A 144,179-nucleotide genomic window follows, 5' to 3' on the forward strand; every position below is an offset into this window, starting at 1 on the left:
CTATTTGATCACAATTTGTTTGACTGAATATTGTTTTACTGGCGACTGTTACACATAGGCACTTTCACTGTTATCCCAAATATTGCAGGTCAAACCCTTTTCTTCATAGTCCAATCAACTACCTTTCTACATCATCCCATATAAGACTAGATATAGCTGAAAGACATGTAACTCAAACACATAAAATTAGAAGTGTTCAGAATTCTGCTAAAAATATGAACAGCTAGCTTCCAAGATAATGAACAATAGTAATTCTTGATTCTTTACCATAGGGAGTATTTCTTTCACCACTACACATGTTTGTATGGTGTATAGTAACTGCAAAGATGTTAGACTAAACGCGTAGAGTATAGCATTGTAGATATTGACAGTTCATTTTCTCTCATCAACGAAAGTTAGTCCTCATGCCTTTTCTAACTAATCTGATAAAAGACCTCAACCCATCAAGAGTATCTATTATTTTCACAAAATCATCTACTACACAATAGGTTTTTCTTTATCATGTTGGAGCCCATAATCCTCACTAGAGTCGAATGATGTCAATTGTCATCTCCTTATATGGTTGACAGTATCAACCCCCATATTTCTTGTTTTATACCTAGAGAGACACTCGAATGTAAACAAACGCATGCACGCACATGCATGTGTGCACAGTGATATAATGTTTAGACCTTAACAACACATTCTACATTAGACTATATCGACACACGATCTAAATTGCAAGCTTAGATTGATTATCCCTCAGATGAGTCTTGGTTTTCTCTAGAAGCACGATGGGGTGTCCTTGATTGGAACCAAAGGTCAATGATTTGCAACAATCTGCAATGAAAATTACCGAACAGAAACAGGCCCAATAATGTCCCATAAGCAATGATGATTCACATTCAAGAAGTCAAGGGAACGAGACAGGGCAATAATCTTCCAGCCTCGGCCCACATCACACTGCCCTGCTCTCGTATTTTTTGAAGAAGACATGACACAGGGATAGAGAGTGAATAAAAAAATGCTTTCCAGGATGTCCACCCTCCACGGAGACCCAAAAGTGGCAGATTTGTCTATTCTCTTTTGATTCTAACAATGCCTCATCCAGTTGAAGGGTCCATCAGGATAGGGGGGACTGTTTGGCTAAACAAAAAAAAGGCATCACGCAAAGTCTAAGGGTATGTTTGGTGTATCCCATGTGATTTGGAATTACATGAGATGAAATCACATGATTTGGAGTCATATGATTCCAAATCACAAGGTAGAATATGTGATTTGTGTAATGAAATAAAGTGTGCACAAACACAATGTTACTGAAGGGCTACAAAAGTGCACAAACACAAAAGCCACTCATGAGTTAAATCCAATAAGCTACAAAGGGCTAAGCAAACAAAACTCACAAAGAGCAAGAACACACACATAAAAAAATATAATTCTTTTATAAAATGCTTAAGGAAAGCATTAACAAGAGAGGGTCACAAACCCTCTTTAAATAGGCTACAAGGCAGCTCAATAGAGCTGTTGGAGAGCCCTAACAACTCTATTGGCTGTTTACAAAAATGACCTTTCACACTAGTGAAAGGGACACCAAACAAAATAATAACAAAAAAAAGATTACAATGCTGCCCCCTAATGGGAAGTTCCTATTACATTGGGAGAAAATGATGAAAATGCCCCCGGTGGGCATTAATAATTTACGATCATAGGAACATAATATATATAAATATAAATGTGTATATATATATATATACATAAACAAGAAATATATATCCAAACAAATATATACATATATGAATATATGTATATATTTTAACACTCCCCTCAAACTGACGTTGAGATCACCGGGAGTTTGCCAAGAAGAAAAGAGAAGCGAGGCGACGATAGAGCTTTGATGAAGAAGTCTACAAGCTGACATTCTGATGTAACATAAGAAAGCTCAATAGTGCCTTTCAGAAATTCTTCTCTAACATAATGGCAGTCCATTTTAATATGTTTTGTGTGTTTGTGAAAGGTGTGGCTGCTAGCAATATAGATTGCACTTTTATTGTCGCAACACATCTTCGAAGAAGTAGAGATGATGACTCCCATATCCTTCATCAGACTCAGCCAAACAAGTTCATTAGTAGTTGTCATTGTCCTGTACTCAGCTTCAATGAAAGACAAGGACACCTTTTGTTATTTCTTACATCTCCATGATATAAGTGAATCACCAAGAAATACACAGTAACTTGTAGTGAAAATACGATCATTGGGATTATTACCCCAATCAAAGTCAGTATAAGCAATTAAACTAGGAGATGAAGAAGAAGATAAAACAAGTCCTTTGGTCATTATGCATGATTGCTGCCATACGAAAGGAAGTAGGAGAATTGCTGAAATTGACTTGCATTGTGAATCGCATGTCTATATCCAACTTAGTGATGGATAAGTATGTAAGAGACCCGATCAACTGACGATAGAGAGTAGGATCCTCTAATAAAATTCCATCATTGGCCCTCATCTTGGCATTGATCACCTCTGGAGTATCCATCTTCTAATAATAATATCTGATGTAAGTTTCATTTAAGAAAGCAGATACCCTTTAGGAGAGTAGGCAACTTCAATACCTAAAAAATACCTTAGAAAACCAAGGTCAGACATATCAAAATTTCTTTTAAGAATATTCTTAATTTCTTTAATGCCCCTTCTATCATTTTCAATGATGATCATATCATCAACATATAATAACAAAATAATTATACTATTCCCTACATTTCTAACAAATCCAAATGTATCTAAAATTCAATATTTTCCAAGATTGCAAAAATTTTGTAATATTAATGACTTTACTTGTGAAGATTGTGTTCTTAAAAAAATGATGAGATTACCATTTAATTGTAGAACATTTATTTCATCTAGACCACTTGAGTTAGTTCATTCGGATGTTTGGGATCCAACATCAATTATGCCAAAAGGTGAATATGCATATTATGTAATATTTGTGGATGACTTCACTAGATATACTTGGTTTACTTAAACATAAATTTGAAGTTTTTTCTCATTTACAAAACTTTCATAAGTTGGTTAAAAATAGATTTAATACTGATATTTTCATATTTCGTACTAATTCAAGGGAAGAGTTGTTGTCCAACGAATTTAAAAATTATCTCACCTTATGTGGCATCACATATCAAAGATCTTGCCCAAAAATGACTTAGCTGAAAGGAAACATAAGCACATTGTGAAAACTTCAAGAACTTTAATTATTGCTAGTCATGTTCCTAGGGTTTTCTGAGGAGAAGTCATTTTCATTGTTGTTTATCTTATAAACATAATGTCATCCTCATCTTTACAAAATATCTCTCTAATTGAAAAGTTTTTTGAATTCACTCTTGATTATTCTAAATTAAGAGTTTTTTTTTGCAAATGTTTTGTTTTAACTAATAAAAATGACAAATTTTGACCTAAAGCTATTTCTTGTGCTTTCTTTGGTTATGTTGAGTCATCAACAACCAAAAGTAATATAGGTGTTATGATTCTAAGAATGAAAAATTATATATTTCAAGAAATGTGACTTTTTTGAAAAAAGAAAACTTCTTTGATAATGAACAATCTAAGAAAGCAAACGAGTATTCTTTTTTGCTTGAACTTGTCTCAAAATAAGATACTAATGATTGTAATTGTAAGTACAATCTTGAGAATGTTAATTAATCAAGAGACATAGTATCTCTTGAAGAACAATTTCATGATGATCAAACTTGTGTGTAATACTCTATACGTGGGAATCAAAAAACTCCATGTGCACTCGAAAATTTTTCTAAATTTGAAAGTAAAGATGAACTGCAAAATAGATCTTTTAGAAAATCAAAACCGCCATCAAAATTTGTATTCTATAACTTCTTTTCTTCAAAATACCAAACATGCAGAGTCTTTATTCATTCATATATAGAACCTTCATCTTATGATGAAGCCAAAGAAAATTTTGAATTGGTTAAAGCCATGAAAATAGAATTAGAAGCATTAGAAAAGGCTCAAACTTGGACTCCTTAAAACCTTTCACAAGTAAAGAAACTCATAGGTTGTAGGTGGGAATATAAGGTAAAAACTAAGAGTGAAACCCTTGAGAAATATAAAGCTAGATTAGTTGTTAAGGAGTATTGACAAGAATATGACATAAATTATGAAGAAAGTTTTGTCTTTGTTGCCCGCATGACCATTGTTAGAACCCTTATAGCAGTTGTTTCACTTAAAAATTGGTTCATATATCAAATGGATATTAAAAATGCTTTCCTCAATGAAAATCCTATGGAAGAAGCAGTGTTGTACGTATCATACTGTATCGTATAATACAACACGATACTTTTGGGTTTTGTGATATGATACACACTCGTATCATGAAAGTGTATATCATACCTGTATCGGGTGTATCATATGATACACTCTTGTATTGTGTTGTATCATACGATACAGGGTGTATCGTACGATACAACTTAGGCACACTTTAAAAAGTCCAAAAGTTATTTTTTTCATTTTGGGTTTTAAATACCTTTTAAGGGTCGACTTCTCTGTTTGTCTAAAAGCCATTAGAAGTGCATTTTCACCATTTTTGCACCCAAAGAAGTGGGTTAAGGTAAAGAAAAAAAAAAGCATTTCCACCATTTTTCACTCAAGAAAATAGGTTAAGATAGAAAATCTTTATTATGAGTAAAATTACAAAGCTACTCTCCAAAATATTTTGTCTCGAGAGGCATTGCCCCCTTAGAACCCCCCGACAATCTTAAAAATGCTTTCCTCAATGAAAATCTTATGGAAAAAGCAGTGTTGTATGTATCGTGCAGTATGATACGATACTTTTGGGTTTTGCGATACGATATACACTCGTATCGTATCAGTGTATATCATACTTGTATCAGGTGTATCGTACGATACACTCTTGTATTGTACCATATCATACAATTAAGGGTGTATCGTACAATACACCTTAGGCACACTTTAAAAAGGCTGAAAGTTATTTTTTTCATTTTGGATTGTAAATACCTTTTGAGGGCAGACTTCTTCATTTGTCTAGAGGCCATTAGAAGTGCATTTCCACTATTTTTTTACCTAAAGTGGATTAAGATAAAAAATATATATTTCCACCATTTTTCACTCAAGAAAATGGGTTAAGGCAAAAAATCTTTATTATGAATAAAATTATAAAGCTACTCTCAAAAAATATTTTGCCTCGGGGGGTGTTGCCCCTATAACCCTCTTCCAACTTACCTCAAAGTTGGATCCGCGAAAATTAAGAATTTATATCAAGGTAGCAATTAGGCTTCACACTCCAAAAAAGATGGCATAAGATGATTCGGTATGATAATGGGGAACTCAAGTAATGAGTGGAAACCGATTGAAAATCGAGTGCAATTATTACCATAATATTTTTATTTATGTAATATTAAAGTATGAGCCTTGTGTCATGTTCTTAATTGCAAGATATTTAATATTTTACATTGTTCTTGTAAGATAGTTGATGCTTGGTGATGTCTTATGCAGCTCATAGAGACATAAATGCTTCATATGTGCTTTTATAGTTGTATTTTGTACAATTTATCATTGTTTCATGTGATATAATCTTTTTAGAATTTTTGCAAATTTTTTTATTTTTCTTGATTTTTTTGGATTTTTTTTAAAAAAAATTATTAACAATTTATGCTACATTTATGATCCGATATGGTGTTACTTTGGGCCCGACCGATCCGGGTAATGATATGATACAACCTTAGGAAGAAGTATACATAGAGGCACCCCCAGGTATAAGTAGGGTTGTTAACGGGTTAGTTTTATTCAGACCCAAACTGGACCAAACCCTATAGGGTCCAGATATGGTGACAAATAAGAAGACCCAATTAAGACTCGAGCCCGGAACCAAAGGTCCGTTTAATACATGGACCCAGGTATAGTTTGTACAATTTTATACCAGACCTAGGCTTGACCCAAATTCCGATTAAGGCCTGTAATTTTTCAATGTAAAAATGATAAAAAAAAATATTAATTTACAGGATATGGTCCAACTCTGGTTCATGTAGCTCTTATCGGATTCGGGTATGGTTTCTCTTATAGTAGATCCGATTAGACTCGGGTCCGGACCCTATACCATACCCAAAAATATAATCCAAGTTTGGTTCCACCTGGGTCCGAACCAAACCCGACCCATTGACACCCCTAGGTATAAGCATCCCCAAAAGGAAGGCTCTTCGCCTACTAAAGGCATTGTCTGGTTTAAAACAAACGACAAAAGCTTGGTATGATAAATTTAGCAAAGTTACGCTTGATATTGGACTTAAATCTTGTTTGACTGATATTGCTCTGTTTGTTAAGGAATCTGATGCAGGTATAATCATTTTGCTCCTCTAAGTTGATGACATGATTATCACTAGAAGAGGGATAAACAGGTAGTTGAAAATATTAAAAAAAAAATTAATTTTGAAATGATTGATTTGGGGTTTTTTAAGATACCTCCCCCTAGAGAATATCTATTATCTTAGTCAAAATTTTGTTCTGATATTATTCTCAGGTCTGAAATCACAGATGATAAAAGAGTTGATACTCCTGAAGTCACAAATGTCAAAATGAAAATTGATGATGGGGAGCCTCTTGACGATCCCACACCCTATCGACAACTTATCAAAGCTCTCTCTTGTCAATTACTAAACTAGACATAGCACATGTTGTTTACTCAACAAGTCAATTTTAGCATACTCCCACATCTGTTCATATGGGGGTTATTTTGCGTATCATTAGATACCTTAAAAAATTTATTTCTAGAGGCTTTTTTGTGTCTTCTTCATTTGCATTAGACTTACTTGCTTATACTAATGAAGATTTAGGAGGTGATCCCAACAATAGGCACTCGACCACGGGTTTCTATGTTTTTTTAGGTGAATCTCTAATATCGTGACAGTGCAAAAAACAACAAAAGGTTTTTCTTCCTTCAATGGAAGTTGAATACCAGGCCATGGCCACTACTACAATAGAAATGGTATGGTTGAGAAGACTGTTGACTAATATGAGAATCCAAATTCAAGGAGCTTCAAAGATGTGTTGTGACAATAAGAGTGTTATCTACATCGCTAGCAACTACACATTTCATGAGAGAACCAAGCACATTGAGATGGATTGTCATTACGTACGAGAGAAAGATCTTCAAGGTGTCATTGATCTGCTTTATGTCACATAAAAGTACCAATTGGTAGATTTTTTCACCAAACCTCTCTCAGCTCCTAGATTTTCACTTCCTTCTTAGCAAACTTTTAGTTATCTTACCGTAAGTTTGAAGGAGAGTGTTAAATTGTATATATATACATATATATATATATTATATATACATATATATATATATATATTTATATATGTATATATATTTTTGTAAACTTTTTTTATTTTGTATTTGTTTTTTTACTAGTCAACATAGAGTTGATTAGTTGCCAGCGACTACAAATAAAGTTGTTGGATTCAATGTCGTATGTATCGTACCATATTGTACGATGTAGTACGGTGTGATACATATCATTACTATAAGGAATAACGATATGATACGCACTCGTATCGCAATACGAGTGTGTATTGTAATTGTATTGTATGTATCATACAATAAAGGGTGGGCACATCTAAAATGATTGAATCGTAATTTTTCAATTTTGGGTTTTAAAGACCTCTTGAGGGTCGACTCTCTCATTTGTGTAAAAGCCATTAAAGATGTATTCACACACCCTAGAACTCGTGAGAGCGATTTGGGGGTCGATCTATGTGCAAGGGACAAGGCTTTTAGGGTTTGCTAAAGTAAAAGTGCAATTCTACCATTTTTCCACTCAGGGAAGTGGGTTAAGGTAAAAAAGTCATTATTATGAATAAAAATTACAAAGCTACCCTCCAAAAAAATTATGACTCGGAAGGTGCTTCCCTCCGCCAACTTACCACAAAGTTAGATCCATAAAAATTAGAGATTTATATCAAGGTAGAAATCAAGTTCCATACTCCTTTAACAAAGATCGCATCAGATGATCCAGCATGGCAATAGGGCACTCAAGTAATGATTGAAAATCGAGTGCAACTATTGCCATAACATTTTTGCTTATGTAATATGAAAATTTGAGTCTTGTAGCATGTTCTTAATTGCAAGATATTTAATATTTTTCATTGTTGGTGATGTCTTATGCAGCTCATAGACATAAATGCTTCATATATGATTTTATAGATGTATTTTGTATAATTCATCATTGTTTCATGTGTTATGATTTTTTTAAACATTTTGCTAGTTTTTCTGTTTTTTATGATTTTTTTAAATTTTTTTATTAAAATTTATGATTTTTTTGAAATTTTTTATTAAAAATTATGATTTTTTATGATACAATACATATCTTATTTTGGGCCCGATTGATACAGGTAACGATACGATACTTATAACCTTGGTTGGACTAGCTCCAACAACTCTTTTGGGCTCTCTATTGTATATATAAAAGGGGGTGAACCCCCTCATTCTTTGTAATGCTTCTTGAATTTTATGTGATCAATAAAAATATTATTTTTTAATATTTGAGACTTTGTGTGTATCCCCCTAGGGGGATTTGTGAGTGTGTCCATAGAGACCACTTTTGTGCTTGTCAACTTTTGCTTTTGGGTGGAATTTGCTTATGATCGAAGGCTCCTTGGTTCTTCACATATCACAATTTATATTCCTTCTAAGAGTCAAAAAATCAGAGAGAGAGAGAGAATGCTAAGACTAAAGTGACTCTACTCGTAGAAATTGTCCTACCAATAGATACTAGGGCTGTCAACAAGTCAGGTTTATATCGGGTACCCAACTCGACCCGAACTTGAATTTTCAGGTATGGGCATGAAAAGCGCTAACTCAAATAATATATGGAGTCATGGACCGACCTGAACCTGACTCAAGCAATATGAAAGCCAAATTTGGGTCATGATTTTTGCTGAGTACTTGACCCGACCCGGTTTTTTTGTCGGGTACCCGACCCAATATACTGGTTGAATGAATGTATGAGAAGAATGTGGTGTATGAAGATGTATAAGTATGAGAAGGATGTCAATTATGAGCAGGTATTTAGTATCCAATGAATGAATGAGCAGGTTATTGTCAAATTGTTAGCAACATGTATCTAGGTGTCTTTTAACGACTGTCGCTTAGCTCATATTTTCTAAATAAAATTTTAAATAGAAAGTTACAAGACCAGAAAAATATGCAATAATCATACAATAAACCAACTACATACTGATGTTCACAAATACCCTATTCTTTCAATGGAAGGTTCATGGACAAAGGAAAATTGAAATCTCATCCTTCATAGAGGATGTGCCTCATTATGTTTAAAGGACAATATATATCTTGATTCCTGGAAAATGCACTCCTAAAAGGTAAAATCCCATGTACTTATAAAGGGAAGCTGATAGCACATCTTTTCTTTCATCACAAGGAAATAAAATAGCATGAATTTAGTTAGAACATGCTGTTAACCCCATTTCCAGATGAATATAGTCTAGCATGCAGCCAAATAAATATGATAACCAAAAGAACCATGTCAAGGCAAACAATCAACTGCTGTCATAAAGTAGCTCACAGATATCAGCATTTATAGCATGACTAAAACACATAGCAGCCCTCAAGCATAGAAAATAAGGTTATCTATGAAATATTCTATAATTTTTAGAGCATGGCATCAACAACCTCATGTTTGCCAAAGAGGCAAAAGCAATAACAGGTAACAGCTTGACAATCTCTCTTTTTTGGATGGGTTACTTTTGTAAAGTAAAATTGACAGATGCATCCATTTGAACATTATCAGATTTCATATATGATGTTCTCTAAATATATTCAACAAATGTATACACTTGTTTGAAGTTTGAACTAGCACAGTCAAGTCCGATCTTGATCTGTAAATAGATCTACCAAATACACAGACTTTTCAGTTCAGCCATGTCCACACATGGACAAACCTGCACAGAAAACACATGGAACATGTGCAGATACAACAGATACATGCAATGTATGCATGTGAACATACCACAACAAAAGCATATCAAAAGAATAAGTTAAGATCACGAAACTACTGAAAAGTGAAGCCCACAATCCAAAGGTACCAAGGAAAGTAGGCCCTCACTGGTTTTACTTTTGTTTCTATCTCGAGAGAACAATGTGTGCCAAAAAGTTACTACATATTGCTTAAAATGCAAGCCTTGGGTTATATATACAACCACAGGAAATGAGAAAAGCATAGGGTAGCATACCAGATCTGCAATATTTCCCACACACTCCCCTTTAGCAGTGACATCACCAATATTTTCTCCTTTGGCAAAAGCTTTGTATATTGGAGCCCTGGTTGATGTTGATGTCACAGCAGCAACATTCTGCAAAAAAATACATTAGGCAATGCATGATCTCTAATAAACTTCATCCAAGAACATAGAAAATAAATTGTATCATGTAATAACATGCAAAACAAGTTCCTACTTTAGCGACATTAGCTACACAGGCAAATGGTAGAAAGAGATGAGGCACTGCAGTAGTTGCCAACTCTATCCCAGCACCCAACTCCATCAATAGGTCCCCAGAAAAACGAAGCTGCCACACATTCACACCTCAAAGTGAATAATTCAGAAATATGGAAAAATCAACTTAGAAAGAGAATTTAAATCTTATTTACTTGTTTTAGATCATAATCAAACTTCTTTCCTTGACGTGAAAAAAGCATCTTTCCGAAACGGCCTGCACCATCCTGTAGAAGATCAAAAACATTCTTATAAAAGGGGTCACACAACATGGAATATAGAGATCCCATGGAACTATTTCCAAGAAAATATATATTTCATATGTAAAAAGTAATATAACATGGAATGCACATAAAGAACCTTGCTTTTGAGCTGATACCAGCCATGGTAATTTTTGGAAGCGAATCATTCCCTGATGTTTCATCATACATGTCGTTTGAATTAAGATTTTTGTTTTACAGCCTAAGCTACTTTGCATCTCTCAGTTTATGAATTTGGACCATCTGGGACTTTCAAAGATACCTACAACAGCTTTTGTTTCTGGATTGTGTTTCAATGGATGCTGTAGTTAATCATTTCATGTTGAGTGTTTTATTTGTTTGCTTTGGAACCATCTTGGCTTGTTTTCAATTTCACATGGATATTATGTTTTAACTCCCATTCCCTGTCCCTCTTCCTTAAAACTCCACAAAAAAGTAATCTTATGCCATAATCATATCCCTGTGATAAAGCCTGCTTTAGTTCTATTGAAGTACATTCCACACTCTGATTAGATTCTTCAGCCGATGGTGTGATCTTTTTTTATTTTTCACAGCCTTGTGTTTGCTTTTCCTCTGATTGAGCTCATTGTCGTGCTTGTGCTTTACTGGATGAAATCTAGTGAGTATCCATGTTGTTCTTAGCTGACACTATCAGTGAAGAACTTTAACTCTTGTTTGAATGTTCAGCATCTTGACTGGTGATTGCAATGGTGTTCCCCTAACTGGTTTTTGTGTCTGGTACTGTGTTTGGAGCTGCTTGACAGGGAAGATGCAAAGTGGCATATATATCTCCTTAATGGTAATTGGAGGAGTTACATCGTTCTCTTCTCTAACTTCAGTAGGAAGTATCAGATCCCTTGGTGGTTCTAGAGAATCTGGTAGGTCCGGTATGCCTTGTATAATTCTGGAAGACAGAAAAGAAGGAATTCGACAACAGACTGCTGGACTATGACGCAGGTATATTAAAACCTGATCCCAAGCAGTCTGTTGTCGAATTCCTTCTTTTCTGTCTTCTCTTTTCCAGTTATGTCATTGAATGATGGACTGTTTGTTTGTTTGTTTTGTAAGTGCCTATTAAGTACCCTTCATTTTGTATCATCTCAGGGACATTCATACTAGGACCAAAAAGTTACTACTGTAGCTACTTTCGTGATGATTTTTTATGTTTGGAATCAATATATAAAGCTGTTAGGAATAATTAACGTACAAAAGGCTGTGTTTACCCAACAGAAATTGATCAAGTCTACCTTGAGAATCCAGTTAACAGCAACAGCTGCAGAAGTAGCTCCATTTCCAGATATGCCAACCGAATGCAACAATGAACGTGTTGTAAAAACACCCATAGCTCCACCAAAGAAATGCTGCATAAAATGTAGTATGTTAGCACCAAGCTGATAACCAGAAGAGGAGATTAACAAAATTTTAGAAAAGTACCATCTATGTTTTGCGTGGAAGTTTTACCTACTGTCACCCTCACAGGACTTGAGCAAAAAATGATTACTAAAACAAAAATTATAAAAAGAAAAAGAAAAATAACAGTGCAATGCAAAATGCAGCTTGACACAAAAGCACATGATGCCAATACCTAAGCTCAGTAAATGTCCAAGAAAAGATCAATATCAAAGACGCAAGTTCCACATTGGGTAATAATATACCTTCAAAGCTCTCCATTTCATGTAAGGTACATAGGAGGGGGTGACACTATCTGGAAATCCTTCTGGTACTACATAAGCCCTGACAAAAGAAACTAGCTCCTGCAACAAGAGAAACTACAAACTTTCAACTTCAAACAGTATATAGAAGAAAGAAATGAGTGATCCTACAGAGAAAAATAACAAGCACAATAAATTTTGTGTTGCATGAGCAAACATACAAGCTTCATGGATCAAAGTTAATTGGAAAGCGATTTTTCCAAGAAATGATTTTTCCAAGAAATGAAAAGGCTTGAGCCTCAAGGCAAGGTGGAGACTTTTCACTTCATTTACACCAGTTGTGCAAATATTATGATATTTCAAATTAGAATTTTGTGATTTTTCTATTATGAAAATCTTGCTCAAGTTTCATTTCCTAAACTTATCATCATAAAAATTACTTACCTTGCACCATGTGGGATGCCTTCATATTCCCCATGTTAAAATATGTTTATGTATATATATATAGGCAATGTTCATCAGGGGTATTTTGGTCATTTTACCTATGTAATAGGTTCTGTCCATTAGGGACAGATTTGTCTTTTCCTTTTATTTTCTTTATTTTCTGTTTTTAGTATTTCCCTTTTTTATGTAAGGGCTCTATGGTCAAAAGACCATATATTCGTTGGGAGCTCCCAAAGGCCCATGAATCCATGATGTGTATAAATAGGGGCTGTTTGCTCCCTCTTCTTTTATGTTTTTCTTAAGCATAATATAGTGAATAGACTTATTTTTATGTGTTGTGTTCTCTTGTGAGTGCCCTTAGTGGCTATTATATGCACTTTTGTGCTTTTGTATTTGTCATTGATTGGCTTTTATATTGTCCCTTGGTAGACTTGGGTTTGTACCAAGGTTGCCAAACTAGGAAGCAGAAGTAGGAAACGATACGGGAAGTGGAAGCGAGAAGTGAGGCATTTTGAAATTTATACGAAGCGGGAAGCGAAGTATCAATTTGAAAATGAAATATAAATAAAAAATGAAGCAATATGGTAACTTAATAGGAATCGAACAAGAAGCAAATAAAACCTAAAATAAAATTGATTATTCTTATATTTCATGATTTTTCAGTAAAAGAGTTAATGTTTTGTTAAAATCTAACAATGATGGTTACCAATTTAGAGAAAGTACATGGAAAGTGAGTCAAAGAGTGCCAGAAAATACATGAAAAACATGAAAAGAAACGTGATAAAAGCATATAGGAAACATATACCATGTGTTTGGGAAGCATAGAAGAAGCGTGGGGGAATCGAGATTCCCATGAAGTTTCAGAAGCGAGGAGTATCGCGCTTCCGAAGCGAGTTTTCGGGAAGCGTGCTTCCCACCTACCTAAGAAGCTTTCGGTAACTCTGGTTTGTACACATTGTATTTTGCACTTCCACTTGTTTCATTACACCCTACTCTATGCATCTAGGCATGTACTTTTCTGTGTGTGTGTGTACACATACGTGCATTTATGTATGCATGCATGCATGAATGTGTGTTTGTATTTATGTTTGTCTTGGAGTCTTTTTTTCGAGAGGGAGAGAATGGAGTCTCTTATTAGTCTATACTAGTAATGCAACCAGTGGTTAGAGTGGCCCAGAGATACTTACCCAGACGAGAAAGATAAAAACAATCCTTGACAAATACAATAATGTTAAGATTAGCTCCTAATGACTTTTTCAGGCTGATAGTGGTCCACGAGAGTCACTCAAGCCATAAGAAGTAACAGACGTATGAATCTCAAAGCATTCAACATCTAATTGGACTTATTACTTGTTTCGAATTGGTTTTTATAAACCCAAAAAAGACAACCAGAGGATAAGAACTCACGCAGTGTCTGGTAAGAAAACAAGCAAAGCAAAACACTCGAGCAGTACCACTTACTTTATTTAAAGCTCATGTCTATCATAATATCATAAAATTCCTCTAAACCTATACCGATTTGGACCCGCGGGTTTGTCAAACCACACACACACACACAGAGAGAAGGAGAGAGAGAGAGAGAAAAGCACCATTTCCTACTCGCTATTTAATCATTTCGATCATTTAGGAAGATGCCACAAAATGCCATAGAGGATGCCTCAAACTATGGTTCCAAATGCAAAATTGAGCTAAATTCAGAAGCTCAGATGAATGAAAAAGAAGAAAGAAAAGTAAAGAAAAGATGATATCCATTCTCACCAAAAGGTTAAAAGGGAAAACACATATAAAGTAAAACAGCCACTAAATTGAACATCAATACCAATACTAACTTCCAAATTCTGGAGAAGAAACGAACTTAGAACAATCGAAGAACAATCAACGCCTACAAGTTCCAAAAATCCGCAAGCTATGACAAACTTTAGAATCAAAATAAAGAAATAAACACAATTTCCGGTCGGTGACCTCGCATTTCGACAAGGAAGCAACGCACTTCAACAAGATCGACAATAAAAAATCTCCATCAAACCAAAACCTAAAAGCGCAAAATACAGAACGAAAAAAAGGAAAAGGCGACGGAGATCACATCTAATGGGTTCTTCGGCGTCTGGAGAGCGATGGCATGCATCGAACGGCTGAAGCTCCCCGACGGATCCGCCTCGACGACGTAGTTCCACCTACGACCATCCAACACCTCCGAGCAGATCACTCTGGTCTCCGGCCTCGCCTCGCAGACGAGGGCCAACCGCATCTCGGGGCGGACGAGGGCCGCCTCCGGTGCGGCGAGGCTCGTGTTGGCTGAAGCGAGATTCGCGCTGAGCCGCATCGTCTCCTTCACGAGCATCCTCGCGTCCTGGCCGCTCGCGAGCGTCTGAGGCGTCGCTTGCTTGTACCGGATAGGGGCCATGGCAGCTGGCTTCCTTCCTCGTTTGGCTCAATTACAGTGTTGTAAGAAGAAGGAGAAGGAGAATGAAGATGGATCATTGGTTTCGTAGCAGCAGCAGCTCCAGTTGTCCACCCATGGCGGAGCTAACGAGAGGACGGGCACGCCTAAACAGACTTTTCTTCGACCGAAATATATTCGCTTTACAACCGTCATGGGAGGAAAAAGAAAGAACGCGTAGCCACCCAATTCGTACTCACTAGGGTGGGTGTCAACAGGCCTGGTTTACCCGGGCCCGACCAGACCCTATGGGTCCGGGTATGGTAATAAATAATAACACCAGATTATGACCCGAATCCGGACCAGAAGGTCCGATTAATACATGGACCCGGGTATAGTTCGTGAAATTTTATACCAGATCCAGACCTGGACTGAGTTTCGATTAAGAGCCGCAATTTTTCAATGTAAAAATGATAAGAAAATATGGTTTTACTGGGTCTGGTTCATGTAGTTTTTATCTGAATATGATTTTTCTTATAGTGGATCTGATTAAACTCGGTACCAGCACCGATACCATACTCAAAAATTGGGTCCAAGTCTGGTACTACCTGGGTCCGAACCAAACCTGACCCGTTGACGCCCCTAGGGTACATGAGCAGTTGTGCACACACCCAGCACGCATGATTAGGGATGGCAATGGACCGGGGCGGAGGCAGGGGACAGGGTCCCCGCCCCGTCTCAAGATTAGAACCTCCATCCCCACACGGGGATGGATTTTAACCTCCACCCCTGTTTCATGTCCTCCATCCCCGGTTCAAATGGGGATGTGGCGGGGCGGGGCCCCATTTCCCCATAGTCTATTGCCTTCCTTTAAAAGGACCGGGGATGGGGTGGGGCGGGGCAGGGCTAGGCGGAGATCGGGGCAGGGCGGGGAAAAGTGTATGTCCATCCCTGCCTCTATCCCCGAACAGAGATGGATTTTAACCTTCGTCCCCGCCTCCATCCCTGTGTCATACCCTTCATCCCCGATCCAAACAAGGCGAGGCGGGGCAGGGCCCCGCTTTCCCCCGGTCCACTGCCATCCCTACGCATGATGTGGCTGAGACAGCTCTCTGACTTATATTTCTTTTTCTTAAGAAAAACTCCCTCATCGCCACGCTTCTCGCTCACCTGGTAGGAGCGACTCAACTCATGAATGCCACCAAGTTGACCGGACATCATAAGTCCCTTACCGCAAGGTCAAAACTGAGCATACTCGCCGGTGAGCAGGGGAGACCAACCCGAGGCCAGCCACTGTGCTGTGGGTGATGAAAGGAGTTTTTTCATTGATTATCACAAAAGAAAATGCACATGAAGCCATTGATTGAAAAAAATGGACCTTTTCACCAATGGGGGCAACGCTTGTCTGGTAGGAGCAGCTAGTGCACGTCACCTTGTGTTGTGACGTTGCAAGTTCTAATCCCTATGGTATAGTTGTATAACTGGTAGGGGTCTGCCTAACCCCAGCTTGTCTTCCTAAAAAAAAAAAAAAAAGTGGACCTTCTCAAGCTCAAGTTTTAACTATAGAAAAGCCATGAATTCATGGGCCAAACATGACTGCCTGGTTAGAGGGCCTACTATGGAACAGCTGGTTTTAGACATTCTAGTTTTTTTTTTTTTTTGAAAAGCAAGCTGGGTTAGCCTGACCCCTACCAGATATCTTTTAAGTCCCATGTAACCGAGGGATTCGAACCTGGGCCTTCAGCTTGGCACAGGACCCCGCTTACCACATGGGATACCACCTGGGTGGTTAGGCATTCTAGAGTTGGCCAAGTGGTGTCTATGTAATTCTTAAAATATCAGACCAATTCTTTCTTTGTAGTTGGAAATATAAATTCCACGCTTTTCTTATGGCAGTAACTCAATTTGAACTCTCATTCTCGTTCATAGTCCTATGTGAAGACAAAGTTTGGCCTCCAACTCATTTGTTTCTAGTTATCGACTTCTTGGGTTATCCAAATTCCTGACCTTTAAAGTAGGTGGACCAGCATCACACCTAGCACTTATTTGGTTAGAATATTTTTTTGTCCACTAAATAACAATTGACAGCGGTGGCACCTTTTTCTTCCAACTTTCTATGGCATACACTCTTCCTTGTAAGTAGGGCTGGTAAATGAGCCGAACTAACCGAGCTTAAAGTATTCAAGCTTAAGCCAATCTAAGTTCAAGCTCATAATGAGCTCAAGTTAAAAGAGACAAGTTTGTGTTGAATTGTTTCTAGGAAAAATACATTGGTCTAGTCTAGAGCTGAAAGAAATAGGATTAAAAATATTTTTTTTTAATACCTAACGAGTTTATATGAGCCGAGTATCTATTGTTCACATTCAGCTTGTCGAGCTTATTTTAAGAGTTCAAGCAAGCTCTTTACTGGCTAAACATGAACCTAGACTCGAGCAGCTTGGCTTATTTTCCCGTGAGCACATTGATTTATAGCTACACCAGTCAGCTTGTGAGTGATAGACAAACGTGGTACCAAAGTAGAAATAACTGAGAACATTTTGGTTCACCAGCCAGATAATTTGTTCTCACACTTATAATGTTTCAGACCACCATGTTTTTTACTTTTTATGTATGATATATATACCTTTTTTATACTCTCCAGTGCTTGTAAATTGTCTTTGGCCTAAGAACCCTGTATACTATGGCAACGGACCCGTCTCTCTCTCTCTCTCTCTCTCTCTCTCTCTCTCTCTCTCTCTCTCTATATATATATATATATATATATATATATATATATATGTATCCCTCTTTCTCTTTTTATGTACTTTATTTTCGCTTGCTACACAGAATTGCCTCCTTATTCTTTTTGTTTTTGTGCATGCACATACTTTTTCTTTCGCTGTGTTGAGAGCTTGTTTGTGCGCTTAAAAAGACTGCTTTAGGTGTTTGCGATTGACCGAGGTGCCATTAGGGGGCTTCACTTCTAAGCCCATGACGAGTTAGTATCAAAGCCTTGTCGATGTTAAGATTGATGATGCCACCGAAGAAATACAACATGACTCCTTCATGTTGTGAGGTTCCGTCTAAAAAAGAGTTCATGTCTCCATAGTTCATTTGAAGTTACAACAGGATAACAACCACAGACTCTGCTCTCTGTTGCCATGTGAAAACATGTCAAAGCACTTTGTGCATACCAGTTTGTTAGAAACTGCCAGGATTAAACAAAATTGGCAGAGGTGTATATAAATAAGACGGACAAGCACATGAAAAAATGGGTGGATAAGAAGCGTCGACCAACAAAGTTTCATATGAGAAATATGGTGTTGGTAAAGCTCTTCTCTGACTACACAATTATCTTTCGAGGTCACCACCAAGGCCTTATTCTCAAATATGACGGCTCTTTCACCATCACTGAGAGCGTTGGCAACTTGACATATACGTTGAACTGACCATCAAACTTTTAAGTGCATCCAGTCTTCTATGTATACAACTTGAAGCTATTTCATAAAGATAAAAAAATTTATCAACGGTGCATGTTTCAATGTGCTTTCATCCCGCAACACATGCCATCAACAATCAACATCTCAAACAGAGAACCAGAAGTCATTCTCAATCACTTCAATAACTACATCAGTGAAGTCAAGAAGTATCTGATGCAGTGAAAAGGTCTACCAAAGAGTGAAGCCACCTAAAAAAAAGCTACCTGCATGTTGCACTATCGTCGACTTGTGAAGGATTACCATAAACGATTGGCGTTGAAGATGATGCCAACTTAGGTGGGAGAGCATGTTCTAGACCATCATGTTTTTCACTTTTTGCATATGATGTATATATCTCTTTGGCACTCTCCAATGCTTGTAAATGACCTTTGACCTAAGAACCTCGTGTATTACGGTAATGGGCTCCTCTCCCCCTATCCTTCTCTATCTATCCCTCTCTCTTTATGTACTTTGCTTTCACTTGCTATAAAGAAAGCTTATGCATCCTTGCTCTCTTTGTATTTGTGCATGAGTGTACTTTTGCTTTTGCTCCTATGTGCGTGTTGAGAGTTTGCTTGTGCACTTAAAAGGTCTGCTTTTGGTGTTTGCGATTGATAGATGTGCCATCGTGGGGACCTTTGCTTCAAAGCCCGTGACACGTGTAGACCACGTATTTAAACAATGTGTGCTCCACACAACACATGCTTTGTTGTCCTCATCCACAATGGGGTTCGTCTCTAGAGATGGAGATCGAGTACCTGACGGACTATCCCCGACCGCATTCTATGGGTTCAACAGTTAGTTTATGAGTCGTCCATCGTATGATGGACATACATGGTACCAAAAAAGAAATAATTGAGAATGTTGTTCTATACCAAACATAGTTTGTTCTTACACCCATGTAGACCACATATCAAAAGAATGTGTCCTCCATTGCATATGCATTATTGTGCTCAACTGCAAACTTTATTGGATTTCTCTCTAGCAGTGGACATTGAGTTGTGTAGCCAACATATTGTCTGGGTGCCTGACTCATTAGGGTATGTTTGATGCACTGTCCCCACATGATTTCGGACAAAAATCATGTTGGGGATAGTGTTTTCAATAAACATTAGATGCGGCAAACATGCGAAACACGTTCTTATTTCTATGTAATTTTCGTTCCACCCTTGTTACGATGAGAAAAGGGATGAGCAGAAGAAGAAAAAAAATTGAGGAGAGAGCCCCCCATTCTCTTTCTCTCTCTTACAGCCTTGCAAAGGCCAGCGAGGGTGAGCCAACACCAATTGTCACTGATGCCAGGTGAGGCGGCGCCGGTTGTCACCAGTGCCCATGGTGAGGTCGACGATGATGGTCCCCAGTGGCCAAGTTCTCCTTCTTCTTCGTCTCTCACCATTCTTTGCTTTCTATTTTTTTTCTTCCTTTTTCATTTTTCTTCTTCTTTTTCGTTTTTCATTTTCCTTCTTCTTCTTCTCTCTTCTTTCTCGTTCTTCGTAGATTAGATTTTTTTTTCCTTTTATTTTTTGTTCCCCTTCTTTGTTCTTCATTCTTCTTTGTCTCTCCCCCCTTCTGGTTTGTTCTTCGTTCTTTTTCTTCTTCTTTTTTTTTCATTCTTAGATTTTCATGGTTTTTTTCTTGATTTTCATATATTAGGGATTTGAATCAAATTTCTTAAATTATGGTTTTTGTAATTAATTTGATTATGATTTTTTTTCTTTGATTAGGGCTTTGAATCAAAAAATTTAAATAAGGAATTTTTATAATTAATTTGATTGTGGTTTTCTTTGATTTGATTAGAGTTTTTTTTATTAATTAGGGCTTTGAATCAAATTTCTTAAATTAGGGCTTTTTATAGTTAATTTGATTAGTTTTTTATTTTCTTTAATTAGGGCTTTGAATTAATTTTTTTAAATGAGAGCTTTTGTATAGTTAATTTGATTTGAGTTTTCTTTGATTTGATTAGAGTTTTTTTTTTGTTTCTTTTCATTGATTAGGGATTTGAATTGAAATTCTTAAATTATGATTTATTTTCTTGCATTTTAAGGTTTTATTATTGAATAGGGTTCGATAATTTGATTTTAGGGTTTGCTATTTTTGTGATAAACTTTCATAATTAGATGTAATATAACATTGATTGAATTATTTATATATTAAAAATATCAATTCTTATTTTTCTCAAATTACTCAAATTTTAAGCATTTTTTAGTTTTTAAATCAAATTCAAGATTTTAAACGTTTATTTGGATCCAATTCGAGATCCATATTTGGACAAAAATCCATGATTTTAAACATATGTTTGTAATTGGATCTATATCCAATACCAATTATAACATTGTGATATTGAAAAAATTGTTACTTATTTGTTCTATGTTATGGTATTTGGATCCAATTCAAGATTTGTATTCGGGACAAAAACATATGATTTTAGACATATGCTCATAATTGAATCCATATCCGAAACAAAAATCCATAACGAACATGTTAAAACATGTAAAATGGTGTGTGGATCGGGTCATACGATCCAAAATAAAGTAATCAAACCCATTATTCATGTCTATCCAAGTTGTGCACACATCGTCATCAAACAATAGACAATTGGAACACAACACAAGAGTACGGTCCAAACAAATTTAGACTTGGTGCAATTATTACAGAACAAATAGAACCAGTCTCCTGTCCATTTTTTGTTCATTTTATCTAATCCTGGACAAGCCATCAAACAAGCCCTTATTGAATCGGGTCCGAGCTGTAAAATGCAACCAAGGTCTGATTAAACTCGGGTTGAGCCCAACCTATCAAGTAAATGGGTTAGTCCTGTGTGTAAAATATATGGGGCCCAACATACCTGGACCATTAACCGGGTAGGATCTAAAGGGCTTAGTCTTGAGCCCACTTATAACTTAGTCAGGCTGGGCTCAAGCATGGATATAGGTCGGGCTTGTCAGACTATTTGTCTCTCATGGGGCCTATGTGCTTCAATGGTTCAAAGTAGTCCCAAGCATAATTGGTTCTTAATGGTAACCATGTGGAGAGGAAAATGAATGTATGGCAATAATTTTCTCATTTTGTGGATTGCCAAGCTCGGGTTAGGCAGACCCCGACTGGAGTACAAAATCTAGAAACACATTACAACAACATGGAAACCAATCAGGTGGTTTATCCTTCTCTTTTATCTTTTTTTTGATGTATCTTAATCTTTCTCTAGAGTTAGTCTTTGAGATCTGGATAGAAATTCAGATTTCTTGGTTCAACTTTGCCAGTGTTCCTTTGAAGGGTAGGTATGGCAAGCTGAGCCAGCACGACCAGGTCTTCATGCCAGGTGCGGTTTCTTCGAGTTATATATATATATATATATATATATATATATATATATATATATATATATATATATATATAACAGTCAAAACCAATGCCTTAAAGTTTCACAAAATGCACCAGAGCGTAGATGCTTTTCCTTGAAGTCTAAACACAACCAAATCCATCAAAACAACTAAAAAATCTAATGGTGTAGATATCAACCTGGCCTCTAATTACCCCACCCCCTGCCACTTCTTTTTTTCATCACTTAAAGCAGCAAAAAAATGTTACATACAAAATACATTATTTGAAGGGTTTTTCATTTAAAAAAACTGCTGAAAAAATGACAAAAAATGAGTTGCAAAAAAGTTGGCTAACAATACATTCGGGTTAATTTAGTTTTAATTATACAAAAGTGGGTAAAACAAGAACACGTATGTAAGAGGCAGTGTGACAAATATCGTGAGATTTATGAAAAGCTCGCGATAATATCGCAAGAAATTGTCTGAAAGTTTAAAACGGCAATTTCTTGCGAGATTTTCAAAATATCGCAAGATTTATGAAAAAACATAAATACCGCGATTTAAACGCGATATTTACGTTTTAAACAGCTCTTTATCACAAAAAAATCCTATATTTTTATTAATATTTTCTTATAAAAACTATTTTTTAAATAATTTTTTATTGCAGAGATTTTGCCAAAAAAATGCGAGATTTATGGAACTTTTTCAGTTTCTTGCGAGTTTTTGAAAAAAGAGAAACTGCCTATAAAAACTTTTGTCAGTATGGTAAGAGGTCATTCTACTCACTTTTCATGTGATTCAAAATCACATTGTCCATGTGATTTCAAATAGCATGCGATTAATTATTTCACGTGATTTCAAATAAGATTAGATACAGCCAAATTTGTCGTAACTCATGATAAGCAAATTCCCGTTAATGGTGTTCATTCATACAGTGTGGATAGTGTTGATTTTCGTTGCACTGTCATATTCTGCAAATCAGACCTCACAAATGTGTTTAGCATGTTTTATTTGTTAATAATTGACTGTTGAATCATATTTTTTATAAAAAATTATGACTTTATGTTCTTGTAAATTTATGAAAAACTTGTCCACACTTCATGTTCCGATAATGCAAAAGTTGATTCCTACTAAACAAACCATATAAATCACATCCCTAAGGTCATATTACAAAAAAAAAACTGCGAAGTCAAATCATCTATTGCCTCTACGTGAACCAATAGCTCGACCAGCTAGCGTCCAAAGGAAGGTGATTAAACAGTACCAAATCCAATGCAATCATATCTAATAATTCAATTCCACTAAGGGGCCAACCTTTTACTTAGAATTTGAAAAAAGTGTGCTTTGCATTACTGATTTTCTTAGAGCATTTGGAAGAGAGAAAGATGAGGAAAAGTGATGCAAACTAGAAAAATCCTTACGGATTTTCCATTCCTTCCAAAAGAGAGACTTTTTCGCTAAAAGTTTTCTAAAAGGTACACTTTTTGGTAGAAAACATTTCTCCATTAGGATGGTGGAGGAATGTTTCCTACCAAGAGAAAATTTATTTTTACACTCCACCACTCATCTTACCACATCTCACCACCACTACCACCACCACCCACCATCTCACCACCCTCATCCTCTCTCTCATTTTTTCATGTTTTCCTACTTTATTTTTCATATTCTTCACGAACAAGCGAAAAACTTTTTTTAAAAAAACTTCTCATATAAAAAACTCTCATAGGTAAAAACTTTCTTTTTCTATATGAGTTTTTCTCTTCCAAACGTGCCCTTAATATAGGCATTTGTTTTCTTTCTAAAATCTATCAGAGATATTCTCTTGTCACTTAGTGGCCATTAATTCAAGTTAAATGTCAGTTAAATTTTGACTTAAATGACAATAATAATCTCAAATGATTAAAGTACCATCCTTCTGGATTTTAAGGTTAATCTTTTTAACACCAAACGTAAGGAGGGTGGTGTGTGTTCTCCCCGAAACACAAATTCACGTGTTCTGGTATGTACGAAGGAATATTTTGGGACCCACGATAATTCATACGCTAATGTTGCCCATGATGACTTTATAATAAAATAACATATAAAAAAGGTAGATATACTTTTAACGAAAATGTCCTTCGATAAAATAGATATGCGTTGGATAAAAATGTCCTCTCGCTCCCCGTAAATAGATTTGCACATTTCGCCTTTGTTTTTAGCTTGTGTTACTACACATGGCCGCCTTCTCGTTCCTGCTTGATGAGTTGTGGAGCATGATTCAAAGTTTTTGCCCTTGTAGGAAGGGGGGTCCAGGGGCTTCCCCCAGTGCGGGTCCCGCTGCGCAGGGGGGGGGGGCAACGCCCCCAAAAGAATTTTTTTTGGGCTTATGTTTAAGACTCAGTTTCTTATGGATCAGACCCAACTTGTTTAGGTTTAGGGTTGTCACCCTTGCCTTATATAAATTCTTTCTTTTCTTTCTCTCTTGTAATTATTGAAAAAAACAATAAGATTTCTCTCTGAGTGATCGTAGTTTTTTTTATTCTTTCTCTATTGAAAAAAGAGATTCACAGTAGAAATTAAATAAGAGAGTAGCGATTTACAGTAAAAATCAAATCAAAGAGTAGCGATTTACAGTAAAAATCAGATATAAGAGTAGCGATTTACAATAAAAATCAGATAAGATAGTAACAATTTACAGTAGAAATCAAATCAAAGAATAGCGATTTACAGTAGAAATCAAATCAAAGAGTAACAATTTACAATAGAAATCAGATCAAAGAGTAGCGATTTACAATAAAAATCAAATCAAAGAATAATGATTTACAGTAAAAAATTGGTTTGTATTGTAAATCACTATTCTCTGATTTGATTTCTACTGTAAATCGATACTCTTTGATCTGATTTCTACTGTAAATGGCTACTCTTTGATTTGATTTCTATTGTAAATCGCTACTCTCTGATCTGATTTTTACTGTAAATTGCTACTCTCTTATCTGATTTTTATTGTAAATCGTTACTCTCTGATTTGATTTCTACTGTAAATTGCTACTCTCTTATCTGATTTTTACTGTAAATCGCTACTCTCTGATTTAATTTATACTGTAAATCGCTACCCTCTTATCTAATTTCTATTATAAATCGCTACTCTCTCATTTGATTTCTATTGTAAATCGTTACTCTTTGATCTGATTTTTACTTTAAATCGCTACTCTCTGATTTGATTTTTACTGTAAATCGCTACTCTCTGATCTGATTTTTATTGTAAATCACTACTCTTTTATCTGATTTCTATTGTAAATCGCTACTCTCTGATTTGATTTTTACTTTAAATTGCTACTCTCTTATCTGATTTCTACTGTAAATCGTTACTCTCTTATCTGATTTCTACTATAAATTACTACTCTACTCAGTTTGACGTTGCCATTATTATCTTTGTTGTAAATCGCTATTCTATGCCTACTTAGTTTGACGTTTGCACCCTCGTATCATGATGAACAATAGACATAATGCTGATTTTTCTGGTAGTTCAACTATTTCTCACAAACATACGACGATAAAGGGTGCTCCAATGATAAAAGATGATGGCGATGACAAAGGGTGCTCTGGCGACAACAAATGATGACAAGAGGTGCTTCGACGACAGCAGACGATAACAAAGGGTGCTCCAGCTGCAGCAAACGACGGCAAAGGGTGTGTCATCAATTGAAGCTCTTGTTACAACAGATGGTGCATCGCCAAAAGGTGATCCAGAACGTTTAGGGTGATATATTGCGAGGAACTCTTGTTAAAGCAAAGGAGTTTACTCCTTACGGCGAAAATGATGATGATTTTAACCTTTTCTGGTGAGAGGATAATTTTGTCCTTTACTCAAAATATTGTTTTATGGTGCTAATGCGAGAAAGGGTACTTAAGTCTTTGCAAACGCACCAGACTCCGGTGCTAAGTGATGCTGACACACATGGAGAAATGCGCCCCACGTGCTTACATATGTGGCGCTCATTCAGACTCGAGAACACGCACCTGCGTGTTTCGGGGAGAAACATATAACCTGCTTCGCCAAACGTAACATGGATAATTCAAGAATCACATTTCTCGAGATAATGGTTAACCTAATGTCTTTATTTGGCAGCTTAAAAAAAAAGGCCAGTGATTTGGCAAAATACAAGTTTTTCGTGTTTTGAAATAGCCACCCTCAATAACTTCAATCGCCACCATCCATTGTGCAAGCAGTGGGGCCCAACAAAAGTGCTTACGTAACCAGTTCAATTGATGGTGCTAAGCATACTCTTCCGTGAGCAGAGGAGACCACATAGGTTTTATCAATCATAGGCCAGCCAGTTCAAGCTTAAATTTTAGCTAGAAAAAAGACATGAATTCATGGGCCAAACATGACTGCCTGGTTAGCTTGCCTATCATGGAACAACTGGTTTTAGACATTCTAGAGTTGGCCAAGTGGTGCCTATGTAATTCTAAAAGTATCATACCAATCATTTTTTATTAGTTGGAAATATAACTTCCATGCTTTTCTTATGGCAATAACATACCTAGGGGTGGCAAAATCTGATACGACCAGCCAACCCGACCCGCCAACCCGCCTCTTAGTCGGGTTCGGGTTTGGCTTAAACGGGTTCGTGTCATAAACCGGTAGACCCGCCTAACCCGTTCATTAAACGGGTCGGGTTCATGTTAGGGGTATGCCAACCCGACTGACCCATTTAATAAATGGGTTAGGCGGGCGGGTCAACCCATTTACACGAACCCGTCAACCCGTAACCCATTTATATTATATTATATTATATATATATATATATATGTTTATAACCCTGATAGGGATATGATTAGAATTTTTGAAAAAGATGAGGGAGCACTATCATATTTTCACATGTAAAAGGCTAAAACCATACAAAAGGAACACGTTTTTCTGAAAAAAAAATCAAAAGCTTCTCGATGAATCTTCTTTTGTGCTTTTTTTTTTAGTCGGTGAGAAACCGCCCGTCGGTGACAGTTCGTTCATCGAAAAAGGAAAGTCGACGATGGTGCTCTGTTACCAAAGGGGTGTCAGAGTTGCTAGAGGTCGCCGGAGTGGCCTCACTCGTTGTTGCAATGGTGGAAGATCGGAAGAAGAAAAGGACCTCAGATCTTCGAGCGATGAGTTTTTTGAGCAACCAGCCCATGCGGCTTGCCGATTGGGTCACTGAAAATGCAAAAATAATGGCGACAAAAAAAATATAGGTAATCACCCCCCCCCCCCACACACACACACACACATTTTTTGTTTTGTTATTTTCAGAGTTGCCGAATGTCGATGATCTTTCGCAAAAAAAAATCCCAGAAGGGAGGTGGTCGGTTATTGGCCACCCTCTACGAAAAATTTATTTGTTAATCCGAGAAAGAAAACAACTTTTTTTTTCTGTTTTTTTATTTGTTGCCTTATGGTGTCTGATGCAGGCCCCCATTCGGGGTCTATGTTCTTCTTCTTCTGCCTCTTCCTTTTTTTTTTCTTATTTCTTTTTAAGAATAGGGGTTGCCTGGTTTTAGTGACCCATTGTATTTTTTTTTTTTTAATATTTATTGAGGTCGCCCAATGCCGACAACCTTCTTTTAAAAGGAACAAATAAGAGAGATGACGTCAGTTACTGGTGACTCAACCCGCAACCCGTTTAATAAATGGGTCAACCTGCAACCTCCAACCCGTGTAATCGGGTTGTGTCGACCCGACCCGTTTATTAAACTGGTTAACCGTGTCGGGTCGGGTTACCTGTTTAATAAATGGGTTATGTTTGTGTTTGCCACATCCGACCCATTTAATAAACGGGTCGTGTTCGTGTTGAGGTATGCTGACCCGCCAACCCGACCCGATTGCCACCCTAAACTTACTACATGTTACCAATGGGGCCCCGTGTGGTTGGTAGGAGCTGTCAGGTGCACATCGCCTTGTGATGGGACATTGCATGTTCAAAACCCAGTGGTAAGTTGAATAATAACAGGTGGGGTCTGCCTAAACCCAGCTTGCCTTAAAAAAAAATAACAGACCACATGTTGCTTAGTTTAATTCAATTTGAACTCATTCTCGTTCACACGTTCCCTCCTATTTTAAGACAAATTTTGGCCTCAACTCCTTTGTGTAAGTTATAAACTTCTTGGGTTATTCAAATTCCTTTCCTTTCAAACAAGTCCACCTGCATCACACCTAACACTAACACTTATTTGATTAAAATATCTTTTTGTCTACGAGATGATAATTGACAGTGGCACCTTTCTCTCTACTTTGGCTGAGACGTGGTGGTTGTAGGAGAAATTTACTCTATAAGAAAGGGTCACCTTGGACACACATCATAAAGAAACTTTTTTCGACAAAGAAAGCTGGGGTTAGGCAGACCCCTATCAGTTATACAATCATACCATTTGGGGTTCGAACTTGCAACATTCCAACACAAGGTGACGTGTACTAACTAATCCTGCCAGACAAGTGGAGCCCCCCACATGATAAAGAAACTACGATCACGTTAAAGAATTCTTTCTCTTTTTTTTTTCATTCACATCAACATTATATGGTTCATAAATTTCAACGTAGGTAATGGAGTTCATCAGCTTTGTCATGTTTCATAGACCGTCATAGTAGAGAAATCCTGATCGGGTGCAATCACACGGCACAAAGTTTGTGCATTAAGCACATGATTGCCCTGCATCAGGCCTTCAGCTCCACAACTGAGGCCCTGTCCGAGGGTGATCAGGTCCGGAACTGAGGCCCTGTCCGAATCAGGTGCTTAATGCACAATCATATTGCACCTGATCTTTTCAGGTAGTAGAGTGACAAAACATTGTTGATATTTTTTAAAATATTGCAAAAAAATGGATAGTTTAGCCATTTTCTAAACAACCAAAATAATGTGATCTTTTCAAATATCATGATATTATTGTTTAAACTAAAGGCGTAATTTTGTGATTAAATTTAGATAGACTATAGTTTTAGGACTTAAGGTTTATTTAATTTTCAAATTATTTAGTTTCATTTGCTTTTACATATTTTTTAAATTTTAATATGTTCATTTTCACCAATATTCACTGATAAAAATATGTGAAAACTGGAAAAAATCTCACGAGAAATATGTTGCAATTGTTTGCTGTTTTAATCCTTTCTCACTATGCATCATAGGTGTTGTACAGAAAGTATGTTGCCAAAAAAGGGGTTGGCTCCTTTTTCGGCCCAACAGAGAGAGTGTTCCCCGGAAAGGGGCTGCACTTTTCCGGCCATTAAGAGAAGGTTGCCCGAAAAAGGGGTTGATCCCAATTTCACCTACACATAGGAAAGCGAGAATGCCAACAAAGGGGCTGAACCCTATTTCTACCACATATATATATATATATATATATATATATATATATATATAGAGAGAGAGAGAGAGAGAGAGAGAGAGAGAGAGAGAGAGGGAGAGAGAGAGAGAGAGAGAGAGAGTTTGGGCAGTCCTACAAGTGCGATGAGACTGAAAAACCCCAATCACGAGCCTCTGGTTGATGCTTCAGTAGGCTTCTGGTGCCACATTCTTAATATAAAAAAATAAAAATAGTGTCCAAACATTTTGAACCGGCGATGAAAGGCTCCGTCTTCCTCCGTTATCGCCTTTGCCATGTGTCACCTCTGTAAGGGGGGCACGACACAAAATTTGTACAATCATACACTCGATTCGGACCCACCCACACCACACGAGATTGGGTGCAATCACATGGCACAAAATTTGTGCATTAATTACCTGATCACCCTTAGGCCCACAATTGAGGGCCCTGATCAGGTGCTTAATGCACAAATATTTCTGCAATCGTATTGCACCTGATCTTTTCACGGAAGGATCCCGCGATGTTCTTTTGGTGGCGCGCGCCGCGATTTGGCGAAACACGATGACATGACACGTGCGAGCCGCCCGGCCCAGTTCGCTGGAGGTCAACCGACTCAACCGTCAGACTGGTAAGCCCCACCCGAGCTCTGGGTTTCCCTCTCTGATGATAATCCCACGATCGGCGCTCAGCGTTGTTCCCTCCCTTTGTCTCTATCCCGTCTTCTCCTTCTCCGGATCTCCATTTTTTACTTTTATCCATCGGATTCCGTCGGCTCTCCTCACTCCTCTTCTCTCTTTTTCCACACAGAAGAAGAAGAAGAAGAGGACAAAAGTAAAATTCAGAATCCATATCACTCCCTCTCCGTACCATGCCGGGTTTCCTCCTGTGGAGAAGGCTGAGAGATACCGCCAAGTCGAGTTCGACCCAGTTCTTCGCCGTGTCCCTGACGAGGCCCAGATCGTGCCCGCCCTCCTCCTGTTCTTCGTCTTCGTCTTATCAGCGTGAACTGCCTCCCAGCCTGCTCTTCTCCTACTCGCAGAGGTGCCACATCTGGACCAGGTTGAATTACCTGAACGTCGGTTCCTTCCTCCGGAAGGAAACGTCCCTGGGATTCCAGGAGCGGAACAAGTGGGACGGCAGCAGGATCACGGCCGAGACGAGCTGCCCGCGATGTTCGAAGCAGATGGACGTCCTCTTCCACGGCCGGGATCGTGGGTTCCAGGCTGTCAATCTCTGTCCTAACTGCAAGACCGCCTCCTACTTCCGCCCCTTCAAGCTCGTCCCTCTCCAGGGGAGCTTCCTCGAGATAGGCGGCGCCGGAGGGCGAAAAGCCGAACCCGATTCCGAATCTGCTGGAGCCAGGGAGGACGATGGAGAGGAGAAAACGACGACGAAGCTGAGGATCTCGCTCAGATCATCCGGCGGAGATCCGCCGGAGAATTGGAAGCCCCCGAGCAACGGACTTGCGTTCCAGGTGTCGCCCAGCCCGCCTTTGCCTCTCGGCGTCAATGTGGTGCCGGCGGCCGGGAACGTCTGCGGAGACGGGGCTTCCGGCGTATCGAATTTGGGGAAGGATTTGCCCACGCCGAAGGAGATATGTGAGGGCCTCGACAAGTTCGTGGTCGGTCAGGAGCGTGCCAAAAAGGTACGTCTTTTTTTTAAGCCCACGAAGTCAGAATTTTAGCTTTCGTACGTGGTGTATGATTGTATGAATTGCAAACAAGAATAAGGAAATCTTACTGTTGTCTAATACTTAATGAGTGCTTTTTCCTCATCTGCGTGGAACATGGATTTTGTATTTCATGTTTTCACAAAGCAATATTCTCCACTCATGGATGGAACCGGGTTTCAACTCCATAATGCCAAGTGTATTATTAATTGGACTCTTTCATTGTGGAAAACGAAGGTTGATTATTGGCATTTAATAACATCATGTCAAGTGTGTATGTTCCAAGGCATCATGAATGCTTTTGCTAACTTGATTTTCCTTTTGTTAGTTTAAGTCTATGTTGTAGATGTCAGCAATAAAAATATTTTACTACAATTTCTTGGTCAAAAAATTAGATAATAAACACAATACATTCGACTTATCACTTTTTGCTTTTAAATATATCATAGTTTTAATGCAGATTTATCAAGATTCTTTTATTTTTTGTTTTCCTTCAAATTTCCATATTTTTATTTTTTTCAATCCACTCAAGATTTATCCAAGAAAAAAACTTTTTTTTTACAACAACAACTACGCCTTCGTCCCAAAACAATTGGGGTCGGCGATATGAACCAAAAAAGAAAATCATTCTGGGTCTTCCACATGAATCCTTCTACTCCAATCATTTCTATCCAATGCCATGTCCTCGGTGAGGTTCATAGCATTCATATCCTTTCCTATCATCTCCATCCAAGTCTTCCTAGGCCTACCCCGACCTCTTTTAACTAATATATTTTCCCATTTCTCCATCCTTCTAACTGGAGCATTAACTTTTTTTTTGAATAACCAATATATTCACTTGCTGAGAATATCCTGAGAACATTATTTGTGACACTGGTTTAAAACAGTAAGTCCTATACCATTGGCTATTACGGCTTCTCATGTTTAGCCTGTCTCAGCCGTTTGTGTAAATGCTTGGTGAAAGCTTCTTAATGCTAATAGAAAATAGTACATGTAATGCTTCTCTTCTTTGTGTACAGATCCTTTCGGTGGCCGTCTATAATCACTATAAGAGGATATACCATTCACCATTGCAGAAAGGGTTGGTGAAACTATCCCTCCTGCAGCTCACAAACTTCACATTTGCAGAAATGGTTGATCAATGTATTTTGTAAATTGGTTGACTAAAGCTCTTATTGTTTTGTCATGCTTTTGTTCCTTGAGATGTGAAATATATATCACTGTCTGTTGTATGCATGTGCTTGAAGGTAGGGCATATCATCTATTGGTTCCTGGCATACTCTGATTTGCGCATTTGTTGATTTGTAATTCCAGTGCCGGAGTAGATTCTGCAAACACTGATGCCGAAGCTGATGATGATGATTTGGTGGAGCTTGAGAAGAGCAATGTACTTTTGATGGGTCCCACAGGATCAGGTAACATGTGTTCTTATATTATGTAAAAGCTGTAAGTTTATTTATTTACTTATTTTTGGGCATTAAGTGAGGAGATGTTTGTGCATACCAAATGGAACAGTCCATGTTATTTGCTCCCAATGTTATTTGGCATGAACCTATATATTTGTTTATTTTTTCTGATGTTACTTCTTGTTGGCCTGTCTTACATGCTGCTATATTTCAGGGAAGACATTGCTAGCAAAAACGTTGGCCCGATTTGTAAATGTGCCCTTTGTAATTGCAGATGCAACAACATTGACACAGGCAAGTCAATGTTTTTATTTTGTTTACTTAAGTATCTTCTTACTGATGATTGAGATATTTGTGGGCATAAAATATTCAATGTTTCAACTACCTTTAATCTTATGTGCTTATTCTTCCGCATAATGTCATCCTCTGAAGCTGAACCTTGTTTGAATGATGATTTATGTATAAAGAGATGCAATCAACTCCTCTTGCTCACCTAGCTCAAATGGTTTCAGACATGTTTCTGTGGCGACTTTCTTCCAGATAAACTTTTTTTTATGCCTTTCCTTCCATGTCCTTTTTCCCCTTCTTGTACTTGTCAGCTTTGTGATAGCGCTCTATTCTTTTTCCCAGAAACTGATGCTTTTTGCAGATGCTTGATCCTCTCTCCTTAGAATCTCTTTAATTGACAGTGTTTCACTGGTTGACTTTGTATACCTAGCAGCAGCATGCTCTACTATCCTCCTGAAAATCAGGCCATCTCTTGGATAGTAACTAAAGGAAGTATTTCATTTATATGTTTCTGCTCCTGGTGATTGAACTGTGGGTGATATCTATTTCAGAACCTATATGTTACATGTATCTTGATTTTTTTCTGCTTATCACTTTTGCCCTATCTTTTTCCATGTTTTATAATTCCTTTTTTTTTTCATTGTCTTCCTTTCTTATCCCTTTATTAGTGTGTTTCTGGTGATTTCTTCTCGTCACAGGTGATCCCTGAAGATTAGTGAAATTCTCGTTTATAAATTAAGAAAATATATAACCGATGAGTATCATTCGTTTTCCCAGATTATTGGCCAATTTCTTGATGCTCCCTGTGGAAGTTCATACCTTTAGTAATTTTTTGTGTGAATACTTGATGGAGGAGGATACTCGACATATGAAAAATTTCTTCAGATTCTAGATCTGCAGTCTTGATTAAATCTGGGTAATGCTGCTATAGTAGCTCAAGCCTGTCAGAATTCATGCATCTCATCTTTCTGAGCTTGTAATGATCACTCCTGCAGCTTCAGTGCATTTATTGCTTTACCATCATCTTGTTTTCCTAATGAAAATGTTTCAATAACTTTCAATTGTACTTTTTCATTGTTTTCTCCTTGCCTTCCTCCTTTTTCTGGAAAGAAGCTCAGTTAGAGTTTTTAATTGTCCTTTCTTTTCCTAGGCTTGGTTACATGGTAGACAAATTCGATTCACATCTGCAGCTTGGTTTCTGTTTATGCCACACCCATCATACATTGATTGACGTGGGCATAAATTTAACTGATGTGTGGGTCAGACCCTGGTCCCACAGAAAATAATTCTGCTCTTAGACACAGTAAACATGCTACTTCTTTTTGCTGTGCTTTCTTGCTTTTAATGTGTTACCAATTGCAGTTCTTGACAGTACATGCATCTCTTTCCTTGTTTGCATGATGAAGCTCTAGGTGCTGCTTACATATTAGCCGTAAACCATGAAGGTCTTGGATTATTCTGAACTATGTCATCTGGAACTTAACATGGAAGTTTGTAATTGTATTGGACATAGGTACAAAGTGTAAGGAAATGAGAGCCTCCAACGATGTTCACCAAATCACCAAAGTGGACACACAAAAGAACCATAACAAAGTCCACCAAAATACCAAAGCCAACACACAATAAGTCACAAATGGGCTCACTCACAAAACCCACTTAAGGGGTCAACACAAGAGGCTAAAAATAATATTTTTATTGATATAAATCCATGCAACAAGCATACATGAGAGAGGGGGTTTCACCCCTATATATACATAAGCAACAACCTCGATAGAGACGTTGGGAGAGGCCCCAATGACTCTAATTAGAGCTGTTGGGCCTTTCACAATGTCTCTTGGTTTTGAATTTTGACTAGTCAACATAGTTGACTAGTTTGCTTCTAACAAAAAACAAGGAGACTAACTTAGTTATTAAACCTAGTTACATATATATATATGTATATATATATATATATATATGTATTATGTATATACTTACATATATATATATTTTTAACACTCCCCCTCAAACTTACAGTTGGATAACCGAAAGTTTATCCAAAAAAAGGTGAAATCTAGGAGCAACGAGAGGTGTGGAGAAGAAATCTACTAACTGATATTTGAAAGTAACATATGGAAGATCAATAGTGCCATGTAGATACTCCTCTCAAATATAATGACAGTCCATCTCAATATGCTTGGTACATTCATGAAAAGTCTAATTGCTGGCAATGTAGATGGAACTTTTGTTGTCACAACACATTTTAGATGCTCCTTTGATCTGGACTCCCATATCGGCCAGAAATCTTCTTAGACAAACCACTTTCATAATGGTTGTAGCAATGACTCAGTATTTTGCTTCAGTTGAAGAAAGAAAGACCTTCTGTCATTTTTTACATTTTCATGAAATCAACGACTCACCTAAAAACACACAAAAACCAGTTGTTGAGTGTCGGTTGTTGGGATCACCTCCCTAATCAGCATCAGTATAAGAAATTAAATCTAATGATGAAGAAGCAAATAAGAAAAGTCCTCGACAAACAAAAGTTTTAATATATCTAATAATGCACAAAATTGCTCTCATATGAATAGTGGTGAGAGCATGCTGAAACTGACTTGTTGTGTGAATTGCGTGCTCAATGTCAGGTTTCGTAATTGAGAGATATAACAATGCCCTTGTTAAAAATGTAAATTGTAATATATATATATATATATAAAATAATATTATTATATAATAATAATATTATTATGTATATTTTTTCTTTATTCTTATACATCTAGTTCACGTCGAACTAGATACATAATCTGGTCAAGTTCTAGTTAGAACTTGACTAGACTATAGCCGTTGGACTCTGGTCCAACGGCTATAATAAGAGTCATTGGACTAGAGTCCAACAACTCTTTTTGGGAGAGCTCAAAGTGAGCTCTCCCCTCTCATTTCCTCTTGTATAAATAGGGGTGAACCCCTTCTTGTAAAGATACTCAATGCTTCTTAAGAATTTTGATTATTAATAAAGATGTTTATTTTATTGTTGTGTTCTTCCTTTTATACCCTTTTATGGGTTTTGTTTGAGGTGTCTTTTAGACACTCTTTTGGTGGATTCAAGTGCTTTTGTGGAAGACCACAGTTTCATTACATGGTATCAGAGCCATGGAGATCGTAGATCTTGAAGTGCTGCCGCCTCGATTTCTATGCCTCATTTGCAAAAGGTGTTTAATCACCTTGTGTTTGGCTCAAGGAGATTTTTTTGAAGAAGGGAGGACTTGCGCTACAAAAATTTGTTTGTTTCCTCTCTCTTACTACAACAACAACAAAACAACAACTACGCCTTCATCCCAAAACAATTGGGGTCAGCGATATGAACCAAAAAAGAAATTCATTTTGGGTCTTCCACATGAATCCTTTTCCTCCAATCATTTCTATCCAACGCCATGTCCTCGGTGAGGTTCAAAGCATTCATATCCTTTCCTATCATCTCCATCCAAGTCTTCCTAGGCCTACCCCTACCTCTTTTAACTAATATATTTTCCCATTTCTCTCTTATTTATTTTTTTTCATCACTCTTCTCTCATCTATTCCTCTCTTACCTTTGTAAAAGATGGATGGCAATGATAAGATCACCATCATACCCATGAAGCTAAATGATACTAATTATGTAATGTGGGCTTCGATTATGAAGCACTACATTTGGGGAAAAGGATTATGGGGTATAGTGGATCGTTCTGATTCAGAACCTAAACTATCTCTTACCGAGAAAGAAGGTGATAAAGAGGTTCCTCTAACGGAAGAGGAGAAGAAAAAGGCATTAGCCACTTATGAAAAGAAATGGAAAGAATGGAGGATAGAGCATGAAAAAATTATGTAATGGCTAATAAATTGCGTAGACATTAAAAAATGCTCTAGTATTGCCAAATTCGAGCATGCCGATAAGGCTTGGGAATATCTCAAAAATATGTATTTCCTTAAAGATATTGCATATGTGTGCAATTTATGAGATAAAGTTCGGGCAATGACTCAAAAAGCTAAAACCATTCGAGAATATTATAATGAGTTGTTCGAACTTTGAGAAGAGTTGGCTCTTCTTGAGCCCAAATAGCATTGTGCCGAAGATATCGAGCTTCGCCAAAAGCAACTTGATATGAAACATTTCTATCAGTTTGTAAATGGTTTGAGGCCAAAGTTTGAATCCACCAAATCGGCCCTTTTACATCGTGAAAAAATTTCTTCTATTGTCGATACTATCGAAGAACTCACCATGGAGGAGAATAGACTTAGAAAAAATACTTCTAAAGTTGACGATGATTCTGTTCTAGCAGTGTCTAGACCAGGAAATCATACCCGCACTTATAGGCTGCCTCATTTTGGAAAACAAAATAGTGACTTTGACAAAAGAAAAGTCATTTGTCATCACTGTCATGAACCAGGACACTATAGGCCTCAATGTCCAAAGTTAAAAAGAAAAGATGAAAAAAGAGTTGCATCTATTGAATCTGAGTCAAAAGATCAAGATGCACCGAGTTGCATCTATTGAATCTGAGTCAAAAGATCAAGATGCACCTGTTTCTATGGCTCAATTGATGGAAATTCTTTAACCTCTTCTCAAAGGGGTATCCTTCTCAACTGAAGCCTCAACTGGAGTGGTTGTTGCATCTCTCTCCGATCCAGATAACTTTTCTTGGCTTTTAGATTCTGGTGCTTCTTTTCACATGACCCTAAATATCAATAGCTTATCTGAATGTCTTATAAATAACTCAAGTGTGTTAAAGGTTTTTACAGCCGATAGTACATCTCTTGAAATTAAAGGAGTATGATGTTTTAAAAATTTTCAAAAATGTAAAATTTTTTTATTACAGAAGTTAGATACATCCCTAGACTAAATTTGAATCTCTTATCTGTTTCACAAATATCTGACTATGGATGTAATATCTCTTTCTCTTCTCATGGTTGTTGGGTACATGATCGCTAGTCAGGGAAGCTGATTGGGGAAGGCCATAGAGAAGGACTCTATTACATGGACTTTTTGGAATTACCCAAGAATACATTTTGTTATAATGTTCAGAAATTAGAATTAGATTTATGACATAAAAGACTTGGTCATCCTCACATGTCTAAAATTCAACATTTTCCAAGTTTGGGACAATTTTGTAATTTTGAAAATTTCTCTTATAAAGATTGCATTCTTGGCAAAATGAAAAGATTACCGTTTCATAGTAGAGCTTTTGTTTCTTCAAGACCACTTTGAGTTAATACATTCAGATGTTTAGGGACCCACACCAATTGTTTCTAAAGGCGGTTATGCATATTATGTCATTTTTGTTGATGACTTCTCTAGACATACTTGGATTTATTTTCTTAAACATAAATCTGAAGTTTTTACTCACTTTCAAATATTTCATAGAATGGTTAAAAATAAATTCCAAAATTATATTTCTATCTTTCACACTGATTTAGGGGGAGAGTTTATGTCCAAAGAATTATAAGACCATCTCAATTTACATGGCATTACACATCAAAGATCATGTTCACACACTCCAGAATAGAATGACTTAGCCGAATGTAAACATTCGCATATTATGGAAACTATTAAGACCTTGCTAATTTCAAATCAAGTTCCAAAAGATTTTTGGGTGGAAGCTGCCCTAACTGCCACCTATCTTATTAATAGAATGCCATCATCTTCATTAAAGAATATAACTTCAATAGAAAAACTTGTCAATTTATCTCCTAATTATTCTAGATTAAGTCTTTGGATGCAAATGTTTTGTTTTTACAAACAGAAATGACAAACTCTCTCCTTATGCAATCCCATGTGCCTTTTTAGGATACGCTGATAATAAAAAAGGCTACAGGTGTATTGACTTTTAAAATGAAAAATTGTACGTGTCAAGGAATGTATCATTTTTGGAAAAAGAAAGCTCTTTGAGTTTGAAAAATCCAAGGATGTCACTGAATATTCTTTTCTAATTGATGTAACTTCAAAATCCAATGAATGAGATTTTGAATGTGACGTTGACAATGATCAAAGTCCTATCGATCTTGAAAATGATGTTGATAATGGAGAGCAAACCCATAGGGATGTTAGTCTACAATATTCAAGACGTAGAGAGCATAATCTTCCATGTGCATTAGAAAAATATTCTAAAATTCTACCCAGAAGGCGTCTAGAATTTTCAAACCTCCCAGAAAATTTATCTTACGAATCTTTTTTACCCACATATAGGGTAGCTATTGCCCTAGTACAATCATATGTTGAACCATCATCCTATTCTCAAGCAAAAAATCATATAGAATGGATAGAAGCCATGAAAATAGAACTAGATGTATTAGAAAAGGCCAACACTAAGACTCAGTGTTGTGAAAAGCGTTGAGGCGTAGCGAGGCGCTCCACCAAAATCTTAGGCGAGGCATAAAGAGTAAGCCTCAAATTTTTTTTAATCTTAAAAAAGATTATAAAAAATATCTAAAATTATAAATAAATAAAAATTGCTTTATTGATGAAACAACAACCAACAAGAAATAAAAAATTTCAAATAAATACTAAAAAAATATGAGATTAACATGTAAAAGTAACATTAATGTAATAACTGGATCTACGTAAGTATCTAAGAAATAAAATATGCGCATTCATTCAATAAAAAATTAACAACGAAATGCATATTAGCATTAACAACATCATATGGACATAATTAGAAAGTGCATGTTAGCATTAACAACTAATCAATTCAATGGATTCAACATATCTTTTGATTTTTTTTTTCTTCCTCAACCGAATGTAGCAAGTTGTGCATGGCTTGCCAAATCAATTTAATGACCGGCAACTTTTAAATCTTTTTTTTTGTCACCACAATAACGTGCTCAACTGACTACTAAAAGAGATGAAAACCATTAAGAATTGATTTAGGATGATGACCAGCCAGTGGACCCACTAAGTTTTTTTTTGTTATGAGAATCACCCTTGACAAAACGGTCTGGACCAAAGGTCCGCTGTAGTAAATCAAAAGAAAATCCTAATTTAAGTAATTTAAGTAATTTAAGCTAATAAACTAGAATAAACCAAACAAAAAATAATTAATGTTAAAAACCTAAAGAGGATTCTCAAAGTTGCAGTAACAAAGTCTCGTAATCAGCAGTCAACACTCAAAAGAAGTAGGGCATTTATCCCACACCTTAAAGAAACCTAAAAAGATGATCGGCAGATCACAATCTATATAGGAGATTTTGGACAGAGGGCTGAGTCCATTCATCCTTTTCAAATCAAAGATGAAAAACCTATTTTGTGAACCAATGCTTTGTCCAAAAGATGGAAAGATAAGTCGAAGAAAAAATAGAAAATACAAACTGAGAACAAGAATGGGGAAAAAGTGAAACTTACCCAAAATGTACAAACTATGTGTTTCAAATGAACGAATTTGTCTCCTCCTTTCTCTACGACAACAAACCCTAATACACCCAAACAAATTTTTGGCCCCCGAACTCATCTCCTCCTAACTCGTCTCCTCGGCTCTCTGTTTTTCAGAAAACAACAGGACCCCAACTGCGTGTTTCTCAGAAAATATAACATTAGGGTCGGGGGGCCCTGTTATTTAAAACCTAATTTTTGGTCAAATGAGGGCTTTGACCCTCATTTGACCAAAAATCTAAGGCGTATACGCCTCACCTTGAGGCGTGCCTTGAGGCGCAGGTATAAAGTGCAAATGCCCCGAGGCATGCGCCTCAAGGTGTATGAGGCGCACGCCTTGGGGCATTTGCGCTTTATACCTGCGCCTCAAGGCACAAAGGCCCTCGCCTTGAGGCGAGGCACACTTTTAATAACACTGCTTAGACTATTCAAGATATTCCTCTAGGTAAGAAGTCTATAGGTTGTCGGTAGGTCTACAAAGTTAAGACCAAAAGTGATGGAACCCTGAAAAGGTATAAGGCCTGTCTAGTGGCAAAAGGATATGCTCAAGAGTATGGCATTGATTATGAAGAAACCTTTGCTCCTGTGGCCCGTATAACCACTGTTAGAACTTTAATTGCTTTGGCTTCCATTATAAAATGATTTATATTTCAAATGGATGTCAAAAATGCTTTTCTGAATGGGAATTTCATTGAAGAGGTATACATGGAAGCCCCGCCAGGTGTTAGAATCCTTAAGGGTAAAGCTCTTCGTCTAGAAAGAGCCCTTTATGGTCTTAAATAGGCACCAAAAGCCTGATATGATAGATTTAGTCATGTTATGCTTGATATTGGTTTTCATTCTTGTGTAACTAACACTTCTTTGTTTATTAAGAAATATGATGCAGACATCATTATCCTTCTCCTTTATGTAGATGATATGATCATCATCGGAGGCGATAAACAGGGAGTTGAAAATATCAAAACTCTTCCTAAACTCATTTTGAAATGACTGACTTAGGATTGTTAAGATATTTTTTAGGAATTGAAGTTGCTTATTTTCCTTGGGGGTATTTAATATCTCAATCTAAATTTGCCTTTGATATTGTTTTATGGTCTGACATTACAAATGATAAGAAGGTGGACACCCCAGAAGTTGTCAATGTTAAAATAAAAATTAATGATGGAGAGCTTCTTGATGATCTTACTTTATACAGACAATTTATCAGAGCATTTTCCTATCTTTATATTACTAGGCCAGATATAGCACATGTTGTACACACAGCTAGTCAATTTTAGCATGCTCCCACTTCTGTACACATGGGAGCTGTTTTGCGTATTATTAGATACTTAAAGACCTCTCTTTCACGAGGCCTTTTCTTGTCTGCCTCATTATCGTTAGATTTAATTGCTTATACTGATACTGACTGGGGAGGTGATCCTCATAATAAGCACTCAACTACTGGTCTTTGTGTTTTTTTAGGCGAGTCCTTAATATCGTGGAGGTGCAAAAAGCAACCGAAGGTTTCTCTTTCCTCCACCGAAGCTGAATATAGAGCCATGACAACAACTACAATGAAAGTTGTTTAGCTCAAGCGTCTGCTAGTTGAAGCAATCCAAGCTTCAAGAATGTGATGTGACAACAAGAGTGTGATCTACATTGCAAGCAACCGGACTTTCCATGTGTAACGATCCCAACTCATACCCCTTGAAAATGCGGAATAATTTTTTTTTTAAATTCATTGCGAAAACATTTTCAGAAACCCGAAGCCTTTACAGTTCCACTCCCAATTGGATAAAATAACCAACCATAATAGAACTTACAGTTATCATCCATACCAAAATCAAACATTTATTGAATAATAAGCGATAAGTCTCGAGACAATTGCATAAATGAAATTCAGAGTGCAATAACTACTAAATGAAACGAAAAGAAAATAAAAGAAGACTGAGCCACGCTGTCCATCTGAGATCTGTCTAGCAAGTGCGTGACACTCGTGACTCTCCCAAAAGCCAGTCGCTTCACTGATCACATGCGGCTGCGAAAAACCATAGAAAGAGGGGGTCAGAAATCCGAAGAATTCTGCGTACAGATCTCTCTAATGAAATAAATGAGCATAAAGAACACAAATACAATTTCATGCAATAATTCAGAGGAATACAATTATGATGATTACATAATTCAGTTAAGCATTCATGCAACAGGGAGCATCTATTAAGCATGAAGAACATTAATCAATAACGGGAATCATAATATAAGCATAATATTTAACATGCATTAGAAATTAAACATCATGCCTCCACCAACATGTAACAATTAAGGGAACAAATAAAATATGCATGTCCTAATGCATAACATGATTATGCAGGATTTATGTGTAATGCAAATAACATGTTATTATCTTTCATTAAAGTTTTTCTTTCCATATGCATGCCCTATTAAATGCATACAATTTAAGTTCCTCTTTTTAATTACCGTTGCCCGTAGATACACCAAACAGGTACAATTTTCCCGAGGTCAAGTTAGGTTCTCAGGATAGCTTAACACACAAGTTGTATTTTATTATTGGGTTTTTAAACTTAGCCCTCGACTGAATCACCTTCGAAACATTAGACCTCCACATCTAATGTCAGGGACATTAGGGACACTCCACGCCCACAAGTGTCACTTTCTTGGTACACCAAAACAATAACTGTGTCGAACACACCACCCCTAGGTAAAGTGACAGACTCTCCCTAAAACTGTGGCCAGGAGAAAGAACCTCAATATCGGGTTCAGGGGTCAAAGTAAAGCACACAGATTTTTTTGTATCCTCGTGGTCTCCCCAAAATTGAACCTCTAAGATAACCATTCTTCAGATGTGAGATCTCAGTTTATATTTTACACTGTTCTTATTTATTATATTTTCATTAAATGCAATTATTAAGTTTTGCAAATCAGCATGCAAAAGCAAAAGCCGACACTCGCATCTACCCCTGCGAGAGTCATCACGGGACATCGCCCTCAGAAAAGCATAGAATAGTGTAAACATAATGCAATAAAAATAAATATGATTTTTGCGATGCATTTAAAAATAAATAAACAAGGAGCACCTGGTGCTTGAGACTTTCCAAGCCTACGATGACTCACTTGGGTAATTGATGCACCATAGGCAAAAATCATAGTAATGTGCCATACATGCACTAAGTCACATGCATTCTCAATGTTCATTCACATATACCAATTCAATGTGCATGAAATATAACGCTCAAATGCTTGTGTTCATTATTCAAGTACATATGGAGTAGCATCAGTGTGGTTACTTTTATGCAATTCATATGGTTGCCATTCATATATTTATTACAAGTGCACACATCCACTTAATGCCTTTGCCCATGTCAATGTATTCTTGCCCACACGCACACTCACATAAGTTTCATGTATACAGGTATGCCATAACCAAGCTTGAAGTAACACTTTACGTGAGCATGTCATAATCAGTCAAAGCACATGAAATTTTTTGACTTTAACATGAATTCAATTTCATTTATACACATTCCGGATGTTTAACATGCATATACTAAATATTAAGACTATATCATAAAACTAAAGTTGGGTCTCTAATATGGATCGGGTTTTGTGTTTCTGATGTAATATGTAATTTTAATGTATTCTGGTATGGATCCAAATCATAATTGATCCAACCCACTTTCTGTTTTTTGTATATAAATACATACATGGAATAGGGCACGACTCCTAAGAGAAAGGAGTCTCCCTTTGCTGCCGCAACCCTTCTTTTCATCCTGCCTCCTTCCTTCTTGCACTTCACGTGTACGGTGGTCCATTCTAACATGGTATCAGAGCACCAGGCCTCTGTGCATTGAATCGTCTCCAAAGAAGGTGTCCATTGAGACCGATGTTCCAGGTGAGTACTGCCTTCCAGTTTTCTTCTTCCTCTCTCTTCTACTATCTGAATCCTTTCCCAGTCCTTCTATTTCTCACCAATATTTTTCTGTTTAAGGTCTTGTTATTCTCTTATCTCAATATAGATTTCTGTACCCTCGATCGGGACAGATCTGATCATTAGATCAGACCCTGTGTGATTGCAGGTCTGTTCACAGATCTGAGCGTTGTTCAATTCCAGATCTGATCCTGGAATCAGATCTTGCGTGACTGCAGATCTGACTCCAGATCTGATCGATTAGATCAGATCGTGCGTGATTACCTTTATTAGTTTTGGATCTGAAGACTCCCGAGGCCTGAATCTGTCCAAGCGTGATTTCTTTTATCAGTTTTGAACATTCTCGTTTGTTTAGATTTGAACCTATATCTTGCGTGACTGCAGATCTGACTCCAGATCTGATCGTTAGATCAGATCGTGTGTGATTTTTTTTATCAGTCTTGGATCTAAAGATTCTCGATGCCTAAATTTGTCCAAGCGTGATTTCTTTCACCAGTTTAAATATTCTCGTTTTGTTTAGATCTGAACCCAAATTCAGATCTGAATTCTTTCTTCTAGTTCTATTCCTTCTACCTTTGTTACAATCCAGCTTGAGTTTTCCTTCCAAACTTCTCCTGCATTCATATTCCATCCGTCAGAATCTATCTTAGATTTGACGTTAATCCTTGAGTATTTGGTAGCAGTCAGACAAGTTTGTTTGCCATATTTTCCTTGTTTCAATTTCAGTTTTCATGGATTCTCTTACTCTGCCATCTAGTTTTCTAGGTCAACTTATCTATGAAAAATTGAATAACAACAACTACTTGACCTGGAAAAGGCAAATACTGCCTTTTATTAAGAGTCTTGACCTCTATGAACACCTAGATGGAACAATTTCTGCACCACCAGAATTTATTGTGCAGGAAGTTATGGATGATAAATGAGAGTCTTCTAACAGGCTGATTCAAAACCCTGAATTTACTGCTTGGAGAAAACAAGATCAGGTTGTTGTAGCCTACATTACCTATACTCTTTCACAAGAGGTTCTTGAAGGTATTCCAGATGAGTGTTCAGCAGTGGAGCTGTGGAAACAGCTTGCAAAGACATATTCACAAATTTCAGAAGCAAGAATTATGCATTTGAAGAGGGAGTTTCAACTCCTAAGAAAGGAGAGCATGACTATTACAGAGTATATGAACAAGGTGAAGATCATCACAAACCAATTGGCTATGGTGGGTTGTATGATTTCTGATAAGGATAAAGTTCAACGAGTGTTAAACGGGCTTGGGTCAGATTATCACATGATGGTTACATCTCTCTTGTGTCTTCCTTCACTTCCTAACTTTGAGGATCTTCGGGCGAAATTACTACAATATGAAATTTCCATCAAAGGCGAAGATGTAGGCAACAATTCAGGAAACCAAGAAGTACTACTGTTTGCAGGGACAAATTCAGGGAGGGGACGTGGTTACTTCCGAGGAGGACATGGACAGATAAGGAATAATTAAGGGGGGCGTGGATTGTTACCCACGCTTCACACACCGAGCCTTTCTGGAAATCACAATTTTAAAAATGTTCCAACATGTTATTTGTGCAACAAAAAGGGACATATCAAGGCAAATTGTTGGCACAACCTGCAAAACAAAGGTAAAATGAATACGACAGGATCGTCAAGCAGGGGAAGAGCTGGAGGAAATTAATGGGATGAAGACAGTGTCAAGAATCTTTTGATATCAGCTTTGTCAGGATTAAATTTTAAACAGGGTGATCAAGGAACTTGGTACATTGATTCTGGAGCCGCAGCGATATTGGTAAGATTTCGAAACCCATCCCTTATCATGGAAATGCAAGTATTAAAACTGAAGATGAAGCTCTCCATCCAATAACTTACATTGGAAATGTGAATATTCCTTTTTCCGATGGTTCTCTAAAATTGTCCAATGTTTTTCATTCTCCTAATATTGTCAAAAACATCATCTTTGTTTCTAAACTAGTTGATGACATTCATTCTTGCATCGAATTTACTCATTCTGTCTGTGTCAAGGATCCACTCACAAAGAAGATGCTCGTTCAGGGAGAACGAAAGGGAAACATGTATATCCTAAAAGAAGCTCCTTCTTATGTTCGTAGAGCTGGACCAAAATCGTCCATTGGTCAACCATTCAAGTGGGATTCATCTAAAGATTGTTTAAGTATGTCCTCGTATAATAAGTCAAATATTTGGCATCGTCGTTTGGGTCATTGTAATAATTCCTCTCTTGAGAAATTAGTGTCGAGTGGTCTTATTTCAAAGTCAAGTCAGTGTAATAAGGTTGATGGTTTCCTTTGTTCTAGTTGTCAGTCGTGTAAGAGTCATGTGCTTCATTTTAATTCAATAAATGAAAGAACTTCTTTTCCTTTTGAACTTGTTCATTCTGATGTTTGGGGACCTGATCTACAATCCTCTTTGTCTGGTAGTCGTTACTATGTCACATTCATTGATAGTTATACCAGATGCACTTGGATTTATTTTATGAAATACAAATCTGAGGTATTCAAATTCTTCTGTTTATTCCATGCTCTTGTTGTCAATCAATTCTCGACAAATATTCAACATTTTCAGTGTGATGGAGGGGGAGAGTATCTATCAAAGAAATTTACTGAATTTCTTCAAAATAATGGGATAAGGCATAGAATATCTTGCCCACATACGCCACAACAAAATGGGGTCGCAGAAAGAAAACATCGTTATATCGTCGAAAGTGCCCTAAGCATGTTGCATGACACTCAAATTTCTTTAAGTCTTTGGACAGAAGCATTTCACACTGCGGTTTATGTAATAAATCGGTTACCAATGAGGTTGTTAAATAATTTAACTCCTTATTTCGTATTGTTTGGTACCCAGCCTCAATACAATCAACTGCGAGTGTTTGGATGTGTATGCTATGTTCATATTGATCGTTTTCAACGTAACAAATTTCAGGATAAAGCTTATAGATGCAAGTTTGTTGGGTTGCTGATGAATATAAAGAATATCGATGCTATGATCCAGACACTCAACACATTAAAGTCTCACGAAATGTTGTCTGTGATGAGAACAATGTTCAAGACTCAAACAAGGAAGGAAAGGCCACTAAGGAAGAAGAAGGCTATCAGTCGTGGCTTGCAAATGAGTTATTTGATCAGCTGGAGATGGATAACTCTGCTCCATGTCATACAGTGATAAATGAGTGTGATGTGAACCCATGAAAACCAATGCAGGATCTAGAGGGAACATGTTGATAGCTTCTCAGGAATCTGTTTGAACTTTTTGAGTCAGAAGTTTAAAATGAAGGACTTACGAGTGCGTGGTTTTGGTATCTCAAAGGCAAGTTGTCCATGGTACTGGACCATGCACAACTTGAGGGAGGGTATTAAGACTGTATCATAAAACTGAAGTTGGGTCTCTAATATGGATTGTGTTTTCTGTTTCTGATGTAATATGTAATTTTAATGTATTCGGGTATGGATCCAAATCATAATTGATCCAACCCACTTTTTGTTTTTTGTATATAAATACATACATAGAATAGGGCACAACTCCTAAGAGAAAGGAGTCTCCCTTTGCTGCCGCAACCCTTCTTTTCATCCCGCCTCCTTCCTTCTTGCACTTCACGTGTACGGTGGTTCATTCTAACAATAAATTCTGTGTTGTTTTTGTTGTAAACACACTCACCGGGCCGAGTCTACTCGGCTGGGCTCATATGGCCTGAACAGGCCTGGCAATCGAATCTGTCGACCCAACTAGGACACTGTCCAGGTCTGTCCACATATGACCAGACTAAAAAAAAAATCTCCCCCTTTTTTTTTTTTGAAAGGCACCAGCCGACTTGGTCGGCTGGGGCTCAACTTCGGCCCAGCTGAGCTCGGTCGACTGGGCCTGACAACCCACCCCACAAGCCCAGCCGGGCCTGTGCAGTCAGCCTGGCTACCAGTCAGCCCAAAGGAAAAATATGAAGTATTATAATTTTTTTTTCTTAAAAAAAAATGAAACTGCCCAGCCAAGCGGACTCGACTGGGTCCGACAACACTGCATGCCAGGCCGGCTGAACCTAGTTAGCCCTGCTACCAAACACAGATTCCCAGTTTTAACTCTTTTTTTTTTCTTTAAGCTATGTGTAAACTGTGCATAGTCACTTAAATATATGGTAAGAAAAAAAAAATATACCATATACATAACAACATTGCCACATGTTTGCAGAATGAATTAAAACTTATACTTATTCAGAAAATATCACACTAACAATAGGCTTTATTTCGGAAACTTATTTAATGACGCATATAGATAACTAATAGATCCAATAGGCACCCCATTGCATATAAGTTTATGCCAAAAATAACTACATACTATGTGATTCCAACCTATATTTTCACGCACAACTCAGTCTATGCTACGATCCAGCCGTAGAAATTGATATTCACTAACTAGGGTTCTAAAAGAACCACTTCCACCTCAATAAAAATTTCTGTTATAGCATACACAAAAATTTTTCTATGAAAAAGATGGAGAACAAACGGAAATCAATCATCTAAGCATTTTTCCCTTGGATTCCATTAAAGATATCGCACGAAATCGAACCAGCATTCAATTTCTCACTTGAAATCAAGAGAAAAGACCCGTACCTCAAACGAAATCCGACGCTTGGGGGGAAAAACCCAGGGATGCCGACGACGAGGAACGAAGCTGTCGACCGAGGGTGCATGCTGGAGAGCGAGGTCAGAGAGAAAAGGGAGATGGTGACGGGGATGTTGCTGCAGCGAGAGGAAAGCCGCTTCCACCAACCTCGTCTGCTCCGGCGCTGCGAAGGGGTTCGAGAGGGAGGCAGAGAGAGAGAGAAGGAAGAGAGGAGAGTGAGGGAAGAGGGGAGTAGAAGAGGTGTTATATAGGGGAAATCTCTCGGAAAGGAAGGAGGCGGTTACCCCCTCCTTCTTAGCGGCTGCGCACTCCCCCTCTCACCATTGACTTGCGTTAGGGTTCATTTTGAACCCTAACGTCCACTTTATCGGGCCAGCACAACTTTAATGCTATGCCTTTTTTTTTCTTATTGGTTACGTGGGGCACGACCTGGGTCCAGGTCCGGGTCCGGGACCCGAGATCCAACCGGGTGTTGGATCCACGACTTGTCTGCCTAATTGGATCCGCGTCTCTCAAGCGACGTGGATCCGCAGGTTGGATCCAAATGGATCCAACTGCGGATCCCCGTGTTAATGTTTTATATTTATGTATATTTTATGTTTATTTTATAATATTGTTAATATTATTATCATTTCTTTTTTTTTAATATATCTATATACATGATATTATGTATCTATATATATGGACCCTAATTGATATGGGTCCTGGGTCTGAAACATGGATCCCAACCCCAACCTCAAAAATTTATGTATTATTTTAAAATAAATTCAAGAAATTAACAAAAATTTTAGGGTTATTACACCATGAGCGCACCAAATACATTGAAATGGATCATCACTATGTCCAAGAGGAATACTTACATGGAACCATTGATCTGCCATATATTACATCGGAGTTTCAATTAGCAGACTTCTTCACCAAACCTCTCACGACTCCCAGATTTCACTTTCTCCTAGACAAACTTTCGCTCATTGTACCGTAAGTTTGAGGGGGAGTGTTAAAAATGTAAATTGCAATATATAATATTATATAATATTATTATACATATTTATATTTTTCCTTTATTTGTTTTTTCTTTATTCTTATGCATCTAGTTCACGTTGAACTAGATACATAATCTAGTCAAGTTCTAGTTAGAACTTGACTAGACTATATGTAATGAAATGGTGGTCTTCCACGAACGCCCTTGGAATGATCGAACGAAGTGTCTAAAAGACACTTTAAGCAAAGATCATTTCTTTTTTTTTTAATATATCTATATACATGATATTATGTATCTATATATATGGACCCTAATTGATATGGGTCCTGGGTCTGAAACATGGATCCCAACCCCAACCTCAAAAATTTACGTATTATTTTAAAATAAATTCAAGAAATTAACAAAAATTTTAGGGTTATTACACCATGAGCGCACCAAATACATTGAAATGGATCATCACTATGTCCAAGAGGAATACTTACATGGAACCATTGATCTGCCATATATTACATCGGAGTTTCAATTAGCAGACTTCTTCACCAAACCTCTCACGACTCCCAGATTTCACTTTCTCCTAGACAAACTTTCGCTCATTGTACCGTAAGTTTGAGGGGGAGTGTTAAAAATGTAAATTGCAATATATAATATTATATAATATTATTATACATATTTATATTTTTCCTTTATTTGTTTTTTCTTTATTCTTATGCATCTAGTTCACGTTGAACTAGATACATAATCTAGTCAAGTTCTAGTTAGAACTTGACTAGACTATATGTAATGAAATGGTGGTCTTCCACGAACGCCCTTGGAATGATCGAACGAAGTGTCTAAAAGACACTTTAAGCAAAGCCCTTAAAAAGGGAAAAATAGAAACAACACACACATAAATAAATAATTTTATTTATGTAAAAAGGATGCTTGAAAAGCATTACAAGAAGTGAAGTTTATAAGGGGGCTGCACCCCTATTTATACAAGAGCTAATGGCTCTCCCTTCTAGCTGTTGGACTAGTCCAACGACCAGAAATCTAGCTGTTGGACTAGTTCCAACAGCTAGTATTTGGTTAAGTTCCAAGTGGAACTTAACCAAACTAGATATTATATAGTTCGATACGAACTAGATAATATTTATTGTACAATAAATTAAAAGAAAATAAAAATAATAAATATATATATAATAATAATATATTATTATTATTATATATATATATATATTACATTTTAACACTCCCCCTCAAACTTACGGTACAATGAGCGAAAGTTTGTCTAAGAGGAAGTGAAATCTGGGAGCCGCAAGAGGTTTGGTGAAGAAATCTGCTAGTTGGTACTCAGATGTAATATATGGCAGATCAATGGTGTCGTGTAGGTACTCTCGAACATAGTGACAATCCATCTCTATGTGTTTGGTGTGTTCATGAAAGGTCTGATTGCTTGCGATGTAGATTACACTCTTATTGTCATAGCACATGCGCGAGACCTGTGTTGCTTCAGCTCCCATGTTAGCTAACAGTCTTCAGAGCCAAACAACTTCCATTGTGGTGGTTGCCATGACTCTATATTCGGCTTCAGTGGAGGAAAGAGAGACCTTCTGCTGCTTCTTGCACCTCCATGGTATGAGAGATTCACCTAAGATCACACAAAAAAATCAGTGGTTGAGTGCCTATCATTAGGATCACCTTCCCAGTCAGCATCAGTATAAGCAATTAAATCTAAAGAAGATGATGCAGACAAGAAAAGTCCTCGTGAAAGAGAACTCTTTAAATATCTAATAATGCGTAAGACTGCTCCCATGTGAACAGAGGTGGGAGCATGTTGAAATTGACTAGCTGTGTGAACAACATGTGCAATGTCTGGTCGAGTGATAGAAAGGTAGGAAAGAGCTCCAACAAGTTGTCTAAATAGAGTAGGATCTTCAAGTTGTTCTCCATCATCAATTTTCATCTTAACATTAACTGCTTCTGGAGTATCTACTTTCTTTTCATCTGAGATGCCAGACCTGCAAACAATGTCAAAAGCAAATTTAGTTTGAGAAATCAAATACCCTCTAGAGGAATAAGCAACTTTTATGCCGAGGAAATATCGTAATACTCCTAGGTCAGACATCTGAAAATGAGTTTTAAGAAGAGTTTTGATATTAGCAACTCCCTGTTTGTCACCTCTAGTGATGATCATATCATCCACATAAAGAAGAAGGATAATGATACCTGCATCAGATTGCTTAATAAACAAGGCAGTGTTAGTCAAACAAGAACGAAAACCAATATTAGTCATAACATGACTAAACCTGTCATACCAGGCTTTTGGTGCCTGTTTAAGACCATAAAGCGTTTTCTCAAGACGAAGAATTTTATCCTTAGGAAGACTAATACCAGGAGGAGCTTCCATGTATACTTCTTCAACAAGGCTCCCATTTAAGAATGCATTTTTAACGTCCATTTGAAATGTAGGCTGTTTCTTAATAGAGGCTAAGGCAATTAAAGTTCGAACTGTGGTCATTCGAGCCACAGGAGCAAAGGTTTCCTCGTAATCAATGCCATACTCTTGAGCGTAGCGACTACAAGACGTGTCTTGTATCTTTCTAGGGTCCCATCACTTTTGGTTTTGACTTTATAGACTTATCGACAACCTATAGGTTTCTTTCCAAGAGGTAGGTCTTGGATGAACCAAGTATTGGCTTTTTCTAAAGCATCTAGCTCTAATTTCATAGCTTCAATCCATTCTGCATGATTTTTGGCTTCAAAATATGAGGAAGGTTCAACATAAGATTGAATTAAAGCAAGAGCTGCCCTATATGAGGGTGAAAAAGATTCATAGGACACAAACTTCCCAGGGGGTCTAGAGATTCTAGAAGTCCTACAAGGAGGAACTTCAGAAAATCTTTCTAACACACATGGAGGGCGTTGCTCTCCAATTCTTTGTCTTGAATACTGAAGACTAACATCCCTACTAGTTTGATCTTCAATATCAAGATCAAAGCTAGTAGGTCTTTGGTTATTGTCAAAACTATATTCAAAATCCTCTTTATCGGATTTGGAAGTTAAGTCAATTAAAAAGGAATATTCAGTAATATCCTTGTGTTTTTCACTTTAAAAAAAAATCTCATTTTCAAGAAAGGTCACATTTCTTGACACATAATTTATTATTTTGAACATCGTAACATCTGTACCCTTTTTGGTTTTCGGCATATCCTAAAAAGGCACATGGGATTGCACGAGGGAAGAATTTATCGTTTTTGTTTGTAATACAAAACATTTGCAACCAAATACTCTTAGTCTGGAGTAGTCTGGAGCTAAGGTATTAAATTTTTCAACTGGAGATATGTTTTCTAAAGAAGAAGATGGCATTCGGTTTATGAGATAAGTAGCAATTAAAGCTGCTTCTGCCCAAAACCCTTTTGGCACTTGGCTTACTATTAGCAAAGTCCGAGTGGTCTCCATAATGTGACGATGTTTGCGTTCTGTAAGACCATTCTGTTGCGGGGTGTTTGTGCAAGATCGTTGATGAATAATGCCATATGAAATAAGATAGTTTTTAAACTCTCTAGACATAAATTCTCCCCCTGAATCAGTGCAAAAAATGGAAACATTACTTTGAAATTTGTTTGTGACCATTTTATGAAATATTTAAAAGTGAGTAAAAACTTCAGATTTATGTTTAAGAAAATAAATCCAAGAATGTCTAGTAAAATTATCTATAAAGATGACATAATATGCAAAACCACATTTAAAAATTACTGGTGCGGATCCCCAAACATTCGAATGTATTAACTCAAGTGGTTTTGAAGAGACAAAAGTTCTACTAGAGAAAGGTAATCTTTTCATTTTTCTAAGAATGCAGTCTTTATAAGCAAAATTTTCAGATTTACAAAACTTTCCCAAATTTGGAAAATATTGGATTTTAGACATATGAGGATGGCCAAGTCTTTTGTGTCATAAGTTTGTTTCCAAGTTCTAAACATTTAAGCAAAAAACATTCTTGGGTAGCTCCAAAAAATCCATGTAATATAGTCCTCCTTCTCTATGGCCTTCCCCAATCAGCTTCCCTGACTGGCGATCCTGTATCCAACAACCATCAGAAGAGAAGGATATATTATATCCATAATCAGAAATTTGAGAAACAGATAAGAGATTCAAATTAAGTTTTGGGATATATCTAACTTCTGGAACACAAAAAGTTTTGTGTTTTTCAAAACACCCAATTCCCTTTATTTCAAGAGATGTTTCATCTGCTGTAAAGACTTTTGAAATACTTGAGTTATTTTTAAGACATTCGAATAAGCATTTATAATGTGGGGTCATATGAAATGAGACACCAGAATCTAAAAGCCAAGGAAAGTTACCTGGACCGGAAACAGATACAACTACCGCTCCAGTTGAGGCTTCAACGGAAGAAGAGACCCCTTGAAGAAGAGGCTGAAGGATCTCCATAAGTTGAGCCATAGAAATAGGTGCATTTTGATCTATTGATTTTTCAACTGATGCAACCTTCTTTTCATCTCTTTTCTTCAATTTTGGACATTGAGGCCTATAATGCCCCGGTTCATGACAGTGATGACAAATCACCTTTCTTTTATCAAACTCGCCATTTTGCCTCTCAAAATGAGGTGGCCTGTAAGTGCGAGTGTGATTTCCAGGCCTAGATACAGCTAGGACGGAATCATCATCAGTTTTAGAGAAACCTTTTCGGAGACGATTTTCCTCCATTGTTAGTTCTTCAATAGTTTTAACAATAGAGGGAATCTTTCCCCGGTGAAGGAGGGCCGATTTGGTGGTTTCAAATTTCGGCCTTAACCCAGTTATAAATTGGTAAAAGTGTTCAACATCAAGTTGCTTTTGGCGAAACTCAATGTCTTCGGCACAATGCCACTTTGGTTCTAAGAGAGAAAGTTCCTCCCAAAGTTTCGACAACCCATTGCTATGTCACATGGGTGCGGGTGCGGGTGCGGGAGCGGGTGCGGGTGCGGGTGCGGGGATTCGGCACTTCCAAAAAACCCGGGTGCGGCAGGGGAAAAAATGTAAAAAAAAAATTATATATATATATAATTTTGAAGTTTTAACAGTTTAACATTTAATAATAAACATTGTCATAAACTCATAATATGATTCATCATGCATGCAGTATATCAACCTAAATATCAAATTATTAATCAAATAAGTAAAGCAATTACATAAATCGACCTAAATATCAATCAAATAAGTATTGCATAAAAGAACTAAATTACATACCAAAGTATATCTTGATGAAGTAATGGATGCTAATAATTTTCTTCTTCATCATCAAATGCATCATTAGAAGGAATACTGGGCTCAGCTAAATCCATGTTTGTTACATTGAATTCATGTTCTCCCTCGAAGTCACACTCTTCTGGGTTTACATCCCAAAATTTGGATGTTCCTTGTCTGCATTATAAACCCAATTTGAAAATGATAAATACAATACAAGTATATTTAAATGAAAACTAAGAAATAATCAAATAACTAAGAGAGCAAATTAGTACCTGTATTCATCATTGCTTCGCGAAAGTAATCGAAGATTTGAATGAACATATACCAAATCCTCTGCACGCTTGCTGGTGAGTTTATTTCTCTTCATGTTGTGGATTTGAGAATATGTGCTCCAATTTCTTTCACAACAAGATGAACTAGCTGGCTGCGATAGCAATCTTAATGCAAGACGTTGCAGAAGAGGTGTTTCTGATCCAAATATTGACCACCATGTGATAGGATCTATATTATCTTCTTCTCTCGCGAATAATGCCGGTGCATATAATCTCGAAGATGAAAATTTTCCAAACTCTTGTGTGACTTGATGTAGAAGATATGCTTCTGGAAAAAGTCTTGTCATACACATATTTCTATGTCTTGATAGCTCTGGGTCTAAATTTGGAGGGACACGACCAATACCACCAGCCCGCCACTTATTTGCATAATATTTTGGATTAAGAGAATGTGCCATGCAATGCAAAAGAGTGTTGCTCTTATCCCATCTTCTGACTAAAATTGAATGAATATGATTAAAAAAATCTGAATCATCCAATGCAGGATTTTTTTCTTCATGCATGAAAAGTATAGCTTGTATTTTTTCAATCATATTATCCCACATTTCATAAACTCTGTGAAGCATGGGCTCATCCTTATCAACTTTTCTTAACATTTCCCAAATAGGTTGCGTAAATTGAAAGAAGTATACCACTATGTCCCAAAACTCATCATCAAGAATGAATTTCTTAATTTCTTGAGCCTTCATATCATCATCGACACGATAGAATGTCCAATTTTCATCAGTCACCATGTTAATCAAAGCATTCTTCACTCTTTTAATCCTCTTCATCATCACAATGATGGACGCAAAACGTGTTTCAGCGACCTTCAACAATTTCAAATCAGAATGCCTATTAAATATAGCATTAACACGATGGTGGTTAACAACAAAATTCCTAATGCTTTTGACATTTCTTTCTAAATCTTCAATCCATGAACATAAAGCATATGCTTGTGAATTTTCTTCTTCTTTGGGGGTTGCATATGCTCTTTAGGGCTAGATTTAAGTTGTGTGCTGCACAGGGAGTCCAAAAAATATGAGGGTACTCACTATCCAAACTCAACGCTGCACTTTTACAAACCGGAGCGTTGTCTGTAATGATTTGTACCACTTTCTGATCACCCACTTCTTTTATCACTTCTATAAACAATCCCTTCAAATACTCTGCATTTTTATATTCCCTAGATGCATCAACTGCTTTCAAGAATATTGGGCCACTAAGCGAACAAACAATGAAATTGATTAATGGACGCCTTTGAATATCTGTCCATCCATCAGACACAATGAAAACTCCATTTTGCTCCCATGAATATTTTTTAATTTCTAGCAACCTCTCCACGTTTGCCCTCTCTTCTGCAAGAAGTGTGGTTCGTATTTTTTCTGAACTTGGAGGCACATAACCACTCAAATTACAATTTGCCAAGGATGTTACTAAATCCTTCCAATAAGGATTTCTAGCCGCATTAAATGAGAGTAAACCAGAATAAAAATACCTCCCAACTTTTCTATCCAATTCTTCTCTTCCATATGTATTGAATGCTGCTTGTATCGTTCCTCTACCTCCTAGATTAACTTTTCTTTTTTTTTTCAGCATCTTCTTGGTGGCTTGCAAATGGCACACTGAGTGCAGAAGAATCGGCCATTGCCTTTCTCTTCTCATATTCTTCTTGTATTTTCTTGTATTGCCTTCACATTGCCTCATCAACTTTTCTGCAAGCTGAAATGCCATGTCCTGGTATCTTCAACAAATGAGCCTTCACTCTTGTGTAAGACCCAACAAAATCTTTTTCGCAGAGCTTGCATCGAAATCTTTTGTTTCCACCACCTCCTTCTCCAGTTTTTGCAAGTTTATCTACATGTATCCATAGTGGTCCCACATCATCAATCTCACTGCAACTATCAGCAAAACTAGCAGCAGAACTCACATGTTGGGATGAGGATGACGCAAGTCATTTCCCTTTATCTGTCATTTTTATCCTGAAAACACAAAAAAAAAATGCATTACAATTTTCAAATCAATTCGAAAATACAGGGAGAAGGGGGGGCTCAGCCCCTCCCCTGCCAACCCAACAAGAGAGCGAGAGCGAGGGGGGCTCGGCCCCTCCCCTGTCGACCCAAAAAAACAAAATAGATGGGGGAGGGGCCCCCTGTCGACCCAAAGAAAAAAAAAACAGATGGGGCTCGTCCCCTCCCCTGTCGACTCAAAAAAAAAAAACAGATGGGGGAGGGGCTCGACCCCTCCCCTGTCGACCCAAATAAAAAAACAAACAGATGGGGGAGGTGCTCGACCCCTCCCCTGTCGACCCAAAGAAAAAAACAGATGGGGGAGGGGCTCGGCCCCTCCCCTGTCGACCCAAAGAAAAAAACATATGGGGGAGGGGCCGAGCCCCTCCCCTGTCGACCCAAAAAAAAAAACAGATGGGGGAGGGGCTCGGCCCCTCCCCTGTCGACCCAAAGAAAAAAAAAACAGATGGGGGAGGGGCCGAGCCCCTCCCCTGTCGACCCAAAAAAGAAAAACATAAAAGGGAGGGGCTCGGCCCCTCCCCTGTCGACCCAATCGACCCAAAACAAAGAGGTAGATGGGGGAGGGGCTCGGCCCCTCCTGTGCCGAAAAACGAGGGAGCAGGGGAGGCTCAGCCCCTCCCCTGCCGACCCAACAAGAGACCGAGAGAGGGGGGGGGGTGCTCGGCCCCTCCCCAGCCGACCCAAGAAAGTGAGAGACATACCTGCGAGCCGAGAGGAGGATCCGAGAGGAGGAGTCTGGGAGGTGGAGCTGGGGGCGGCGGAGCTGGGGCGGCGATGGGAGAGCTCGAGCTCAAGGGGAGAGAGAGGAGAGATTAGGGCAAAAAAAATTTTTTGCCCTAATCCTCCTCCTTTTCATCGGGGGGAAAAATTGTTTTTTTCGCCCAAAAATGTGGACAAAAATGACCCTGGGTGCGTTGACCGCACCCAGGGTCGTGTTGACCGCACCCGGTGCCGCACCCGCACGCGATCCCGCGTCGCGTCGCGTCGACGCGGGTGCGACATCTGTTTTGCCGAGTCCCTGTGACATAGACCCATTGTAATATTCACGAATCGTTTTATCACCTTGAGTAATTATTCGAACCTTTTCTTGGAGGTTGCACACATGTGCAATATCTTTAAGGGAATACATATTTTTAAGGTATTCCCATGCCTTATTGGCATGATCAAATTTGACAAATCTTAAACATTTTTTAATGTCAATGCTATTGATAAGCCATGACATTATTTTTGCACGAGCCATTCTCCACTCTTTCCATTTTTTCTCATAAGAGGATAGGGCTTTGATTTTCTCTTCTTCCGGTAGAGGAACCTCTTTATCTCCCTCTTTTTTGGTAAGAGATAGTTTAGGTTCTGAATCGGAACCATCCACAATCCCCCATAAACCTTTTCCCCATATATGGTGCTTCATGATAGAAGCCCATGTTACATAATTTGTATCACTTAACTTCATGGGAATGATAGTGACTTTATCATTGTCATCCATCGATTACAAGGGGAGAAAGAATAGGGATAGAAGAGAAGAACAATAAAAGAATGAAAAAGGAAAGGGATACCAGATGTGGGAGCTCTTCAAATGAAGTGATAAAACACTTCCCTTCAAGCGGCGAAACACTTTTGCAAAGGGCATGGAAACCGATGTAGCTTTTCTCTAAGATCTAATATTCTCGTAGCTCTGATACCATGTAATGAAATGGTGGTCTTCCACAAACGCCCTTGGAATGATCAAACGAAGTGCCTAAAAGACACTTTAAGCAAAGCCCTTAAAAAGGGTAAATAGGAACAACACCCACATAAATAAATAATTTTATTTATGTAAAAAGGATGCTTGAAAAACATTACAAGAAGTGAAGTTTACAAGGGGGCTGCACCCCTATTTATACAAGAGCTAAGAGCTCTCCCTTTTAGTTGTTGGACTAGTCCAACAGCTAGAAATCTAGCTGTTGGACTAGTTCCAACAGCTAGTATTTGGTTAAGTTTCAAGTGAAACTTAACCAAACTAGATATTATCTAGTTTGATACGAACTAGATAATATTTATTGTACAATAAATTAAAAGGAAATAAAAATAATAAATATATATATAATAATATATTATTATTATTATATATATCTATATTACATTTTAACACTATAGCCGTTGGACTCTAGTCCAACAACTATAATAAGAGCCGTTGGACTAGAGTCCAATGACTCTTTTTGTAAGAGCTTAAAGTGAGCTCTCCCCTCTCATCTCCTCTTGTATAAATAGGGGTGAACCCTTTCTTGTAAAGATACTCAATGCTTCTTAAGCATTTTGATTATTAATAAAGATTTTTATTTTATTGTTGTGTTTTTCCTTTTATACCCTTTTATGGGTTTTGCTTGAGGTGTCTTTTAGATACTCTTTTGGTGGATTCAAGTGCTTTTGTGAAAGATCACCATTTCATTACAACTCTGACAAGTTGTTTGTATGGTGTTGGATTTTCAAGTGGTTCTCCATCATCAATCTTCATTTTGACATTTACAACTTCGAGAGTGTCACCATTCTTTTCATCTGAGATAACAAACCTGACAATAATATCTAATGCAAATTTAGATTGAGTCAACAAGTAACTTCTAGAAGAATAAGCAATTTCTATACCAAGAAATTACTTAAAAGAATCCCAAATTAGTCATTTCAAAATATATTTTGAGAAGTCTTTTAATGTTTTCAACTCCTTGTTTGTCGCCTCCTATGATGATCATATCATCCACATAAAGAATGAGAATAATTATAGATGCATAAGAAATCTTAACAAACAAGGTTGTGTCAGTTAAAAAAGATTAAAATCCAATATCAAATATAACTTGACTAAACTTGTCATACCAAGCCTTTGGAGCTTGTTTAAAGCCATACAAAGCCTTATCTAAACAAAAAGCCTTTTCCTAAGAAATAACTATACTAGGCGGTGCCTCCATATAAACTTCAATCGATTTACCATTGAGAAACACATTCTTAACATCCATTTGGTATATAGGCTATTTCTTCACAGAGGTAAGGGCTACTAAGGTCCTAACTGTGATCATTCTAGCAACTGGATCAAATGTTTCTTCATAATCTATTTCATACTCTTGGGAATATCCTTTGACAACTAATCTGACTTTGTACTTTTCAAGAGTTCCATCACTCTTGGTTTTAACCTTATATACCCATCAACAACCTATAGGTTTATTTCTTAGGAGAATGTTTTGGACAGTCCAAGTGTTCGCCTTTTTTTAAGGCATCTAATTTCTCTTTCATAGCTTCTACCCACTCAGGATGTTCCTTTGCTTTAGCATAGTTGAAAGGTGTAATGAAATAAGCGGAAGAAACCAAGAATGCTAAAGCATTCACAATGTCCCACACGGACAAGTGCAACAAGCACAAGAGAGGAAATCCACTAAGGGATATACAAAGGGCCTTATAAAAAGGCTACACACATGAAAAATAATATCACTATTATTGAAGAGGAGCTCTCAAGAGCAATACAACATACATGGGGGGTTCCCCCTATTTATAAGAAAAGGAGACCAAAGGGGCTCCCAATAGAGTCGTTGGGAGCCCCCAACGGTCACATATGTGACCGTTGGGGGCCCCAACCACTCCATTGTGGGGCCCCTTTTCGGTATCCAAAAAATACATTTTAAAAAATAAAAATAAAAATAAAAAACAGTAAAATAAGAGAAACAAAATAAGTACCCCTATGGGGTACTTTGTGAAATGACCATAATACTCCTATCGGGTATTATGGTATTATTACATATGTTTTAACACCCCCCCTCAAACTTTACAGGGGAATGACCGAAAGTTTGCCAAGAAGGAACAAGAAGCGAGGAACAGGCAGGGCTTTGGTAAAGAAATCTGCAAGTTGATATTCTGAAGTGACATATGGCAGTGTGACTGTCCCACGAAGATATTCATCACGTACATAATGACAGTCCATCTCAATATGTTTAGTCCTTTCATGAAAGGTGTGGTTGCTGGCAATATAGATGGCACTTTTGTTGTCGCAACAAAGCTTCGAAGCCCCGGTAATTTCGACTCCCATATCTTGAAGAAGACTTCGAAGCCACACAAGCTCCATTGTAGTGGTTGCCATAGCCCTGTATTCTGCTTCAGTAGAAGACAACGAGACTTTCTGTTGTTTCTTGCACCTCCAAGCAATTAGCGAATCTCCTAGAAAAACACAAAAGCCAGTAGTTGAGATTCGATCATTTGGGTTTCCTCCCCAGTCAGCATCAGTATAAGCCAGTAAGTCTAAGGAAGAGATTGAGGATAGGAATAGCCCTTTAGTCAAAGTATTTTTGATGTATCGAATGATCCGGAGCACAACACTCATATGCACAGATGTAGGAGCATGCTGAAATTGACTTGCAGAGTGCACAACATGAGCAATATCCGGCCTGGTGATAGTCATATAGGTGAGGGAGCCTATGAGTTGTCTGTAGGGCGTAGGATCATCCAGCAGAACTCCATCCTCCAGTCGTAGTTTAGCATTGATAACCTCGGGAGTCTTCACCTTTTTGTCATCTGAAATCCCAGATTTGGAACATATGTCTGCAGCAAGCTTCATCTGTGACAGTATATACCCTCGAGGAGAGTATGCTACTTCTATACCAAGAAAGTACCTGAGAAAACCCAGATCAGACATATCAAAATTATGTTTTAACATATTTTTAACATTAAGAATACCACTTTCATCATTGCCAGTGATGATCATATCATCAACATAAAGCAGAAGGATGATGATACTATTACCTACATGTTTAACAAAGAGAGCAGTGTCAGTATAACATGAACGAAATCCCAATTTTAACATGATAGCACTAAATCTATCATACCAAGCCTTAGGGGCTTGTTTAAGACCATATAAAGCTTTTAATAACCGAAGAGTTTGACCTTGGTTAACATTAATTCCCGGCGGAGGGTCCATATATACTTCTTCATTCAACTGACCATTAAGAAAGGCATTTTTAACATCTAATTGAAATATAGGCCATTTCTTAGATGATGCTACTGCTATTAGAGTTCTAACACTTGTCATGCGAGCCACGGGGGCAAAAGTTTCCTCATAATCGATGCCATATTCTTGTGAATATCCCTTAGCAACTAATCTAGCTTTATAACGTTCTAGGGAACCATCACTTTTTGTTTTGACTTTGTAGACCCATCGACATCCTATAGCTTTTTTATTTGGAGGAAGATGAACTATTTCCCAAGTTTTAGCCTTATTTAAAGCATCTAGTTCAACTTTCATTGCGTCAACCCAATGAAGAATATTTTTTGCTTGATTATAGTGGGAAGGTTCATAGTAAGAATGCAAGGCAATTAGACAAGCTCTATATTTAGGTGAGAGAGTTTCATATGAGACAAACCTATTTGGTGGAATGGATTCTCTAGAGGAACGCCTAAGAGAGGTTTCTTCTAGGGGTTCATTAAGCCGCAAGAATTTTTCTAAAGCACTAATAGGTTGTGCTTCCTTACGTCGAGTGTATACTTGGAGATTGTCACCATTAGTTGGTGATACATCATTATCATGAGTATTTTCTAAAGATTCCGGATGACTCAAAAGATCATCATTTGAGTCTTCTAAAAGATCATTGATAAACATATAATCAATTTCATTTGGTTTTTCCAAAATTTCAAATCCATTTTCCTCTTCTAAAAACGTCACATCTTTGGAAACAAATAATTTATTGTTCTTATAGTCAAAGCATCTATAGCCCTTTTGATTTTCACCATATCCTAAAAATACGCATTCTATTGCTTTAGGTGACAATTTATCTCTTTTATGCAAAAGAACAAAGCATTTACACCCGAAAATACGAAGACGATTGTAGTCGGGTGTCATATTGAAAAGTTTTTCATAAGGGGAGATGTTATGCAATTTTGAAGATGGCATCCTATTGATTAAATAGGTGGAGGTCAACACGGCTTCGGCCCAAAAATTTTTAGGAATATTTTTAGAAATGAGTAAGGATCTAGTGGTTTTTAAAATATGTCTATGTTTTCTCTCCGCTAGACCGTTTTGTTGAGGAGTCCTTGGGCAAGATTTTTGATGACAAATGCCATGTTGTTTTAGATATGATTGAAAATCATTTGATAAATACTCTCCACCCGAATCGGATCTAAGAATGGATATTTGACTTTGAAATTGATTTTGAACTTTTGCATGAAATTCTTTGAAGAAGTTAAAAACTTCTGATTTAGCATTAAGAAAATAAATCCATACGTATCTAGTATAATCATCAATAAACGTAACATAATACGAATAACCACATTTGGATAAAACCGGAGATGGTCCCCATACATCGGAATGCACCAATTCAAAAGGTCTTGTTGTCACAAAGGTTCTAATAGGAAAATGAGTAGACTTCATTTTTCCAAAAATGCAATCTTTGCAATTGATATCTTTTTCTTTACAAAACTTGTTTCCAAAAGGAAAAAGATACATTTTAGAGTAACTTGGATGTCCAAGTCTTTTATGCCAAGTTTCAATATTTTTGTCTTGGACATAAGTACAAAATGAGGTATTTGGAAGTGTTAAGTCATCCATAAAATAAAGGTCTCCCTTCCTATGGCCTTGCCCAATCCGCTTCCCGGACCGGAGATCCTGCACAAAGCACCCTTGGGATGAGAAAGATATTTCACATCCATGGTCGGCTATTTGAGAAACGGAAAAGAGATTAAGATTTAATTTAGGAACTATTCTAACTTTTGGAACAAGAAAATTTTGAATATTTTTAGAATCAAGAGTTCCAATACCATTTATTTTGAGAAAAGTTCCATCGGCCGTAGAGACACAAGATAATTTTGAATTGGCGTGCACATTGGTTAATGCATTTTCATGAGGAGTCATGTGAAAAGAGGCTCCGGAATCTAAAATCCAAGAGTACGTACCGGGAGGTGATGATGAGGCAATGGCGGCACCGGAGGTGGAAGAAGTGACCTTTAGAATTTGTTGAAGAGCCAAGGAGATTTGTCCAAGAGTATCTTTGAGATCTCCGTTCTTGCCGTCATCTTCTTTGGTGGTGGATTCTTCAATGGAAGCCACCTTTGGCTTGAATGCCCCATTTAGCTTTGGGCAAACGGGTTTAATATGTCCCGGCTCATAACAATGGTGACATATAATCATTTTTCTTCCACCACTCCCTTGCTTACCAAAATGAGGTGGTTTGTATGTTTTAACATGATTGCCGGGTTTAGATACGGCAAGAACTTCCTCTATGCTTTTACCCATGCTATGCCTAGTCTCTTCTTGAGTAATCTCGGCAATAGCCTCTTCTAAGGGAGGAAACGTGGATCTATGGAGAAGTGAGGATCTCACTTGTTCAAATTCGGGACGAAGCCCAAATAAAAATTGAAACAATCTATCTTGTTCCATTTGTTTTTGTCTTAGAACCACATCCTCCATAGATACCCATTTAGGCTCTAAAAGAGCCAATTCATCCCACAAAGGATTTAGAGGACTATAGTAATCTTGTATGCTCATGTCACCTTGTTTTGTGGTTCTAACTTTTTCTTGCAAGAAATAGGCTCTTGCAAGATCCTTTTGGGTAAACATACCCTTCATAAAAAACCAAGCTTCATTTGCCCGGCGGAATTTTGCAATATTTGCACATACCTTGAGTTCGACATTATTCATAAACCATGCTAGGATTTTTGCATGGTTGCTCTCCCAACCTTTCATTTGATGATTATAGTCTTCAATGGCCTTGAGACGAGCATCGCCTTCAAGTGCTTTCTCTTGATCTCCTTCCATCTTTGTGAGCTTAAGTTGGGGTTCCGGAATGGTTCCCATTACATAACCCCAAAGCTTCTTGCCTTTGAGATTATTCTCCATTGCGGATGCCCACATCATGTAATTTTTTCCATTGAGTTTGAATGATAGATCGATCTTGACTTCCATTGCTACACAATGAAGATGTGAGAAAGAAAGGAAGTAGAGAGAGACAATATTTTACCTTTAGAAGATCGTATGGCTCTGATACCATGTAATGAAATAAGCGGAAGAAACCAAGAATGCTAAAGCATTCACAATGTCCCACACGGACAAGTGCAACAAGCACAAGAGAGGAAATCCACTAAGGGATATACAAAGGGCCTTATAAAAAGGCTACACACATGAAAAATAATATCACTATTATTGAAGAGGAGCTTTCAAGAGCAATACAACATACATGGGGGGTTCCCCCTATTTATAAGAAAAGGAGACCAAAGGGGATCCCAATAGAGTCGTTGGGAGCCCCCAACGGTCACATATGTGACCGTTGGGGCCCCCAACGACTCCATTGTGGGGCCCCTTTTCGGTATCCAAAAAATACATTTTAAAAAATAAAAAGAAAAATAAAAAACAGTAAAATAAGAGAAACAAAATAAGTACCCCTATGGGGTACTTTGTGAAATGACCATAATACCCCTATCGGGTATTATGGTATTATTACATATGTTTTAACAAAAGGTTCTATATAGGAATGTATTAATGTAATGTAGGCTTGATACTTAGGTGAAAAAGACTCATAGGACAATTTATTCAGGGATTTTTGATACTCTAAATGACCTTCTGGTTTGTATTTCTACATGTTTTTTATCATTAATATATTTTCTAAGAGCACATGGATGTTTAGAATTACCATACCTGGAATATTGGATATACTGTTGATCCTTATGAGATTATTCTTCACTCATTACATCACTTTTAACTTCCTAAACTTCTTCACAATCACCAATCTTTGGAATTAATTCCAACAGAAAAGAATACTCATATATTTTCTTAGTTTTCTCAATTTCAAAAAATCTTTATTTTTCTAAAAATGATATATTCCTTAAAACGTATAACCTTTTAGTTTTAAAGTCAAAACATCTGTAACCTTTTTTATTATTTGCATATCCTAAAAAGACACAAGGAATAACACGAGAGAGTTTGTTCTTTTTGTCAGTAAAAACAAAACACTTCTAAAAACTCTCAATCTAGAGTAATCTGGGACTTGTTTAAACTCTCAATCTGTTAATAAGATAAACTGCAGTTAATGTGACTTCTGCCCAAAAATCTTTATGCACTTTGTTTATAATAAGTAAAGTTCTTGTTGTTTCTATAATATGCCTATGCTTCCTTTCAGCTAAACCATTTTGTTGAAGGGTATAAGGATAAGATTTTTTATGTGTGATACCGTATAGATCTAGATAATCTTTAAATTCTTTTGATAAAAACTCTCTCCTTAATCAATGCGAAAGATGAAAATATCATTCTTGAATTATTTTTTGACTAAATTGTAAAATATTTGAAAATGTGAGAAAATTTCATACTTGTGTTTAAGAAAATAAATTCAAGTGTCTCATAAAGTCATTCACAAATATTACATAATACATAAAACCGAATATATTAACTCAAGTGGTCAGGAAGAAACAAAGGTTCTTTCTTGAAATGGTAATCTCTTCATTTTACCAATAATACAATTTTCACATGTAAAATTTTCAAAATTACAAAAAAAAATCATCTTTGAAAAAAACTGAATCTTAGATATACTGGATGGCCAAGTCTCTTATGCCATAGATCTAAATCCAATTTTTGAACATTGCAACAAAATGTATTCTTAGGTATTTTCAAAAATTCATGTAGTATAAACCTCCTTTTCTATGACCTTCCCCAATCAGCTTCCCTGACTGGTGATCCTACACTCGACAACCATGAGAGGAGAAGAAAACATCACATTCATGGTCAGATAATTGAGAAACAGATAAAATGTTTAAGTTTAATTTAAAAATATATCTAATTTTTGGAATACAAAATCTTTTTGAATTTTGAAAAATATTTTTCAAAATTTTCTATTTTTTTTATTTCAAGAGATGTTCCATCAATAATGAAAACATTTGACCCACTTGAGTTATGACATTCAGATAGCATATCACCATTTGATGTCATATGAAAAGAGGCACTTGAGTCAAGAAGCCAAAGAGATTTACCGGGATCATAAAAACCGAAGAAAGACACTACGGCTCCAGTGGACGATGATGCTTTTTTGAGTAAAAGTTGAAGAGCCTCCACTAATTGTGTCAATGACATGTTTCCAATAGATGGATCACTTGACTCTTGTGGAGGTCAAACAGAGGCAACCTTTTTCTCATATAGTTTCTTCAATTTACGACAATATGTTTTCACATGTCCCGGTTCACGACAATAATAACAAATAACTTTCCTTTTTTCATATTCATTGCTTTGTTTATCATCATTTGGCCTTTCATAGTATGGTGGTTTGTAGGTATGAACATAGTTTTTGGCCTAGATATGGCTAGAACTGAGTCATCATCACTCTTGGAGATACGCTTTTTGAGCCTATTCTCTTTCATACTTAATTTTTCTATGGTGTCTTCTATTGAAGGGACTTTTCTTTGATGAAGGTGAGCAAATTTAGTGGATTCAAACTCCGATCTTAACTCATTAATAAATTGGTAAAAATACTTTGTGTCTATTTGATTTTGGCGGAGTTCTATGTCTTTCGGACAATGCCACTTTGATTCAAGAAGAGCAAACTTCTATAATTCGGACAAACCATTATAATATTTTTTAATGCTTTTGTCTCCTTGAACTATATTTGTATCTTATCTTGCAAGTTGCACACATGTGCAATATCCTTAAGAGAATACATTTTCTTAAGATAATCTCATGCATTATTTGCATGTTCGAATTTAGCAAAACTTGAACACTTCTTAATGTCAACGCTATTAACGAGCCAAGACATAATTTTGGCATGTTTCATTTTTTGTTCCTTCCATTTCTTCTCATAAGTGGTCATTACTTTATTTTTCTCAATCTCCGTAAGAGGTACCTCTTTCTCACATTCTACTTTGGTAAGGATTAGTTTGGGTTCCGGGTCGGTCTCATCCACTAATCCCCACGACCCTTTTCACCATATAAGGTAATTCATAACTGAAGCCCATGTTACATAGTTTGAATCATTGAGCTTAATGGGTTTTATGGTGACATTTTCATTATCATTCATTTTTATAAGGGTAAAACAAAAGAAAAGAATAGAGAAAGAGGAGAGAAAATAACGAGAGTAAAGGTGAAAGTCACGAGCACTCTACCACCAAGCAAACGCTACCAATCACGAGCACTTCAAATGCAAGAGAGCTTCAACACTTTCGAATTTGGAGTGGCACACTTTCCAATGTACCAAAAACAATTTCAGCTTGATCACCAAGCTTTGATACCATGTAAGGAAATAAGAGCCTCCAACGATGTTCACCAAATCATCAAAGTAGACACACAAAAGAGACACAACAAAGTCCACCAAAATATCAAAGTGAACACACAATAAGCCACAAATGAGCTCATACACAAAACCCACTAAAGGGTTCAACACAAGAGGCTAAAAAAAATATTTTATTGATACAAATCCATGCAACAAGCATACATGAGAGAGGGGGTTTCACCCCAATGTCTCTTGGTTTTGAATTTTGACTAGTCAACATAGTTGACTAGTTTGCTTCTAACCAAAAACAAAGAGACTAACCTAGTTATATATATATACATATATTTACATTTTTAACACAAAGTGTTAGACATAAAAAATATATATGTTTACATGAGAGAAAAATAGGAGAAAGAGAAGTAATCAAATTATGAATAAAAGAACCACTTTAAAAAAAATAGGAGAAACCTCAGTTCCCCCTCTCCTGTATGTGGCACCACGCAATTTAATATGCATTAAGATTGAGAAACGAGGGGAGAGTCGGATCTTCAATGGGATGAGTGAGGGCTGACTATGGTAATAACAAAATTGAAGTCCTTGCGTCAATTGATTTTACCCCTTTCTCCTTGACTATCAACACCGAGAGAGAGGCCCTTTTACATTCCTAAACTGTGTGGAAAAGGGGGCCAACAACCTACTAATTGTTAAAATGTATCTCCAAAAACATGTTGTAAGTATAAATATATATACTTATATACTTAGAGATACATATACATATAATATATTATATGTATATGTATCTCTACATATATAAATATATATATTTATTCATATTTTTATTTTCTTACCCTAAAAGGGTATTCTTGTAATCTTGCGCATATTCCATTTTGGAATATGTTGTAATTTATTTTTGTATTTTACATTTCTTTATTTTTTGTTTTTAATATTTTTTTATAAAGTGCATTGGGGGTCCCCCAATAGAGTCGTTGGGGGCTCCCCAACGACTCCTTTGGGAGCCCCCCTTTGCACTCCTTTCATTTTGTATAAATAGGGGTGTTCCCCCTAGTAAATACTTAAGCTTGAGAGTCTCGAGCATTTGCTCCTTCTATAAAATACATGCATTATTGCATGTTCATTATTTTTACGCTTTTTGCGTATTTTGTTCAAGTGTTGTGAGAGTGCTTTTGTGCACTTCTTTTATAAAGTATTTATGCTTGTATGCGTATTGTCTCTTCATAGACAATTTCACATGGTATCAAAGCTCGGTTGGTGATTGAGGATCGTGGGATTCTCCTTTTTTTTGAGTGCCTCGAAAACCGTGCCTTCGGATTCTTAGAAGTTGAAGTGGTGGATCTTGCTTCTCAAATATTTTAGAAGGATCTTGTGCAAGCTAGAAGTTGAAGCATTGTGTTGGTACGCCCTTCTTTCCTTTTCTTAACTCCTTAATGGGTGAAAAAGAGTCTCACTTCGCTCTTGGCTTCAAGTTGAATGTGTCCAACTATCATATTTGGGCCAGGAACATGGAGGCTCACATAAAAGGTAAAGGATTATGGGGTTATGTGCGAGGCACAATTCCGGAACCGGAACCCAAAATAACCATAATGGACGGAAGTGAAATCAAGATTCTTGAGGGAGAAGAAAGGATCAAAGCTCTTGAAGAATACTCCAAAAAGCACGGCGAATGGGAAATGAAGAACTTCAAGATTCTTTCATGGTTCTTTGCATTCGTTGAAACAAAGATTAATGCCAATATTGTCAAATTCAAAAGAGCATCGGAAGCTTGGCATTATATCGAGAAAATGTTTACATCAAGAGATCTATTCCACAAGTATTACCTTCAAAAGAAGGCTCTCTCCCTTACTTAAGGTGAAATGTCTATTAGAGAATATTTTGCCGACCTTTCCTCCATTTGGGATGAGTTTTTCATGCTTGAACCAAAATGGAGTGGCGAGGCAATTGAACTCCACCACAAGCAACTTGAAGAAGATCAATTCTTCAATTTTTTGAATGGGTTAAGGCCGGAATTTGAGCAAATAAGGTCATCACTTCTATCCTCATTTACTCCTCCTTCTCTTGAAGATGTTCTCACCAAATTAAGTGGTGAGGAGACTCGTATGAGTCTATGTAAACAAGGATCAAATGTTCTTGCGGTTCCTTGTAATTATGAAGAAAATAATGAGGTCAATGCCATATCAAGACCTGGAAATAATGTAAAGACCTATCGTCCTCCTCATTTCAAATCACAAAATCAAGGAAATGATGGTGGACAAAGAGGAAAGAGAGACTATAGCAAGATAATTTGTCATTTTTGTAAAGAACCGGGGCATATCAAGCCCATCTGCCCCAAATGGAAGAAACTTCTCGCCATGGCTACCACTGGTGTGCCACAAAAGGAAGAAGCATCATCAAGTGGGTCACTCTCTTTAAATCAAATAGTGGAAGCCCTTCAACCTCTCCTCAAGGGAGCTACCTTCGGTGCCGCCGTGTCCACTTCTTCCTTTCCAGGTAAAGTCTTTTGGCTTTTGGACTCAGGTGCATCGTTTCATATGTCCCCAAGCATGTTTTCGCTTTCCGACTATTCAAAAAATGTTTCTCCATCCTTTGTTTCCACTGCGGATGGAACCTCTCTTGAAATTAAAGGAATAGGTAATTTTGAAACTCAAGATTTTTTTATTCCAAAAATTAGATTTATACCTAAACTAAACTTAAACCTTCTCTCTGTTTCTTAACTCTCGGACCATGGTTGCGATATTAAATTCTCTTGTGATAAATGTTTAATACAGGATCGCTGGTCCGAGAAATTGATTGGGGAAGGCTTTAGAAAAGGAGACTTATACTATATGGAATCTCTTCAAGTTCCAAAATCTTTTTGTAATGTGGCAAAAAACAAAGATATAAATGTATGGCACAAGTGACTTGGTCATCCTAATATCACCAAGTTGTTTTATTTACATTTTGCAAAAGACCTATTTAAAAGTTCTTTTTCTTGTAATGATTGTATTCTCGGAAAAATGCAAAGTTTACTTTTTGAGCAAAGAACTATGTTCTCATCTAAAACCTTTGAAATTGTTCATTCTGATGTTTGGGGACCCGCACCTGTTGTCTCAAAAGGAGACTTTTCTTATTATGTCATTTTTGTGGATGATTTATCTAGATATTCATGGATCTTTTTTCTTAAGTTCAAACATGAAGTTTTTTCATGCTTTAAAACCTTCCATTCAATGATCAAGAATCAATTCAACAGTAATATAAAGATTTTTAGAAGTGATTCTGGAAGAGAACATCTCTCCATCCAATTTAAAATATATCTTGAAGATCACAGAATCATTCACCAAAGATCTTGTCCTAAAACCCCTCAACAAAATGGGTTGGCCGAAAGAAAACATAGGCATATCATTGAGACCACTAGAACCCTTCTTATTTCCCAAAACATTCCTAAATTTTTTTGTGCTGAAGCAACTCTTGCTTCTGTTTATCTGATAAATCGCTTACCTTCTAGGATATTAGGGAAAATATCCCCTTTTGAGATTTTATATAAGCTCGAACCTGATTATAATAGGTTACGAGTCTTCGGGTGTAAGTGTTTCATACTTACGGATAAAAATGACAAGCTCTCTCCCAAAGCTATCCCCTGCGCTTTTCTTGGATAATCTGAAACTCAAAAAGGATTTCGTTGTTATGATCTTCGAGATGATAAGTTATATGTCTCTAGAAATGTAACTTTTTTGGAAAATGAAAGTGGATTTGAAAAAAATGTTTCTTAGCAAGAAAATTTTGATTACTCCTTCCTTTTTGACTTATTGTCTAGTAATGGTGATATATCTAGTGATGATGATGTATCATCAAACCATGATGAGGAAATTGATGGTGATATTAAAGAACATAACCCACTCAATGAACAAGAAAACATAATTTCAAGTGATCCAATAACCTACTCAAGCAGAAACCAAGACACCTTTAGAAGTGCTATTGATCAATATAGTGAACTTGTTCCTGCTCTGGATCACCGAAGATCTGAGAGGAATAGGAGACCTCCAACTCGTTTTGTCTCTTTTGACTTATTTTCTCCCCGATATAGGGCTTGTCTTAGTGCCATTCATTCTTATTTTGAACCAAGAAATTTTGAAGAAGCTAAAAAATGTATAGAATGGCAAGAAGCTATGCAAAATGAACTTAATGCTCTTAAAAGGGCTGAAACTTGGGATTTCCAAACTCTACCCATAGGAAAGAAAACTATAGGTTGTCGATGGGTTTTAAGGTTAAAGCTAAGAGCGACGGATCCCTTGAAAGGTATAAAGCTCGCTTAGTTGCAAAAGGGTATGGGCAAGAGTATGAAATTGATTATTAAGAAACTTTTGCTCCTGTAGCTCGAATGGTTACAGTTAGATGTCTTATCACTATTGCATCTATTAAAAATTGGAATATTTTTCAAATGGATGTAAAAAATGCTTTTTAAATGATGATCTTAATGAAGAAGTGTATATGAATGCTCCACCAGGCATGAAGATTCCTAAAGATAAAGTTCTTCGTCTTCGAAAGACCCTCTATGGTTTGAAACAGGCCCCCAAAGCCTGGTATGACAGATTTACCAGTGTAATGCTGGAAAATGGTTTCTCCTCATGTTATACTGACACTGGTCTATTTACTAGAAAATCTAAGGCAGGGATTGTGATATTATTACTATATGTTGATGACATGTTAATTACAGGTGATGATGTTCAAGGAGTCAAGGGTATTAAGTCCGTCTTGACTTCAAAATTTGAGATGTCAGACTTGGGTTTTCTGATATATTTTCTTGGAATTGAGGTTTCCTATTCGCAACGTGGTTATTTTCTATCTCAGTCTAAACTTGCTTGCGAGATTATTGACAGGTCAGGAATTTCTGATGACAAAGTATGAGAAACTCCTGAAGTTGTGGGAGCAAAAATGAAGATTGACAACGGTGTTCCTCTAACCGATCCTACTCCTTACAGGCAGTTGGTAGGTTCTTTAATGTATCTTAGAATTACTCGACCTGATTTGTCACATGCTATACACATCGCCAGTCAGTTTCAGCACGCTCCTACAATCGTTCATATGAGTGTTGTGCTTCGCATCATCAGATATTTGAAGGGAACTGTGAATAAGGGAGTATTTCTATCTTCTTCTTCTGAATTGAAATTACTTGCTTATACTGACTCAGATTGGGGAGGTGACCCTAGTAACCGTCACTCCACCACTGGCTTTTGTGTTTTCTTAGGTGAGTCCTTGATCTCATGGCGATGTAAAAAGCAACAGAAGGTCTCTCTGTCATCCACCGAAGCCGAATATAGAGCCATGACATCCACTACCATGGAAATTGTATGGATTCGATGCCTTTTGGAAGATATGGGAGTACTGATCAGAGAACCAACAAAGCTGTGTTGTGACAATAAAAGCGCAATTTATATTTCCAAGAATTGCACCTTTTACGAGCGAACAAAGCATATAGAAATGGACTGCCACTATGTCAGAGAAGAATATTTGAAGAAGATCATTGATCTACCATACGTGACGTCTGAATATCAACTTGCAGACTTCTTCACAAAAGCACTATGTTCGCCCAGATTTCATTTTCTTCTTGACAAACTTGCGGTTATCGCACCGTAAGTTTGAGGGGGGGGTGTTAAAATGTATCTCCAAAAACATGTTGTAAGTATAAATATATATACTTATATACTTAGAGATACATATACATATAATATATTATATGTATATGTATCTCTACATATATAAATATATATATTTATTCATATTTTTATTTTCTTACCCTAAAAGGGTATTCTTGTAATCTTGCGCATATTCCATTTTGGAATATGTTGTAATTTATTTTTGTATTTTACATTTCTTCATTTTTTGTTTTTAATATTTTTTCATAAAGTGCATTGGGGGTCCCCCAATAGAGTCGTTGGGGGCCTCCAACGGTCACAAATGTGACCGTTGGGGGCTCCTCAACGACTTCTTTGGGAGCCCCCCTTTGCACTACTTTCATTTTGTATGAATAGGGGTGTTCCCCCTTGTAAATACTTAAGCTTGAGAGTCTCAAGCATTTGCTCCTTCTATAAAATACATGCATTATTGCATGTTCATTATTTTTACGCTTTTTGCGTATTTTGTTCAAGTGTTGTGAGAGTGCTTTCGTGCACTTCTTTTATAAAGTATTTATGCTTGTATGCGTATTGTTTCTTCATAGACAATTTCACACTAATAGCCCGAGAGAGAGAGAGAGAGAGAGAGAGAGAGAGAGAGAGAGAGAGAGAGAGAGAGAGAGAGAGAGAGTTTATATGTGCCTAGTTAGGGGCAAGGTTTTCTGACCAGGTTCGACTTTTCAACATCTCCAGGTATGAAACGAGAGAAAATAGACTTTAAATAGGATAAACACAAAGTGCCTGACGCTAGACACTTCATGTGTAAGACCCTCAAAAGTGTAAGAGACATTAAATTGGGTGTCCATTTTTTCAGATATGTTAAAAAATGAAGCATCCATGCAGTGTGCAGGAGTGTGGCTGTCAGTGTTTGACGCCGGCACCTTGACCCTCTAAAAGTGTCAAGGTAACATAGATTCTGGAGTTCCCTGACAGGCCCTCCCATTTAAAAAATTGAACATGAAATGAAGGAAACTGTTCATTGATTGATAATCATGTAATACTCGACAACTTAATTTTTATTCTTGACCAAATATTTTTTCCGCTAATTTCACCTTGAGACTTTTCTTTAGTTTTCTCTTTATTGTGCTAACATGCAATTATCTTTGCTTGCAGGCAGGCTATGTCGGAGAGGATGTAGAATCGATACTGTACAAGTTGCTTACGGTATGGTTTATGAACATTATTAGATGTAGTGTTCCTTCCCCAACACACACACACATGCACAAACCATGCACCCCAACCTCACCTCCTTTCCTCCAGCCCAATTATGTTGTATTCTTGTTCAAAAAGGCTATAATAAACTTTGATTACATGAGGTAACATGATTGCCATTCAGAGAGAAGATGACAATTTCTGTCTATGATGGGAGGGAGGGAAGAAGAAATAGAATATAGTAGGAGAGGCATACTTTGTGAATGTTTCTATAGCATTATTTGCAACCGTGACCTCATTTTTTTAGTGATCTATTGCAGTTTTTTATTTCCTATCCCTGATTTAGTTTTTGTTCTTTTAGTGTGATGTCCAAAGATATTACCTTTGTCTTGCTAGGAATTTTCTTAAACCATTTTAGATAGCTTTAGTTATGCAGCTAAAAGTAAGCTGTTTCGTGTCTGTCTTTTATTTTCAATACTTATGTTTCTATCTATGTTATCTTATAATAGGTTGCTGAGTTCAATGTTGTAGCAGCTCAGCAAGGCATGGTCTACATTGATGAAGTTGATAAGATAACTAAGAAGGTAGCTACTTGGCCTTAATTGATTAAATGAATTGATGCATTTCAGTTAAAATTCAGCAACTATTTATGCATCTCCTTGATACTTTTTGCCCACTCCCTATCTGTGTAGGCTGAAAGTCTGAACATTAGCAGAGATGTTTCTGGTGAAGGTGTTCAACAGGCACTGCTTAAAATGCTAGAAGGAACTGTGAGTATTTGTTTTCTGGCTGGTTTTTATTGCTGTTACTGATGCATTTGCTGGAATGTGGTTTATTGAAGAGTCTTGTAAGCAATTTTATGAGCTGTATTATTCAATATTGTGTGTGTTGCGTGTGTTTCTGCCATTTACAAATGTTGGTGAACTTGAAGGACATAAATTTTTAAGGTTTTTCTTATGCATGCCTATGTAATTATATTTTGTTGTTGAATATAGATATGTTTTGTTTATGTTTATTGGTTTCTAGCATTTGTTCTGAAAACAAGTTGCAATTATGAGTTGTGAAATACCATGAAAAGTTCACTTGTATAGATGTACAAATAACAGTGAATTCTCTTGCTTTAGAAACAAATCTTATCTTTAGCTTGTTGATAATTCTTTGGTTGAAAGCATAGGATTGAGCGTGATGCATATGAATCTGCTCTAAAATCACCAACTTGTGAATTGGAGATGGGTACATGTCCCAAAGAGAAGAGTCAGGCCACTATAGTGAAATCTGTTGTCTGACATTATAAACTAAACCAAGCTTAATCTTTGTTGACCGGGCTAATGAGAAGAGCCTGGCTTGACCTTGATAATTGGTACTAAGCTTGAAATACCTAAAACTTACTTCACTTATCTCATTTGTACCCTTAATTAACTGCCAAATCTTTTGAGCCACCAGTTGAGAAGCGAAGAAGATTAGAAAGAGAAGAGAAAAGAAAAGAAAATGAGACTGTAAAGGTGATTGTTCCATATGCCTTAGGGTTTGACGTTCTATATATTTATATTAGTAAACAACATAATATATAACTTGTATATGAAATATACACTTGAATGACTAAAACACACGATATAAATATATAACCTCATGAGACCTCCATTCCTAACATGCTTCCTCAAATTGCATGTGGTTCTTTAGGACTGGATAATTTGACCTTTAAATACTAATATTGAGCTGCACTCAAAGCTTTATTAAACAAATCAGCTTCTTGATCTTGTCCATTCACAAATGATGACTTCATTTCCTTGCTTTCAACATGTTCTCTAACAAAATGTTGGTGTGATTTAACATACTTCATTTTACCATGCTATACTAGATTAGTTGGGACGGCTATTGCACTTTTATTTATCACACTAGAGTAAATATTTTTTAATGTTTTGATGTGTACAACTCAAAAATATCAAATCCAGAGTACTTCAGTCGTCACTGTCACCATCACTCTATATTTTGTTTCAGTGCTACAAAGTGCCATGGTACATTCTCTCAACGATCCCAAATATACATTATTCCTTGTAATTTATCTTGTAGTTGGAGGTTCACCTGCTCAATTTGCATCCGAGTATACTATCACTACTAAGGACATTTTAGATGGACCACACGGTATCTTTTTATATATTAATCCATATGTGATGGTACCTTTGATATATTGAAAACTCCTTTTTAATCACTTACATATGACTTTCTTGAGGAATGTATAAACTGAGAAACTTGGCTTACCGAATCAATTAAGTATGGTTTGATAAATGTCAAATACTGCTGCACACCAACCATACCTCAAAATTTTTGAGACCCTTGAAGAATATCATCTGTTTTATCATTCCCCAATTCAATATTTAATGCCATGAGAGTATTTTCTTGCTTACAATCCACCATTCTTGTAATATCACGTATTTTCATACTTGGTTATTTTTAGTTTTTTCAAAAGTTTGATTAAGTATAAAAGAAAAATCGTTTGAACCTCGACTTTTAATTGATGCTTTTGAGTCTGGGCTTAGCCCAGGTCTCATCGGCTAGGTCAAGACGAGTCAATCAAAACGTGAGAAAAGTTTTATTTTTGACTTTTAAATTTAAGCGAAATTCAGGTTATTTTCGGGCAAATTTCGAAAGCAAAATTCGAGTTATATACCGCTGGATGTGTTTCGAAATTCTGAGAATAACGATATTTTATTTTCCTTGCTTCGGGTTACGGTTGGCCCGAAAATCGCATTTTTTAAAAAATTAAGCAGTTTGTTGGTTCAGAGCTGAATCGAACCGGATCTGATGGATTTGATCCAAATTAATATGGATTTGGACTTTATCCAAGGCCCATATTAATCTGGGTTTGATCCAGCTCACGACCCATTTGGATTTTTGAAATGGATTTGGATCTTGGATCTAGATCCAAATCCATGCCCAACGATTTTTCCAACTTTAAATTCATTAGAAACCTTTACATTGAATTTAATTAATGTTAAGAAGCCTCTCAGGTTAATTTGGTAATTTTTGGAAGCTTATGAAAATTTATTTATTATTTAATATTAATTAATTAATTAATTAATTAATTTAATGTAATTCTGAAAGTTTATTTTGATATTTGTTTAGGACTCTTAGTAGAGTCCTTAAACACTCCTAGAAGGATCTAAGAAGGTTTGAGAGGCTTAGAGTCCATTTGAAATAAAATTTTGAAAAGTCAACTTAAGAGTTCCGCAATTTTCGGAAAACTCTAAGAGAGAAGAGAGTTCCTGCTCGAGCTGCACTCTCTTCTCCAGCCCACCTAGAGCCCTATAAATAGATCAAAAAAAAGAGAAAAAAAGGAAAAGAGAGAGAGAAAGAGGGAAAAAGACAGGAGAAGAGAGGAGGAAGAAGAAGAGGTCTTTTTTCTTCTATCATCCGATGTTTCCACCGTTACTTTCTTGTTCTTTTTCGATCTATGGTAAAGGTACGGTTTTTTCTCTTGTTTCGAATGAGAAAAAGAGCATGGATTTGTATTTCATACAATATTTTAGTAAAAACCCATGAAAAAGAGTAAATCTGAATATTTACTCTAAGATTCATGGTTGAAATTAATGTATTTTCCCTTTTTCGAAATCTATTTTGGAATAAAAATACATATATGTATATATTATATATATATATTATATATATTCTTATGTGTCGTAGATCCATGGAGCTGGACCGATCTACCATGTATTAAACATGCGCAGATCTGGTTCAGATCTAGTGTTCTAAGGTTTTGAAAAAGAAAATATATATATATATATATATATATATATATATATATAATGCGATCTACATGTTGTTAGAAAATTCTGTGTATGCTTATTGTTTGATAAAACAGAAATTTTGTTCTTGGTTATTACTCGTGTTTGAACAACATATATTGTTGCATGTTCCATGTTAAGTTTGTCCTTTTAGATCCATGTAAAATCTTGAATGCAAAATCAACATACGGATGTTTCTTGATGGTGAATCTGCTAATGCATGCATGAGTGAATTTGAATGGGCAAACACATTGAATACCTAAGTTTTAAAACCTGCACATGCATGCATATTTGACAGACTTCGTTTAAATTTTATATTCTGGGTTTTGGCTGGCTCGGCAGGGACAGACCTAGGTCCTGCCAGGCCCAGCCACTCGGCTGGGCTGGTGCAGGCTGCCAGGCCAGCCACTTGGTTGGACTGAATTTGTCATAGTCTAGACCCAGCCGACTGTCGGCTGGGCAGAATGTGAGCAAAAAAAAAAACGAACCACAGTCGATTGGGCAATCGAGTCTGTTTGGCCCCAGCCAACTGCGTGTTGGCTGGGCAGAGTATTGAACAAATATATATATATATATATATATATATATATATATATATATATATAAGTGGGCTGTTTGACAGTCTCATAGACTGTCACAGCCCAGCCGATTGTGTCGGCTGGGCAGACCATACGTTTAAAAAAAATATATATATAACTATAACAGGCCCAGCCGATCCACAGTCGGTAGTCGACCTTGATTGGGCCCCAGCAGACTGGTTCAGCTGGGCAGAATTTCAGATCCAGCCACAACAGTGAGAAGGGCCCGTGCCTGGAGATTTTGAAAAAAAGAAGTTATAAATCAGAAACTGAAACAAAAAAAGAATAAAATCGGGAAGTCACATGGACTGTCATACACAGAAAAAAGAAAAAAAAATTCTGTTCTAAGCCAGCCCAGCCAACTAAGTTGGCTATGCGACTTAAGGAGTGACTTGGCAATGCAACCCAAGGAGTGACTGCAGTTGCTGACTTTAGGATAACATTGGCAAGGCAGTACTAATATGACCAATATTGTAACGCCCCAAAATTTCGAACCTTATAAATTCCTTGAAATAGTTGGAAAATTCCTTTTCTTTATAGAGTTTATTTCTAAATCAGCGGAAACGATTTCTTTTAAAAGAAAAAGGACGGGTTTGACAACCTTGGGCACGTTAGCGAGAAAACAAAGATTTACCATGGACGATCTGCAATAATACTTAGGAAACCATTCCTTTTATTTGAAGAGAGTATCAAGTTTGTACAAAATTTGGGTTTCCTCAAGGGAAAACCGTATCAAAAACTAAAAATGTCCAGGAGAAGCACTACGAGCAGAAACAGTGGATCCTTAAATCATCTCGCAGTCGCGCCATCGCCTGATGCACCTAATCGTCACCTGTACCCATGAGATGGGTTAGTTTTGCGAAAAACTAGCAGGAGAGTACAAAGACAGAAAGAACTAAATTAGGCATAGATAATTTATGCAGCAGGTAGTAACGAGCAAACTAAGCAGATAGACTGAAGGAAATAAGCTAAGTACAACAAACTGAAAAGGTGTGCATGCTCAATTTAGTTATTACTTGATAACCGGCCATGCGGGTACATACATGGCACGTGAGTCGAAACAGTCGAGTCCAAACCGAGTGTTCATTATGTTAAGTATTTTAATATACCTCGGTTGTCTGACTGAATCCTATTCCTATGGAGACGACCAATGGTCGAGAGAGTAAGTCCCCAAGGCCTGATAGGGATGCATCCAACTTCTGCAGAAGTGTTAGGCTAACTTATGTAGCCCCTATCCCTTCCCCTATCCTCCGATGACTGGGGAAAAACGGGTCTTTTGCCCTTTTTGAAAGCCATAAATGGACTGTCCATCGGAGTTGGTACCCTTCGTCCTCTCTCTTGACGAAGCAAGGTTGAATTGAGCGCGACGGGGTTTCTTAGCCGTTGCCTCATTCTTCATGCTCTGGTCCATTAGACCGAAACGAGCATCTTGCCTATGAAGGCGATCCCACTCTTATATGTGTTTTCAACAACCTGCACTAAGCATTAATCGAGGTCATAAGACTCTCTCATCCAATCGTCGTAGTACTAACATGTCTCGCATGTTTTAGAAGTACGCTTACGAGAAAAGGGATACAGGTCCTTAATAGGAGCCTCGGGAGTGTGTTTCGCAAAGATATAATGTTTTTTTTTAAATCTATTTTAACATATCAAACCTTTCGAAACCACACACAATCTTTCCAACATAAGGCATGTGATTTTCTCGAATCTGACATCCGATGACGCAGTGTCTGGGTGCTATGTAAGTCACGACACTGGTTTTGGTAAATGGGTTTCACAAAAGAACCTATCACCCAACAACTTGGTCTTGCTCCAGATCAAGGGTTTTCCCCAAAACGTATCGGGTGAAAAGAGGAATAGGTATTTCTCTCGAATACTCTGAGTCTATGGCAAGGAAAAGAAACAAAAGATAATAATGCGAAAAGGAAGTGCCTGGGCGCGAAGCGCGACGGCAAACAGGAACTGCGAAAGCAAGGGACAAGAATCGCGAAACCGCGTCCTTGAATTAAAAGACAGTAAATAGTAACTATGAAAGCAAAAGCCTGGGCGCAAAGCGCGACGGCAACAGAAACAGAAAGTGCGTAAGCAAAGGACAAGGACCGCGAAACCACGTCCTTGAATTAAAAGACAATAAGCAGTAAATACGAAAGTAAAAAGCCTGGGCGCAAAGCGCGACGGCAAACAGGAACTGCGAAAGCAAGGGACAAGGATCGCGAAACCGCGTCCTTGATTTAAAAGTGTACTTATATACATATAATTATATAAATATATCATTAAGTCCTTTCGATTATCAATTATTTAAGCTTGATTTAATTATTTAAGTCCTTGTGCAACTTCTCCTACCTTGGAGTATTGCGAGAATGAAGCCGTCTACGAACGTAGGTGATTGTCGGTTTAGTTCGCGGGGCGCGAACGGGCTCCGTTGCGTAAACTGCAAAAATACGTAGTTTAGCATGCATAAAAAGAATAGATAGGGAGAAAGCTTAGTTTCTCCGCAATCCACTGCAAGGGTCATTGGTCCCTACAATTGCGAAAGAGAACGGGGTAGGGTCCAATGACCCATACCGTTAAAAGAAATGGGTGCAGGGGCCAAATGGCCCTTGTCGAGTTTTGCTTGACAAGAAAATGGGACAGGGGCCAGAGGCCCCTGTCGGTCTAAAGAGGGGCAGGGGCCATTGGCCCCTGCTGGGTATCAAGGAAAAGAGGGGGAGTGCGGGGGCCAAAGCCCCCCCCCCCCCCCTGCGGCTTATCAGGAGAGGTGGCAAGGGCCAATGGCCCCTGTCGACCCTTTGCTCGACAGGAAAGAGAGGTCAAGGGAGGGGCAGGGGCCATCGGCCCCTGCTGGGTTTCCAAGAGGTGAGGCAGGGGCCGAAGGCCCCTGCTTCCTTTCTTAAGGAAAGAGTAGGGGCCATCGGCCCCTACACGAAGGGAAAGGCAGGAGCCATCGGCCCCTACACGAAGGGAAGGGCAGGGGCCATGGCCCCTGCCAGAAAATTAAAAAGGGCAGGGGGCTCCGCCCCTTGCCTGCTAAGAAGATGAGGGCAAGGGGGGCGGAGCCCCTTGCCTGTCGAAAAAGAGGAGGAGGAAGGCTCGGCAGGGCTGCCGGCCACCTTCCGGCGAACCAACGGAAGAAGAGAGGGGGGGGGGGGTGTTTACCTGGGCTGCCGAGGAGAAAGGAGGTCGCCGGGGAGGGGCTCGCCGGCGAGTGGATGCCGTGAAGGGGAGTGAGGGAACGAGGGGGAGAAAGAGAGAGCAGAGACAGAGGGGAGAGAGACGAGAGATGAGAGAGATAGTCGGGGGTCGGGGGAGGCTCGTAGGCCCTCCCCTCTCCCCTCTTGCCTTTTAATAGGGAGGGGGCGCACACAGGGCCCGCCCCCTGTGTCGCCGGAGGCTCCCCTCCTCCTGCGGGCTGCCAGTCCCCTCGAAAAGGGTTTTCGAGGGGCTGGCACAGGTTGGATCCGGGTCGGGTCTGGACCCGACGCGGGTCCGATAAAATTTTTTTTTTAACTGGTTTTACAAATATAGTAGTGATAATGACACGGGAGAAGAATAGGAACATCTAAACATGGAACTTTGAAACACTATGGATGACAGACAATATGATCAAGAAAAAAAAAAGGCATATTCTTTTGAAACAGATTGTTTGAGTTAAATGTGCTAAACTATGTCACATGGGTGCGGGTGCGGGTGCGGGTGCGTGTGCGGGGATTCGGCACTTCCAAAAAACCTGGGTGCGGGGTGCGGTAGGGGTAAAAATATATATATATATATACATATATATATATATATATATATATATATATATATATATATATATATATAGAAAGGGGTCGGAGGTTCCCCCGGCGCGGGTCAGGGTCCAATTTTTTTTGCTGGTGTGTTTGTTTGAAGACTTGTTACCCACGTTCTGCTTGTTGTGTACTTTGGCTCAATGGGACAAAATTGATGAACCGAAAGGATTGACAATCTGATCGACCCAGCCTGCTGCGTTCTGATGACTGTCATGATTCAATCATGTTTGAAACTCCCTGGTCTTCACGAAAAAAAATATAAGCGAAAGGTTTGACGTGGTTTTTTGGAGAGAGAGTCTTCACGAGGCCTACGACGCCACTGCCTAGGGTTCTTCAAATTTCATTTTATATACAGTTGCACACAGATGACAGCTAAAAGAAATTTATTGGATTTGACATGTGGAAAAGAGAGGTCTACACAAGGCTACGACTAGAGCACCCATCTCGTCAGGAGAAAAGTGAATACTAATAGCCACCAAGGCTCTACCACCACCATTATCATTTATTATGGAGAGAGAAAATCCTTGACGAAAAAGGATCTGGATGGTTGAAGCATAAAGACTTCAAAAGGCTCTTGAATTTTGGTTTTAATTTTTGAGGAAGATGGATCATCATTTCCAAGTTAACAGTATGTTTTCCAACGCTGTGAATTAATTGTTTGGAGGCAGGAATAGCATGGGATGCCAACAAAGCTCATTAGATGTTGTGGACACAAGTGCCCCTTTATAAAACAAGAGCAGCTGTCAGTAGAATTTTTTTTTAAATTCTGCAGCCCAGCCTATTTCGTAGGGCAATTTTTTTCAAAAAAAAAATCCAAACAAAAATGGACCGAAATGACCCTGGGTGCGGTCAACGCACCCAGGATCGGGTTGATCACACCCGGTGCCACACCCGCACCCGCGTTGAGTCAACGCGGGTGCGGCACCCTGCTAGCCGAATCCCTGTGACATAGGTGCTAAATACTTACAAGTCTCCTATATGGCTGCATGCTCAATTTATGCATAAGTGAGGGTCAACTTAGCATATGAAATTTTCAGTTATGCCTTTAAATTTCGAGATCTGGCTATTGGCATTAGACGTGGTTTTACGCATGCAAAAGAATGATATTTCTTGCATACTTATGCTTGTCATGGGATGCATGTTTGTAATAGTAATGTGTAGTTGTTTTCTATGCATGTGCATACATAAAATTGACAAGTTCTTGCATGTAGTTAATGACATGAATGTTTACATGTTTAATTGAATTGATTCATGAATAAAAGCATGCATGGGTTCTCATGTATACTTGAATTGCTTCATGGATGAAAGTATGTATTGGGCATGAGCATGTGAACACATGCATTCGAAAAGTGAATACATGCATTTGAATATTGTTGTTTCATGCACATCCATGAATTGACATGCATGATTGTGCGTTGAAAAACATGTAATGTGAAATGAATGCATTGGCTTGTTCCTTGTGACTTTTGCATATGAATGCATAGATGATCAAATGGATCATCATGGGTTGTGGAAGCCTTGAGCCGGTGTGCTCCTTGTTCATGCATTGCAAAAATCACATTGACATTATGGTTTTAATTGCACTGTTCTATTGTTGCCACGGGTGGTAGGCCATGAAGAGCTGCGCATGTAGATATGCGAGCTTATGCTATTAATTTTGCGGGATGAATTGCAAGTAATAGAAGTTGATATTAATAACAAGATAAATAAAGAGAACAGTGTAATTTACGTTTCCTTGATGTTTCTTTTGCGGAAAGATAATCTTAAGCTTAGCGGTTTTGAGGAATCGTAAAGATACTAAAACTCTGTGTACGTTGTTCTTGCTTTTGAACCCGATATTGAGGTTCTTTTCCTGACCACGATTTTAGGGAGAATCTGCCACTTTGCCTGGGAGTGGTGTGTAGACATAGCTGTCGTTTTGGTATACCAAGAAAGTGATACTTGTGGATGCTGATGTCCTTGGTGTCCCGACATTAGATGTTGATTTCTAATGTTTCGATGGATGGTGCTGTTTTCTGATATCGGTCGAGGGCTAAGTTTGGAACCCAATAATAAGATACAACTTGTATGCTAAGTTACCCTGGAAACCCTACTTGACCTCGGAAATTCTTACCCATTTGAGTATCCGCGGACAATAGTAATAATAAAAAGTGGAACTTAAATGTGTGTGCATCCTAATAGGGACATGCATATGAAAGAGAATTTGATTAAAGATAATAAATTATTCATGCATTGCACTGAAATCATGTATATTTCTGCTATGCATTAGATCATGCATATTTACTTGTTCCCTTAATTATTTTGTTCCCTAATGCATGTTAAATATTTGTATTGCTTAAATTATGGTCTCTGTTGTTTAATAATTGTTCCCTAATGCATGCTACTTTTCTTTGTTGCATAATTGATGTTCCCTATTGATGATAATTGTTCTCTTTTGTTTAGCAATTGATCCCTACTACCTAAAATGATTATTTAAATTATGAAGTTGTCATAACTGCATTCCTCTAAAATATTGCTTGAATCTTATTTATATTCTTTTTTTTTGTCTGTTTCATTAGAGGGATTCATATGCAAGATTCTTTGGATTTGGACACCTTAATTTTTGTGTTTTTTGCAGCCTGAGTTGGCTAGTGGGGAGGACTTGCTTTTGAGAAGAGTCACGAGGGGACTACACGACAGATTATTGGAATGACGTGACTTTTTTTTTGCTTTCTTTACTTTTATTTACTTATGTCTCAAACTATACGCAATTGAATAAATAAAGTTTGGATTGGTTTGGTATGAAAGATGAGTATAAGATCTCTTGTGGTGGTGGTTGTGTTTTAACTGTAAGACCTCAGGTATTTGAGAATGTTTCCGCACTTGTTTAAAAAAAATGTTATTTTTTCACGAGTATGAGTTGGGGTTATTATAGGTTTGATATTAGAGCACACCATAAAATCTTATATTTTATCATCTTTTCGTACCAAAATTTTTTATTTTGGTAATTGAGCCATGTCCAAGAATGTGAGCAAGTCATGCCTCATGCTCCAAAGCAGTCTCCTTCACTGGTAAGACTATGAGGTACTTTTATGAAAGTAGGTGAATTTCTTATATATTCATGGTTTATTTTTAAATTTTTATTATATGAATTAAGAAATTGTGATGTGCTTGTACAATTATATTTATTGTAAATGTACGAGATCTATCCTAAGAGGGTAGGATTGATCAGGGTATTACCTTGTAAAATTTTCATGTTTTAGATGTATCGTCGCAATCGTGCTTCGACTTCTTCTGGTGCTCCCGCGGATTGGCAGAAGCAGAGGGATTTTATGATGAATGCCCTCCATACCTTGACAGAGACTGCGATGACACAGGCGGAACAGGCAACACAGGTGGCGCAGGCAGCCACTTGCATCCATCCCTTTGAGGTTGTTTTGAACCCCGGTGGGGTTTCTTACGAGCGATTTATGATGTTGAATCCGCCAACCTTTTCTGGAAAGGCCAACTCAGAGGCAGCTGAGAGCTGGGTCGAAGAGACTGAGCGTGCGTTGACGTCTTACCTGTCCCCGAGAACAGAAAGACCGCTTTTGACATGTACTATCTAAAGGGCGATGCCAAGAAGTGGTGGCACACCCTGCGAAGGGTGAAGTACGCCGACGTAGGTGTGATTCCCTGGGAGGTGTTCAGGGAGGAGTTCTTGGACACATATTTTTCCTCTTACGTCGAGGAGCAGATGCAACAAAGGTTCCTCAACTTGACTCAGGGGAACATGGGTCTGGTGGACTACACCACTAGATTTTGGAGTCTTGAGAGGTACTGCTCGAACCTATTCAAGAATGAGAAGACAAGGGCGATGAAGTATGTGCATGGGTTGAAGGATGAACTTTGGATTTGGGTGTTGGGAGGCCGACCCACTACATTATCCGAGGTGATTGAGACTGTGACAGTATTGAATGAGGAATGGAAGAAGTTTAGGGGCGACTCGCAGAAGAAGGGTAACAATGGAGGTAGTTCGGCTGGTGGCGCGAGGAAGAACCTACCCGCATGGGGAAGGAGCAAGGGGGCAAGAGGCAGCGGTCCTAGGGGGGAAGTCAGCAGGGTGCGCAGCAGGGACGACCTCAGCAGAGGCAACAACAAGGGAAGGCCCAATCGGTGTGTCGCAGGTGTAACGAAAGTCATCCTCAGAGTTTTTGTCTGATATTCAAGGGGGTTTGCTACCGATGCCAGCAGCTTGGGCACATCGCTCCCTACTGTCCAAATCAGCTAGCAACTCAGGGAGGACAACATCAGCAGCAACCACCACCACAACAGCAATAGGGGCCTCAGCAGTAGCAGGGTCAGTGAAGGACCAACGAGATAGTTTATGCCGTTACCGCTACCACGCAGGGTGATTAGACTGGTCTGATAGACGGTATCGTCTTAGTTGCCGATCATTAGGCCCGTGTGATATTTGATTCTGGTGCTACCTACACCTTTTCAGTATATTCTAATTTCGAGGACGAAATTCTTTTAAGGGTGTAGGGATGTAATATCACATATTTTCATACTTGGTTATTTTTAGGTTTTTCGAAAATTTGGCTAAGTATAGAAGAAAAATCGTTTGAACCTCGACTTTTAACCAATGCTTTTGAGTCTGGGCTTAGCCCAGGTCTCATCAGCTAGGTTGAGACGAGCCAATCAAAACGTCAGAAAAATTTTTATTTTTTACTTTTAAATTCAAGCGAAATTTGGGTTATTTTCGATCGAATTTCGGAAGCGAAATTCGAGTTATATACTGCTGGATGCGTTTCAAAATTCTGAGCATAACGATATTTTATTTTTCTTGATTCGGGCTACGGTTGGCCGAAAATCACATTTTTAAAAAAATTGAGCAGTTTGTCGGTTCAGATCCAGATCATAATTGGACCGGATCTAATGGATTTGATCCAAATTAATATTGATTTAGACTCTATCCAAGACCTATATTAATCTGGGTTTGATCCAACTCAAGACCCATTTGGATTTTTGAAATGGATTTGGATCTTGTATCTAGATCCAAATTCATGCCCAACGAATTTTCCAACTTTAAATTCATTAGAAACCTTTAAATTGAAGTTAATTAATGTTAAGAAACCTCCCAAGTTAATTTGGTAATTTTTGGAAGCTTATGAAAATTTATTTATTATTTAATATTAAATAAATAAATAAATTAATTTAATTCCGAAAATTTATTTTGATATTTGTTTAGGACTCTTAGTAGAGTCCTTAAACACTCCTATAAGGATCTAAAAAGGTTTGAGAGGCTTAGAGTCCATTTGAAATAAAATTTTGAAAAGTCAACTTAAGAGTTCCGAAATTTTCGGAAAACTCTAAGAGAGAAGAGAGTTCCAGCTGGAGCTTCACTCTCTTCTCCAGCCCACCTAGAGCCCTATAAATAGATTAAAAGAAAGAGAAATAAAAAAAGGAAAAGAGAGGAAGAGAGAGAGAAAGAGGGAAAAGGAGAGGAGAAGAGAGGAGGAAGAAGAAGAGGGCTTTCTTCTTCTGTCATCCGATGTTTCCACCATTACTTTCTTGTTCTTTTTCGATCTATGGTAAAGGTACGGGTTTTTCTCTTGTTTCGAATGAGAAAAAGAGCATGGATTTGTATTCCATAAAATATTTTAGTAAAAACCAGTGTTGTTAAAAACGCGCCTCAAGGCGCAAAAAGCGCGCCTCGCCTCAAGGCGAGGGCCTTTGTGCCTTGAGGCGCAGTTAAAACGCGTAAATCCATGTAGGCGTACGCCTCTTGTGCCTTGAGGCATACGCCTTGAGGCGAGGTGCGCCTCAGCGTGAGGTGCACACGCCTTATTTTGTTGGTCAAATAAGGGTCAAATCCCTCATTTGACCAACAATAACATCTCACCCCCGACCCTAATAAGGGTCGGGAGCCCTAATTTCCCTAATCTCCTCTCTCGCAGCCCCTCTCTCCCTGCCGTCTCTCGCAGCCCCTCTCTCTCTCGTCTCTCGCAGTCCCTCTCTCTCGTCTCTCACACTCTCTCGCTTCCCCGCCTCCTCCTTCTCGTCGGAAGTAGCCGCGACACCGGCAACCCTTGCCAGATACCAGGTAACCCCAACCCCCTTCATTCATCCTTGGTTGTTACTGTTAAAATGTACCTATTATATATATATATATATATATATATATATATATTCTGTTTATTACATCAATACCCGATAGGGGTATTTTTGTAATTTCACAGTTGTTTTAGAAAACAACTATTTTTTCCTTTTTGATCAAATGTAATTTTTATTATTTATTTTTTTATTTTTATTTTTATTATTTTTGAGGACCAAAAGGGGCTCCAACATAGAAGTCGTTGGAGCCCCCAACGGTCACAAATGTGACCGTTGGGGGCTCCCAACGACTCTATGGGAGCCCCCTTTTGGCTCTCCTTTTGAGGCCCTTTGGCCCTCCTTTTTCCTCCTCCTTCTCTTGTATAAATAGGGGTGATCCCCTTGTGTATTTTCATCTTGGAGAGCTCCTCTCTCTTTTCAATAAGAAGCTTTGTATATTGTTGCCTTCTTAAAGGCTTGTGCTTGTATTGTCCCTTCGTGGACTTGTGATATTTTCTCTTTTATTCATTGTTGTATGTGCTTGTATGCACTCTTTATATTTCCGCAATATCTCATTACATGGTATCAGAGCCACTCGATTCTTGAAGGAAAGGTGTGGTTCGTGTATCTCTTATTTTGGTGGACATCTTCTCACTTCTTGGCAACATCATGGAGACAAAGATTGATCTTTCTTTCAAACTCAATGGAAAGAACTATATGATGTGGGCATCGGCAATGGAGAATAATCTCAAAGGGAAGAAGCTTTGGGGCTATGTCATGGGGACCATTCCGGAACCGAAGCTTATGCTCACAAAAATGGAAGAAGATCAAGAAAAAGCTCTTGAGGGAGATGCTCGTCTCAAGGCCATTGAAAATCATCAAAAGGAAGTAGAAGATTGGGAAAGCAATCACGCAAAAATCCTTGCGTGGTTTATGAACAATGTGGAGCTTAAGGTATGTGCTAATATAGCTAAATTTCGTCGAGCCAATGAGGCTTGGTCCTTTATGAGGGGTATGTATACCCAAAAGGATCTTGCAAGAGCATACTTCTTGCAAGAAAAAGTTAGAACCACCAAGCAAGGTGATTCTAGCATTCAAGACTACTATAGTGCCCTTAACCCACTATGGGATGAATTGGCTCTTTTAGAGCCAAAGTGGGTTTCTATGGAAGATGTTGATTTAAGACAAAAACAAATGGAACAAGAGCGATTGTTTCAATTTCTTTTTGGGCTACGCCCCGAATTTGAGCAAGTGAGATCCTCACTTCTCCATAGATCTATTTTTCCTCCTATTGAGGATGCTATTGCCGAAATCACTCAAGAGGAGACAAGGCTTGGCATGAGTAAGCATGTTGATGAAGTCCTTGCCGTATCCAAACCGGGTAACAATGTTAGAACCTATAAGCCTCCTCATTTTGGGAAACAAGGGAACTACAATGGAGGAAGAAAAATGATTGTTTGTCATTATTGCAATGAGCCGGCTCACATTAGACCCGTTTGTCCAAAGCTTATGGGAGCCTTCAAGCCTAAAGTAGCCTCTCTTGAAGAAACCACCTCCAAAGAAGATGAAGGCAAAAACAATGACATTAAAGAAACTCTTGGACAAATATCTATGGCTCTCCAACAAATGCTTAAAGTTTCTTCCTCCACATCGGGTGCGGCCATTGCTTCGACATCATCACCCGGTACGTATTCTTGGATCCTTGATTCCGGAGCTTCTTTTCATATGACCCCTCATGAGAATGCACTTAGTGATGTTTGCATCAATTCAAAGGACTCTTGTGTCTCAACGGCCGATGGAACTTTTTTGAAAATTTCAAGTATTGGCTCTTTTAAAGATTCTCAAAATTTTTGTGTTCCAAAAGTAAGAGTTGTTCCCAAATTAAATTTAAACCTTTTTTCGGTTTCTCAAATTGTCGACCATGGATGTGAAATATCTTTCTCATCTAATGGTTGCTTTGTGCAGGATCTCCGGTCCGGGAAGCGGATTGGGCAAGGCCATAGAAAGGGAGACCTCTATTATATGGACCATCTTGATCTCCCTACAAACTTTTTTTGTTCTTATGTCCAAGAAAAAAATATGGAAACTTGGCATAAAAGACTTGGTCATCCAAGTTATTCCAAAATGTATCTCTTTCCTTTTGGAAACAAATTTTGTAAGGAAAAAGAAATTAATTGCAAAGATTGCATTTTTGGAAAAATGAAGTCTATTCCTTTTCCAACTAGATCTTTTTTCTCATCAAGGCCTTTTGAATTGGTGCATTCGGATGTTTGGGGTCCTTCTCCGGTTATGTCTAAAGGGGGTTATTCATATTATGTTACGTTTGTTGATGACTTTACTCGGTATGTTTGGATTTATTTCCTTAGTCATAAGTCGGAAGTATTTACTTTCTTTAAAAAATTTCATAAAAAGGTTCAAAATCAATTTCAAAGTAACATATCTATTTTAAGATCCGATTCCGGTGGTGAATACTTATCTCACGAATTCCAAAACTATTTAAGCCAAAATGGCATTTGTCATCAAAAGTCATGTCCTAGGACTGCTCAACAAAATGGCCTAGCGGAAAGAAAACATAGGCACATTATAGAAACCGCTAGAACATTGCTTGTGTCTAGAAATATTCCAAAAAATTTTTGGGCGGAAGCCGTTCTTACCTCAACCTATCTAATCAATAGAATGCCCTCTTCTAAGTTAAAAAATGCTTCTCCCTATGAGAAACTTTTTAAGTTTTCACCCGATTTTAATCGACTTCGTATTTTTGGTTGCAAATGTTTTGTCCTACTACATAAAAGGGATAAGTTATCTCCCAAAGCAATTGAATGTGTATTTTTTGGATATGGTGAAAATCAAAAAGGGTATAGATGTTATGATTTTAAGAATGATAAACTATATGTTTCAAAAGATGTAACATTTCTCGAAGACGAAAACGGTTTTGATAAAATAGAAGAGACAAATGAAATTGATTATGTATTCTTATATGATCTTATTGATGACATACAAGAAGATTCTCTTGAAAACATAGATGACACTCACGAGGTATCCCCTCTTGACATAACACTCTCAAATGATAATAATTCAAATACAAATGTTCATGATAGCAATGCCAATATAAATGTTTACTCAAGAAGAAATCAAGAAAAACCTATTAGTGCCCTCGAAAAATACTCTCAAATTTCCGAATCCATTGAGGAACCACAAGTTAGGCATTCTTCTAGAATATCAATACCCCCAAATAGGTTTGTCTCCTATGAATCTTTAACTCCCAACTATCGGGCATGTTTGATAACTCTACACTCTTATTTTGAACCAACCCACTATAATCAAGCTAAATCTATACCTCATTGGGTTGAAGCAATGCAAGTTGAACTAAATGCTTTAAAAAAGGCCAATACTTGGGAAGTAGTTGATCTACCCTCACACAAAAAACCTATTGGTTGTCGTTGGGTCTTCAAAGTTAAAACTAAAAGCGATGGCTCGTTGGAACGATATAAAGCAAGGTTGGTTGCTAAGGGATACTCCCAAGAATATGGTATTGATTACGAAAAAACATTCGCCCCCGTAGCTCGTATGACAAGTGTCAGAACCTTAATAGCTGTCGCATCAACCAAAAAATGGCCTATTTATCAACTTGACGTTAAAAATGCTTTTTTAAATGGAAGTTTAAGTGAAGAAGTTTATATGGATCCACCACCCGGAATAAATATTAAGCAAGGTCAAACACTTCGGCTTTTAAAGGCATTATATGGTCTTAAACAAGCTCCTAAGGCTTGGTATGATCGTTTTAGTGATATCATGATAAAATTAGGATTTCATTCTTGTTATACTGACACTGCTCTTTTTGTTAAAAATGCAGGTTCTAGTATCGTAATTTTGTTGCTTTATGTTGATGATATGATTATCACTGGAAATGATCAAAGTAGTATTATTAATGTTAAAAATATGTTAAAAGATAATTTTGATATGTCTGATTTAGGTTTTCTCAGATATTTTCTTGGAATTGAGGTTGCATATTCTCCTAGAGGATATATTTTGTCACAGATGAAGCTTGCTGCAGATATATGTTCTAAGTCTGGGATTTCTGATGATAAGAAGGTAGAGACTCCCGAGGTTATTAATGCCAAGTTACGGTTAGAAGATGGGGTTCTTCTAGAAGATCCTACACCGTACCGACAACTCATTGGGTCTCTTACATATTTAACCATCACCAGACCAGATATCACTCATGCGGTTCACTCAGTCAGTCAATTTCAGCATGCTCCTACAACCGTGCATATGAGTGCGGTTCTCCGAATCATTCGCTACATTCGGAATACCATCAATAAAGGGCTATTTCTATCCTCCTCTTCCCCTTTGAATCTTCTTGCTTATACTGATGCAGATTGGGGAGGTAATCCCAATGATCGAGTCTCAACTACTGGTTTTTGTGTCTTTTTAGGGGACTCATTGATTGCCTGGCGATGCAAGAAGCAGCAGAAAGTTTCACTCTCATCCACTGAAGCTGAGTACCGGGCAATGGCAACCACAACAATGGAACTTGTATGGCTTCGCAGTTTGCTTAAAGATATGGGAGTTGATATTACTGAAGCCTCCAAGCTGTGTTGCGACAATAAGAGTGCCATCTATATCGCAAGCAATCATACTTTTCATGAACGTACGAAGCATATCGAAATGGATTGCCACTATGTTCGTGACGAATTTTTACGAGGAACTATTGCTCTGCCATATGTCACTTCAGAATATCAGTTGGCAGACTTCTTCACCAAAGCTCTTCCAGCTCCTCGGTTCATGTTTCTTCTCGGCAAACTTTCCGTCCTTCCCCCGTAAAGTTTGAGGGGGGGTGTTAAAATGTACCTATTATATATATATATATATATATTCTGTTTATTACATCAATACCCGATAGGGGTATTTTTGTAATTTCACAGTTGTTTTAGAAAACAACTATTTTTTCCTTTTTGATCAAATGTAATTTTTATTATTTATTTTTTTATTTTTATTTTTATTATTTTTGAGGACCAAAAGGGGCTCCAACATAGAAGTCGTTGGAGCCCCCAACGGTCACAAATGTGACCGTTGGGGGCTCCCAACGACTCTATGGGAGCCCCCTTTTGGCTCTCCTTTTGAGGCCCTTTGGCCCTCCTTTTTCCTCCTCCTTCTCTTGTATAAATAGGGGTGATCCCCTTGTGTATTTTCATCTTGGAGAGCTCCTCTCTCTTTTCAATAAGAAGCTTTGTATATTGTTGCCTTCTTAAAGGCTTGTGCTTGTATTGTCCCTTCGTGGACTTGTGATATTTTCTCTTTTATTCATTGTTGTATGTGCTTGTATGCACTCTTTATATTTCCGCAATATCTCATTACAGTTACTAGAACCTTTCTTTTGGATAGTGTTGATCAACAACATAGACAAAAAAAGAACAAGCTTAAATGTTTAAAAGTTGGAAATGTAGTGTGAATGATTACTGATGCAAAAACACTGATTTGGTCCTCTTGATGCTTGCAACTATGTATGGACCAAGCGATTCACGTGCATGGATAGACAGTGAGTATTTGAGCCAGTTGCGTGGATGGTTTTTCAACCCAAAAATTGTTATGTCCAATTGCCATTCACGTGTAGATTTTTCGGTTGGCTTACTGAGATATTTCAGTGATTTAACTGCCAAGCCAAATTCCAGATATTGAGGTTTTGCTACGAGCAGTATCACGGTACTGTAGGCCATTAAACAGAAAAAGAAACTATTGAGTTGCTCTTTAAGAAAGTGCACTGCAGCCATACATGCGTCCGAAAAAGATTGTTTCCAACCTCTTTCAATTGTGCCTAACCTTTTTTATGAAATGGAGGTTTTGGAGTTTGATTCAGGTGGAAGTGAATCCATTATCAATCTGGACCATGTTTTCGTATAAAAAAATAAAAACAAAAATAAAAAAAGATGCTTGATAACAACGTAATCAAGGTCATGGTCCAGTTTCTTCAACCATACAGATAAATAAGTTTGTTTTTGGCAATATAGTGGATCTAGTAAGTGTTAAAATGTATCTCCAAAACCTTGTTGTAAGTATAAATATATATACTTATATACTTAGAGATACATATACATATAATATATTATATGTATATGTATCTCTACATATATAAATATATATATATATATATATATATATATATATATATATATATTATACATATTTTATTTTCTTACCCGAAAAGGGTATTCTTGTAATCTTGTGCATATTCCACTTGGGAATATGTTGTAATTTATTTTTGTATTTTGTATTTCTTTATTTTTTATTTTTTTCATTTTTTTTGTATTTCATAAAGGTGCATTGGGGGTCCCCCAATAGAGTCGTTGGGGGCCCCCCAACGGTCACAAATGTGACTGTTGGGGGCTCCCCAACGACTCCTTTGGGAGCCCCCCCTTTGCACCCTTTTGCTTTGTATAAATAGGGGTGTTCCCCCTTGTAATTCTCTAAGCTTGAGAGTCTCAAGCATTTGCTCCTTTTTTATGAAATACATGCATTATTGCATGTTTGTTACTTTTACGCTTTTTGCGTATTTTGTTCAAGTGTTGTGAGAGTGTCTTCGTGCACTTCTTTTATAAAGTATTTATGCTTGTATGTGTATTGTCTCTTCATAGACAATTTCACATGGTATCAGAGCTTGGTTGGTGATAGAGGATTATGGGATTCTCTTCTTTTCAAGTGCCTCGAAAAGCGTGCCTTGGTATCTTTGGAGGTTGGAGTGGTGGATCTTGCTTCTCAAATATTTTAGAAGAATCTTGCGCAAGCTAGCATTTGAAATATTGTGTTGGTACGCCATTTCTCCCTTTCTCTTTACTTCATAATGGGCGAAAAAGAGTCTCATTTTACTCTTGGCTTCAAATTAAATGGGTCCAACTATCATATTTGGGCCGGAAACATGGAGGCTCACATAAAAGGAAAGGGGTTATGGGGTTATATGCAAGGCACAATTCCGGAACCGAAACCCAAAATAACTGTGGTAAACAGAAGTGAAATCAAGATTCTTGAAGGAGAAGAAAGGGTTAAAGCTCTTGAAGAATATTCTAAGAAGCACGATGAATGGGAATTGAAGAATTTCAAGATTCTTTCTTGGTTCTTTTTATCCGTTGAAACTAAGATTAATGCCAACATTATTAAGTTCAAAAAGGCATCGGAAGCTTGGCATTACCTTGAGAAAATGTATACATCGAGGGATCTATCTCATAAGTATTATCTTTAAAAGAAGGCTCTCTCTCTTACTCAAGGTGAAATGACCATTAGGGAATATTTTGCCGATCTTTCCTCCATTTGGGATGAGCTTGCCATGCTTGAACCAAAATGGAGTGGAGAGGCAATTGAACTCTGTCACAAGCAAATTGAAGAAGATCGATTCTTCAATTTTTTGAATGGGCTAAGGCCCGAATTTGAGCAAATAAGGTCTTCTCTTCTATCCTCATTTACTCCTCCCTCTCTTTAAGATGTACTCACCAAATTAAGTGGTGAGGCGACTCATATGAGTTTATGTAAACAAAGATCAAGTGTTCTTGTGGTTCCTTGTAATCATGAAGAAAGCAATGAGGTCAATGCCGTATCAAGACCCGGGAACAATGTTAAAACCTATCATCCCCCTCATTTTAAACCACAAAATCAAGGTGAAAATGGTGGGCAAAGATGAAAAAGGGACTATAGCAAAATTATTTGTCATTTTTGTAAAGAACCCGGACATATCAAACCCATATGTCCCAAATGGAAAAAGCTTCTCGCAATGGCTACCACCGGTGTACCACAAAAGGAGGAGGCATCATCAAGTGGGTCACTCTCTTTAAATCAAATAGTGGAAGTCCTTCAACCTCTCCTCAAGGGAGCTACCTTTGGTGCCGCCGTGTCCACTTCTTCCTTTCTAGGTAAAGTCTTTTGGCTTTTGGACTAAGGTGCATCGTTTCATATGTCCCCAAGCATGTTTTCGCTTTCCGACTATTCAAAAAATGTTTCTCTATCCTTTGTTTCCACTGCGGATGGAACCTCTCTTGAAATTAAAGGAATAGGTAATTTTGAAACTCAAGATTTTTTTATTCCAAAAATTAGATTTATACCTAAACTAAACTTAAACCTTCTCTCTGTTTCTTAACTCTCGGACCATGGTTGCGATATTAAATTCTCTTGTGATAAATGTTTAATACAGGATCGCCGGTCCGAGAAATTGATTGGGGAAGGCTTTAGAAAAGGAGACTTATACTATATGGAATCTCTTCAAGTTCCAAAATCTTTTTGTAATGTGGCAAAAAACAAAGATATAAATGTATGGTACAAGTGACTTGGTCATCCTAATATCACCAAGTTGTCTTATTTACATTTTGCAAAAGACCTATTTAAAAGTTCTTTTTCTTGTAATGATTGTATTCTCGGAAAAATGCAAAGTTTACTTTTTGAGCAAAGAACTATGTTCTCATCTAAAACCTTTGAAATTGTTCATTCTGATGTTTGGGGACCCGCACCTGTTGTCTCAAAAGGAGACTTTTCTTATTATGTCATTTTTGTGGATGATTTATCTAGATATTCATGGATCTATTTTCTTAAGTTCAAACATGAAGTTTTTTCATGTTTTAAAACCTTCCATTCAATGATCAAGAATCAATTCAACAGTAATATAAAGATATTTAGAAGTGATTCTGGAGGGGAATATCTCTTCAATCAATTTAAAGTATATCTTGAGGATCATGAAATTGTCCACCAAAGGTCTTGTCCTAAAACTCCTCAACAGAATGGGTTGGCCGAAAGAAAACATAGGCACATCATTGAGACCACTAGGACCCTTCTTATTTCTCAAAACATTCATAAAAACTTTTGGGCAGAAGCAGCTCTTGCTTCTGTTTATCTGATAAATCGCTTACCATCTAGAATATTAGGAAAAATATCTCCTTTTGAGATTTTATATAAGCTTGAACCAGATTATAGTAGGTTATGAGTTTTTGGGTGTAAGTGTTTTATACTTACGGATAAGAATGACAAACTCTCTCCCAAGGCTATCCCTTGCGCCTTTCTTGGATATTCCGAAACTCAAAAAGGGTTTCGTTGGTATGATCTTCGAGATGATAAGTTATATGTCTCTAGAAATATAACTTTTTTAGAAAATGAAAGTGGCTTTGAAAAAAATGTTTCTCAATAAGAAAATTTTGATTATTCCTTCCTATTTGACTTATTGTCTAGAAATGATGATATATCTAGTGATGATGATGTATCATCAAATCATGATGAGGAAAATGATGGTGATGTTGGTGAACATAACTCACTCAATGAACAAGAAAGTAAAATTTCAAGTGATCCAATAACCTACTCTCGTAGAAATCAAGACACCTTTAGAAGTGCTATGGACCAATATAGTGAACTTGTTCCTACCCTCGATCACCGAAGATCTGAGAGGAATAGGAGACCTCCAACTCGTTTTGTCTCTTTTGACTTATTTTCACCCCGATATAGGGCTTGTCTTAGTGCCATTCATTCTTATTTTGAGCCAAGGAATTTTGAAGAAGCTAAAAAATGTATAGAATGGCAAGAAGCTATGCAAAATGAACTTAATGCTCTTAAAAGGGCTGAAACTTGGGATTTCCAAACTCTACCCATAGGAAAGAAAACTATAGGTTGTCGATGGGTTTTTAAGGTTAAAACTAAGAGCGACGGATCTCTAGAAAGGTATAAAGCTCGCTTAGTTGCAAAAGGGTATGGGCAAGAGTATGGAATTAATTATGAATAAACTTTTGCTCCTGTAGCCCGAATGGTTACAGTTAGATGTCTTATTACTATTGCATCTATTAAAAATTGGAACATTTTTCAAATGGATGTGAAAAATGCTTTTTTAAATGGTGATCTTAACGAAGAAGTGTATATGGATGCTCCCCTAGGCATGAAGATTCCTAAAGATGAAGTTCTTCATCTTCGAAAGGCTCTCTATGGTTTGAAACATGCCCCCAAAGCCTGGTATGACAGATTTACCAGTGTAATGCTGGAAAATGGTTTCTCCTCATGTTATACCGACACTGCTCTATTTACTAAAAAATCTAATGCAGGGATTGTGATATTATTACTCTATGTTGATGACATGTTAATTACAGGTGATGATGTTCAAGGAGTCAAGGGTATTAAGTCCGTCTTGACTTCGAAATTTGAGATGTCAGACTTGGGTTTTCTGACATATTTTCTTGGAATTGAGGTTGCCTATTCGCAACGGGGTTATTTTCTATCTCAGTCTAAACTTGCTTGCGAGATTATTGACAGGTCAGGAATTTCTGATGACAAAGTATGCGAAACTCCTGAAGTTGTGGGAGCAAAAATGAAGATTGATGACAGTGTTCCTCTAACCGATCCTACTCCTTACAGGCAGTTGGTAGGTTCTTTAATGTATCTTAGAATTACTCGACCTGATTTGTCACATGCTATACACATCGCCAGTCAGTTTCAGCACGCTCTTTCAACCGTTCATATGAGTGCTATGCTTCGCATCATCAGATATTTGAAGGGAACAATGAATAAGAGAGTATTTCTATCTTCTTCTTCTGAATTAAAATTATTTGCTTATACTGACTCAGATTGGGGAGGTGACCCTAGTAACTGTCACTCCACCACTGACTTTTGTGTTTTCTTAGGTGAGTCTTTGATCTCATGGCGATGCAAAAAACAACAGAAGGTCTCTCTGTCATCCACGGAAGCCGAATATAGAGCCATGACATCTACCACCATGGAAATTGTATGGATTCAACGTCTTTTGGAAGATATGAGAGTGTTTATCAGAGAACCAACAAAGCTATGCTGTGACAATAAAAGTGCAATTTATATTGCCAAGAATCACCATATTCCATTTGGGAATATGTTGTAATTTATTTTTGTATTTTGTATTTCTTTATTTTTATTTTTTTCATTTTTTTTGTATTTCATAAAGGTGCATTGGGGGTCCCCCAATAGAGTCGTTGGGGCCCCCCCAACGACTCCTTTTGGGAGCCCCCCCTTTGCACCCTTTTGCTTTGTATAAATAGGGGTGTTCCCCCTTGTAATTCTCTAAGCTTTGAGAGTCTCAAGCATTTGCTCATTTTTTATGAAATACATGCATTATTGCATGTTTGTTACTTTTACGCTTTTTGCGTATTTTGTTCAAGTGTTGTGAGAGTGTCTTCGTGCACTTCTTTTATAAAGTATTTATGCTTGTATGCGTATTGTCTCTTCATAGACAATTTCATAGTAAGAACCCTTATAATAGGCATATTTCTGATTTGATGTTTAGCAAGTCCAGTGTTAATTGCAAACTCTATACTTCTGATTTTATTTCGTATTGGTTGTTGCTTCATCAATAAAGCATGTCTTATTTATTTATAATTTTAAATAATTTTTATAGTTTTTTTAAGTTTTTTTTTTTAGGCTTATGCTTTGCGCCTCGAGGCTTACGCTTTGCGCCTCGAGGCTTACGCTTTGCGCCTCAAGGCTTACGCCTCACATCAGATTTTGGTTGAGCGCCTAGCTACACCTCAACGCTTTTCACAACACTGGTAAAAACCCATGAGAAAAGAGTAAATTTGAATATTTACTCTAAGATTCATGGTTGAAATTAATGTATTTTTCCTTTTTCGAAATCTATTTTGGAATAAAAATACGTATATGTATATATATATTGTGAAAGTATCTCCAATAAGATACTAATATCAAGACCTTAATATTCTTGATATTAAACCCACCACGAAAGCACAATAAGAACACTTTAGAACACTTGTGCACAAAAAGCACAACCCACAAATAACTCACAAATGCACAAAGGCATAAAAACAATGGAATCTATTTATTGAGAACTTGGGCTTTGACTCAAAGCCATAAAAAATACAAAGGGGTGAAACCCCTATTTATAACAACACAAGAGGGGCCTTGGAGGGGCTCCACTCATAGACGTTGGAGCCCCTCCAACGGTCACAAATGTGACCGTTGGAGAGGGCCCAACGTCTATGTTAGTGGGCCCCCCAAGGTACCTTTTGGTACTTTACATAAAAGAAAATAAAAATAAAGGAAAAAGAAAAACGAAAATAAATTACAATCACATTCATAAATTGAATGTGCGTAAAATGGAGGAAAAGACTAATCTACCCCTACGGCTAAACAAAACAGAAGTATATATTTTATATATATAATAAGTAGATACATATACATATATATTAATATATGTATATGTATTACTTTATATATATAAAATATATATATTACATTGAATGAGTGGGTATATAATTTAACACCCCCCCTCAAACCTAGGGCAGGATGACCGAGAGTTTGCTAAGAAGAAAGTTGAAACGCGGAGCACACAAGGCTTTAGTGAAGAAGTTCGCCAATTGATATTCGGACGTGACATATGGAAGGTTAATGATTCCTTTGAGGTACGCCTCCCGAACGTAGTGACAATTCATCTCTATGTGTTTGGTCCGCTCATGAAAAGTGTGATTCTTAGCAATATAAATCGCACTTTTGTTGTCACAGCAAAGCTTAGTAGACCCTTCAATAGTGATCCCCATGTCTTCCAACAACTGATGAATCCACACAATTTCCATGGTAGTAGTTGCCATGACACGATATTCCGCTTCAGTTGATGACAGAGACACCTTTTGTTGCTTCTTACATCTCCATGAGATTAATGAGTCACCTAAGAATACACAAAAACCAGTGGTGGAGTGACGGTTATTTGGGTCACCTCCCCAATCAGAGTCAGTATAAGCAATTAATCTTAATTAAGAAGAAGAAGACAAAAAAACTCCCTTATTAATAGTGTGCTTTAGATATCTTACGACACGTAAGATAGCACCCATGTGAACAGAAGTTGGTGCATACTGAAATTGACTTGCCGTATGCACCGCATGTGAGATATCTGGTCTGGTGATGCTTAGGTACATCAACGATCCTACTAGTTGCCTGTAGGGAGTTGGATCGGAGAGAGGAACACCATCATCAATCTTCATTTTAGCTCCTACTATAGCAGGAGTTTCACAAACTTTATCATCTGTAATACCTGACCTGTCAATAATCTCAGATGCAAGCTTAGTTTGAGATAGAAAATATCCTCTATGAGAGTAAGCTACCTCAATACCCAAAAAATAAGTTAAGAAGCCTAAGTTCCTTTAAAATGGATTTTATGCTTTTAATCCCTTTAGAGTCGCTCTCAGTTATAAGCATGTCATCCACATAAAGTAGTAGAATGACAATCCCTGCATTAGATTTTCTAACAAACAAAGCAGTATCAGTAAAGCAGGATGAGAAATCATTTTCTAACATTATGGAGTTAAACCTATCATACCAAGCCTTGGGAGCTTGTTTTAAACCATAAAGTGCTTTCCGAAGACGAAGCACTTTTCCTTTAGGATATTCCATTCCAGGAGGAGCATCCATATATACTTCTTCGTTTAAATCTCCGTTTAAAAACGCATTCTTAACATCCATCTGATAGATGTTCCATTTATTGATAGAAGCAACAGTTATAAGACATCGGGCGATGACCATTCTAGCAACGGGGGCAAAAGTCTCCTCATAATCAATCCCATATTTTTGACCATATCCTTTTGCAACTAAGCGGGCCTTATATCTCTCAAGAGACCCATCACTCTTAGTTTTGACTTTAAATACCCATCTACACCCTATTGCTTTCTTGTCTTTAGGAAGGTCTTGAAACTCCCAGGTCTTTTCTTTCTTTAGGGCTTCAAGTTCATTATTCATAGCAACTATCCATTCTGGGTATTTTCGTGCTTCCTCGAAATCCCTAGGTTCTATGTATGAGTGAATGACGCTTAGACAGACTCTAAATTTTGGTGAAAAAGACTCATATGAGATGAACCTAGAAGGAGGTCTTCTTGATCTTTCGGTCCTACGAAGATTTCCTTCACTTGGAGGGATAGACTCACTATCATATCTTTCGAGGGCACTTCTAAAAGTACTCCTATCTCTATGAGAGTAAGTTATAGGATCTCTATGTGGTTCTTCATTGATGTGTTGATCAGAATGAGTTTCATCATTTTGATTAGATTCATCATCACTAGTATCATCATCTTCAGTTAATAAATCAAACAGAAAAGAATAGTCAATATTCTCGTCATTGGTTTCAAGTTTTTCGAAACCACTAACATTTTCCAAGAAGCTTACATTTCTGGAAACATATAGTTTATCATTCTTAACATCATAACAGCGAAAACCTTTATGAGTTTCAGAATAACCAAGAAAGGCACAAGGAATGGCTTAGGAGAGAGTTTGTCATTTTTATCAGTAAGAACAAAACATTTACATCCAAAAACCCTTAACCTGCTATAATCAGGTTTTTTTTCATATAATTTTTCAAATGGGGAAATCTTGTTCAAGTTTTTAGATGGAAGTCTATTTATGAGATAGACAGAAGTAAGAGCGGCCTCCGCCCAAAGTTTTTTCGGAATATTTTGGGAAATGAGCAAAGTTTGTGTGGTTTCAATAATGTGCCTATGTTTTCGTTCAGCCAACCCATTTTGTTGGGGGGTTTTGGGACAAGACTTTTGATGGAGAATTCCATAGTTTTCAAGATAGCTTTTGAATTCATTGGAAAGATATTCACCACCCGAATCGGTTCTAAAATTTTTTAAATTTCCATTGAATTGATTTAAAACCATCATATGAAATGTTTTAAATGTTGAAAAAACTTCATGTTTATGTTTAAGAAAAAATATCCAACTAAACCTAGTGAAATCGTCCACAAAGATAACATAGTAAGAGAAACCTCCCTTGGATATCACCGGAGCCGGACCCCATACATCGGAGTGAACAATTTCAAAAGGTTTTGTTGTAAACATGGATCTTTGAGGAAAAGGAAGACTTCTCATTTTTCCAAGAATACATTCATTACAAACAAAATTTTCATTACAAAGATGCTTAATAAAAGTCAAATAAGAGATTTTAACAATGTTGGGATGACCCAATCTCTTATGCCATACATGAATATCTTTGTTTTGAGCAACATTACAAAATTGATTCTTGGGAATTTTAAGAAAATCAACATAGTAGAGGTCTCCTCTCCTAGAGCCTTCCCCAATCAATTTCCTGGACTGGTGATCCTGTATCCAACATTTATTAGAAGAGAATTTTATATCGCAACCACAGTTCGAGAGTTGAGAAACAGAAAGTAAATTTAAGTTTAGTTTTGGTATAAGACGATTTTTTGGGATAAAGAAGTCTTGTTTTTCAAAATTGCCCATTCCTTTAATTTCAAGAGGGGTTCCATCCGCCGTTGAGACAAAAGATGGAAGACAATTTTTAGAATAATCAGAAAGAAAACAATGGCTTGGAGTCATATGAAACGAAGCACCAGAATCAAGTAACCAAGATGTCTTACCAAGAGAGGAAGAGGATGACATAGCGGCTCCAGAAATGCCTCCTTTGAGAAGGGGTTGAAGAGCATCCATAATTTGATGAAGCGAAAGAGATTCATTTGAGGTTGAAGGTCGTTCCTCCGATTGGGATGCTAAAGTCGCGGCAAGAAATTTCTTCCATTTGGGACAATTGAGTTTGATATGTCTCGGTTCTTTACAAAAATGGCAAGTTAATTTGCTATAATCTCTCTTGCCATACCGATCATTTTGCCCTTGATTTTTGAAATGGGGCGGTTTGTAGGTCTTCAAATTATTTTCGGGTCTTGACACGACATTAACCACTTCATAGTCACTTTGAGAAGGTGTAGCAAGGATGCTTGGGCTATTTTTACTAATCCCCATACGTGTTTCCTCACCACTTAGCTTGGTGATGACATCTTCAATAGATGGTGAGGTAAAAGCCGATAGAAGAGAGGACCGAATTTGCTCAAATTCGGGTCTAAGACCATTTAGGAAGTTGAAAAATCGATCTTCCTCTAGTTGTTTGTGCCTTAATTCAATAGCTTCTCCGCTCCATTTTGGTTCGAGCATGGCAAGCTCGTCCCAAATAGATGACAATTCGGCAAAATATTTCCGAATAGATAAATCATTTTGTTGAAGAGTCAAGGCTTTCTTTTGGAGATAGTATTTGTGAGTAGGGATGGCAGTGGGGCGGGGCGGGGCGGGGCGGGGCGGGGCGGGGGACAAGGTTTCCACCCCCGCCCCGCCTCAAAATTTTATCCTCCACCCCCGCCCCGCCTCCGCGGCGGGGATGGATTTTATCCTCCACCCCCGCCTCCATCCCCGTTTCATACCCTTCATCCCCGGTCCAAACGAGGATGAGGCGGGGCGGGGATATTGCGGGGAAAAGTGGTCGGGGCGGGGTTGGGGCGGGGATTAGGCGGGGATCGTGGCGGGGACGGGGCAGGGCGGAAAAAAGTGCACGTCCACCCCCGCCCCGCCTCCGCGGCGGGGATGGATTTTATCCTCCACCCCCGCCTCCATCCCCGTTTCATACCCTTCATCCCCGGTCCAAACGGGGCGAGGCGGGGCCCCGCTTTCCCCCGGTCCACTGCCATCCCTATTTGTGAGACAAGTCCCTTAAAGTATACATTTTTTCAAGGTACAACCAAGCTTCGGAGGCCCTTTTAAATTTAATGATGTTGGCATTGATCTTGGTTTCAACGGACGAAAAAATCCAAGACAATATTTTGAAGTTCTTCATTTCCCACTCATCATGCCTTTTGGAATATTCTTCTAAGGCCTTTTGTCTATCTTCTCCTTCTAGAATTTTAATTTCCCCTTTCTCTATAATAGAAAGCTTGTGTTCGGGTTCCGATATGGAGCCTTGAACGTAACCCCAAAGGCCTTTCCCTTTGATATGGGCTTCCATATTGCCGGCCCAAACATGGTAGTTCGAACCACTAAGTTTAAACCCAAGGGAGAAATGGGAGTCTTTTTCACCCATTAGAGATAAGAGAAGATGAAAAATAATGCGTACCTTAACGGATTTTCAACCTTTTCTTGACAAAAGTTGCTTCTAAAATATTGCCCGAAGTAAATGCTTCACTCAAAAACTTCACTAGCTTGAGGGCACGTTTTTCGAGGTGCTTCACAAGAGACGAGATGCACGATCCTCTTTCTTCCAACGAGGCTCTGATACCATGTGAAAGTATCTCCAATAAGATACTAATATCAAGACCTTAATATTCTTGATATTAAACCCACCACGAAAGCACAATAAGAACACTTTAGAACACTTGTGCACAAAAAGCACAACCCACAAATAACTCACAAATGCACAAAGGCATAAAAACAATGGAATCGATTTATTGAGAACTTGGGCTTTGACTCAAAGCCATAAAAAATACAAAGGGGTGAAACCCCTATTTATAACAACACAAGAGGGGCTCCACTCATAGACGTTGGAGCCCCTCCAACGGTCACAAATGTGACCGTTGGAGAGGGCCCAACGTCTATGTTAGTGGGCCCCCCAAGGTACCTTTTGGTACTTTACATAAAAGAAAATAAAAATAAAGGAAAAAGAAAAACGAAAATAAATTACAATCACATTCATAAATTGAATGTGCGTAAAATGGAGGAAAAGATTAATCTACCCCTACGGCTAAACAAAACAGAAATATATATTTTATATATATAATAAGTAGATACATATACATATATATTAATATATGTATATGTATTACTTTATATATATAAAATATATATATTACATTGAATGATTAGGTATATAATTTAACATATATATATATATATATATTTCTTTTTCAAAACCTTAGAACATTAGATCTGGACCAGATCTGCACATGTTTAATACATGGCTATATATATATAATGCGATCTACATGTCGTTAGAAAAATTTCTGTGTATGCTTATTGTTTGATAAAACATAAATTTTGTTCTTGGTTATTACCTATGTCACATGGGTGCGGGTGCGGGTGCGACACGGGTGCGGCACAATTTTAAAATTTTTGGACACGGGGACTCGGCAAAAAAAAAATATATATATATATAATTATATATATATATATATATATATAATTTTATTTTATTTTTAAAATGCCACAGCACAGTCTGTGTGACTGTGCACAGTCACATAGTCACAGACTGTGCACAGTCACACAGTCACAGACTGTGCACACTGCACAGACTGTGCACAGTCTGTGACTGCAGCACTGTTACTCTTTTTATATATATTTTTTTAAATAAAAAATATAAAAAATTGGTTTTTTAGGGACATTTTTGGACTCGGTCAAAGTTGACCGAGTCCAAAATGTGGACGGACTCGGCCTGGACTCGTTGACCGAGTCCGACTCGGCGTTGACCAAGTCCGGGCAGAGTCCGAAGCTGCACCCGAGTCCGCACCCGTGTCGGGGCGTGTCGACTCGGGTGCGGCACCTCCTTAGCCGAGTCCGTGTGACATAAGTTATTACTCATGTTTGAACAACTTATATTGTTGCATGTTCCATGTTAAGTTTGTTCTTTTAGATCCATGTAAAATCTTGAATGCAAAATCAGCATAAGTATGTTTCTTGACGGTGAATCTGCTAATGCATGCATGAGTGAATTTGAATGGGCAAACACATGAATACCTAAGTTTTAAAACCTGCACATGCATGCATATTTGACAGACTTCGTTTAAATTTTATATTCTGGGTTTTGGCTGGCTCGGCAGGGACAGACCTAGGTCCTGCCAGGCCCAGCCACTCGACTGGGCTGGTGCAGGCTGCCAGGCCAGCCACTTGGCTGGACTGAATTTGGCATAGTCTAGACCCAGCCGACTGTCGACTGGGCAGAATGTGAGCAAAAAAAAAATCTTATATTGCAGGGCCCAGCCGAACCACAGTCGGCTGGGCAATCAAGTCTGTTTGGCCCCAGCCAACTGCGTGTTGGTTGGGCAGAGTATTGAACAAATATATATATATATATATATATATATATATATATATATATATATATATATATAAGTGGGCTGTTTGACAGTCTCATAGACTGTCACAGCCCAGTTGATTGTGTCGGCTGGACTGACCATACGTTTAAAAAATATATATATAACAGGACCAGCCGATCCACAGTTGGCAGTCGACCTTGATTGGGCCCCAGCCGACTGGTTCAGCTGGGCAGAATTTCTGACCCAACCACAACAGTGAGAAGGGCACAGCCCCAGCTGACTGCAGTCGGCTGGGCCATGTGCCTCGAGATTTTGAAAAAAAAAAGTTATAAATCAGAAATTGAAACAAAAAACGAATAAAATCGGGCAGTCACATGGACTGTCATACAAAGAAAAAGGAAAAAAAAAATCTATTCTAAGCCAGCGCAGCCAACTAAGTTGGCTATGCGACTTAAGGAGTGACTTGGCAATGCAACCCAAGGAGTGACTTGGCAATGCAACCCAAGGAGTGACTGCAGTTGCTGACTTTAGGATAACATTGGCAAGGCAATACTAATATGACCAATATTGTAGTGATAATGACACGAGAAGAATAGGAACATCTAAACATGGAACTTTGAAAGACTATGGATGACATGCAATATGATCAAGAAAGAAAAAAAGGCATATTCTTTTGAAACAGATTATTTGAGTTAAATGTGCTAAATACTTACATGTCTCCTATATGGCTGCATGCTCAATTTATGCATAAGTGAGGGTCAACTTAGCATAAATTTTCAGTTATGCCTGTAAATTTTGAGATCTGGCTATTGGCATTAGACGTGGTTTTACGCATGCAAAAGAATGATATTTCTTGCATACTTATGCTTGTCATGGGATGTATGTCTGTAATAGTAATGTGTAGTTGTTTTCTATGCATATGCATACATAAAATTGACAAGTGCTTGCATGTAGTTAATGACATGAATGTTTACATGTTTAATTGAATTGATTCATGAATAAAAGCATGCATGGGTTCTCATGTATACTTGAATTGCTTCATGGATGAAAGTATGTATTGGGCATGAGCATGTGAACACATGCATTCGAAAAGTGAATACATGCATTTGAATATTGTTGTTTCATGCACATCCATGAATTGACATGCATGATTGTGCGTTGAAAAACATGTAATATGAAATGAATGCATTGGCTTGTTCCTTGTGACTTTTGCATATGAATGCATAGATGATCAAATGGATCATCATGGGTTGTGGAAGCCTTGAGCCGGTGTGCTCCTTACTTTACTTGTTCATGCATTGCAAAAATCACATTGACATTATGGTTCTAATTGCACTGTTCTATTGTTGCCACGGGTGGTAGGCCGTGAAGAGCTGCGCATGTAGATATGTGAGCTTATGCTATTAATTTTGCGGGATGAATTGCAAGTAATAGAAGTTGATATTAATAACAAGATAAATAAAGAGAATAGTGTAATTTACGTTTCCTTGATGTTTCTTTTGCGGAAATGTAATCTTAAGCTTAGCGGTTTTGAGGAATCGTAAAGATACTAAAACTCCGTATACGTTGTTGTTGCCCCTGAACCCGATATTGAGGTTCTTTTCCTGACCACGATTTTAGGGAGAATCCGCCACTTTGCCTGGGAGTGGTGTGTAGACATAGTTGTTGTTATGGTATACCAAGAAAGTGACACTTGTGGATGCTGATGTCCTTGGTGTCCCGACATTAGATGTTGATTTCTAATGTTTCGATGGATTGTGCTGTTTCCTGATATCGGTCGAGGGCTAAGTTTGGAACCCAATAATAAGATACAACTTGTGTGCTAAGTTACCCTAGAAACCCTACTTGACCTCGGAAATTCTTACCAGTTTGAGTATCCGCGGACAATGGTAATAATAAAAAGTGGAACTTAAATGTGTGTGCATCCTTAGTGACATCATATGAAAGAGAATTTGATTAAAGATAATAAATTATTCATGCATTACACTGAAATCATGCATATTTCTGTTATGCATTAGATCATGTATATTTACTTGTTCTCTTAATTGTGATATATTGATGAATGCATGATGTTTGTTCCCTAATGCATGTTAAATGTTTGTATTGCTTAAATTGTGGTCCCTGTTGTTTAATAATTGTTCTCTAATGCATGATACTTGTCTCTGTTGCATAATTGATATTCCCTATTGATGATAATTGTTCTCTCTTGTTTTGCAATTGATCCCTACTGCTTAAAATGATTATTTAAATTATGAAGTTGTCATAACTGCATCCCTCTAAAATATTGCATGAATCTTATTTATATTCTTTTTTCTTGTTTATTTTATTAGAGGGATTCGTACACAGGATTCTTTGGATTCTGACACCCTAATTTTTGTGTTTCTTTGCAGCCTCAGATGCCTAGTGGGGAGGACTTGCTTTTGAGAAGAGTCACGAGAGGACTACACGACTGCATGACAGTTTTTGGGACGGCGTGACTCTCTTTTTACTTTCTTTACTTTTATTTACTTATGTCTCAAACTATATGCAATTGAATAAATAAAGTTTGGATTGGTTTGGTATGAAATATGAGTATAAGATCCCTTGTGATGGTGGTTGTGTTTTAACTGTAAGACCCTAGTTTCTGGGAATGTTTCTGCACTTGTTTAAAAAAAAATTGCTACTTTTTCACGAGTATGAGTTGGGGTTGTTACAATTCTATTTTTTTCTAGCAGATCCATGGTGTATTTATGTTGCGTCAACGTTAGCAATCCTTGGTTTGATCAACCCGTGCCTTTAAAAAGTACCTTAACCACCCAAATTTTTTATGTGAAACTTGAGATTTGAATTTTTTTGTAAGTCTTTATGTTTAGATCGTTATCTCCTGTGAGGTCAATATCATCCACATGAACAAGACTTATAGTGATACCTTGAGTGCCATGATTTATGAATAATGAGTAATCACAAGCAAAACTAAGAGAGCACATGACTGCATTGAAAGTCTCACATCACACTTGTGAAGCCTGTTTAAGGTCATTTATAGTTTTCTTTAGATGAAGGATTGTGGTATACCCATCATCCTCGGGATACCTATGAGGATGCTTCATGTACATCTCCTCATGCAAATACCATGCATGAACACATTTTTTAGTGTCAAGTGGATATTGTTTTCATTTATGTGAGGTTGCCATTGGAAGAACCACTTATGGTCTCTACAGGAATAACTGGACTAAAGTCCTCATTGAAATCCATACCATGTTTCTGTGTGTACTCCTTTGTGATCGATCTTGCCTTATATATTTTTATGATCCTATCTACTTTGTATTTGATTATATATATATCCATTGGCATCCCACTACATCATCTTTTGGCAGTCTGAGAACAATTTTCCAAGCGATACACTCATGAATTGCTGATATCTCTTCATTCATGGCCTCCACCCATCGTGGACGATGACTTGCTTCTTGATAAAACATAGGCACTTTCTCTTTATCAAGTGCCACTGCAGATTGTAATTACTGAAAGCGGTTAAAGTAAGTAGCTATTATCATATAGATATTAGGGCTGGGAAACGAACCAAGCAGCTTGCAGCTCGACTCGGGTTTGCTCACCCAAAGCTCATTCATGTTCATAAAATGAGCTTGGTGAGACGAGCTGCAAGCAGCTCGTATAGTGTAGATGAGCCAAGAATGAACAATAGGTGTTTGTCTCGGTTCAGCTCATCTAGGCTCTAATAAAGATAATATATATGGGAAACATGTCAAGAAAAGTGCATTTGGTTTGGTGGTCGGTATGTACGGTTGTGTTAGAGAAGGTTCGAGGTTCAAAACCAGTGCTGTCAGCACCTTTCCAAGTGGGATTTCTTTCTGGACGAGCCAGCTCAGGTTCAGCTCGCCTGGCTCAGGCTCGGCTTGCCTAGACCCGAGTTCGAGCTGGGTCCAGTGGTAAATGAGCCGAACCAGAACAAGCTTTGTTCGGTTCGTTCGTCTCGTTTACCAGCGCTAATGGATATAGATATGGAAATTGGATGCAACATTGGTAGGAGTAGGGCTGGACATCAGGCCAGCCCAGCCTAATTTGTTACTTGTTGGTGCCTGATAGATCACAAGAACTTATGATTGCTGAGAATAACCAGGTTGGGCTGGGCCTGAAATTATTCGGGCTTGGGTTTGAAAAGTCTGACCAAGACTCACCGAAATGGGCATTTGTTAAGTCAGATCGGTTGGACTAACTTTAATTAGTCTGATCGGGTCATGCCGAAGAAAGCCACCCATAGATCGTGTAAAGGAAGGAGGTAAATCCCCATATGTTTTCTTAATGTAAATGAAGTTGGATATATAAGGTCCTGACTCGAGCCAACCTTGATGCTCGAGCCTGACCTGATAAGTTATTGGTCAGGCTCGGCCTAACTTTAATTGGGTTGGGTCCTTAAATGGCCATTGAGCCCCATCCAAACTGGGCCAGGTACTTGAAAGCCTGATGATACCTGGGCCCTTGTCCACCGGTAGGTCAGTCTTACAAATGATGGTTTCAAAATAATAAGATTTGGATATATATATATATATATATATATATATATATATATACATTTTTTTTATGTAACCATTTGTTTTATCTAAATATGCTATTTAAATACTAATTTGTTATTCTATTAGCTAATTGTACAATGGGTGAGCATATACTTTGCTAATATTGTATTATCATGTCAGAAAAAAATTTGTGCATGACCATACCAGCACTGATGCACCAGGTTCCATCAAATCTCCGAAGTTAAGCATGCTTGGCTCATGGTAGTACCAGGATGGATGACTTTATGGGAAGCATGGGTGTCTACTACTTGTCTATGTATTAATATGTTAGAATATTAACATGTTATTGTAATAGCCAATCACCTAAGGTGCACTAACTTAGGATCTTGATATCCCTAGACCTTTTTCATGCTTGAGTTATCACTTATTACCTCAATTAGTTTTGTACTTCAACAAAATGAACCTTATGGTTATACAAACTGGCTGCTGATTTTAATTTTGAAGAGAAGCAGGAGTAGGAAGAACTGACAGATGATCATAGGACTCGATCAAGAAAAGTGATACATGTAATAATTTATACTGATGTTTATGCCGATGAAGACTTTAATATTAATATCATTAATTCTACTGATAGTAATCAAGTAAAAAATAGTGAGGCAAGTAAAAGGTTGTGATTAAACAGAAGAACATGAAAGATGGCTTTGATATGTTTCAACAATTGGATTTTCGTCGGAATCTTTCAAAGGTTTTATGCAGGCTGAAAGAAGTAAACAGTGACTTGGGAAATGTAAACTCACATGTAGGAAGCCGGATTTGCTAGTAATCTCTAGTTGGTCATACGATGATGAATTTGTTCCTGGGCCTTGTGTAGGCCTCTGGTCACACTATAAGAGGTGGTCATGCCTGCAGTTGTTATCTTGACTGCAAGAAAGGGAATGCCAAAGGTGGGGCTAGTGAGTAGAGTGAGGTTGTAACAAGGTGATTATACTTCCTTTTCAAGGAGAGCTAATGGATTGTGGTCTTGGTAAATCTTCAAATTGGACGTATGCCTTTTACTAATCTTTCCTGCCTCACACAACCCTCTTCTAGTTGTGCCATATAAATTACCCAATTGTTCACCATCTCTTAAAATCCTCCTGCTATAATAAATTGATAATAGCTAGTGCCACAGGGTTGGTTGATGATGGGCTTTTAGCCATTTAAAAACAATGATAAAATAATTGAAGTTTATGCTTATTATCTAATATAAATGTTTCAGTATTAATCTTTTAATTTCTATTTAACTTTTGTGTGTGTTGTAATAAATTTGGATAAAAAGGAGGAAGATTAACTTTTTAGCATTCAAGTAGAATCAAAACCATCGTGAAAAAATAGTAACTTGAGTGGGTTGAGAGAGGTAAGATAGAAAATTATGCCAACTGGGTAAGCCTACTGATTTACTCCTCCCTTTGAACTTGCTTACTGACTTCTGTATCAACTGTAATGGTGGCTGTCTTCTATTCAGATCATTTCTATGTATTTGCCTGGTAAATTTATTGCTGCACTATTTGCCAATGTACATGATTTAAGTGATATCTTTGAGTTCATGGTGTTCGTGTAACATTTCATTGTCAATGTCAAATATTTTCTTGTATGACATCTTTGAAGTGCAATAACAATGAGGAAACCTAAATTGCCATTGTTGGGCATGCAACCACCAGCAGGTAGCTTTGTGAAACTTTCCGTAGCCATTTGTATATGTATATGTTATTGATGACTTGAAAATATGAGAGCACGATAACTTTGATATGCAAAACTACATTTTTAAACTCTCTTAACCTATGGTTCACCAGGTTGTGAATGTTCCTGAAAAAGGGGCTCGGAAACATCCTCGTGGTGACAACATTCAGGTATGCTCTGTATCAAGTCAAGCGTTCTTAGTGTCAAATAGGAGCAGCTCCAGTAAAAGTTTGAACACCTCATCATTAGATTTTTACTGTTTCTGAGTTTTATATTGCATACTATAACCCATTAGCAGCTTGTATTCATCTTCTGTTGATCTGCTTTTCTCATGGCTGTGCTTTAGATGGAACGTTTGTTGTTATGAATGTTTGGTACCATTTGTTGGTTTGGCTTCTTTGCACTATTGTGTATCTTTTGGTGGAACGAAAAAATTGACTGTTAAATAAAGGTAAATTTTCAAAAGGAACCTAAATTTGGGCAATGGAATGCATTCTCTTAACCCATTGACACATCTTGAGTTAGAAATAGATTTATCATTATGCACTTACCTCTCTCTCTCTCTCTCTCTCTATATATATATATATATATATATATATATATATATATAGAGAGAGAGAGAGAGAGAGAGATCACAAGTCTATTGTGGTTCTGAACCATGATACCTTACGGTGGTGCACCCTTTTCTTTGCATAGGTGTAGCCATCCAATGTTGAATCTAACCATGCAGATGTGTTTAACATAGTTTATTTACTATGTTAGTAGGTTTACCTATATTTAGTATGCCATAAGACCTAATTCCCATGATTGTGAGAAATCAATGGCTCACAACTCATGCAAAGCACAATCACTTTCTCAAGTTTTAAAAAACATGAGAAAGTGCAAGTTGTAATCGTGATGCTCACTTGATAATGTTCCTCCCTCGAAACTGGAGAAAATTGGTCACAAGACTGATCATGTGACCAACTTTCTCAAGTGTGATGGCTCATCCCACCTGTGACCAAAGAAAACGTGCCCTTAGTTCATTCTCTCGCAACCCCATTTTCTCATGTTTGCAAAGACGTGATGAAAAAGGGGCTTGTGAGAATGATTCCCTCACAAATGTGAGAGACTGATTCTCACAAGGAGCCAAGCAAACATGCCCATAAACTGAATAATTCCCTAAGCTTGAAGGTGCTTTCACAAATGAAGAGATGGTTGGTCATTCTCTTCATTTGGATGATCTGATCATAATTTATAACTGCCTTCCAACAAATCAAGGGTTCATCTACAGTCCTGTTAATGATACAGGTATTCTTGTGATGAGGCTGTGCTTTGTTCTGTTAATAGTTATGAATGTTACCGTGAAGAGTGTACATGACAGTTCAATATGCTGCTGAGAAAACATTAGGTTGATCTGTTATTTTCATGCTTGTTTCTAAAAAATTTGCATTTATTGTTTTTGACTTTTATAATTGGTGTTTCATATGTTTAAAGTTGAGACATAGTTGAAACATTTGCAGACATTTGTAGAATGCTGTTGGTATAGTTTTTAAACAGACTAGTCCTACAGTTTCGCCACCAGATTCACCATGTGAACCTTATTTTTACCTTCTTTTTAGCTTATCAATTTGCATTTCATTACAGATAGATACAAAGGATATTCTCTTCATATGTGGTGGCGCTTTTGTTGACTTGGAAAAAACCATTTCAGAAAGGTGAGTGTGTAGCATCTTGATATATCTTACCTTGTTCCAATGTAGTTCTTGCATTTGACCTTAGTCTCCTTCACTCCCTCTCAGACGGCAAGATTCTTCCATTGGGTTTGGAGCACCAGTGCGTGCAAACATGAGGACTGGTGGGCTCACAAATGCTGCAGTGACTTCATCTTTGTTAGAATCGGTATGAAATATAAATAATTTGCTGCCGAAGCTGCCAACTTAAATTGCTAGCTCATTGAGTGATCACTTAGTCCTTTGCATTCTGGTTTGATCCAAATTTTTGAAATCACTCTGAAGAATGCAATTACTATATTCAGGTTGAAAGTGGTGATCTTATCACATATGGTCTAATACCAGAATTTGTTGGGCGTTTTCCAATTATTGTTAGTTTGTCAGCTCTAAATTTGGACCAACTTGTTCAGGTAGATCCTTCAATTGATTTTTCTGTTTCTCCATTGATTCTTTATTACTTAATCATTTATTTTAGTATTGAAATCTTTTATTCCCAGTTAAACCTAGTTATTGATTTATATATCTGAAATAGATTGTATTTTTTTTCTTGTTAACTCCCTTATCAAAAGCAGTTTGATATTTTATATATATTATGATAATACAGTTTGACATTCTCTGAGTATTATCATAGATTGCTTCATTGATACTTCCAAAATTGGATTGTACTCTCTATTTGGTATTTTTGTAAGAGACTGAAATATTTGCTTATTTATGCTAATCTCTGTATGGGATGACTCCCGGCCACCTTTCTAGCATCGTCATTCGCTGTTTATCTCTCTCTCTCTCTCATCAAAAAGGTCTGTAACAGCCAAAAACATAGTCCTGTTATTTGTATGGACATGACAACATGATATGTTTTGCTGTTCATATTACATGGGGCTCGCTGGACCTTAGCTCTATTATGGTGTTACAGTTCGTAAGTGAAACTAATACAGGCCAGTATTGTTGTCCTCTGCTTTAGGTTCTTACGGAGCCACGGAATGCTCTTGGGAAGCAATACAAGAAAATGTTTAGCATGAATGACGTAAGTGCTTCTATTATACTGAACTTTTGGTCAAGACATTGCTGTAGAATGTTTTTTCTTGTTTCATGTTAAATTTTGTGCTCATCATTAATTCTGATAACTCCATGTTCTTTAAATAAGTAATGAGTTTATGTTGCATTAATTTTCAGGTTAAGCTACATTTCACAGATGAAGCCCTTAGGCTTATTGCAAAGAAAGCATTGGCCAAAAATACTGGTGCTCGAGGTTTGCGATCTATATTGGAGAACCTTTTGACTGAAGCTATGTATGAGGTCTGGATGCTTGTGTTGGTGATTTTCCGTTTAAGAGCACTATCGGTGCCATTGTTCATGTCAGAAGCTCATTTAGAACTTCTGTACATTGTAGTAGCAAAGATTGATTTATTTCATGCCTAGCCACAGCTTTATTATAAAGCAGAAAGGATTTTGTCTATTCCCTGTGTTGCATCTAAAGTACTGAGCAATAAATTAAAATTATGTTTCTACTTCAATTCAGCTCATAGCATCCACAGTGCCTAAGATGTTGATTTATTTCCTCAGATTCCAGATGTGAAAACAGGAGATGACAGAGTCGACGCTGTGGTAGTTGATGAGGAGGCTGTTGGATCAGGGGATTCTCCAGGATGTGGTGCTAAAATTCTGCGTGGGGATGGGGCATTGGAGCATTACGTAGCCCAACAGAAACAGAAACAGGAACAGGAACAGGAACAGAAGGATTCTGTGGTATGTGTACTTCCCTTTTTTGCTACAATTTGTCTAAGATTGGATAATCTTATTTAGTGAGTTCAAGATTGGTATTAAATCAGAGATTGATGCTACAATTTGTCGAATAACTGGAGTGGGTTAAGCTTATATAGAGAGGTTAGTACCAGCATCAATAGGTGATGCTTTCCTGTGCAACCACTTGAAATATGTGGTAAATTTGATAACACATTTTTTCGCCTTAACTCATGGCAAACCTTGAACATGAGAATACCTACATCCAAGAACCTTTAATTGTCTGTACAGGAGTGGGACGCCGATAGACTGGCTCTTTTTTTTTTGTCTGAAATGTTCAACTGTTGAATTTATACTTCACATGTTGCTCCCTACCTGGTCGCCATACCAAAGTTGGTGCCAGTGACTTCAAGTGGTTTGAGTTTGGAGATGTCCTTGGCTGACTTCTGTCCAAGTTATTATCAGGTCTACATTTTAAATTTTGGTAAATCTGAAAGTAGATTTTTATCTGATGCTCTGCTGTTGTGACCTTGTAGCAGGCTTCTGGTGAGGTAACGGAGGTTGAAGGGGAAGTTGAAACAGAGCACTCTACCAGAGTGATGAACATGTAATTATACCATACATCCAATGTACAAATGGGAAAATTGCACGTAATGTGATGTAATTGTCTTTGTAATGAAGCCGTCTCATCGGTGCAAAATGTAATATGCTAATTTAAGATACTTCCACAAAGCTGACGAGTTCCTTATTCTTTCTTGCTTCAGTATATGCATATGAATTTATTTATAATTTTATACTCAATTGCATTATAGTGGAAGAGTAGTAGCGCTTCAGCGAATGATGAATCACAATTCGTGAGTTATATGCTACTCTGTGAATGAAAAAAAAGGGTAGTCAAGGGTTTGCCTTCAATGGGAATTTGTGATAGTGCTTTAACGTTCATCATTTAATGCAATCAATGTCACGAACCTCAGGGTCGGGAGGGAAAATTAGATGCTTCATTACCTTTTCTAAATCGACATCTTTGCTATGTTTTCTGACAATGTCACTAAAAATTTGTTTGCCCTTTTTTATATAGTTTTCCAAAAACAAAGTCTTACATGACATCTTGTAGTTTTTTAAAAACTCGAGTTACCATCTCTCTCTCTCTCCCCTAAAATATTTCCATAAATCACTCCTCTCTCTTTTCTCGTTGGCCATAAAAAAAACATGCATGAGTTGATCAGTCCCATGCATGACGTTTTCAACAAAATGTGTTTGAAAAGCATACATTTTTCTATGCATTTATTCATCTTATTTATCATAAGAAATTAACACAATCTACGTCCATCCATATGGATGGGCCATTATGTTTTAATTTAAATATATATTAAGCCATACATTCCTTTAGTTATTTAGTTGTATATTTAAAAATAAGTTATAATGTGTACACGTATGTTTTTTGACATTAAAAATTAATATAAACATGATTTATCTAGGTCTAACCATATTGACTGGACTAGCCATTAAATATCTAGTTTAAATTTAAGTAAATTTGACCTCATAAATGTGATCTGTATGCTAGTAGAAATCAGTTTTTGGAATGTCACAAATCAACATGTACAGGTTTTTTTGGCAATGTAAAAATCAATGACCATGAATGCACTATTGTTTTATAAATAAAAAAGTGTTTTTTTATTGAAAAACACGATCCAGGGGTCAATTCTCACTAAATTGACCATGCTGAACACATCTACGAGGTCAGATTGAATAAAAAGGACTTGTATTTTGAGATCTGAACTCGATTGTAGATACAAGTGATTGTAGCAAATATATATATGATAAATAAAACATAAAAATGGTGGACATCATGATATATTTGTGATACTTTGAAAAAGCAGGGATTTTGTAGTTTTGTTAAATCATTGTGATAAAATAGCAATACCTTCAAAGCACTGTCGATGTTTATGACAGGTTTAATGTCTACTTCGTACACAAATCTGTTAATGGTTGAGCAGCTTTTGGCATTTACGCTTGTTGATACAATTATGGATTTAACATCTTAGCTTAGAAGCAGCTACCTGTTTGGTTTTCTCCCTTTTCTTTTCTTTGCTGGGCTACGAGAGAAGCAGCCTTGTCATATTGACAAGCCTATGAACCATCGAGGTCTTGCTTACCGACTTAGCTTCAACCATGCAGCAAGTGACATTTCTCGTCGGTTTAATTAGAACTGTGGTTGAACTCAGGTGAACCATAGTCATCTCTAGCCAGAAAGGTGGTAAAAACAATTGAGGATTAAGCACAAACACAATTTCGACATCCACGGTATAAACTCCACTCAACAATGAGAATGGAGCCTTTGTTTGTACATTTATATCTTTTGTACAGGGATCTAATTAGGAGTCTAACACCAATTAACAACTCCTAATTAAGAAATGATAGTTACAATTATCTTGAGAGGGATTCCTCAGCGTCCTTTATTATCTTGTGAGTCTCTTATGTATATCCTGAGCCTTTACAGTCTTGATCTTGATAGAGTCTTGTGATCCACACGTCTCTCCAATGGAAAAGAGTCTTGTGATCCACACAGGTGGAACCCTTGTAGGTGTTCAAGCTCGGGCTTGTATTTAGGAGAGTCAAGCTTAAAGCTCGGCTATGCAATGAGCCAAACAAGATGAACAGTAGCTGGCTCGTGTAAAATTAAAACATTTTGAAGAATGAAGACAAGGTTATCAGAAACTCTATATAAATGTGAGAAACTCATTTTTCAATAGATGTTTTTGAAACTTATGAAAAAATTATACAAATGCATGGGAAACCCATTTTCCATCGAGTGACAATCGTTTTACATCACATGAGAAGCCTACGTACTTTATGCAAGAAACTTTTTTTCTTTATTTGGGAATCATGTTTCTCATAAGTTTTTTTTAATCTTTTCCTTAAAAGAATTTAATTTTCAATAAAATGTTATAGTACATGTTAATTAACACGTTTAATTCCTTATTCTTTTAAAATATTATATTTTTCACATACTTTTAACATTAAGAAGGATTTCATGTATTGGATGAATAAAAAAGTTCCATATTTACTATAACCACCATGTTTTTAACTTGTTTTTTTTCAATCTATTATATCTAAACCGGAAAACCATATGTTGCACTTAAACACTTTGCTTATTCGTTTGTGCATTGATTTAGATGAAGTGTAAACAACTTGTGTGATTATTTTATAGTTGTAGTCAACATAAAATATATTTATATACTTATAATGAAAATGAATTTATTAGTAGCTTTCATAATATTAGCAAAAAAAGTAGTAAAGTGTGTGTAAACTTATAATCTTGTTCGTGCATATTACAAATATGTATACACATTTTCTGTTTCACATGACCTAAAAAGTAAGGCTAGGAAACAGGCTGAGCCGCTGGTGGCTTGGCTCATGTTCAGCTAGTAAAGAGCTCGCAAAATACATGCACGACAAGCTGAACATGAACAATAGGTACTTGGCTTGGCTCGACTCGACTTGTATAAGGTCGTTTAGTAAAACAAATATAGTATATGTAGAACATATGTTTGAACTATTTGGGTTTTTGAAAAGTAGGTCTAATGGTAAAACCTTATTACTTCTAGATCTCAAACAATGCATTTTTTTAATGATATTTCTTTCGGTTCTAAAATAATGTATTTTTCCTATAAATTTGTGATATTCGTCTTCCAATATTGGGTCCTCTGGATGCAGAAGGCTCAAAGCATTAAAAGATAATTTTAAAAGTAATGGCTTCCCGTAAGATGTCCAATGAGGAATATAGTGGCTAAAGGATTACAATAAGATGCACCTTGTAAATTGCCTTGGCTTGGGGATAAGACGTCGAGAGCAGATCAGGTGATCTGTGATTTGACATCTTCATCGTCCATTGCTTCATCCCTCAAAGACCTCATGGTCCTTTTATACATTGTGGACGGTAAGGATGCCAAATCACTTTTCTAAAAGTGACACCCACCATCCTTGGGACAGGGCCTGAGACCTGATGGACGGCCATCAGGTGCTTAATGCACAATTTTTGTGCAATCATATTGCACCCGATCCGGACTCATTTTTTATGGAACATTCCACTAATGCGGGGTAATTGTTCAGCCATATGGACGGGATGGACAAAGCCTTGGGATGTCTTTAGGGTGCGTTTGAATTGCGGATGTGCATGGACAGGACAACATGGGGTGTCCATGGACAAGACAGAACACATTGTCCTGCCCTGTCCATAAGCCCAAAAAACAAATTTTTTGGGGTGCGTTTGTGCCTGTCCGTCCTCTATTGTTCCTTGGGGAGCAGCAGTAGACACCAATACAGCATCCGCAGGACACACCAATATTGCATCCTGCATTTGCGTGGGCACGTGTGGGGCTCACACAATGATTCAAACGCCTTGTGTTGTTTTTTGACCCCGGCGGACCGGGTTGTCTATGTTGGGTGGCCACAAAAAATAAGGTGTTCTTGGTGGCCAGCTGTTATATATTATTCTATGATCGAAACAGGGCCAACTGAGCTCTTATGGGGATGTGGCTCAACTCCAAGGGAGATTTTTTTCTCTTGGTTACTTCTATTGGATCAAGTGCTCACTCAAACAAATTTAAAGAAACATGGTCTGCAACTGCCGAATTATTGTATTTTGTGCTTTCAAGCCGAGGAGAATGAACATCTTTCTGGCGATGTCCCTTATTCAAACCTTATTCTCGACAACCTTTGTTTAGGTAGGAGTCTTGGGCAAGGGATCTTCTCTTCAGTCCTCTCAAGTTAGCACATAGTAGTCGTTGGCAATTCGCCTAGAGTTGCTGAGTGATAACCTCTGGGTGGTTCATCTGGCATGAGAGGAATGCAAGAACAACCTTTGAGGATCAACAAACTGATGTGGCCATGGTCTTGAGGGCACGTGAAGCGTGCAAACACATGAAGCAATGAAAGAACAAGTAATCAAGCACACAATACACTGAATTTATGTGGTTCGGCAAAACCACTTACGTTCACGGGGAGAGTATGAAAGAAATCTTTATTTAAACCATCAAATATGCAAATGTTACAACGCTCTCAAGAACAAGAAGAAATACACTGATATGCAGTCAATATGGCTTACCTCAACCTTACAAGTCCAAACCGAAATCTGCACAACCTTCTTTCTCTCCTCTTGTTGCAATCTGAACAAACATCGCTTTACCCTTGTGAACAAGAACCCTCAAAGAAGCTCTCTTGAAAATTTTACAGTAACATATGAGAAGTACTCTACTTTGGGTTTTCTTAGTAATATAGGAGAGAGACTCTAAGGGGTCTTATGTAGCAAAACAAAGCCATATCACCCCCAACAAGTTCATAGGCAAATCTTGCGAGATGTATTGTTCATGGTCAGTCTCAGTTGGGGATTTCAATTTCATTAAGTGGTTGTCTCCTTTATTCAAATATAATCATAAACTGAGGAACTCCTTGTTGGTCCATATCTCTCCAACCATCTGGATGAATATAACTGAATGGATGATGATAATGCTATGGTTTTTCTTTCTCAAAATAAAAAATAAAAAATAAGTGTTCTTTCAAGTTCAAACTGAAACTACAAGGATGAGGGTCAATAGGAGACTCTTTTCTAGCCAGACAAAATCCCGCTAATATTGATAAAGCAATAATGATGAGATTTTTGTCTCTTCTAATTGATAAGTAATAGCAGAGACATAAATATCTCATCGTTATTATTCTATTATGGCCATGAATCTCGCAGTTATTAGCTTATCAATAACAACGAGCTAGATATCCCTAGAAATGCCTTGCTTATGCATACGTTTCATCGTTATAGGTTTTACTCTATAATCATGATAATTATGTTGTCATTATACAATTTATAAATAATGGCAAAATTACCAAGCCATTAGATATTGCTATTAAAACACTTTACGGCTATATTTAATGGCTATAAGATCTTGCTATTATATATCAATAATGATGACAATTATGCCACCATTATAGGTTTTAATCTATAACGACGAAAGTTATATCACCATTATAGAGTTAATAAAAGAGGCCTGATGATCCCTTTTCATATTTTCCTCTTTGAGATCTCTCTCTCTCTCTCTCTCTCTCTCTCTCTCTCTCTCTCTCTCTCTCTCTCTCTCTCTCTCTCTCTAACCCTTCACCTATCGAATGCCATCCACCTTCACTCGATGCCGAATTCTGAAAAACCTTCATGGAGCCACTGTAGACCATCCCCTACCTCCGATCTAATACCTCCCTCATCTGAATTACCCCCTCTCTCTAACCGTCCACCCGCCAGACCATCGTCGCCCATCCCCTCCCTCACCCGGATCCCTCTCTGTCTCTCTCTCTAACCCTCCACCCGCCAAAATCTGTTTATAGGTATTTTTTGTGTTTCTTCTCAATCAACATTAAACATGATTCAATGATTTCAGGCTTGATTTTATTTAGAATTTTTGAGTTTTATTTTTCTAATTAGTATATCCATGAGCAATGTTTGTTAGGATTTTAAATTTTGATTTGTTTTTTTTAATAACATAAATGTTGAACTATGGTTTTAGGGTTTTTTTGGTACTTTTTAATTACTATTAAACATGAATTCATGAATAATGAATGCTTGATTTTACTTAGAATATTAATGGTTTTTTATCAATTATCATAAATGCATAATTTATGATATTTATAGAAATTAGGGTTTATTGTGTTTTTTTATTATCATTAGAGATGTAATAAATGTTTGATTTGTATTAGAATATTAAGAAAATTTTAATTAGCAAAAATGCATGATTTTTTTAGGATGTGTTTTTATAATCACTATTAAACATGAATTTATGAATAATGAATGCTTGATTTTACTTAGAATATTAATGGTTTTTTATCAATTATCATAAACACATAATTTATGATGTTTATAGAAATTAGGGTTTATTGTGTTTTTTTATTATCATTAGGCATGTAATGAATGTTTGATTTTTATTAGAATATTAAGGGATTTTTAATTAGCTTAAATGCATATTTTTTTTAGGATTTAGGGTATTGATTTGGATTCTTGTAAATAACATGAGTGTTTAATTAAGGTTTTAGGTTTTTTTGTGTTTTTTCTAATTACTATTAAACATGAATTCATGGATAATGAATGCTTGATTTTACTTAGAATATTAATGGTAATGCTTAATTTTACTGAGAGTATTAATGGTTTTTTATTAATTATCATAATACATAATTTATGATATTTATAGGAATTAGTGTTTATTGTATTTTTTTATTAACATTAGGCATGTAATGAATGTTTGATTTTTATTAGAATATTAAGAGATTTTTAATTAGCATAAATGCATGTTTTTTTTTAGGATTTAGAGTATTGATTTGGATTCTTGCAAATGACATGAGTATTTAATTAGGGTTTTAGATTTTTTAAGTTTTTTTTTTTGTTTTTTCTAATTACTATTAAACATGAATTCATGAATAATGAATGCTTGATTTTACTTAGAATATTAATGTATATATATATATATCCCACTCATCAAAGATTATTTTGTTGAATATGGTGGGGTCACTATCTATGGATATTGATCAATCGTGGATACACATTCACCATGATAAAAAAATTGAATTTTATAAATCTAGAGTTGATTGATTCCTTGAAGCGTCATGTGCTCCTGTTGATTTTGCTGGTAGGATGCAATGCCCATGCTGGGATTACAATAATAAAAAATTTAAAGTTCTACAACTGGTCAAACTATACTTGATTAGACATGGTTTCAGTCAAGAATATATTCAGTTTTATGCGAGTGTGATCCAACACCACGTAGATGTAGTGCATGTACATCATGATGAGAGCGAGGATACAATAGAAATTCATAATCGCATCGAAAAAATGTTGAACGATATTATTATGGCAACAACATTGGATCTAGCTCCAGATGATGATGGCGAACACAAAAACCCCTTCAAGACTTAATGGGTGATGCCTAGAGTGATCCACATCCAGGCTGTACAAAGTTAACAAAACTAACTTTCATTATCAAGTTGTTACATATCAAAATAATGAACAATTAGAGTAACAAATTGTTCGACATGTTGATTGATTTGTTGAAGGAGGTGTTACCTAAGTGAAAAAAATTGTTAAACTGCAAATAAATTTGTGAATTGCACCGACTTTGATTACGTGAAGATAAATCCATGTGTGAATGATTGCGTGCTTTACTGGAAGGAGCATGAGAAAAATGTAATGTGCTTAAAGTATAATACTTCAAGATGAAAACTACACAATGGCAAAAAAAAGAAAGTTTCTCAAAAGGTGCAACAATATTTTTCCTAAAGTTGAGGTTGCAACACTTGTTCACGACAACAAAAACAACATCAAATATGAGGTGACACAAGACCCAACATGCAACTGATGAGAACATACTAATTCATCCATTAGATTTTGTAGTATGAAAGCATTTTTTACAGAGAACATATATCGTTTGCAACAGAACCTCACAATGTTATTCTCGGCTTCGAAAGCGATGATTTTAATCCATTCATAAATATGAGTCAATCATACAACATGTGATCCGTAGTATTATTATCATATAATCTACCTCCATGGATGTGTATGAAAGATCCTTTCATATAATTTTTTCTACTCATCCTTAGACCAAAGGCACTTAAAAATGATATAGATGTTTACCTGCAGTCGTTAATCAAAGATTTGTAAGAGTTATGAAATGAAGGCATTAACACGTGCGACACATCAACTAAAGAGATACTTCAGATGCGAGCAACGATAATGTGGACTATCAATGATTTTTCAGTATATACCAACTTATTAGGGTGGTCTACAAAGAAAAAGCTTGCATGTTCAGTTTGCAATGTTGATACAAGGTCGGATAGCTTAAAGTTCAACAGAAAGATGTGTTACATGACATACATCACCCATGACATCACCAAAAGGAGTTCGATGGTAAAGTGAAGCTTAGAGGGCCATCAAATAAATTATTTGGAGCTGAACTGGAGGTACAATTAAGTAATGTTACTGTTGATTTCAGAAAAGTATGGGTTGGTAAAAAAAAATATGATTACAACCAACAATATCTAAATTAAACACACACACACACACATATTCAACTGTCATATTGATTATCACTAAAGTTAAGACACAACTTAGATGTGATACATGTTAAGAAGAATATATGTGACAATATCTTATATACACTGCTCGATGACAATAAAAAAATAAAGGACAACGAAAATACATGAGAAGATTTAAGACTCAGAAAGATACGTCATTACCTGCACTTAAACAAAAGTGGTGCAACACCAAAGAAACCACATGCACAATACATATTTTTCAGTAAACATAAGAAAGAGTTTTTTTATTGGTTGAAGGATGTGAAGTTTCCCGACAACTATGTATCTAACATTGGGCGATACATAAACATGAACAATACTAAATTTTTTAGAATGAAGAGTCATGATAGCTACGTCTTCTTCTAGCACCTATTTCTTATTGTAGTTTATGGATATCTAAAGAATACAATAAACCTGCCTTTAATCCGCTTGAGTGATATGTTAAGACTGTTGTGTGCAAGGACGTTGAGAAGATATGCTTTAACGCAGATGAAGAAAAATATTCTAGTAATCTTATGCGCTTTGAAGAAGATATTTTTACTTGTATTTTTACCATCATGGAGCATCTAGTCATTCATCTATCACGTGTGCCAAACTTGCTGGACTAGTATAATATCATTGGATGTATTCGATCGAGAGATTCCTTGGTAGATTAAAATAAACTATGACAAACAAAGCACAACTAAAAGCTATCATTGTTGTGGCATATATTTCAACAAAATGTGTGACATTTTGCTCAATGTATCTTAGTGGTATTGATACTAGATTTAACCATCGAAATCGGCATAAGGATAGGCCCAACATAGCAAGGTCACCCGATTTGTCTTTATTCTCACATGATATATATATTCACGTGAAATTCGAAGGGGTTTACCAACTATACTTTCAGAAACAGAACGTTGGAAAGCTCATCTGTATGTGCTAGACAACTATATTGAATTTGAGTTGTATCTAAGAGAACACAAGTAGATATTTCATGGCTTGTGCACCAATGTTGAGGAAGCTACAATACAACATGATCAAGAGTTCGTAAGTTAGTTTCTACAGGCCCACGAGGATGCTTTTTCTAGAATTATAAAGTCTCGCAAAGAGGACTTGAGCATGAATCACAATCCTATCAAACTTGTGATATGAATGAAATCAAGTTTCATACATAGTCTCAAGGTCAAAATCATAGTTCTTAGAACAATAAGGTAATAGTTACATGTGCAGATAATGTAGGGGATTCTAATATAGACTATTATGGTGTTCTAAAAGATATTATCGAATTTAAATATATAGAACGAAATTAGGTGTATATATTTAAATGCGATTGATTTGATAATAGACACATGCGTAAAGATGAATACTTTACATGTGTCAACATGTCTCACTGAGCATACCAGGAGGTTTCCTTTATTTTAGTCTATCAAGCTATGCAAATATTTTAAGCTAGAGATCCCATAAATTTGATTGAAAGAAATTTTATAGTAAATATTCTGAGACGATTTAGAGGATGTTATTGCACCAAGTGTTTCACTGAAGACTATTGAATGATAAATATTGGACATATATTTATAAGTACATAAATATTCAAATTTTTAGATTTTCATGATCTTCCTTTAGTTAATAGCAGACAACAAAAAAAAATCGACGAATAGAGCAAAATAGATGCTCCTACATACCAGTGAATCGTCTTCGTACCTGCAGAGATATCATATGAGGATAAGTTTCTTATTTCATAAGTTTATTTTTTTATATAGTATAATGCTAATATAATAAATTCTTAATTTGTTATTTGTAGACTGAAATAGATATCCATTCAGATCGCGAGATATTCATCTGTAGGGAAGCATAAAATACCTTTGTAAGTAACTCACACCTTATTTATGTGAATATTAGAAGTGTATATGTTTATTGTAGGATTGAATATGACATAAAGGGTTTGTATTTGAAGTGTGTTTGTTGCACACTTGGAGATGATACAATTTCTAAACTCTTTTTGTTTACTTGTTTATGTAAATATTAGAAGTGTATATGTTTATTGCAGGTTTAGAGAGGATATATGGGGTGTAACGGATTTATATTTGAAGTGTGTTTGTTGTAGGCTTGTAAAAAATATAATTTTTAAACTCTCTTTGTTTACTTGTTTATATAAATATTAGAAGTGTATATGTTTGTTGCAGGCTTAGAGAGGATATAAAGGGTGTAGCGGGTTTGCATTTGAAATGTTTTTGTTGCAAGCTTGGAGATAATACAATTTTTAAACTCTCTTTGTTTACTTTTTATATGAATATTAGAAGTGCATATATTTGTTGCAGGCTTGGAGAAGATGTAGGGGGTGTAGCAGGTTTATATTTGAAGTTTGTTTCTAAACTCTCTTTGTTTACTTGTTTTTGTTGAATGAAAAAAATTTAATTTTTTGTTTTTTGCTTGCAGGTTTATAGCCTATAATGGCGAAATCCTTATCTCGCCATTATAAGAAAAATTCATGTTTTGTCATCCTATAAGAACGAGTAAATTCTCCCCATTATAGCCTATAATGATTAGTTAATTCATCTTGTTATGACCTATAATGATCAGTTAATTCGCCTTGTACCTTATAATGGCAAGCTACGAATCAAAAAAGCTCTCTCAACTTGACCCATCAAACCTTGATTTTTGTGCTCTTGATTTGACCAATACTAGAGGACAAAGATATTTCCCTCTACGATACAAGTCCAATGCACCAAACCTCACTCAATTCCAAGTTTGGAGTGCAAAATTATGCCCATTTTACCAAAATGGATCTTGGGTACACAATGGTACTTTGTCATTTCGATAATTATTTTTAAAATTTGAAAATAAATCATAAACTGGATCCATGTCCATTTTTTATCTGGATCCAAAATTGTCTAACTGGATTTTGACCCATTTCTGATCTGGATCCAGAACTCGTTCATCCAGCAATGAGTTGGATCCTATCCTAGCTTTGATCTGGATTCAAAATCGTCAAATTGGATTTAGACCCAGTTCTGATCTGGATCTAAAATTGATTCATTCAGTTAGATCTAGATCCAGTTATGATCTAGATCTAGTATTGATCCAAACCAGACTCAGTTATGTTCTAGATCCAGAACAGTCAAACAGGATCTGGACTAAGAATTGAAGACCAGATCCGAACTGAAAACCGAGAGCCAGTCAGACCCAACTCAGTCTGGTTCACACTCAGACTGGTTCAGTGTGTTTGAGTAAGTCTGAAACTGTTTTAGTTCGACCTAAACTAGTTCGGCTTGAACCGGTTAAACCCAATTTTTTTTTACTACCTAGTTCGGTCTAGGTTGCACCCAGACTGACTCGGCTCGGTCTGGGTTGCACCCAGACCGACTAGTCTTGTCATTTATAAAACCCTAAAAAAACAGGCGAAAAGGGCATCGCGCCTTCCATCTTTCCCCTTCTCAAACACAGAGGGGCCGACCGTCGGAGCCGGCCCTCTCTATTTTCCCCTATGGCAGAGGGGCCGGTTGACTCTCTCTCTCTCTCTCAACTACAATTTCTCTTTTTTTTTCTAACGATGAGCTATAGATGTCATCGTTATTACTCAACAAAGGACAATTCTTTTCAATGACTTATCAAATAGAGGCAAGATATGATGCCGCATGGATCCTTGTAGTGTGATTTAGTTCAATACCTATGATAGAACACAGAGGTGGTCACACGTAGGTGTATTTGGAGGGCCTTTTCATTTGGAATAAGATTTTAGTTCGTCTCTCATGGAGTGCGCAAGGAGAGAGGATCCTACACGTAGGTGTATTTGGAGGTGGGTCACACGAGGATACAATAAAGGATCTGATTGGATTCAAGTACCAAGGAATACTCAGGTTTCAACACAAATTTGGCTTATCTAAACTTGGTTCAAATCATTAAAGATTCGGCTCAAATCAATTGAACCCTCTGATCGATCTGGATCAATTATCTCAACTAAGCGTGTACTCAGCTAACCAAAGACTGCTATATCAACCAATTCACATTGAATGCCCTGAGGCGTCATAATTATGAGCCCCACTGGGGTCAGCAATGATAAGGGAGTTCACAGACTCCAACAAAACTTGGTAGTTGCTACCTCCTCTTAGGGACGACTAGAGTACTGCCTAAGATATTCTCTTTTATTGCTTGAGCACCTAAATCTGCGCTTAGGGGTGAAGGGAGGTGACCCCTCATAGGGTTTCTCCTCTCGGGCATAAATTTAAGCCTATATTGTTGTCGAGGGTATCTGGTAGGCGGCCGGTAGTGGAAAGCTCTGATCGTCCATAAAGGTGGGTAGAGGAGGGCGGTTAGCTCAGTAACCAACCCTGAACATCCCATGTCTACCCCTCCCCCTTACAGAACGATCATGCAACCTATGTGCGCCCCTACCGTAACTAACATTAGAACACGCAAATAGATCAATCTTTTAAAGCGTACTATAAACATAAACAACAATACAATTTAATCTAAGCATGCTATAAACTATCAAATACATACTTACAGCCTGATGGAATGCTCAATGGTCAAGATTTCACCTCTTTCTAACCTAGCTTTGATACCAAGTTGTAATACCCCAAAATTTTTCCACTTGTGCTTTTGAAAATATTAGTAACCCTTTTTTAAAATTTTCAAAAATATCAGCGGAAGTAATTTAGAGAAGAAAAACAAGTGGATGAATTCTGGGTACGTTAGCTCGAAGACCAATCATCAAACAATTTCTCAGAGTAATAAGTAACAAAAGCAATCATTTATTAATAGACTTTGTGGTTTAACAAATAACATTTTTTCCATAATCCAAAATCCCAACAAAATCCCGAAACTCTGAGCCAGGACTCCAGCAGAAAGAATGAAGGCTTGAGTCACGTTGCATCGCGCCATTGGCTATCCAAAAAAAAATCTTACTCCTCACCTGCCCATGAAATAGGTCAGTTTTGTGACAAACTAGTAGGGTGCACAACTAAACAATGTAGAATATAGCAGGATATGCATGAGATAAGCAATATTTCATTAAGGGAAGTAACAGTAACAATAGGTGTAACAAGGAAATAAGAGACTTAAGTCTAATATAGCATTTCATCATGATCATCACTATACTACACAGAGCATACATCATAGGCAGAAACAACAACTAATGTAAATCTACAACTATGATGAGAAGGATATTAATTAATTTCTGATATGTAACTGGCCTGTGGGTATGCATAGATGCGAAACGTAGAAACAACCGAGACCGATCTGGGGGTCCATTATGTCAAGTGTTTTTCTTAGTAACCCGGATGGTTGACTGAGTCCGCTCCTAAGGGGACGATCAATAGCCGAGAGAGTAAATCCCCAAAGGCATTCGTGGCCCAATAGTAAATGGCAGGGGCCTCGGCCCCTGTCTGGCGCAATAGTAAATGGCAGGGGCCTTGGCACCTGCCTGACGAAACAAGGAATGGCAAGGGCCTCGGCCCTTGCCTAACGAAACAAGGAATGGCAGGGGCCTCAGTCCCTGCCTGATGAAATAAGGAATGGCAAGGGCCTCGGCCCCTGCCTTACAAAGCAACGACGACAAAAGAGAATAAAAATAAATAACATGGCCTAGAAGAAAGGGGAGGTGTAACTAGGAAATAAGAGACTTAAGTCTAATATAGCATTTCATCATGATCATCACTATACTACACAAGGCATACATCATAGGCAGAAACAACAATAACTATGATGAGTAGGATATTAATTAAGTTCTGATATGTAAGTGGCCTATGGGTACGCACAAACACGAAACATAGAAACAACTGATACTGATCCGGGGGTCCATTATGTCAAGTGTTTTTCTTATTAACTCTGATGACTGACTAAGTTCGCTCCTAAGGGGACAGTCAATAACCGAGAGAGTAAATCCCCAAAGGCATTTGTGACCCAATAGTAAATGGCAGGGGCCTCAGCCCCTGCCTGGCGCAATAGTAAACGACAGGGGCCTTGGCCTCTGCCTGACGAAACAAGGAATGGCAGGGGCCTCAGCCCCTACCTGATGAAACAAGGAATGGTAGGGGCCTCGGCCCCTGCCTGACAAAGCAACGGTGACAAAAGGAAATAAAAATAAATAACATGGCCTAGAAGAAAGGGGAGGGTCGGGCAGAGGCTGTCGGACCTCTGTCGGTCCTCTGACAAGCACAGTGGAGAGGGGGAAGGCCTGACAGAGGTTACCGGACCTCTATCGGTCCTCCAACAACATAGGGAGGGAGAGAAGGCATCAGAGGGAGGGTCGCCAATCCACTGGCAAAAAGGTGAGAGAGGGAAGGTACGATAGGAGCTATCAGGCTCTCGTCGGCCTTTCGGCAGACTCCCAGGAGGAGGCAGGGTCCATCGATACCCTGTCTCCCCTCCAACACGTACCTTTGAGGTCGTCGGCGGTGGTCGCAGCAACGACGACGATCAAATCAGCAAGAGGAAGCGTTGGTGGGGTTGTCGCGTGCAGGGAACAAGGGTGGAAGAGAGGGGGCTTGAGAGGGAGGCGCCCCCCCCTACCCTCCTGTATTGCTCTTTAAAGAGCTTGAGGGGTGGGTGCGATCTTCAAGGAAACCCTCAAGGGGTTTCCCTTATCCAGTCGACAAGGGAGGAGCGGCGCGGGCGAGGTGTGGCGCACAGGGGAAAGGGTTTTCTGGAAAACCCTTTCTCCTGTGCTGGGTTTTTAAAACCCTAACGAGGACGGGCTCGGTCGGGTCTAGACCCGACCCGGGTCCGTTAAATTTTTTTTTTACGTGGGTTTTACATGAAGTGTATTTTTAAACTCTCTTTGTTTACTTGTTTTTGTTGAATGCAAAAAAAAAATTTAAACTAATTTTTTGTTTTTTGTTTGTAGGTTTATAGCCTATAATGGCAAAATCCCTATCTCGCCATTATAAGCGAAATTCTCGTTTTGCCAGCCTATAAGAGCGAGTAAATTCTCCCCATTATAGCCTATAATGATTAGTTGATTCATCCCGTTATGACCTATACCGATGAGTTAATTCGCCTTGTACCTTATAATGGCAAGCTGCGAATCAAAATAGCTCTCCCAACTTGACCCATCAAACTTTGATTTTTGTGCTCTTGATTTGAGCAAAACTAGAGGACACGAAGATTTTTCTCTACTATACGAGTCTAATGCACCAAACCTCACTCAATTCCAAGTTTGGAGTGCAAAGTTATGCCCATTTTACCAAAATGGATCTTGGGTACACATTGGTACTTTTCCATTTCGATAATTATTTTAAAATTAAAAAATAAATCACAAACTGGATCAAGATTCATTTTTTATCTGGATGCAAAATTGTTTGACTGGATCTTGACCCATTTCTGATCTGGATCTAGAACTCGTCCATCCAATAATGAGTTGGATCCTATCCTAGCTTTGATATGGATTCAGAATCATCAAATTGGATTCAGAATCAGTTTTGATCCAAATCTAAAATTGATCCATTCAGTTAGATCTAGATCCAGTTTTGATCTAGATCCAGTTCTGATCCAAACCAGATTCAATTATGTTCTAGAGCAGTCAAACAAGATCTGAACTAAGAATTGAAGGATCCAAACTAAGAACCAAGACCCAGTCAGACCCGACTCGGTCTAGTTCACACTCAGACCGGTTCGATGTGTTTGAGTCGGTCTGAAGCTGTTTCGATTCGACCTGAACCAGTTCAACTTGAACCGATTAGACCCATTTTTTTTAGTACCTGGTTCAGTCTAGGTTGCACCCAGACTGACCCAACTCGATCTGGGCTGCACCCAGACCGACCGGTCTTGTCATTTATAAAACCATAAAAAAACAAACGAAAAGGGCATCGCGCCTTCCATCTTTCCCCTTCTCAAACACAGAGGGGCCGACCCTCTCTGTGGCAGAGGGGCCGGTTGACTCTCTCTCTCTCTTTCTCTCTCTCTCTCTCTCTTTATTTTTATATATATATACCACAATTTTTTTTTTCTAATGATGAGCTATAAATGTCATCGTTATTACTCAACAAAGGCCCATTCTTTTTTATGACTTATCAACCAGAATTCTTGTTGTTATAGGTCTATAGCAACAAGAAATAGGTCAATAGAGGCAAGATGTGTTGCCGCTATTGACTTGGATCCTTGTAGTGTGATTTAGTTCAATACGTATGATAGAACACAGAGGTGGTCACACGTAGGTGTATTTGGAGGCCTTTTCATTTGGAATAAGATTTTAGTTCGTCTCTCATAGAGTGCGCAAGGAGAGCGGATCCTACACGTAGGTGTATTTGGAGGTGGTCACACGAGGATACAATTCAGGATCTGATTGGATTCAAAGTACCAAGGAATACTCAGGTTTCAACACAAATTTGGCTTATCTAAACTTGGTTCAAATCATTAAAGATTCGGCTCAAATGCCTTGAACCCTCTGAACGATCTGGATCCATCATCTCAACTAAGCGCGTACTCAGCTAACCAAAGACTGATATATCAACCAATTCAGGATTACAATATCTCAACATATAAGCCAAGTCTCCCATTTTGCGAGCCTTTTGTTTGGTTGGAACATAAGATTCCAAGTGCAAGAAATATCTCATCTCCCCAAGAGGGGTTGGCATAGTGGGATGAGGCCTTGGCTGTCGTCGATTCTCATGGGGGGTTTCTCACTCCTCTGCGCAAGCCAATGCCTAGTATAGGCCCCAGGGCCAGGGGTCCTAGCCTCTGAGTTTTATGCTGTCAATGGCCGGGCTGAAGTCAGAGCGACCATGTCTTAGTACTGGGTGGGGTTTCTTCGGGTTATAAATTAAGAAAAAAATGCAATTCAAGGGGCATCATTTTGAAATAAGGTCTTTTCACGAAAAAAAAGAAAAAGAAAAATCCCACCTTCACGAGTTGCTGTCTCCAGTAAAATTCAGCTCACACATCAGAGTCTGTTCTAAGAGGTCTTTTTGTCTTCACTGTCACGGGGGGGACAGCATGGCCCACGCACTGAGCCGGCAGCAAAGACCACTCCTTTTTAAAACCTCGCATTCGTGTGCTGTTTTGTCAAAGAGAGTAGCGATCAAATTTATTTAGAGAAATAAAGGGCAAACAGCCAAACACAGACTAACGCTTTTGCAGAAAACATTAAACATTTCAATCTGACTAGATCACCAAATTGTTCAAAAAGCCTCAAAGATCGGAAAAGAAACTCTGGTTTTTTTCACTCCCCACATGGGGAAAATGTGAAAACAAAAACCAAGCCTTAATGAGAAAGTCCGACCCGCAGCCATAGTTGAGAGAGAAAAGAAAAGGAAGCTGTGGGCTATCTATGAGGCCGTGTTGTTCTCTATCAGTTTCAAAGAGGCGGTGGTATCAGGAAGAGCAGGAATAGCCCCTTTCTGTGTTGTGCAGATGGCACCGCATGCGTTTGCAAACGTCAGTGCATTCCTCAGTTTCTCCTCACTCTGCACCAATAAAAGAACGGCCATTCTAGTCAATAATGAGGCAGACCAATTGTTACATAAAAAAAAAGAGCAAAAAAGTGTTATAGCTTCTGTGTTTTAGGCCTGCATGACATAATTGAATTCTAAAAATGCTTCGTTGAATCATATCAATTATAATAAAAGTGAAAGCAACATGGCTGGTTGAGCTAGACCAGAAATGGTTTCTGATGAGGAAAAAAGAAAGAGAGGACCTGGAAGAGATCAAAATCTTTGCTGAGTTGAACCAAGAGGGCACCAACAAAGGCATCACCAGCTCCGGTTGTATCGATTGTATTCACCGAGAATCCACTGACCCTCCCTTTGAAGTTCTAATAGAACACAACAAATTGTTAAAAACCAACTAGAACAAAAAAAAAATAAAGAGATGCAAAAGTTGAAAACCTTGGTAAAATATCTGCAACCCTTTTCCCCATCAGTGACAACCATCAACTTCAACCCGTCGTGCCACAGGGAAAGAACCACATCTTCCTTCTCCGCGTCCCCACCAGTCAAGAATGAAACCTCATCATCACTCACCTGCAGAATTCCCACACAGGAAAGATCACAAATGAGCTAATAATGTTCTGTAAAGAGTTCTTCTCAATCAAGATTTCACAAAGAGATTTGCCTGAGTTACTTATGATGCATCAAATAGAAAAAACAATCTTACTTTGATGAGATCAGCCTCTTTCCAGATGCTCTTAATACCTTCACGGGCAGCATCAGCAGAGGGCCACAGAGGCAACCTTACGTTTGGATCATAAGAGAGCAACATCCCAGCTTCCCTGGCAGCCTTCATAGCAGAAAGGTGTGCCGATCTGCAGGGCTCAGAGATCAGGCTGATCGAACCATAGTGGAAGATTTTGCCGCTCTTGATCAGACCTAGATTAAGTTCGGATTCCTTCAGCAGCATATCAGCGCTAGGATTCCTATAGAACATGAATTCCCTCTCGCCATTCTTCTTCAAGGTTACGAAAGCAAGTGCCGTTCGAGCGTGTTCGTCGAAACACACACCGCTAGCGTCGACGCCATTAACCTTGAGGATTTCCACTAGCATTCGCCCAAATTCATCGTCACCAAACTGATCAAGCAAGACAAAATTTGTTAGATAAACCAAGAAATACAATCCATAGCCAAAAAGGGTCAATACTGAACTCCTACTAGGGAACTTTTATTCAGATCTAGTAAATTTTTTTATATATTGCTGAGCGGCTTAGTAAAGTAAAATGAAATGAAAGAAATCTGGATATGTAGGACATTTTCACATCAGTCTGGTGCAATTCGAATATCATCACTACGGGTAATGAAATGAGTAAGATAGAAACTAGTCGTTCAGCTGAAGATGAAAATGATGGGAGAATAGATAGCACAAAAACATTTAACCAAATCATCAAAGAAATAGGATAAAAAAGTAAACGAAACAGTTTAACCCCACAAAAAAAATGACCCTCCAATGAAGAGAAATAGTTGAGGAAATCAAGATCTGAAGGAAAATAAAAAGCGATTAAAAACGCAGTCCACAAAATCAAAGCTTCTAAAACAACTCAACAAAGAACAAATCCTAAAGATCTTTTTCATTTTTTCTCATCGAGTAATCAGTGATCGCATCAAGCAAAGAGCTATTAGCATTAAAAAGAAAAGAAAAAAAGCCAAAAGAGGAGATCCTTCAAACATAATAGACAGTTGGAACCATCTAACTTCAGTAGGCAGGTAATTCTTAAATAGAACAAAAAAACAAAAAGAGAAGAAAAAAATGCAACCCATAAATGAGAGACATAAAGGAGCAGAAAAACATATAGCCTAAACTACATAAACAGCTTGCTCTTGTTAAGAAAGAACTTATGATCGAGATCTTAAAAAAAAAACAAGGAAAAGAACAAAAAAAGAAAATAATTCCAAAAACATAAAGGAGATGGTTATCATAAACAAAACAAGACGAGATTGGTCCCGAAAATCATGATGAAAACTGAACCATCAAAACAAAAGAAAAAAAGAACGAGGCAATAGCTGCAACGTGGATCATCTAAAAATCTCAGAAAAGGAGCAACCACCCTCAAAGAAAACACGAAAAACGATAAAAACCAAGCAATCATACAGATCCAGCTGTAAAACCAAAAACCAACAAGAACCAATGAATGTAAGATCTAAAAAGCCATATAGATCCATCTGAAAACTCTCTCTTACATGAAAGAAAGAATCTACAGTGGATATGAGAGAGAGAGAGAGAGAGAAAGAGAACCTTCCCAACGAAAGCAGATCTGCCGCCGAGCTTGGTGATGGCGACTGCAACATTAGCGGGGGCACCACCAGGGGCTTTCAGAAAGCCAGTGGACTCCGCCAAAGATAGACCCGCCACGTCTGGCACGAAATCTATCAGCATCTCACCGAAGCACACGATCAAAGGGCTGCCGCCTTTGCTCCCTGAGTTCGTCATTGTAACTCCTTCCTTCTTGTCTGTTGAGATCCGCACAGAAACACACCACCACCACCACGAGGCAGAGCAGCCGAGAACGATATCTAAGAAGCCCAAATCCAAATCTCCAACGCTGTTTTAAATAGCATTATGTCCATCAGTCCACGTAGACTTTTTCATCTTTCTCTTTCCTTTTTTTCTTTTAATTATAAGCAAAATCATAATTACGGGATAATTATCTAGAATCTAAAAAAGATAATAACTTAAATACTGAATATTTAGGATAAGAACAGAGAGTGGAGGAGTGATCACGTTAATACTTATTTTAGTTTCCCAAAACAACTTGACCGTTAAGGGTTTGGCGTAGTGAGATGAGGGGGGGGGGGGGGAAGGCAGCTAGGCAGGCGGTCTAGTTTCAAATCCCATGGATGTCACGTCTTAGGCAATTCAAAGCTTGGCTAAAGAGTAAGCCCACGGAGTTTTACGCCGCCTGTCTAGGTCTATAATCCTAGCTAGGAGTGATTTCTCTATGTAAATATAAAAAAAACTTGACCATTACAAAACGTGAATGCTTATAAATAGTTGGTAGCATTGAATTCAAATGATGTCAGTAACTAGGGCTGGTAAAACTGATCAGCTCATGACTTAGCTCGGTTTGGCTCGTCACAAACTCGTTTTTTGATCGGTTCGTATAGTTGGCAAGCCGTGCCACAAGCAGCTCGTTTAGCTTAAAAGTGTCAAGACCGAACACTAGGTGTTCGGCTCGGCTTATATATATATATATATATATATATATATATATATATATATATATATATATATATATATATATATATATATACATGGATTACTAAGTATAATTTATAAAAAGTTATAATATTTTTAGCATAATGTATAAAAAAGATATATATACTATGTATAAATAACATAAAATGTTTTTACAATAGCCAGCTTGGGTTCAGCTTGTCTCGTTCAAGAATGAGGTGAGCTCGACCTTGGCTCGGCTAAACACGAACACGATTGCAATCCACTAGTAAACGAGCCCAGCCCGAACATGCCCTGTTGGGGTCGTTTACCAGCCCTACAGTAACCCCTTTACTTGTTTCCTTATTACAATTCACATTGAATGCCCTGAGGCGTCATAATTATGAGCCCCACTGGGGTCCGCATCTGAGTAGGCTTTCTGATCTTCATTGGATCCACGTCCAGGCCTGACCAAGGCTCAGTATATTTGGATCCATTTTTTCAACCCCAGGTCCAGTCGGTCAGATAGCGGTGAAAACAGGCCCGATCCAATTCAGTTCAGATTAGGCATTACTGAATCCAGCGTTATCAGATGTGGCCTTATCTCATCATTTGGATTTGGATGAAAAAAGCTATTTTAAGCATGAATGTGGATCATATTACCTACCTAATTAAGCTAATTGGATGAGCCTTATCTAAAATTAACTACATCGCGCCAGGTTAGCTACTCAGATCTGTGAGCCCTCTTCCGAATTTGATTAAATGGTAATTGACTGGTCATATATCCAAACCAAATCCGATCCGCTCACATCGTAACGGATAAGGCACGAGCCAATAGAGAAGCATTTGGACCCTGGGTTGGATTGGATAGGATATGTATCTACCTCTGAATTGCCTAAACACGGCTAAGTTTGACTGGAAATGAGCCTGCCGAGCTCACTTGCATGTGGTCTGGTCCAGGTTCCGTTGTCAGTGAGCCACTCAGGACAGAAGCCCTCTCTAACAAAATTTCACTACATTTCGGTTGGAGAGTTGACACCTCACATGCGTAAATGATAGTGAGATTCAAACTACATGTCTTATTAGATAAGCAATATAAAATTGCACATGCTGGTTTATGAGCAGAAAAAATAAAATTTTTTAATGATTTTTTTTTTTAAATTTTACTCGAAGAAACCACCCCAGGTGCAGAGACCTAACCCGTGCCGCCTACATAAAACTCCAAGTGCCCCTTGAACCCATAGAATCGCCATGCTTCGGCTTACACAGGGGGTGACGCCCATGGGATTTGAACTTAGACTGCCCGTGGTCTGATTTTTTTTTTTAATGAATTGTTGATGGGTGACTACTATCTCATAATGTGTCCATAGCTTTTAGAGGTGGACCACATAAGGCAGGTGATCGTGGGGCCCCACTCAGAGGTTTTCCTCGGCGTGACAAGGCATGTCAGGTGTGGGTTCCAAGACGTGATGAAGGGCGATTGGATGCTTAATGCACAATTTTTGTGCAATCATATTGCACCGGGTCTGGACTCCATTGGTACACAGATTCATTGAGCACTTTGGCATCCGCAGGCATGCACATGTGAGGTCACCCGTTGGGAGACAGATCACTGTATATATATATATATATGCTATGGTAAACTAGCATGAGCATGGTATAGCAGCCCATGGGCTCTGTCCATCTGGCCCGGTTCTAGATAAATAAACCATGTTAAAATTTTGTTATGACAACAAATATAATTAATGAATATATTAATATATTTATACATTTAAAATAAAAAATTATATGACAAAATATTAAAGCAAAAAATACTTTTTATATCACTGAAGGTAAGTTATCTTATAAATTTTAATCCTATCCTGTTCTTAAATCTTAATCTTAATCTTAATCTTAATCTTAATCTTAATCTTAATCTTAATCTTAATCTTAATCTTAATCTTAATCCTAATCCTAATCCTAATCCTAATCCAAAATCCAAAATCCAAAATCCAAAATCCAAAATCCAAAATCCAAAATCCTATCATATGCTAAATATTATAAAAGCAGAAGGGTAATATGTTCAAAAAATTTGATGCTCCCTAACATTTTTTTATTGACATTCTTGTCATGTGAGTTGAAAATGTAATTAAAAATTTGTATGGGCATTGAAGTATAGCTTTTTTCAAAATTAATGAGTTACTATTAACTCTCTCTCTCTCTCTCTCTCTCCTTTTAATGACTACAAAGTGAGGAAAGTTTCTTTCTCTTGTCTTTCTAAAATATCTCGCTTTCCCTTTTTAGTATAATAGCCATAAAATGACAAAACTCTTTTTCTCTCTCCAAAACGTTTCTCTCCTTAATTAATAGTCATAAAATGAGGAAAACTTCAGTTATGCACAGTGGGCGGGTCAGGCCAGCCCGACCAGGACTATTGACAGGCGGGCTTGGTCAAGCTTGACCCATTGACCAATTGGGCCAGGTCTAGGCCCGGGCCTAATTTCAAACCCACAGCCTGACTGTTGGTTTCATGGATCTAAAACCGGCCAGGTTTGGGCCGGGCTGGATTTTTTGACTTTAAATCCTAAGTTTCATAATTTAATGAATTTTAACAAATTTTTGAAAAAAAATAAACTGCAAGTTTTCAACCTTAGGAAAGATTCTCCTTTTTTTTGTTTGATCCTTAGCATTATTTTATTGTGGCATTTGGAAGGATTAAGACACCTAATATATATGTATATATGTATATATATATACCATTTTTCTAGTCTACTCAAGCTATGAAAGAGTTTTTTATTTTTTTCTTAAATCTGGCCTGTGATCTACAGAATTGATTTTATAGGAATTGACTATTGGATAGTTAGATTCCAACATACAGTTGGGATTTTATAAATTTTAAAAATCAGCGGTCTACAAATTTTTAAAATATTTAATCTTTAAAATCATATTTTTTTTTATCAAAAAACAGGATTCAAGTGTCATTTCCTGGCAAATTGTTCATGCTATAAACACACATGCCGGGTCAGATTTGTGAAAAACAACCCAGAAACAACTATTCACTGGTGGTAGGTTGGTGGTAGACAACTATCATGTTTCCTATATGTATATATAGGTTAATATAACATGAAAGTAGTTGTGTTTATTATAAATTCAATCATATTGAAATGACTAAAAACTCTTTAAAAAGGGGATATTTTTTAAAAATATATTATTACTTTTTGTGGTAAAAAATATAAATTTGATGAATTCATAAAGTTACTTTTTTGGAAAAGGTATTTGCTTTTCACTTCTCTTCAAATTGAAAAGACCTGCAATGCCAAAAAAGTATTATTCTTTTGAAGATTTTTTAATCATTTTCATGTGCTTGAATCTATCTAATATTAAACCCAACTAGTTTAATTTTAGATTAAACCCATATATCAGTTGTTTGGCTTAGGAATATATTAAGCTTGTTTGAGAGAGAGAAAAAGAGAGAGCTTGGGCTCACCTTTGCCCAACCACTAACCACTAAAGAAGACACCATCTGGTCACCAAGTTGAGGGAGGCTGGCTGTAGGATTGTGAAGAACGTGATGGTGATGACTGTTGGAGAAAAATAAAGCTAATATATAGAATTGGAGATTAGCTTTAGCCGATTAAGAATGGAGGTTACTCATTAGATAAGCATTTTTATTTACATTACTATTAATTGAGGTAATTATGTTTAGCATTACTAACTTAATTACCTATTTACTATAGTAAAAAAAGAGAGTCGCGGGCTTACCTGACTCGGTTTTTTTCTTTTCTTTTTTCAAACAGGCCCGCAGGCCAGCCCATCAGCCTGACCCGACCTGAGAATTTGGTGGGTTGGGTTTAAGCCATGTTCAGGTCGGGTCGACATTCAAAATCCAGTCCCATATACCTGACCCAACCAAGCCAGGTTTCGGGCACCCCGACCCGATGTCTAGCCCTATATGGGGCTGGATCATGCATGACCTCTATTTGGCCATGACCCTCCCTCTCTCTCTCTCATTGCCCCTAAGAATAACGTTTATGCATGGGGTTGGCCATTCCCATGTACAATTGTCAACATACTAGCTAAAGTGTTTGTTACGTGCACAACAATTGACAACAACTACACCGAGATGGTATCTCATGTGGTAAGCGAGTCATGTGCCAAGATGAAGGCCCAGGTTCGAATCCCTCTGCCACATGGGGCTTAAGAGATATCTGACAGGGGTCGGCTTAATCCCAGCTAGCCTATCAAAAAATATTATAAGGTATCCATACCTCACTGCTATTAGGCCAAGAACCCTTTGAAAACAAATCTACCAACTCTTCGAACGTGGTTTCTTCCTTTTTCCCTAGTTAAAGTTGGTGGTTCAACTTCAACCAAAGGATACGTTCCTTGGTTGTTGATACGTAATATAGGTGGACAGTAAGGTTGGGTTGAGCCATAAAATCCAGATCCAAACAATCTTTGCTTTGAAGTTATCCTTTCACCTACCCATAAAGCCTAGAGCTTAGGACTGTCATTTGTGAGGATCAGCACTTACCTAATCTCCTAAGGGTTGGTGGGAGGAGCCCATGTTTGTAGAGGCTGGGTCCCAAAGGCTAAGCAGACTATCATAATGCATATATAGTGCTTAATTTCCTTTTTGCAACAGTAAAAGAAGTATATGCCAAAATTTGCTAGCAACCGCAA

At 37.5% G+C, this 144,179-nt stretch overlaps 3 protein-coding genes across 5 annotated transcripts in view; 1 reads left to right on the forward strand and 2 right to left on the reverse strand.

Annotated features, from left to right (window-relative positions):
* LOC149838116 (protein root UVB sensitive 6-like) overlaps nucleotides 1-15,461 on the reverse strand; it is a 19,529-nt gene extending 4,068 nt beyond the window's left edge. Inside the window, exons 1-6 of the mRNA XM_090006386.1 lie at nucleotides 14,943-15,461; nucleotides 12,419-12,517; nucleotides 12,011-12,124; nucleotides 10,659-10,730; nucleotides 10,466-10,576; nucleotides 10,243-10,362 (exon numbers count right to left, since the gene is read on the reverse strand). Coding sequence (XP_089862512.1) covers nucleotides 10,243-10,362; nucleotides 10,466-10,576; nucleotides 10,659-10,730; nucleotides 12,011-12,124; nucleotides 12,419-12,517; nucleotides 14,943-15,263 — 837 coding nt within the window. The 5' untranslated portion in view covers nucleotides 15,264-15,461. The remainder of the gene's footprint in view (nucleotides 1-10,242; nucleotides 10,363-10,465; nucleotides 10,577-10,658; nucleotides 10,731-12,010; nucleotides 12,125-12,418; nucleotides 12,518-14,942) is intronic.
* A 14,369-nt stretch (nucleotides 15,462-29,830) lies between these two features.
* On the forward strand, nucleotides 29,831-118,610 carry LOC149838117 (CLP protease regulatory subunit CLPX1, mitochondrial-like). 3 transcript variants are annotated; one of them, XM_090006388.1, is made up of 16 exons: nucleotides 29,831-29,959; nucleotides 30,139-30,976; nucleotides 32,020-32,081; nucleotides 32,315-32,415; nucleotides 32,621-32,704; nucleotides 75,146-75,192; nucleotides 75,690-75,764; nucleotides 75,873-75,950; nucleotides 114,516-114,572; nucleotides 116,029-116,099; nucleotides 116,184-116,283; nucleotides 116,420-116,524; nucleotides 117,076-117,138; nucleotides 117,288-117,410; nucleotides 117,678-117,860; nucleotides 118,391-118,610. In XM_090006388.1, exons 2-16 carry the CDS (start codon nucleotides 30,200-30,202, stop codon nucleotides 118,463-118,465), a joined length of 2,001 nt encoding a protein of 666 aa, XP_089862514.1. In that variant the 5' UTR covers nucleotides 29,831-29,959; nucleotides 30,139-30,199; the 3' UTR covers nucleotides 118,466-118,610. The 3 variants fall into 3 exon arrangements, with proteins under 3 accessions (XP_089862514.1, XP_089862513.1, XP_089862515.1); XM_090006387.1 differs by lacking the exon at nucleotides 29,831-29,959 and having other exon boundaries at nucleotides 29,979-30,976; XM_090006389.1 differs by lacking the exon at nucleotides 29,831-29,959 and having other exon boundaries at nucleotides 29,979-30,976; nucleotides 118,394-118,610.
* A 17,326-nt stretch (nucleotides 118,611-135,936) lies between these two features.
* On the reverse strand, nucleotides 135,937-138,890 carry LOC149838118 (putative fructokinase-5). Its single transcript, XM_090007590.1, has 5 exons — nucleotides 138,600-138,890; nucleotides 137,031-137,441; nucleotides 136,763-136,897; nucleotides 136,573-136,689; nucleotides 135,937-136,342 (listed from the first exon to the last, which is right to left on the reverse strand). The coding sequence occupies exons 1-5, from the start codon at nucleotides 138,792-138,794 to the stop codon at nucleotides 136,205-136,207; spliced, it is 996 nt and encodes a 331-aa protein (XP_089863716.1). The 5' UTR covers nucleotides 138,795-138,890; the 3' UTR covers nucleotides 135,937-136,204.
* Between the last annotated feature and the right edge of the window lie 5,289 nt (nucleotides 138,891-144,179).

This window comes from Nuphar pumila, chromosome 5, assembly GCF_984573655.1.
Source record: "Nuphar pumila chromosome 5, dmNupPumi1.hap1.1, whole genome shotgun sequence".
In the NCBI taxonomy this organism is placed as follows: domain Eukaryota; kingdom Viridiplantae; phylum Streptophyta; class Magnoliopsida; order Nymphaeales; family Nymphaeaceae; genus Nuphar; species Nuphar pumila.

What these genes read in the sequence shown, in the direction of transcription:
- LOC149838118 (XM_090007590.1), bottom strand. Translation starts at nt 138,794, where the DNA reads ATGACGAACTCAGGGAGCAAAGGCGGCAGCCCTTTGATCGTGTGCTTC. An exon ending in AAGAGGCTGATCTCATCAAA is followed by an intron (nt 136,898 to 137,030) that starts GTAAGATTGTTT and finishes GGAATTCTGCAG; the next exon opens with GTGAGTGATGATGAGGTTTC. An exon ending in GTTGCAGATATTTTACCAAG is followed by an intron (nt 136,690 to 136,762) that starts GTTTTCAACTTT and finishes GTGTTCTATTAG; the next exon opens with AACTTCAAAGGGAGGGTCAG.
- LOC149838117 (XM_090006388.1), top strand. Translation starts at nt 30,200, where the DNA reads ATGCCGGGTTTCCTCCTGTGGAGAAGGCTGAGAGATACCGCCAAGTCG. An exon ending in GATGGGTCCCACAGGATCAG is followed by an intron (nt 32,416 to 32,620) that starts GTAACATGTGTT and finishes GCTATATTTCAG; the next exon opens with GGAAGACATTGCTAGCAAAA. An exon ending in AAATGTTTAGCATGAATGAC is followed by an intron (nt 117,139 to 117,287) that starts GTAAGTGCTTCT and finishes ATTAATTTTCAG; the next exon opens with GTTAAGCTACATTTCACAGA.